Genomic DNA, 144,179 nt, shown 5'->3' with positions numbered 1-144,179 from the left:
CCAACCCAGCTAACACCGGTGGGGCCAGATCGGGTCACTGGGCCAGGGACCCCCGCTCACCGCTTCAGTTATGCATCATCACCCCTCCTTCGATGTTACCAACTCAGCCAATCGCCGTCAACTTCGGTACAAAAAACTTCCACTTCGGTAGACCGGACCCTGTCTCACGACCACAGCCGATGTTGTTCAACTGCGACCCGGCAGGGTCAGTACTCGAGACCCTGGCTTCCAAGCTGGTCTAGGCCACAATCTGCCACATGACGTAACTTCGTCCACCAAACTGGTAGAATTCTCGGGATTGCACCATTAAGTTGTAGTTCGGTTCACACACACAGAGGCATGGCGCAAAATCAGGATAAATGACAGGATCATCTGGCAGGAGTCGGAGGTCGGCGGAACCGGGAGCTTAAGAGGCCATCTTGTTTGTCTCCTCCTCCACAGCATTGTTAAAACTTGGTATTTGGTGAACATTCATTAAGTTGTGTAATGTTTATTCCTGACAAGCACAGTCTCACGTACTATTGTTACATTACAACTCAGTTCCAGTCTGTTAAAACTTTACATTACATTCACTGTTTATTGCTTGTCTTTCAACAATTTATTTTAATTCCCTATTGTTGTATTCTGCTTTGTTTTGATTATTCTATTTTTTTTCGGGTTAAAGGACCCACTCATAATGCAATAGCAAATTTTACAACTTAATTTAAAAGCAAGCATGCAAAACGTAACTTCTGCACCCTTCTTCCTCTCAAATCCTGGTGAGACACCTATATGCTAGGTCTGTGGTGTGTCTTTGAGTGCAGAACGAAAATTTGCTCTTTTATTACACTGTCTTGGTTCTGAGGGGCAAGACGTATTCGAGCATCTCCCAGACTTAAACGATCAGAAAGCTGACATTCTCAATGAATTTGAAATTGGTCTCAAGGAGTTAGATAAACATTACTTACCAAAACTCAGTACCATTCTAGAACACTATCATTTTGGGAGATGTATATAACTAACTGATGAGTCTGTTGAAACCTACATCACAGCCTTACATAAATTGGGTGCTACTTGCAAGTTCAGAAACTCATTACAAGAACGCATACGTGATCAATTCATGCTGGGCTGTAACGTCGAAAAAATAAAAGACGAACTCTGGCAAAAGGATGATCCTAATCTCGATGAGGTAATTGTTCTAGCGAAGAGAATTGAACATTCGTTAGCTTGTGTCGAAGTTATAAAAAAAAAAGGAGAATGCGAGGGTCCAAGGAAAAGATGAGCTTCATGAAAAGGTGCATACCATTGATAAAAATACACAGAAACCTTCTTCGAGATAAAAGAATTCGAATAGAAAGGCTTGCCCCGTTAACTACTTTGCGTCTACTTCCAGATGGAAGGAGGATACCAAGTTTAAATGTTTTCGTTGTGATCAATATGGTCATCTTGCCAATGATAAATCCTGCCCTGCTCTTTCTTCAAAATGTCTCAACTGTGGCAAAACTGGTCACTTTTCGGAAGCATGTAGAGCCAGGAAACCTAAGTCAAGCAAACGTATCAAGGAAGTTTTCTTTGAGAATGATGATTCGGAATATGAACAAGAGAACTTGCATTGTGGAGAGGTCATATCTTCAGATGTTCCCAACAAGTGTAAAGGTCCTGTTGACTCAGTTCTTATTCATGATTGTAACATTAGAATGCTCTTCGATTCAGGTGCTAAGATTTCTCTTATACCAAAAGATTTCTTGGATTCAAAATTACATGGCAAGGTGAAAGTACACAAGCCTGATATAAAGCCTTTGGCATACAGAGGTCAACCTATAAAGCTTTTTGGGTATTTTATTAGTAATACCAAAATTTGCCTATGCACACACAATCATTAATTATTAACATTCGTATAGGTACATGAACAATGCAAATTAGTAAAGTCAAAGACAACAGTATTTATAGATTTCTTTGACACCAAGTTTTCAAGGGTTTTTCCACAACCAGCCGACACGTGTTTCGTCGCGTTAGGAACAGAATGTTCGCGACTCCTCAGGGCTTACGTATGCGGTGTGAACCCGGTGTGGGTCGCTCCACCGGTGATAATTCCGACCCGGCGGGGCCCGTGACCGTCCGTAATCGATAAAGGATAAGTAGACGCAGCTCTAGAAGAACTTAAATCTAATTGGTTTTTGCTGAGAGTTATCTGCTCCAGCCGGACGAGGGGTTTCCTGGGTTCCCATTTGACAGAAAAAACTCTGTTTTAAGAGCGCCTATTCACTTTTTAGTCGCCCACAGACTACAGTTCAACAGATTATTCATCCATTTTCCAGAATGCAGTAAGGACACAGAGAGACTGTGATTACTACATTGTGAGTGTCTACTTAACCTTTATCGATTACGGACGTCAGGGGCCCCGCCGGTAGACTTGCGTGCTCTCAACCGTGCAGTCATTGCGGACAAGTACCCGCTCCCAAACAGCTCTGAGATGCTCTCACTATTGAAAGATTCATGTATCTTCTCGACACTGGATTTACATGCTGCTTATCATCAGGTCAGAGTAGATACTGAGTCTATGGATCTGACTGCCTTTATTACCCCTTTTGGCACTTTCAAATTCACGCGTCTTCCTTTTGGTCTAGTCTCCGCAGCCTCTGTTTTTCAAAGAGTTATGGAAGATGTGTTGAAGGGAATAAAGGGAGTCAAGATCTATCAAGATGACGTATTGATTATTGGTTCTTCACAATCAGCATGAAACGAGATTGAAGGAAGTTCTAGAGCGATTCGGCAGTAGAGGTTTAACTCTTCGCGTGAATAAATGCAAATTTAACCATACTGAGATAGATTATCTTGGACATCAGCTGACATGTTATGGTGTCCGACCCAGAGAACGTTTAGTGAAGACCATAGATGAATTGCCTGTTCCCCAGTCTTGTGAGGAACTCTTAACGTTTTTAGGCATGGCCGAGTATTAAAATAAGTTTGTGCCACACTTTGCCAGCCGTACTCACGCTCTCAGGTCTCTTCTTAAAAAAAGGTATACCATTTCTTTTATCGACTCAGTGTCAATTAGAATTTGAGGAGGTCAAAAAGGCTCTCAAGTCAGCTCCCTCCTTGCAGAGCTTTGACACCTCTTCAAAGTCTATTCTCATCACGGATGCAAGCTCTAAAGGTCTTGGAGCTGTCCTCAAACAAGTCTAAGACGGCAAAGAAGAAACTATTATGTTTCTTTCCAGAGCTCTTGTAGGACCGGAATTGCAATATTCCGTGATTGAAAAAGAAGCCCTTTGTATTTATTGGGCTATTAAGAAGCTCAATACATTTTTATGGGGTTCTTCTTTTCTGGTACACTCTGAACACAAACAACTTAACAATTTATTTTACAAGATCTCAATGCAGTTTCCCCAAGTGGATTATTGCCCTTCAAGGTTTTAATTTCTTGTCAAATACATCCTGGGGGTGGATAATAAGGTGGCGGATTGTCTATCAAGATTAATCCCTGCTGGTTCTGATGAGCCTGATTCTTCAAGGTGTGTGAGATTGTTGAGGGAGTTGTATCAGAATTGGAATGGCGAGAGTCTCTGAAGAATGACTTAGTTTTACTTGAAGTGTGTAAGAATGTATCTAATGGGTGGACTGGAATTGGATTCCTTTCTGATGATGCAAAGAAATTTTGGGAATGTCCAACATGAACTCTCTTTATTTAAAAATCTCCTATGGAGAGGTTCATGTCTTGTTCCACCTCTTTCACTTCATGAGAAAATTGTTCGACTAGCACATGAAGGTCACCAGGGTATTTCGAAAACCAAGGAGAGAGTTTGAGCGCACTTCTGGTGGCCAGTTGTGATTATCTTAGTAGAACGGTTAGTCAGGGACTGTTCTGAATGCAGGTTGTCTGACAAGGTGTGCAATACCAGAACTCAGCCGATGATTATTTGTGATTCTCCCACTAGATGTTGGGAGAATGTTGCTCTTGACCTCTTGGGACCGGTTTCTTCCAGGTCTGAACAGTTCTATGTCTTGGTTCTGATGGACATGTATTCCCGGTGGCCAGAGGTCAAGATCACTCAGAGTTTTGAGACCAACGATGAGGTAAAATTTCTAGAGAATATTTTTTACAGAGAAGGTCTTTCTGAGACTCTTTTAACTGATAATGGCGTGCAACTGGTCTCAAAAGAAATGGAAGACTTTCTGCTAAACAGAGGTATCATCCATAAGAAATGCTCTCTTTACCATCCCGAATACAACAGAATGGTTGAGAGATTAACCAGGTTTTAAAAGAATCCATCCAACTGGCTAAAGATCAAGGTCGTGACTGGAGGAATGCAATTTTAGAAAGGGTTATGGCCTATCATCTAACTCCTCCTTTTACGACTTTTATTTCAATCCTGGATGAGAGGGTATGGAGCTGATATTAGTGTTACTGAGGATCCTCAGTGGAGGCTTCGTCAGAATGCTAAGTCTGAAAAGATGAAAGCAAACTTTGATGCCAGACATACCGTTGCTCACACGATAGTTAATGTAGGTGATTTTGTGAGAGTTCGATCTCCACAAAAAAGTGGAGGAAATAAGTTCTCTATTCCTCAGAAGGTGGTTAAGTTGTTTCAGAGTGCAAGCAAACTGGATGATGGGCACATTTGGAATCTTAATAGGATTGCTCCTACACGTTTCCTTACCTCTTCAAATCCCCATGCTCAGCTATCTTCACCTTCTCAACATGTTTCTCCTCTTTGTATGAGTTCTCGTGCCTATTCTGTTCCTGCTAAATTGCTTGACTATGTCTGCAATTACATTTTATTGGATTTTGTTCTTATGGTTGTGTTGGGGGGAGGTGTGTGGTATTCACCTATGATGCCTTGTGTGTATTGCTGGAATTAAGAATGTTTTGGTAACCTAGCTACACGGTTCTCTAGTGGGCAGTTGCTGCTGGATTGCCTGTGGTTGGGACGCTTCTGTGGTTACTCTTACTCTTAAAGTAAAAGAAACTACAAACTCTCTCACCAACGGTACTTCTTTACACTGATCTTCACCCAATCATCTGGCTGTAGCTCCTCTCCATTCCCCGGTCTCTACTCTTCTCCATCCCTTTATACTAACCATTACTCTGCAGCAACAACTATGACTTTGGCTCTCTGCCTGTCAATCTTTGAAGTTGAGTCTTCACTGAATCACAATTGTGAGTAGTCCGGTATGTGCAAACCCTCTAGCCTACATAATTCCTAACACACTTCCTACCACTCACAGCTATGTGTATGGTACACTTGATCAGTCGGGTAGCATATTCATTACCTTGTAGTTAGTACAACATTGTATTTAAATACTTCAATCCATGTGCAGATAAGTTCTATATCCAGTTGGAAGTAATTTGGGTGTAAAGTTATTCATAGCACGGGGGCAGATTTACTAAGATAGGGGTTTCAAAAAGTGGTTGCAAATTGCACACTGAATTTTCATGAGCAGTATTGGTCCTTTTTTTGTGAACCATCCTATTTTCTCTTAGGTTGGTTCTTTAAATCTCTAGTTAAACGTGGTTTCAGAATATATATTCATTAGGTTGGTCGCAAATTGTGACCCCTTGTAATTAAAAATACAGGGCAGGCGACCTACATTTCCAGACTAAAACTGTTGCTGATTTAAAAAATACCAAAAAAGCTTTCTGTTTGGACAAATCATCAAGGGGAGTAGGCAGTGGTCTCATTAGTTACCACCTCCTTTGAGAAGTCTGTAACTTGTCAATGGTTTGCGAGCATAGATGGGTCACATACCATTGATACGTAGGTTACTATGGCCTTTTTATGTCTCTCCAAATTGCAGTATGGTATGGGTTGCAAAAAAACATTTTATGAGTTAAAATACATTTTTAGATTTGTAAACAATTTCTTGAGGATGACAAATTTGAATTTTAAGCTTTCAAACTCATATGTAGCCTACCCTCTGATAGTTTTCTGAAACTCCATCATGGAGTGGTTGGTTATGTTCTGAATAACTGTACCTCCAGCCACCCTGAAACACTTCCACCATCACCACTGCATCCCATTCTAACTCCCCCAAGTAAACCAATAGTTCATCAAAATCCAGGGGAACCATCTGCCATACTTCTTCTGAGCTATTATACATCCCCATGTGGCCATACTCCATTTTTACCTTTTCTTGCACAAAGCACAAACTACAGATCTCAGCTCATCCCTTCACCTCCCTGTAGTATCGGGTTCCCAAGGCCTATATGCTCCGAAGATAACCCACTTACATCGAAAGAACTGTTGGCACGGAAACTGAAAAATTCAAAGAACAAGTTTATTAAGACCCCATGGGGTGGTGGTACATTCCTACAGCACCCTTCGGTAATGCAAGAAGTATCACACCGAGCATCGGTGTGACTCGCTCTTTTATACAATTTGTAGGTAATAAAACAATAGGCGGTACAAAGTTACAAAGCGTTATGTGCATATATGGTCATTTTTTGGAACACAGCCAGCTCATTGGAGGGGTTACAACTCCACTGGTCAGTTTGGCGGCACATTCCTGAGGGGTGACTGGTCAGTGGGGACTGCGCATGCACAGGCTTGACCAGTACTAAAAATAGCCTGTTGCTGGGCAAACTCGAGTGGTCAGTGGCACGGACAACGGACTAAAGGCCATGCTGGCCACGAGGCCGCTTATGATCTAAGATGGCCACCATAACACACAAAATGTTGTTTCCGAGTATAGTCAAGTTAAGCGGGAAAACGTGTAGCACAGCTAAGCGCTAACTCGGCCATCGCCAAATTACGACAGACGACCCTTTTAGCGTTTAGCTGAAGCTACCTCATAGTGAACATAATCAGGGTGTTCATCTTCAATATCTATTAGCATTATTTGGGTTACTTCTTTATGAAGCATCATTTTATCATGAGCAAGAGCTCGTCTTGATGGTATGCAAGCCGATAAGCACATAGAACATAAAGCAGGGCCACATTGAATACATAAGCATACACCAAACAGTATCCCCACAATGATGCATAAAATCGTTAGCAATTTCCAACCCCAAGTGGTAAGCATTGACCAGAACCACCCTGAAAGAGTCCAAGTTCCATTATCCGGGTGTATTTCAGCAGCTATCTTATGCAATTTCGAAATGGCATCATAAACAGATGGTGAATTGTCAGGTACATATACACAACAGCTGCTTCCGATGATTCTACATGCCCCCCCCCACGGTCAGCTAGAACTACATCTAGAACCATTCGGTTCTGGAGCGTAACAATCCTAGAAATCTGAAGTTCTTCAGTAATATTCCCTAATGCGATGGCAGTATCATTTGCTACAGCCTCAACTACACGGGTCAGTCGTCGTATCTTTCGACTATTTAAAGCAGCCCCAACAAAGGAAAACAGTCCCAAATTGAAGTCCACATACTGTTGCAAAGCAGTGTCCGTCTGCTCTATGTTGTCCACAACAACAGCACGTTTAACACGATTCAGCACGAAATCATGATACAGAATATAGTCATTATGATACATTGGTGGGGCAATAAATACAGGGGGCAGTACAAAAGATACATAGCAAGTGCCTAACCATCCCAACGGGAGCTGATGATAACCCTTCATTCCACAAATAAAATACGTATTTCGAGATGCTACAAACGATATGCCATTTGGGCTATCAAACGTAAGTGTAGTATTGCATTCACTTTTCCCAACCGATATTGTACCTTTATTGCGTATACACAAATCAGCTCTAGTGGCAATAACATTAATAACATGTGAGCTAGAGACATTAATGTTACGTTGGTTGCTGTAAACACGTGGGGCAGACACATTATCGGGGCGGTACTCCTCCCATTCGAATCGAGTACCCTCAGCTCGTGGATACCCATCCCGGTCATGGTAACAAATTTTATTCAAACGGAAAAGCACCCCCCCTTTTGTTGGCCATCTCAAAGTGAAGAGAAGAGTGTACCAGGCATTGCAGGATCCATTATGTGAGAACGGGAGTGGAATGAGTGGAGTGCCCCCTTTCTTCTGGTGCCCAGGCAACATCCCACACACCCAGCAATTAGACGTGTTTGTCATGTTATGTGTATGATGCAGGATTTGAATAAAGCTATTGTTCAAATAAGTCTGTCGGTGCCGTTCTTCATGGTAAGGCAAAGTGAAATGAAAATGTTCAGATGGAGCCGGGGTAGTCGGCAGCAAATGTTCACGTGCAGGCACCACAAGTTCAACTACCCAAGCTATCACTGCTATTACCACAATCGTTAAGACAAAGAGGATGGCACCAAGTATTCTTTTGTCCCGTGATGCAGAAGACGCCATAGTTCAATTATTTTTCAAAGTCTTAAATAGTTCAGAAAGTTCACAAATTCTCAAATGTACATGTGTGTGCATTACACCTAAAAAGAAAAATACGGTGCTGAGCTCCGAGGTAGCCGTTGTTTTCTTCTCCGGGGTCAAGACGGGTGTCGCTACTCTTGGCAGAACTGATCCCCCCCCCTTGAGATTCCCGGCTTCCGTTTCACAAACCCCAGAGCGGTAACCAACCAGTCTCGAAAACCCAAAAAAATCTTCTTATCGTGGCCGCAGATTATAGCGCTCTCGTCCAGAAGCAGTGTGGTCCGGGAAGGCTCCCTCAACTTCGGCCGATGTCACAGCTGGACTCTTTTCTTTCTCCAAAATCTCTTGGAAGTCGGTCAACACAGCAGGATTCACCAGATCAGGAGAGACACGACGGCAGTGTGTTGAATGTATCCACCGCTTCCTATTGGTCACTCGTACAGCTGTTCGAGTCGCCAGGAGGACCTGCTCGGGGCCTCTCCACCTCGGTTCCAAGCTGTTCGCCCTCTCAAACGATTTAATCATGACGTGGTCACCAGGGCGAAGATCATGGCCTTCTCCAGTAGAGTTGTCAGGGAGCGCTTCTCGAACCTGTTGATGAATAGAAAGTAAATCATTTGTTAATCGTGCCAAATAATCGTTCATCATTATACAAGGCACATCATGTATCAATCGCGGCTTAGGCACCCCCCAAATATTCATAGGCCTTCCAAACACCACTTCATATGGTGTGAGGCCTGTTCGAGAGTGGGGGACCGATCTGAGAGAGAGCAATGCTAGCGGTAAGGCATCCGGCCATTTTAATGACGTGGACGCCACAATTTTAGCCAGTTTTAGTTTCAACGTGGCATTATACCGCTCAACAAGACCTGCTGACTGAGGGTGGAACACAGCATGAAACTTCTGCTGAATCCCCAAGCCTTTCAACACATACTCCACAATTTTCCCGACAAAATGGGGCCCATTATCGCTCCACAAAAATTTGCAAACTCCAAATCGAGGGAAATACTCCTTGAGCAAAACCTTAGCTGTTGTCAAAGCTGTATTATCTTTCGTGGGGAAGGCCTCAACCCATTTGCTAAAAGCACACACCACCACTAAGACATACTTAAGGTTATTGCAGCGCTCAAGCTGGATGTAATCCATTTGAAGTACCTCGAATGGTGCAGAAGGTGGAACAAACCCTCCTTTCGGAGTATGGGTCCCCTTTGCAGGATTGTGCTGCAAACATATCAGGCAGGTCTGCACTACTCTCTTGGCAGTATTAGCAATCTCGGGATGCTCCCAAACTCGTGTTAACAGTCGAGTAATTGCAAGAGCCCCCACGTGCGCCAACCCATGTGTCATCTGGACCATCGCTTGCAAGTAAGCTGCAGGCAATTTCCATTTCTCCATGTCCTTGCTTCTCCAACACCCTTCATCATCTAGCACCCCATCTGCTGCCCATGCCGCAAGTTCTGATTCAGTAGCTGATTTCTGAATATCTAATATCTCCGCTCTAGCATCATTCCATCGCTCAGCTTGGGATTTTGTCACATACATGGGGGAGTCAGTTCGGGACATAGCCGTTTGTCTCGCTATACTGTCCGCAAAGGCATTTCCCTGACCCACTTCATCGGTGATCTTTTTATGGGCGCTACATTTTATTATCGCTACTTTCTTTGGACAAAGCAACGCATTTAGGAGATCACGCACCAATTCTCCGTGCATAATGTGTACTCCATGAGAAGTCAAAAACCCACGCTCTCTCCAGAGTAGGCCGAAGTCATGTGCTACTCCGAAGGCGTACCGGCTGTCTGTGTATATGTTCACACATAGGCCAGCACTCAGTTCGCAGGCTCTTGTCAAAGCTATCAGCTCTGCTGCTTGAGCCGATTTCTGTGGTATTCTAGCTGTTTCCACCACTGTCTTAAGTGTCGTGATCGCATAGGCTGCGGAAGTCGTGCCATCTGGCAGCCTTAAACACGATCCATCAACCCACAGTTCCCCATCCACATCTGGAAGTGGCATATCCTGTAAGTCAACACGACCCTTTGTCTGTTCCTCGGTCAGGAAAACACAGTCATGATGTTTTTCTTCCTGACCCTCCTCGACCGGATAGGGCAATAAAGTGGCAGGGTTCAGGGTAGCACATCTTTTCAGTGTGATATGTGGCGCCAACAGTGTAAGCTCATATCCTGTTAACCGTGCACTCGTGAGATATTGGGTCTTTGTTTGATTTAGCAGGGCATCTACTGCGTGGGGAACTAACACCAACAATTTGTGCGATAACACTATTCCCTCACTCTGCCGTATCGCTACTGCTGTTGCTGCAACTGCTCGAAAACACCCAGGTAACCCTCGTGCTACAGGATCAAGGATGGCAGAAAAATACGCACATGGCCTCTGCTTGTCCCTGTGTGTCTGCACTAACACTGATAACGCGCACCCATCTTTCTCGTGTACGTACAATGTGAAAATCTTCGTGTAATCTGGTGTACCTAGTACGGGGGCAGAGCAAAGGGCCTGTCTCAATTGTTCAAAAGCATTTTGACATTCATCTGTCCATTCAAGAGGCATTGGCGTAGCTTTGGACAGTAACGCTAGCAAGGGTTTTATAATGTGCGAAAACCCCATGATCCACTGCCTACAAAAGGACGTTAACCCTATGAAGGCGCGTACATCTCTCTGTGTGCGGGGGACTGGTGTATCTAAAATCGCCTGAATTCGATCTGATGTTAATGCACGCCCCTCCTTAGACAAAAGATGACCGAGGTAGGTCACCTTGGGTCTACAGTATTGTAGCTTTTTCTTAGAAACCTTGTGATTATTCTGTGCCAGAAAAGAAAGCAGCGCAATCGTACTCTCCTCACATTGTGCATAAGAATCTGCAGCAAGCAGAAGGTCATCCACATATTGGATAAGGACAACCCCCGATTGTAACTCAAAGGAATCAAGCTGTCTTTTCAAAGCCTGGCTGTAGATACTCGGGCTCTCAGTGTAACCTTGAGGAACACGACAAAATCTATACGATTTATTATTTAACGTGAAGCCAAACAGATATCTGCTATCGGGATGGACAGGGATGGAAAAGAAAGCATTTTTCAAGTCAATTACACTAAAGGTCGTTGCCGTTGGTGGTACCAGTGTGAGCAAGGTCGTAATGTCGGACACCACCGGGTATTGGGGAATGACAATTTTGTTAATTTCTCTCAAGTCAATAATAAACCGATAGACTTTGTCATCAGTATCTCTCTTAAGGATCGGAAGAATAGGGCTGTTACAGACATTATAAGGAACTTCTTCCACCACTCCTGCAGTTATCAAATCTTGAACAATATGAGTCAGGGCAATTTCACCTTCCCTCGAAATCTTATACTGTGGCACCCGTGGCAGAGAGGCCCCCTCCTTAACAGTTATATGAATAGGTGGAATACGCATCTCCCCCACATCCGTGTCTGAGGTTGCCCATAACGTGTGCGGGAGAGAGGCCAAAGCTATAACGTCTAGTATAGTATAAAACCTATTTGGGTCAGGGTAATTGTCATTCAGGATGACCCGCACTCCCTCAGGAGCGCACCGTATCGTTGCTCGAAAATATTTAAGCAAATCAATGCCCAGGATATTATCTGGTGTATAGGGCGATAGCAAAAATTGACCAAAACTAAAAAATTTGTCAAGACAGAGTGCAAGGGGTTTTGACAATGGGCTAGGGGAGGGTGTGCCATCGAACCCTACACATGTTATCATTTCGCCAGACAGGGGAGCCCTCGGAACCAATTTCTTTGACAAAGCGCTACGAGTAGCTCCGGTGTCGACTAGGAATTGATCAGTAGAACCCAAAATGCCCGCTGTTACATATGGACCCTCCTGATCTACCGGCACTTCAATTGGTTCCGTACCCCATCCTACGCAGTCCTATGCATGCACATAATCCTGGTGTTCCACATTCTCACCCTCCAATATCTGATATTGGTTTCGTCTATCAAAAGTATTTCGTTCGTCCTGGCCACGGCCCCTCTCCTCAGCCCTTCCACGATCACCTCCACCACCTCTCGCCCCCGTATAACCGCCCAACGACCTACCGCCTCCTCGCCCACGCTGGCTACGTTGTTCACGAAGTACCGGACAATCCTCAGCCCAATGCCCAAACTCTTTACAATAAGCGCATTGATCCTCCGCTATATCCGTACGACCATACGACGTATTTCCTCCACCTCGTCTACCTCTTTCATTCCCTCTACCCTGTGTTCCACGAACCTGTGCCAACATCACCTTCGTTTTCAATTCTTTCGCTTTTTTATCAACACTTTCTTTAGCCTCCAACTCCTGCCGCTCATAATACTGAGCCATAGTCAACAAAGACGCAGGGGTCGCCGTGGCCCAGGAACTTTCACTCGATTTCAATCGCTTTGCAATCTCCGGCAGGAGATTAGCCACATACTTATCTACAAACAAATGCCGACCTGTATCGTCTGTTAAAGATTGACCACTGTAATCATGAAACGCCTCTTCGAAGCGTGTAAAGAAATCTGAAACCGTTTTGTCTGGCTTTTGTTTGCACGAGGCTAACATAGTCCAATCGATCTTTTTAGAAAGTACGAGCGTTTTTAATTTAATTAAAATAGCTGCCGGGAGGTCTAAAATCAACTGGCAAGGCTTACATGCCGGTTCCCTCTCTAAATCAGCTGCATTTCTTTCTTTCCATGTTCCCCCAAGTATTGTTTCATCATTATTTTTACGAATTTGTCTCCACATATCAGGCGGAAGTATTAACCCAAAAAACAGGTCTATGTCAACAAGAGTCATCACACAAGACGAAATAGCCCCTTCCACCCCTTCATAGAACGCCGCCGGATTTTTACGAAGGTCAGGTAAAGAATTTTTCAACGCCATAACATCCGCTCTATTCCAAGGCGTATACACCCAGTTATATATAAAGTACCCCTTCGCATCCTTTGACATTTTATCATCATCTGTACCTTCCCCTTTTGGTGGAACATACAAAGGTGCGGCTTCACGCATAGGCATAACATGCATCACAGAACTCTTATCTGAACCCCGGAGAGAACACTCCTTAGATTGCCCACTAGACTCCGGCCCGGACTCCTTATTCTTTTTCCGCTCCTCCCGCAATCTGGCAGTCTCATCTCGCAGCTGGATCAGTTGCTTGTAAAAGGCATCGACATCTGCAAAATCAAATAAACCTTTATCCAGATTCTCACGATGAACTGACACAGCCTTAGGTTCTAGCGTATCTGAAAATTGACGATATGCGGTAACAGCTTCATTTGCCAAAGTAGCCAAAAAATACAGTAATTCTTGTTCTGTCCAATTACCCCTTTCAGTAATAAGTTCAGACTGAGAAACAAAATTCGTATTCACTCTACGAGCCCAACTACGTAAATGTGCGGATCTCTCCGCAGAAAACCTGACACCAGATACACCCTTCTTTCCCGGATTATCCTGTCCGTCCTCGTCCGAGTCTGCACTTGGAGCCGTGGGCGAAACGTACGGAGGCGGTGATCGATCTAGCAATAAAAAATCATCAATTTCATTATTAAGGACAGGATAAAGCGGTCGACGAATAGGGAATTGACCAGTCGTTTGCAATTTGGGTTCCCGTTCCTCCCTCTCTTTCTTTTCCTGAGCCTCCTTTTCCTCAAGCTGTAAAGCCTTATCTCGAGCAGCCTTGCGCTGCTCTTTGTCCGCCAAGGCAACTTCACGTTTCATTCGCTCACGCACCGCTTTCTCCCACATTCGTACACAATCAAACATGTTTTGTCTAGACCTCCGTTGAAACAAACATTGCTCCACAAACTGTACTTTACGCAAATCGAACGACCCATGTAGAGGCCATTGCAATTCAGGATCCGATTTGGTGTACTTATTCCATAATTTACTGTACATTATAGGGGGAAGGCCAAATTTGATATACATGTCCCTATTTGGTGTTCCTTCTGGGGGAGCCGGCTGTGCTTCCGCTAACCTAATTGTGGTACCATTTCCAAGACAGCACATCCCTCGGAGTGTGCTTAAAACAGGCATGTTCAAAAAGTATCCCGAAAGCGCGATACCGTAAAAAGAATGGCACTTACAGTACTTCACACAAACGTGCCGCTCAAAGGAAAAAAACAAAATTAGAGAAACATCTCTACATGCCTGCCTATGTGAAGTGCACTACACATATATATTCAAAGTTCACAAATTCACAAATGTTAGCTAACTCAAATCAAAGTCATAGGTCATAGAACTTCGGTAAGCGTCCGAGGACTACCTTACCGATCACAAATCATAGAACTTCAGTAAGCGTCCGCAGACTACCTTACCGATCACAAATCTTACCCAAAGCCTCAAAGGTCCAGATTCCAACTGCCAAGGTCTTTTAATCGAATCAGCCAAACGGCACTTTATCCAGCAACACAGACGATCGAAAACTCAGTCGGAGACCGGCGCCACCTGGAAGGTCAGATCGGAAGGAAAGGAAGAAACACCGTGGGTGCCAAGACTCGGGTCACTCAGTGGCAGCGCGCGTCCATGGCGAGTGTCCAAACCTTCGTCACGACCTTTCCTTCGGGCATCCGAGTCGCCGATGAGTCCCTTCGTGGTCGCCAATTTGTAGTATCGGGTTCCCAAGGCCTACATGCTCCGAAGATAACCCACTTACATCGAAAGAACTGTTGGCACGGAAACTGAAAAATTCAAAGAACAAGTTTATTAAGACCCCATGGGGTGGTGGTACATTCCTACAGCACCCTTCGGTAATGCAAGAAGTATCACACCGAGCATCGGTGTGACTCGCTCTTTTATACAATTTGTAGGTAATAAAACAATAGGCGGTACAAAGTTACAAAGCGTTATGTGCATATATGGTCATTTTTTGGAACACAGCCAGCTCATTGGAGGGGTTACAACTCCACTGGTCAGTTTGGCGGCACATTCCTGAGGGGTGACTGGTCAGTGGGGACTGCGCATGCACGGGCTTGACCAGTACTAAAAATAGCCTGTTGCTGGGCAAACTCGAGTGGTCAGTGGCACGGACAATGGACTAAAGGCCATGCTGGCCACGAGGCCGCTTATGATCTAAGATGGCCGCCGTAACACACAAAATGTCGTTTCCGAGTATAGTCAAGTTAAGCGGGAAAACGTGTAGCACAGCTAAGCGCTAACTCGGCCATCGCCAAATTACGACATCCCCATCCAACCTATAACTTCTCTATCAGTTGGCATTTTGTCAGTGGCTGTCCCAAGAATTCCTAATTTATTAACTATGCCAACTTTTACATTACTCCCCAGAATTAAGTTACCACCAGCTCCGCAGCTCAAATAATACTTTAACTTTCCATAGCAATGTAAGTTTGGAAGTATGTCTCTGAGGTGACTCTTCACTGATTTTGCATTCATTTCTATCATTCTATTCTATTATAGTATTTATACAGCGGATGGCGACCTGAAGGCATCCCAGCCCTAAGAGAAAGAGGGAGAACAGAGACCGAAGATCGAGGAACATCAGCCATCTAGAAATCAAAGCTGAAAGAGACACGTTTTAATGGCTTTGTGAAAGCGCAGCTCATTGTCCCAACACCTAATGTCCAAGGAGAGACAATGCCAGAGCTGGGCCGCATTGAAGCGAAAGGTGCATCCTCCTTTCCTGGTTCTTTTAGTTGCAGGAATCAGGACCAAATGCAGGCTGGAAGACCGGAGGGCACTTTCTGAAAGAAACAGGTTACTATTAGATTCCTTACCTTAGAATATCCCCAGGCGTCAGACTGGATCCTGAAACTTTAGCGTTGCAGTACCCTTGCGCGTCGGTAGGCGTCGTCTGCGGCTCCGCGTCCGACCGACGTCGGCGACCGGCGTCGTTGGCGCCGTGATGTTGTCAGAGTACTTAGACGCCGCCCTGGCGCGCTGACGTCAGTTCTTCTTTTTTCCACGCCAGCAAGCACCGATCCGTAAAAAGTAGTACCCATAGTCAATTTTTGAATAACTTTTTCGATCCTTTTTGATCATTTTTCAAAGTCTATCGACTCCGACGGTGCCAGTAGGGATGCCCGGGTTCAAACCCTGCGTCGACTGCAACCGACTGATGTCGGTTACCGACCCCCATCGCTGGTGCCTTCACTGTCTGGGCCCCGACCACTACGGCAAGTCCTGCTCCGACTACCGGGCCCTGATGTCCAAAGCTAGACGGGAGCGGTCCCGCAAGCGACTCAAGCTCCGGCAGTCAGTCCCGTGCCACTCGAGGTCCCGGTCCGCAAGGAGGTCGAGGGACCAGTCGTGGGGCCAGAGTCACCACAGTTCCGGGAGTCGTCATCCATCTTCGGGCTCGAAGTCCTCAGGTAAAATGTAAATTGATAGGCGCTTGTACGAATACCGCTGTGGAACCCATCATGGCTTTCCCTGTGAGGCGTCCACTCCTGGGCACCCCCCAAGGTGGAGGCCAGGCATCCTTAGTGTTCTGGGGGCCGTTGTGGAGCAAGCTATTGCCCAGAGTTGGCTCTTCTGACTTCCCCCCCCCGACGGTCGCGCGGTGCGGCCGGGTGTTCGGGCGACACCGCCCCCACGGCTCCGCCAGAGCCGCAGGCGTCGCGGCCTGCTCCACACCCGCCAGTTCCTGGGCAGAACGCGACACCAGAGGAGATCGAGGCCTTCCTCGTGGCCATGAGGTCGCTCGCTCCTCCGTCAGGTTCCGCAGCCCGACTGGGTCCCCGTGTGGGCCGGGTGCTTCGGCCCCGGCGCCGACTTCGGTCCGGATCCTGGTCATCGCCGGTTGACCTTATGACCTCTCTGGCGCTGGCCCCCATGGTGTTGCCTCTGGCGCTGTCCCAGGACGACGCCGTCCCCGATCCTACCCTCGATTTGGGTCCGGCGTCAGAGTGGTGCCGCTCGGCGCCGTATTCAACGCCGCTTGGAGATTTCTACTTCTATGACCTGGCCCCATCCTTTGAACCCGAGTACCAGGTGATGGGTGATGAGGAGGATTTGGAGGGGTCCGAGGACCCTCTGGCACGTGAGTGCCAGTCTTTGCAGGTCTGGGCAGGTGAGCTTGGGGAGGCCAGTGGTCTGGACACTTTGCCCGACACTGGTTTTGTCTTCCCTCCTACCGTGGCTACGGAGGAGAGGGCTGCCTATAGTGTGGTGCTGAGGCGGGCTGCCAAGGCCTTGGGCCTTGAGCTCGCCATCGCGTCCGTGTGGACTAACCTCCTCACTGAGGTCCTTAAACTGCAGGCAAGCTCGGCTGAGCCTCTGCTGCTGTTTAATGAGACCTTGTCAGACGTTCTTCTGGGCACTTGGTCCAAGCCCGCTACAGGTCCGCCTGTAGATAGGAACGTGGCCAGATGCCACCGCCCGGCTCTGGGCGACCCTTGCTTCCTGTCCAACCACCCCACCCCCGAGAGCCTGGTCATCCAGGCCTCTAACTCCCAGACTGCATTCCTGAAGGCTCCCCCTGATCGGGAATCCAAGAGGAATGAGCATTACGGGAAAAAGGTACTCTACTCCCTAAGTTTGGGGTTGCGGTCAGTCAATACCGCGTGCCTCTTGGGCCGTTACACCCACTCTCTGTGGGACACGGTTGCGGACGTGCTGCCACAATGTCCGGAGGGGGTCTAGACTAAACTCGCCCAAGCCCTTGCGGAGGGTCGAGATGCAGCACGATATTCCATCCGGTGTAGGCTGGATACCACGGACTCACTGGGCAGAGCGATGGCAACGACGGTGGCGATTCGTCGCCACGCCTGGTTGAGGTCCGCCAACTTTTCGGCTGATGTCCAAAATACCCTTATGGACATGCGTTTGATGGCCGCCGCCTCTTTGGCAACAAGGCAGACCATGCTCTTGAGCGATTTAAGGACTTCAGGGCTATGGCCAAGTCCTTGGGCCTCTCGGCCCCGCGCCAGCAAACACCTTCTTTCGCTCCTTTCGTGGCCAAGGAAGGGGCGCCCCCACACGTCCTGCCAGCCATGGGCCACAGACTACCATCCAGCGTGGTGGCGGATGTGGAAACCGCTGTGGCGGCGGTCGGGGACAACGGCGAGGCCAGTCCACACCGGCCCCTGCAGCATCCTCCTCGAAACCCTCCTAGTCCGAGCTTTCAGGCCCATGTGACGCCAGTGGAGGGCAGGGTTCGCCATCACCACCTCCACTGTCGCACTGTCACATCGGACAGGTGGGTGCTGCAAATCGTCTGGAGGGGCTACTCCCTCCCCTTCGAGGCGACCCCTCCAGCCATGCCACCGCAGTACCACCGCGTGTTGGGGGATCACTTGAAACTTCTACAAGAGGAAGTTACGGCCCTCTTGGCCAAGGGGGCCATCAAGCGCGTTCCTGGGCCAGAAGTAGGGTGTGGTTGTTACTCCCACTAATTTCTGGTACCCAAGAAGTGCAAAGGGGGCCTACCCCCTATCTTGGACCTGCGGAACGTCAACGGCTTCCTCCGGAAGGAGAAGTTCAAGATGCTGACTTTGGCTCAGGTCTTAGCTGCCCTGGACCCGGGAGACTGGATGGTAGCGTTGGACTTGCAGGACGCTTATTTTCACATCCCCGTCCTGCCGGCCCACTGTTGTTACCTGCGGTTCACGGTAGGCAACGAGCACTTTCAGTTTACTTTGCTCCCCTTCGGCCTTACCAACGCCCCACAGGTGTTCACGAAAGTGATGGCGGTGGTCGCAGCTCATCTGCGCAGGTTGGGGGTTTCAGTATTCCCCTACCTCGACAACTGGTTGTTGAAGGCGGGCTCGCCCCAGTCAGTCGTCAGCCACCTCCAGACTAGGGCCGACCTCCTGCACCTGCTGGGGTTCTCCATCAATGTGTCGAAGTCACAACTGTGTCCCTCTCAGAAGCTCCTCTTCATCAAAGCGGTTCTAGATTCGGCGCAGTTTTGGGTTTATCCTCCCGAACAGCGGGTTCGGGATATTCAGCATCTGATTTCGATCTTTCAGCCGTTATCTCGAGTCTCGGTCAGGTTGATGCTGCGGCTTCTGGTGCTGATGGCCTCCTGCATCCTTCTGGTGCATCACGCCCGGTGGCGATGCGGGCTCTGCAGTGGGACCTGAAGTTTCTGTGGGCCCAGCATCAGGGCAACTTGTCCGACCATGTCTTGATCTCGGAGGGCACTGCAAGACATTTGCAGTGGTGGCTCACGGACCGCGATTGGGTCAGCAGCAGATCCCTCTCCCTACCCCAACCGGAGCACGTAGTTGTGACGGACGCGTCCCTCCAGGGCTGGGGAGGCCACATGGGAGAGGTGGAGAACAGAGGCATCTGGTCTCCGGCGGAGTCCCGGCTCCACATCAACCTTCTGGAGCAGCGGGCGATCCAGCTTGCACTGAAGGCATTCCTCCCCTCTGTCCGGGGGAGTGTAGTGCAGGTGTTCACGGACAACACCACCGCCATGTGGTACTGCAACAAACAGGGCGGGTGGGGTCATGGACCCTATGCCAGGAGGCTCTGCGCATCTGGCAGTGGCTGGAACATCAGGGTGTGACCCTGGTGGTTCAACACCTGGCAGGTTCCCTGAACGCCAGGGCGGACGAACTCAGCCGTCGGTGCATGATGGATCACAAATGGCGTCTGAACTCCGATGTGGCGGAAGGCCTCTTTCAGCAGTGGGGAGAGCCTTGGTTAGATCTATTCGCCACAGAAGAGAACGCGCAATGTCAGTTCTGCGCGTTGGAATTTTCAAGGCGGCACTCACTCGGAGACGCTTTTCGTCGCGAGTGGAGCTGCGGTCTGTTGTACGCCTTTCCGCCTATACCACTTCTGCCCAGAGTGCTGAAGATCAGACGCGACCGGGCCCAAGTCATCCTTGTGGCTCCGGACTGGGCACGAAGATACTGGTATCCCAAGCTACTCAGCATTTCTGTCGATCCCCCGATTCGTCTGACTCTTCAGGAGGACCTTCTGTCGCAGCAGCAGGGGACGGTCCTCCACCTGAACCTGTCTAGTCTCCACCACCATGCTTGGAGATTGAGCGGCGAGAGTTGAGGCCATTTGACTTGCCTCCTGAAGTTTGTAATGTGATTCTGGCAGCCAAGCGTACCTCCACAAAGTCGGTATATGCCTGCAGGTGGAACAGATTTGTGGCATGGTGCACTGCAAAGGCTGTGGATCCACTCTCTGCCCCACTTTCTGAGCTTCTCCTCTTCCTTCTTTCAATTGCCCAGCAGGGCTCTGCTCTGGGCACTATCAAGGGCTACCTTTCTTCCCTTTCCGCCTTCTTAAGGCTACCTGATCAGCCTTCTTTGTTCAAGTCCCCGATTGCAAATAGGTTCTTGAAGGGCATCACTCATATGTTCCCCCTGTTCCTTTCGTGATGCCCCAGTGGGACTTGAACCTCGTTCTGACTTACCTGATGTGCGCTCCTTTTGAGCCACATCATAACTGTCCTCTCCGTCTTCTTACGCTTAAGACTGCTTTCCTGGTTGCCATCCCCTCTGCCAGGAGAGTGAGTGAGCTCCAGGCTCTTTCCTCCAAATCTCCTTTCCTTTCTGTCCATCCGGACAAGGTTGTGTTGCGGACAAGACCCTCTTTCCTGCCCAAGGTAGTCGCAGCCTTCCACATCGGGCAGTCCATCACCTTGCCCTCTTTCTTTCCACCTCCGCATCCCTCTAAAGAGGAAGAGCGGCTCCACCGTTTGGACCCAAAACGTGCGCTCTCATACTATCTGGATCGCACACGCCAGTTCCGGGTGGATGACCAACTCTTTGTTGGTTACGTGGGCGCTAAGAAGGGACGGGCGGTGCACAAACGGACCATCTCTTGGTGGGTCATGTTGTTCATCAAGGCATGCTACTCTTTGGCTAAGAAGGAGCCTCCTGTTGGGCTGAGGGCCCATTCCACTCTGGCCACGGCGGTTACTACTGCCCTGGGCCGGGAAGTCCCCTTGCAGGACATCTGTCAGGCAACTACGTGGGCCTCGCTGCACACGTTCGCAAGACACTACTGCCTGGACAGCCAAGTCCGGAGGGATGGCTTCTTTGGCCGTTCCGTCCTCCAGGACTTTCTGGTGTGATTATTGGTTCGCAGACCCACCACTGGGGCTGGTATTGCTGGGGTTTCTATTCTAAGGTAAGGAATCTAATACTAACCGGTTTCTTTCAGATGCACAAGTTACTTACCTTCGGTAACGATATATCTGTAAGAAACAGTAGTTAGTATTAGATTCCTTACCACCCCACCCATCCTCCCCGTTCTCCGAACCAATATCTAGGGTTAATGTCATCCCCTTTCAAGGCCCTAGTTTCATGGCACCAGTTTTGGTTTTTATCAATAGTATTCAATCTCTGGCACATATCCTAAGACATACAATTATCTATCTAAAATGTGTTTGTACCTGTAAAAACATATTACCTTCAGGTTATTTAGCAATTTCTCAGGCATCCATTCATGGATGCCTGGATATGGGTCTCACTGAGAGTGCCACAGGTTCTTCTAGCATTTCTGTGCCTCTGAGAATGTTAAGTTTGTGGTGACCTCCGAAATTCCTTGTTAACTTCAGTTATCAGATCTAGGGATCTCCGGTTAGCAAGAAATTGGCCTTTTAGTGCTCGCTTTAGCTGCTGCTTAACTGGCTGCTTAGGAAGGAAATTGTTTTTAAGATGTTTTGTGATGAGATTTGTTAGAAGAGGGTCTCTAGTTGCCAGGGGTATGCACCCTAGTCCAAGTAGGGACCACCGCCTCCGACAGGGTAGCGTGGCGCAGAGCAGGTAGGTGAAATGCAGGAGGCAATATGTAAAGTGCCTGCGCAACACACACCACGAGTAACACAGTAAAAACATTCACAAAAGGACACCAGTTTTTATGTAAAAGTAAAGAGAGTATCTTTATTCAAAAATTATGCAAGATCCCAAAGATACGACGAGTAAGCTCCCTGTATAATGAAAGGTTTCCAATATGTAATGTCTCTGGGGAGATTGCCACCAATACCTGGTAGGAAAGTACTGGGGCAAGCAAAGCAAATCAGTTCCCAAATGCAGTAGATTAAACACTGTTCCCAGGAGTTATGAGTACTAGGCACTCTGTATCCAGTCCCTTAAGTGGCATAGTTTAAACACGTTCACAGGCTGTATCAACCTGTGTCACTTTCACTCTGCCGAACGATGCCTGGCCAAGAACGCGTGTAGCGGTTATACTGGGGTCCGGTGCTCCCTCTGCGGCACCATCCTCCTCCCATGGTCAATTATACGCTCCCTTCGGGAGCCCCAAAGGAATTACACCCTTGTGCTCACTTTAATGCAGAACGGGCAATGTGCTTTAAAGGCCGTGGTGATGAGGTGCTTAGACCCTCAAAGAATCACATTACGCAGGGGCCAATGCAGAGATTAAGTTTTAAATTGGCCCCGGTAATTCGAAGAATGATCACACTGTCCCCGGCCCGCAACCCGCTTTAAGCAGGAACACCCCCCAGAGCGAAGCAGTTCTCGGGGACAGGCCCGGCCTCAATGTGGAGATTTCCGGACGCTTAGCCGGTCCACAATGAGTTCAAATAGCCCCCACAGTACCTGGAAAGGCGGGTGAAGGCGCCAGTGCGGGGCTCCTCAGTAATTTGCGCTTGCCCGAGGCCACGCAGGGGCCATAGAGAGGGCGGGCTCCTAGTCTCAGAGGGCTGTCCCGCCCCCAGTAGGATGTCCAGCTTTCTCCTCCTCCCTGGTTGGAGGAGGCAGCTGGCGGTGTTTCACGTCCGGGGCGGCGGGGTGGGGCCTCCAGAGGTACTTAAGTTCCAGGACCCTGTCGGAGGGCCTCTTTGCCGCTCCGGACGACATCGCGGGCTCATCGGGACACTCTTTTCGTCGGGACTTTTACGGTGAGCTAGGCCTTCGTGCCTACCCCCCCCCCCCCTCCGCCTACTCCCTCTCTTGAGGCGTGAGCCATGGCCAGGCGGCCCGCTCAGCGTCGGGCCGCTGTGGAGGGGGGGACGTTCCGGTTTCACTGGGTTTCCTTGTCCTACCTTCGGGGGGGGGTCTGGGTTGTGTGCAGCCTGTTGTTTCCTCCGGGCCCCGGCCGGGCTTGGGTCCCGTGCGGCCTTTTCCCCGCCCCCCCGGCCTGAATGGAAAGTTCGGATGGCCAGGGGGTGAGGTGATTTTCGGTACTTTTTGGGCAGGATGCACATTCCCTTCCATCCACCGGTCCCGGGGCGCTCTTTGTCCAGGTTGGGCCCTGTGCCGGCGTTCGCTTCGCCTCGGGTTGAGTTTACTTGGTTCCCGGGGATCCGCGGGTGAACCCCACCCCCCAGCCTTCCCCCCGCCCTCCCCTTTCCGCCTCTTCAGGGCCGCCATCTTGGGTCTGTGTTGTACGGCGAGCATTGTAGAAGTTTATTAGTGTTGCTCGAAAGGTCGGGGGTGCGGGGGATAGTTTGCAATGGTGATTTCACTTGCTCATGTTATGTTTTATGCGCTTTTGGAAATGTTCAGTGTGCGGGGCGGGTAGGATCGATTGTTGAAAAAGATATATGGCGGCGAGGTCGGTGTTCGGTCCACGTGGGCTCGGGACCCGACGAGCAGTTCATGCAGGGCTTCATTGGAGTTATGCTGTTTATACCGAGTTTGTGCTGTTTGTTATACTGCATTGCCATGCATTGTATTGCAATATATTTGAATTGTACTTAATTTCTTTGTTATTGCTGTGCAGCGAGGGTTGGTTTCTGGCAAAGAGGGGTTCAGGTCTGGCCTGCAGTGGTTTTGCACGTGGGTACACGCCTTTTTCTTTTGCACTGCTTCGGAGGGGAGGTTCGATCGGATTGCAGTGTGCGGGCAAAAATTAATCAGCACTGTTGGCAAGTGGGACGCGCTTAGGTGCGGGTGTGGTGCACTGTTATTCATCGAAAGGGTGTGCTAGCCGGGCGCTAGAAGAGAGGGCCAGGTAGCGAGCTATGTGCTTGCAATGTTTAGATATTATCGCTGGCTATACTCAAAATGTTCTCCCTGGCCCCGCCCGTGCTTTCCGCGTCCCGCTTCCCGCCTGTCCCAGCACGGTGGTTGCGAGGCGGTGTTCTGGGGATTACGGCTCCCCGGGGTTCGTGCTGGGGCCCGCTTCCGAGACACGTGGTGCGTGTCCTTTTGGGGGGGTCGCCAGGCGGGGCCCAGTGTCCGCTGGTGGCCTGGTGTGTCCCTGGCGCCTACGCTTTGCTTGCTTCCTGATTTGGTAACGGGGAGGTTTCCCTCTGGGCCCGTGTCTTGTCCGGTGCCTGTAGGTTTCCCTCCCAGGACGTGTGCAGTTCTGGGAATACGATCCGCTCACCCGCTTCAGTGAGCGCACGTCCGATGAAGCACAGGTGTTTTGCCTAATTTAATGTTGTCGCGTTTGTTTTGCAGACACAGGTTCCGTCTTGCGACCGCTTGGCGCTTCCTCAGCCCTGTGCGGAGCTTCCGCCCCCTCCCCCCTCCCTCCTTCCAGGACTAGTGCAAGGTATGTACGAACGGGAGTGGTGGGCGCGGTTTTGCTTTTCACTATGCTGTTATCTTTCCGCCTACTGCGCATTGCAGGGGTACGGGCATGTGTCGGGGGGGGGGGGGGTTGCTTTTCAGCGGGACCCGGTATTGTGTGGTCGTTTCGTTTCCGGTTCCGGCCGGTAGCCTGATCCATTCTGTGAGGCTAATCTTTCTTTGTCTTACACAGCTTTCGCTCATCCGCATCAGCAGCCTCGGGGGCGCCCCGTATACCCGGCTTCCGTTAGCATTCAAAGACATATTAGGAGAGGTATGTACAGCAAAAGTGTTGGGACTGTGGATCTGTACTGGGGGGCGGGGGGTGCTGGACGCTACCTGGCAACCACTCCCCCCCCCCCCCCCCCCTTTCTCATGAAAGGATCGGTTCTTTCCCTTCTTTTACAGGTCCAGCGCTAGATTCGTCCCCCTTCCCCATCATTTAGTGGCAAGAGAGTACTCGGGGGGGGGGGGGGGCAGTCATTGGGGGGCTTTCTTTCTTTTCGCAAAAATTTTGTGGTCATGTTGGCTCATGGTTATCTTTCTTTCAGGATACGATCAAAAGGCACCATGGAGAGTCAGGGGTCCCCTTCGCTATTTACGCAAACGTCTCAGGTCGATGATTCGGGTATAGGACCTTCCCAGGAACCACAGATGAAAGCTTTGTTGGATTTGATTAAATCAAATGGGGTGGCATGGGCCAGTGAACTTTTTTGGCCAACCCCCCCAAAGCCCCCGGGGCTGCCCCCGCCCCCCTGGTAACTGAAATAGACATAGCGGAGGACCCGGCCACTGTGAGGCCTAAGCGCACTAAGAAACCGACAGTGAAGGACTTCCCAGCAGAACCTTCCCCTAAGACCAGGGCGGCTGACCCGGTCAGGAACGTCATTGTGCACGCCCCGGCGTCCCCACCGGCGGTGATTCGTGTTTGCCCCCCCTCACCCCCACGCCCGGCAGTGCCCAGTTCTGAATTTGCTACCCGGGAAGATCTGGGTAAGATTACGGACTCGCTGGCTTTATTCATGTCAGAGATCAGAGCTGGCTTGCGCGCTGCCCCGGTGCAGTCTCCTAGTTTAGTGCATTCCCAGTTAGTGGTGCCGGCAGCCGTGGCGCCACTTCCTGCCACCGGGGAGGTGAACGTGGCTCGAGTTTGGGGCGGGCCTTCTGTTCTGGGGGGGATATTGCCAGCCCCCTGGCGGGTGTGGTTGCCCTGCCTGTCAGCACGGCTCAAAGTGTTGTTTCTCCTCCGCTTCCTGCCCCAGTGTCGCCTCTGGCTCCAAGTGTGATCCAGGATGCCCCGACACCCGCAGCGGCCCTGGCTCAGCCCCAGGCGGTGGTCTCGGCGGCTCCTACCCCCTTGGCGTCCCTTGCCTCTGCGGGAGCGGCCCCCCCGGCTACAGGGGTGGCCACTTCTGCGCCCACAGTATTGATGACCATGGCGCCTCTCTTGTCAGGCAAATGCTCCCTAGCCTGGCAGGTTCCGCAGGCAGCGAAAGAGGACATCTGGCGTAGAGAATTTATAGACATTTTCTCCCTTCTGATGTTGGGTGCGGATGGGGTGGATGTGAGAAGAATGGGTTCCAAGGATGAGGAGAAGAAAGCGCGTTTTCAGTCTTGGCCAGAGAAAAAGATAAAAAACTGGCGTCAGGCTTTTTCCATTCTTGCAGCTGTAATCACAGAGCGCTTCCCAGATCAGGCGCAAGGTTTATTCCAGTATAACAGTTTCATAATTAATGAAGCAGAAGCATTATCCGGCATGGGGTGGCACTTATATGATTGTGAGTTTCGCAAGAAAATGTCTGTCTGTCCAGAACTAGATTGGGACCAGGTGGAAGTTAGACTGTGGATGGTACATATGGGTAAAGGAAAGGCTGTGAGCGGGGATAACATGAATGTTCAGGTTAAGAAGGCTGAAAATGAGAAAGTGTTCACTCAGAAGAAAAATAATTTCAGGCAGTCCTTTTGCGGGGGACGAGGTGGGGGGAGTTTCAACAGACAGTACTCCAAGAAAAATGTCTCTGCCACATGCAGGTTGTTCAATGCAGGTAATTGTACCTGGGGGAAGGCGTGTAGATTCTCCCACGCCTGCAACAAATGTGGTGGTTCCCATCCAGAGTCATCCTGCGAGAAACGGACTTCCTCCGCCAGCGCAGCCAGTAAGAATAAATAGTACCCCCTTGATCTCATCCCCGCCCTTTGCCCCCCCCGGCAGCGCCCCTCCCTATCCCTTTGCTCTCTGCCTCTCCTGCCCTGGAGGATGTTCCTCACACGGTGTTGCCCAGCAGGGACCCCCATCCTCTCAGTTCAAAAGGTCCGTCCCCAGTCATTATCTCCAACCTGCTGCCCCTTCTACGTGTTTATCCCAATGAGAAGGATAGGGATGTCCTGACCTTAGGTTTCCTGGAAGGTTTCAAGATCCCATATCAGGGTCCTAACGTCAGCAGGGATGCAGAGAATCAAAAATCTGTTAGGGAACTCCCTGAGGTGGTGGACAAGAAAATTTGCAAGGAGGTGGCCTTGGGGAGGGTGGCAGGCCCCTTTCTGTCCCCCCCCCCTCCCTCCCTGACTTTGTGGTGTCTCCTTTGGGTGTAGGTCCCAAGAAAGAACCTGGGGCTTTTAGGCTGATTCATAACCTTTCTTTCCCTGAGGGGAACTCCGTCAGCTCTTGGTTACCAGAAGCGGCCTGTTCAGTCTCTTACTGTTCCCTTGACATGGCCATCGGCCATCGACAGTGAGGAGAGCTGGGGAGGGGGCCTGGCTTGCTAAGGCGGACATTGAGGCAGCCTTCCGCTTGTTACCTGTACACCCGGACAGCCAGCACTTGCTGGGTTTCAAGTGGAAAGGGGGGTACTATGTTGATAAATGTATGCCAATGGGTTGCGCTGTCTCTTGCGCCTTCTTCGAGGCTTTCAGCACCTTCTTACAATGGGCCCTCACAGCAAAGTACGGAGTGTCAGCGGTGTCACATTACTTGGACGACTTCCTCTTCATTGGGAGGGAGGGCACTCAGGAATGTCAGGAGGGCCTGGACTGTTTCATTGACCTGGCTAGTCACTTAGGTGTGCCGCTGGCGCCAGGCAAGACTGAGGGCCCTGCTCAAGTGCTGACCTTCCTGGGTATTGAGCTTGACACGCTTCAGGGGGTGTCGCGTCTCCCGACAGAAAAGGTAGTCAGTCTAAAGAAGGACATTCATGCCTTGTTAGGTAGGGATAAGGCAGCTCTGGGGGTCATTCAGAGTCTCCTAGGCAAACTGAACTTCGCTGCCAGGGTCATTCCGGTGGGGAGAGTTTTTGCGAGGCGTTTAGCCAGGGCTACTGCTAAGGTACACAAGCATTATCACTTTGTTAGACTGACCTCTGGACTCAAGAAAGATTTGCAAATGTGGGATGATTTCCTATCTGATTTTAATGGTACAGTAATCTGGAGGTCCCCGTGGGTGGAGAGCCCAGAGTTGAATATGTTCACTGACGCTTCAGGTCGGGAGGGCTTTGGGGCTATTCTGGGAGAGCTGTGGTATGCGCAGGAATGGCCCAATGCTTGGCGCAAGCGTGGTATTACTGCTAACATAACCGTCCTTGAACTCTTTCCTATTGTGATTTCTCTACATCTCTGGCCAGCTACACTGTCCAACAGGAAGGTTTTGTTTTGGTCAGACAATATGGCAGTGGTGCAGGCAATCAATGGTCTAACTGCTAGTTGCCCGCTAGTGCTGTCCCTACTCCGTGAATTGGCTAGCAGGTGCCTGCGTTGCAATGTGGAATTTAGAGCTAGACACATTGCGGGGGTCACTAATGTCGCAGCTGACGCTCTTTCTCATTTGCAGTGGGACCGTTTCCGGGCGGCATGCCCACAGGCGAGAGAGGAGATGACCCCCTTTGCACCAAGGCATTGGCGCATCTTGGAGTGGAGCAGCAATTGAGAGAATTAGGAGAGAAATCTTTAGCGCTGGGTACAAGGAAACGCTATGCGAGTCACCGATCCACTTTCCTTAAAGCCATCGCTGACTTAGGTTTACAAGCCTTGCCTCTGGAGAGTAGAGTCCAGGCTTTTGTTGTGTGGGCAAAGAAACAGAAAAAATCCCACTCCTGGGTTTGTGCCACCTAGCGGCCATTAGCCATGAGGCTAGGTTGTGTGGGGGGAGTGACCCAGCCAAGTCCTTTGTGATTAGGGCCGCTTTGAAGGGTTGGGCTCGGGAGGAACCCAGGGTCCCGGATGACAGGTTCCCCCATTGATTTCCCCTCGCTACAGGCTATGTTGCTAGTGGTGCGGGCGGTTGTGCATTCGCAGTATGAAGCGGCCCTATTTTCTGCAGCCTTCATTTTAGCATTCTTTGGGGCCTTCCGGAGTAGTGAACTGGTGGCCCGCTGTAAGACAGATGTTTCTAGGGATGCACTGGGAGTGGAGGATATCTCTTTCGGGGAGGGTTTGTCCATCACGCTGAGGCGGTCCAAGACTGATAAAAATGGCAAAGGGTCTGTCATCAGGCTCTTCCCCCCTTGGGGATCCCCGCTTCTGCCCGGTGTCGGTCTTACGGGCCTTCCTGGCTATGCGGCCTGCTGGGCCGGGTTACCTTTTGGTCCATGCTGACCTCAGCCCCTTGACTAAATACCAGATGGACAAAATCATGCTTGCCTGCCTGGACAGGGCTGGTCTGGTTACTCAGGGGAAGAAGTTTTCGCGTCATTCCTTCCGCATAGGGGCGGCCACATCGGCTTTCCGAGCTGGAATGCAGCCAGATCAGGTTCAGTTAGTAGGGCGCTGGGAATCATCTTGCTATAAACGTTACATTAGGCCCTGATTCCTTCCCATTTTTATATTGTGTGTGCTTTGTTTGCTGTGTTTTGATGTGGCAATATTGTTTTCTTGTGATTGACTCAATAAACACCCTTGAACATATTGCGTCTTTCTTTGGCAGGTTCAAGAGTATGGGTCGTGGGGCACTCCATGGTCGACAGATTGGCCCGGTGGGCAGCGATCAGGCAGTGGACCAGTGGCTTCATGAGTATAGACTGTGTGTGGTGGGGTTTCCCGGGCATGCTCTGGAATAGCCTACTTTACCGGCTTCGGGAGGCCCTTGCCTTGGGTGGACCCCCTCCCCATCACTTGATAATTCACCTGGGTGGCAATGACATTACAAACTTGGGGAAATCTACTTTGCTGCTTAAAATGAAGACCGACTTGGGGATCATCAGTGGGCTTTTTCGTGAATGCGAGGTCTGGTGGTCCGAAATAGTGCCCAGGAGATCCTGGTGGGGTGCTAAGTCTAGTGAGGCGATTGAGAAGTCTAGGAGACGGATCAATGCGGCCATGAAAAGGTTCACCCAGCGCAGAGGTCTAGGCTTTATCAAACATGACATGATTCAGGACAAAGTAAAAGGTTATTTTGAGGCGGATGGGGTTCACCTCACGCCTGTTGGCTTAGACCTCTTCCTGCTGGATTTGAAAGAAGCACTCATGAACAAGGGTTGCAGGTAGCGAAGGTAGCAATGGTGGGGGGCCCGTGCGGCAGCGGGTACCACCGCACGGGCTGTGGCGGAGTTACTGGGCGATCCGGAAGAAGAGAGGTGCAAAGGATGTACTTCAGCGGGCACATAGGGGTGCCAGAGCCTAACCTGTAACCTCATGGGAGGTGCAGGAATTCGTGTCGGCGCCCCAGTAGTCCTTCGGGCGGTTGTGGGCCTGTGCAACTGGGGGTTTGCCAAGTCACGCCCCGCAATGGGCGTGTCAGTATATATATTTTAATTGTGCAGCAGTTGGGTGGTTCGCCACTGTGCTGTTTGGCTCAACAGGCGGGCAGGTGGCGAGAATGCGGCCTGCCCTGGATCGCCCGTAAGTTAACACACCATCATTACATATGTTGTATGTAATAAACCTGCAGCAATTTTTTCCCAAACCTAATACTGTGTTTGTGTATTATTTGCGGGTTTGGGCATTGGGGGCGGGGGACATCTGGCGGCCCTGATGTGACTATGCGCTTGCACGAGGCCACGCAGGGGCCATAGAGAGGGCGGGCTTCTAGTCTCAGAGGGCTGTTCCGCCCCCAGTAGGATGTCCAGCTTTCTCCTCCTCCCTGGTTGGACGAGGCGGCTGGCGGTGTTTCACGTCCGGGGCGGCGGGGTGGGGCCTCCAGGGGTACTTAAGTTCCTGGACCCTGTCGGAGGGCCTCTTTGCCGCTCCGGACGACATTGCGGGCTCATCGGGACACTCTTTTCCCACCCTTCCTCGAACGCAGAGTGTCAAGAGGGGGTTGTTGGGGGAATTTAATGTGTTCCTTTCTCGTTGCAGGCGGAGTTACTGGGCGGTCCGGAAGAAGAGAGGTGCAAACGATGTACTTCAGCGGGCACATAGGGGTGCCAGAGCCTAACCTGTAACCTCATGGGAGGTGCAGGAATTCGTGTCGGCGCCCCAGTAGTCCTTCGGGCGGTTGAGGGCCTGTGCAACCGGGGGTTTGCCAAGTCACGCCCCGCAATGGGCGTGTCAGTATATATATTTTAATTGTGCAGCAGTTGGGTGGTTCGCCACTGTGCTGTTTGGCTCAACAGGCGGGCAGGTGGCGAGAATGCGGCCTGCCCTGGATCGCCCGTAAGTTAACCCACCATCATTACATATGTTGTATGTAATAAACCTGCAGCAATTTTTTCCCAAACCTAATACTGTGTTTGTGTATTATTTGCGGGTTTGGGCATTGGGGGCGGGGGATATCTGGTGGCCCTGATGTGACTATGGGACGCTCAATTCTCGATGCGCTGCACGGGGAAGACCTGGGACAGTCCTTCTGGCCCCGAGCACGGTCTCTGCTAGATGCTGACGCCAGCCAGAGTGCGCCTCAGTGTAATCCCGGTTACTATGTGACGTCTGGCTTCCGCACGGCTTCCCTGCTGGCATTATTTCCCCCCTTGCGGACTCAGGGCTAGCGACAGTGATATTTTATAACACATCGCTTTCCTCGGCAACGTGCCGAACACGGGCACACACAGTGCTTTCCCCGCCCCAGTGCTTCAGTCACGACATCCCGAGGAGGATGGGTATGCTCAGACGTGAGTCCCATGCTCTCCACACCACTGGATTCAAGCAAGCCGGGCTGAAGACGGCTGGAATGCCAGAAACCGGTCCTCAGAAGCTTGTTTCCGGTCAGGGAAGGCATGGCTTGGCAGTTTGGGCTGGACTGTTCCCATGAGGCACCGGGTCAGACTGATTTGCATATGGCCATGTCTGAACTGGGGTGGTGTGGAGTGCAAAAAAACGATGGATTTAGGCCCAGATCTCTGTACTTGGGTGAATGTATGGCATTGTTATTAATTCTGTACATCTACTGTGGTTTTTGCATTTGTCACCCCGAGTTGGATGGGTATGCTCAGACGTGAGTCCCATGCTCTCCACACCACTGGATTCAAGCAAGCTGGGCTGAAGACGACTGGAATGCCTCAAACTGGCTCAGATCTCTGTACTGGGGTGAATGTATGACATTGTTCTGCATTCTGTCCATCAACTGTGGTTTATGCATCAGTCGCGCTTAGAACGAACCAAGATGAATAACAAAGCGTGAAACGCAGAAAGAATATACTTGCGATGTACAGTTACCACTACACCACCTTCCCCCTTACAACAGCAAATAATAAATAAAAAACAAAAGAAAGAAGAGAAAGCAAAATTACATCTTAAAATCTGACAAAACCATCAAACTTATTTGGGACTCTAATAGTCCTGCCACGGGAAGAATAATGCTACAGCTGGAGTGGCCCCAGCACTCTTATCTGAAACATCTAACCAATGACTCCAATCCAAATCCTCTTTAGAATCACAACGTCTATTTTGCATAATTTCCACCTGACGATGCGAAACTTTTACTAGCTGACGTTTGTTCCACCAACCCTTACTTTCAACAAACGCAGCCCCCTTACTGACTTTAAGGACTTGGACTGGCTCGAGGAACTTCGATTCTCCATTTTTAACTCTATATGTTTTTTTTAATTAAAACCCAGGTACAAACTAAAATATCCACATCAACAGAATTAATTTTCTTACCACAATTCTTTTTCATTTGATTCTGTTTGTCACCTACTTTTTTACGAATAGCACCCAGATCAATCTTCTTCTCACCAGACATATGCTGGAGCCAAGAAGGAAACAAGACAGAATGAGCCTCCCTGCCCCTCAATAAAGTAGATGGAGGCACTCCTGTGGTACAGTGAGGAGAGGTGTTGTAATGCTACACTTTTTGTTTAATGAATTCTTCAACATTAAGATTGCCCGCTAATGCTGTTTAAACCCCTCCTTTGATCACTTTTCCCTCTCTCCACCAAGTCATTTGATGAAGGTGAGTATAAAGCGACTTTTAGCTGTTTAATGTCCAACTCACTTAGAAATTTGCACATTTTTTCAGATATGAAATGTGTACCGTTATCAGTAACGATTACCCTAGGAGTGCCTTCCAAATTAACATTTTTCCTTAAAAACGAGATTGTAGAATCAGAATCAGGAGCTTTAACGGACTCATGAAACATCCATTTTGAATAATAATCAACCAATAAAATAACGTATCTAGTTTCTTGATTCAAAACAGAATATGGTCCGGGAAGATCTAGCCCGACTTTCTCCCATGAAGTATGTGGAAACTCAGTTGGATGCAGAGGAACTTTTAAGGTTTGCCAGAGCTTGCCCGATAAAAGACACTCAGGACAAGCATCAGACAACTTTCTAACCTGATCATCTAAAGAGGGCCACCAGTAGTGCTGCTTTATCCTCATGGCAGTCTTGGTAACCCCTAAATGACCATGATGAGCTTCATTAATAATTGAAGAACGTAATCTGAATGGGGGAATACATTTGTCACCTCTACGAACAATTCCATTCTCAACTGAAAGTTCCTCAGAAATTTGGGCAGATCTGCGTAATTCACCTTCTAAACACCTAGTCTCAGGCCAACGATGTATGGAATAATCAATGACTTTCTGTAGATTCACATCGTTCTCATGAGCAGACCTCCAATCTTTTTCAGATAGAACTGAACTCATTTCACACACAGCATCCACAACAGTAACACATTCAATATCCTCAGCTGAAACATCCTTATCGTCATCTTTCACCATTGACAACCTTGAAAGTCAGTCAGCCCGAAAATTCTTCCCCCCTTGAATGTGTTTCACCTCAAAATGAAACTCTTGAAATTTGGAAACAAGCCTCATCAATCTTGCAAACATAAAAGAATAATTTACTTTGCTGAAAATATAAATTAGAGGCTTATGGTCTGTAACCAATTCGAATTTCCGACCCCAAATGTACATTCTGAACTTTTGTACCGCCCAGGCGTACGCTAATGCCTCCCTTTCGATTGTACTGTACTTTTGTTCGAAAGACTTGAGGGACCTAGAAGCGAATGCCACAGTTTGTTCATGACCCTTCACTCTTTGAGTAAGTACAGCTCCAAGTCCAGACATGCTGGCGTCAAGTGTCCTAATCGAAGTACAATCCTCTCTAAAAACATGGAGGGCTCGAACAGACACAATCATTTTTTTGACCTCACTGAAAACTTTGTCGAGTTCAGGAGACCAAACAAAACTACTGCCTTTCCTTAAGAACATGCGCAAAGGTTCAACTAATTTGGAATAAGACGGAACCAACCTTGCGTAATACTCCACCAGAAAAAGGAAGGACTGTAAGGAGTCTTTGTCAGTGGGGTGTGTGGCATCCTCAATGGCTCTAATGACCGAAAACTTTGGCTTGATCCCCTGTTGGGAAACGGTGTGTCCCAAATATTCGAGTTCATTAACTGCAAATGTACATTTGTCACTACGGACGGTCATGTTCTTTGACATTAAAATTGAAAGAACACGCCTCAAAATTATATTATGTTCCTCCAATGACTTTGCAAAAAATTTAAATATCGTCAAGATATACCTGAACGCCCTCAACTTCGCAAAAAATAGAATCCATAAGTTTTTGGAAAATGCTTCCCGCCGACGCCAAGCCAAACGGAAGACGCAAAAACTTGTATGCCCCAAAGGGAGTGATGAAAGTAGTTAATTCTTGGGACTCTTTTGATAATGCAACTTAATGGTACGCTGATTTCATATCAATCAGCGAAAACCATTTAGCACCACCGAGATTTGCGAGTAACTCATGGATTTTGGGCAGGGGGTGACAGTCTATGATGATATTTTTATTTAAGGCGCGCAAGTCTGCGTAGAGCATAATCTCACCAGACTTTTTGCGCACGACCACAGTGGGGGCCACCCACTGAGAAGAATTAAAAGGTTCTATGATGCCCTGATCACATACATTTTTTAAAGAATCTTTTAATTTACTCCTCACACTCGTACTCTATGTGAAACAGGTTGCGCCCCTGGAATTAATCTGATCTTGTGCTCAAAACCCTATACACTGCCCACAGTGTCACTAAACACTGGCTTGAACTCAGCAATACTTTGTTTTAAAGTAATAGAATCAGACTCAGGCATGCTACACTCAATACTAGACACTGGTAGTTCAACAACCTTGATTGGATTATCGTCCCCAGGAGCCAAGTACAAACCCATGCGAGCAAGATCCTTACAACCTACTATATTCTTTCCTTTCTCCGCAATATACATTTTAGTCATGGTTTCTCTTCCCAGACATTGGACTAACAACAGAGAAATACCCAATCATGTTAATGTCCTTTTCCCCAAACGCTTTAGGATTGATGTCAGACTGTAAAAGGTCAACCTTTTTCATCCATAAATCATAAAAAGTTGTATCCCTTAATATAGTGAATGGGGATCTGGAGTCTGCCATAACCTGTAAAGGAACATTAGCAATTATTGCAGAACATAAAGGACCTTTTATAGAATCAACTTCACCATCACAATCCAAAGTAACCACTATATTGCTAAGAGAGTTGCTACAGTAATCAACATCGGAGTCAATATTGTTCACATTAGATGACTTCCTAACATTTCTGCATACCCCTTGGAAGTGTCCCACTTTTTTACAAATTACACAATGCTTGTTGATTGCACGACAACCTGGAAAATTTCTGATGTGATTTTTTTGGATCCACATCTATAGCAAAATATAGACTGCTTCTTTTGAGGAAACTTAACATGTTTGCTTTTGGTATTTACTGCACAAATAACGTTTTTCTGATCAGAATCAGATGGGTTGATCATCTTATCATCTTAACTCTGCACTTTGCTGTGTCACTCATCACTTTACTAGAGAGTTTGGAGCGCTGAATGCTTAATGCAAGATCAATTACTTCATTCAAAGAAGGATTTTTGCACCCTAAAATCCTCTCCTTGATCTTGCGGGATGCGCAATTGAAAACAAACTGATCCCTGATATAGTTATCGGATAATGGACCAAAGTCGCATGTGGTTGACAACACTCTAAGGGCAGAAATGTACTCTTCAACTTTCTCCTCCTCTTTTTGTTTCCTTGCATAAAAGTTATGGCACTCTAGCATAATGTTGGGTTCCTCTGCAAAAGGTTTCTTTAAACGGGCTACTGCTTCAAGGTAAACATTCCATTGACCATCACCAGCGTGATAAGCAGGAGGAGGAATAGGTACAACACTATGAAAAATTCTTTGTGCAGCTTGGCCAAGACATAGCAATTTTCCGTGCAGGGGAATATGCAACGGCGTCAATGGCAACAAGATGATTTTCAAAAAGTCTAAACCATTCTGACTATATGATCTCAGGACTTCCGGGCTTGCTTAGAAAAGGGGGTGGTTGAGTAATTTGTTGCAACTGAACGTTAGCCATAATATATAATAAAACAAATACATTTTTCAACCCACAATTACAATTGTAATACAATATAAATTTTTCTTAAAAACTACACCAAATAAAATAATCAGCAATGTGAATATTGTCAATATGTAATTAAAGGCGTGTGTATCGCTGTTGTAGAAGCTGACACACAAGGCTTGCAGTTGCTGAAATCAAGGAAACTGTAAAATGCTGAAAGAAATGGAAAATTAAGCGTGCGTATCGCTGCTGAAGGAGACACGCTGTGGACGGAATGGTGAATCCAATCCCAACTCAAGCGTGCGTGTCGCTGGTGGATAGCGAGACACCGTCTGAGCGTTGCTAGGATACTAGAGTTAAGTCGAGTGATTGTATCACTGATCGTTAACCACACGCTGAAAGCGTTGCCACATCAAATTGAAAAGCGAACGGTGAGGAACCAATTAGCAAGACGTACAATGCTGAACCAATCCGCGTATGAAGGAAAGAACAAAATCGATTGGTTCTCTTAATTCTTCTGAGGGGGTCACAGGCTAAAATCTTAGTCTTACTGGCCAATTACGAAATGACATGTAAAAGTACCAAATATGAAAACCAGTAAAAGGGCTCCAAAGGACTAGCCAATAATGCTTGAGCGAGCAATCCCCAATTACGCTTGAGAAAACAGATCCATGTACCTCATCCGAGGGAAACCTCAAAAATACAAAATAGTCCAATCCTACCGGAATATTCTCGATGAAGGAGTGAGGTCATCCGGATTTCTGGATAAGGTAGGGCACAATCCAGAATCGGAGAACGAAGAAAACAAGTTTTAAATCTTTTGCGTGGGTGGAGTTTCCTGATCGTCGCCAAATGTTAACTGAAGAAATCCAGGAAAACCACAGGTTAATTAGTCGTAGTTTATTGCCGAAATTACTCCACCCAGCGCACGAAGCATCCGTCTAGTGGAAAGCCCAAAGGTGACTGGTTACAACGTTAGAACTCTCCACAGAACGGACCCTTCATGCATGAGCCACGTGTTTGAAACACAACACAAGATGAATAACAAAGCGCGTGAAATGCGTGAGGTAATAAAGAACATGGAATGAATATACATCGCGCGATGTACACTTAACACTACAGCTTCTCAGTGCATTCCTGTCCCAGGCGTTGGCGGTGAGTCTAGGGTGAACAGCGCTTGTCTTCACATCACAACACCACACCACACTGCACAGCACAGTCAGGCCCCGGGCCAGGGGTGGTGATCCCTGTTTGAAATTTCGCTTTCCATCCCAGCGCTATACAGTCCAGTTAGGTCCTGGGCAGCGGTGGTGATATTCAGGATTACAGCACCTCGGGCAGTCTATAAAAACAGATAGTTTTTGTTCTTTTTGGTTCCTTTATGCAGCAAGGCAGTTCCACCACATTGCAGGGACACTCCTTGGGTTCACTTCTCATGGTTCTCCAGTAACTAGGAGGGGATGGCCAGTCAAGGAGGGAAAATAAGAGTGGAGACACACTGGAGATGGTATTCCTAGTTCCCCTCTGGCAGGGCAAGATTAGCAGGCAGGCCAGGCAACTCAGCTGGCTTTGGGCAGCAGTTTATGGGAGCAGTCAACCTCAGCAGTGTAGCAGTCCTCTTAACACAGCAATCTTCCCTCCAGCAGAGAGTGTTCCAGGTCCGGTAGTGTAACAGGGATGTGTGGCCAGAACCCTCCTTATCATACCCTAAAGTCAGGCGACCGGGGTGGAACTTTCTGGAAGAATCTACGGTTGGAAATCACTGGAAAAATCCAGGAGTCTCTGGGATATTCCCTTTCCTACCTGTCTGTCAACCAGGGACAAAAGGCTACAGTTACAAAAAGTCCCAGAACATGCAGACTAAAAGCATGTAAATGAAAGGTAGCCATCACTGCAGTAGCAGGGCCTGTGGCTGATACTCTAGTGTCACCATGTTTTTAAGTGAGAGCACCTACACCTTAGCACTGTTAAGCAGTGGTAAGGGGCCCAGAGTCCTATTGTCCAACAAAAATATGGGTCCATTAGGAGGCAAAGAGGGCAAAAAAATGTAGGGGAAGACCACCCTAGGGCTGACCGGTCTAACAAGATTATAGTCTATAAGTGAAAGAAGATGCAGAGGAATTTTAGGTGTTGGGTTAGAACAATATATGCCACCAACACACGTGGTATAGTAAGTATAAATGGTTTGGTTATCTGATTGGTGTGAGATTGGACAGTTTCCTATGCAGAAAAGTGGGCTTAACCAATGAGGCCTTTGCGATCAACGCGTGGCTGGAAAAGCATGTTCTTAAAAGCACATGGCCACCAGTGGGCAAGCTGCTGAGTTCTACAATAGCTCCATGAGATAGTCTAGAGGTGAAAGCATCCTACTTGTAGTCCACATGCATGGTACCAGAGCAAGTTTCTCAGGCTTACTGAGGTAACCCCATTTTAGGGATGATTTCTCCAAGCAGCCAGCTGTATTAGAATCCAGTCGTGGAGTTTGCCGTGATTTGTGCTTCTCCCAGGAGGTCTTTTCTGGTACTAAACCTAAATAACTGCTGATTTAGGTCTGGGAATCCGAATTATATAGTAATAGCGAAGGAGTCCAGAGCAGTGGATTGCACCTAAAAAAACATTGCTTCTGTTTATGTGAGGTGAGTTTCACATTGCTGTCTGGTAGGCCTCCGATCTGGATACACATTGAACATTAAAATGGGCAATACTTTATTTATGCACTGATCCAGGTTAAATGGGCCAGTTGTGCTGAAGTTTCGGTTAGAACTCACCATAATATGTAAAAGAGAGCAAGGCGTGACCCAGATCTACTGATTCTGGGGCTTACACCCCAAAGTTCTGCATACTTCATTGGTTACTTGCACCCGTTTATGCTGCACTCACGTTTTTTGAGTAGTTGCTTTCAAGACAGTGTGCCACTTTGATGTTTAGACCTCGATTTACATATATGTAGGTGTCAGAATTTTTAATAACTCAAAGGAGGCAAGTCTGATTTCTATGTATATTTAAAAGTATAAAACATGAATGTCAAATAAAATAAGACCTCTATTAAATACCATATTTTGCAGTCTTGGATTGGTAAGTGGAATCCTGACACCAATGTCTATGATGTATATGAAAATCTTGGCTAAAAAACATCACAATGGAACACCATCCTGAAATCAAATTATATGAAGAAAAGGAGTGCAGCATAAACAAACTATAGTTTCCAGGATGCCATAATAAATATGTACAGGAAAGACCGGCATAACGTACTCAACAATTGTCTTCCCAAAGTAGCTGTACCCATGCCAGCCTTAGAAGCCTCTTTGATGTTGGCCTCTGGAAACAAGACACTTAGCGTAAAGTTCTAGAAGCAGTATGTATTCATAATCCTAAAGAATACTATTTAGAAATTGCTTTGTTAGCAATTTCTAAATTGGGAACTTATTGAGTAAGGAGCCACTATTCCAAAAGCAGCAACAGAGATGGTCAGCCATGATCATCTGCAAAAAGGGCTTGCAAAATGCAGGTTGACTGGGATCCCTCTTTAACCCCTTCAGCGCTGATGACAAAGCCAGCTCGTCATGAGTGTTACCTGCCCTGCGCTTATGACGAGCTGGCTTTGTCATGAACAATGGGATATGACAATAAGCAGCGCACAGCGGGAAAACCCCTAGCAGCCAAGGTGTTAACAAAATAAATTGCCATACTTTCTGTACCATCAGCCTCAGAAATGGCAAAAACATCCGTTCAAATCATTCAACAACACTGAAAAGAGATGAAGAACTGAGACTAAAGAAGGACTTTTATGCATTGTACACAAGGTGGTAAGGATCAATACGTCATGCCCCGAGTGCAAATTGGGCCTACCTGCTCCTTCTGGAGTCCTAGATAAGTCCTTCAGAGTCCTCGACGAAGGGTCCCTTGGAGTTATATCTCCTAAATACGTGGACAAGAGTTCTTCCTCGCTAATTGTTGTGGGTTCCTGTAGCTTCCCATTTGCCTCTAGTTCTGTAGAAATATTAGAGAGCCAGTTAGTAACACAGATACTGCTTCCACATATTCCCACCTTCCCAGCAAGTTTTGTTACTCGGCACCTACTAGTTGAGCCCTGTTTACTTGTTTGTTGAAAGAAGAGAGAGCAAGTCAGGAACCCAGCTATGTCTTCAGGAATCTCTTGCAATGTAACCGTTTTCAGGTCTCGCCTAGCGTTGCAGCGTATGCGCTGCACGCTTTGCGAGGCATATGGTATATACTTTAGCGGGGAAGCTTCGCATAAGCTCCGCCCACTCTCCACCCATCTTTTTGTTTGGCTTCCATCCTAAATGCTTGCTTCTGATTGTTTATTCCATTGTTAGTCGCTCCCCCTAACGTGCATGGTGTACTTTATACAGATACAAGGCTATTCGCCCCTTTACTCAACATAATTTTTTTCCTTGTGTCCTCCGCCCCATTACGCAGTCCTTAGTTTTTCGCGAACCCCTCCCCCCCTACTCCCATTTGTGCTTTCTTTCACGCCCGCACCATTTTTAATGGAATACGACTCGCGTAAATGCGAGTCGTATTGCATTGCAAATGCTTGTTTTCAAATAGTGCGCAGGCATCCCGGAAAGGCGCCACTACTCCAAAAGCAGCAACAAAGATTGTAGTGATGATCATCTGCAAAAAGGGCTTGCAAAATGCAGGTTGACAAGGATCCCTATTTACCAAAATGAATTGTCATACTTTCTGTGCCATCAGCCTCGGAAATGGCAAAAACATCTGTTCAAATCATTCAACAACACTGAAAGGAGATGAAGAACTGAGACTAAAGAAGGAATTTTATGCATTGTACACAAGGTGGTTAGGATCAATACTTCATGCCCGAGTGCAAATTGGTCCTACCTGCTCCTTCTGGAGTCCTAGATAAGTCCTTCAGAGTCCTCGCCAACTGGTCCCTTGGGGTTATATCTCCTAAATACGTGGACAAGAGTTCTTTCTTGCTAATCATTGTGCTCTCCTGTAGCTTCCCCTTTACCTCTAATTCAGTAGAAACATTAGAGAGCCAGTTAGTAACACAGATACCCCTCACCCCCACTCCCATTTGCGCCTTCTTTCATGCCTGCACTCCCCTTTTTAATGCAATAATTCTCGCGTAAATGTGAGTCGTATTGCATTGCAAATGCTTGTTTTTAAATAGTGCGCAGGCATCCCGGAAGTGACGTCCCTGGGGTGCACCACACAGAGATAAGCTGCAGCATCAGGCCTTCTGTGGGACATCCTGCGCAAGCTTCCGGTCGGAGTTGGTGGGCTGTCCTTTAGTGGCAGCCAAAGGCTGCCTCTGATTCCCATGGTTTCTCCGCTCCAGCCAGCCCTTTAAATACACATTCAGTCCAGCAGCAGAAGCCTAACGTCCAGCAAAGGCCTTTCTCATCACTCTAGCACCGCACATGAAAGCAAACACGTCAATGGCACAACGGGGAGTTGTCCACATTTTATTCCAACTCTGGTAGCAACCCAAGCCAGGTCCTGTAAGGTTATTTTCCATGGAAATAGTTGTGTTTTTTAAATGCCTTTGTGCGCAGTGAAAGCTTGTGAGACAAAGGCGTGGGGGGATGTTCCATGCCTTCCACTGCCCAACTGAACCTCCATTTTTAAAAGAAAGAGTTCATGCAGCAATTCCCCCCGTTAATTACATGTGCACTTTCACTTTGTCGTTATGAAAATAACTAATCTTAGGAGACTACATAGCCACATCACAGTTTATCACACATGAGGAAAATTTTTGGTTTCCATATAGATATTAAACCAAATACAGAGCGGGAGATGGTGCCAGTGATATGTTGGAATGCACGTAGCAAATACCGCATCTTCTCGATGTTTTACACGCCCTGCTCTCGCTCATGTGTCAAAAATTTCCAGAAATCGCCATTACTCTGAGTTCTTCTCTGCCTTGTCACATACCTTACTAAATCAGATCTCTCCACCGCTTGCCTGCGGCTACCCTAAACTACTTTTATATAAGGGGCCCTCATCCTTTCAAGTGTAGTATATATATATATGTATATATATATATATTCCGTGAAGCGTAATCCTTTGAAAAAGTTCTTGGTAGAACGAAACATGTCAGGATGCTGAAGGAATAAAAAGGACAATGAATGCAAGCTCAGTTGCGGTGTGCGGCTAATTTCTTCTCTGCAAGGAGGAGGTTTGGAGAAATACTTAACGGTTTGGTTCTACCATAAGCAACGCACCTCCAGCAAGTGCTCCAGTGTCTACCCGCCAGGAACCGTCTTTTTGTACCGTGAAAGCGACTAAGGGTGGACAGGTGACGCCATAGACCTGCTCTGGTATGGATCACAGCAAAGCCTTCAAAGTGGGCTTCGCAAGTGGCACAACTGACTTTGCATCATAACACAACGGAAACAAAAGCAATTACCCATTGGAGGGTTAAAAAAGAAAGCTTGAAAAATACAATTACCACAATGCTTGCCGGCTCACTAGGGGCGTCTCATCGGGGGCGATGACATAAAAACATGCACACCTGTGTGAGTTAAAATCAGCAGCAGTGATGGTGAATTCCGTGAAGCGTAATCCTTTGAAAAAGTTCTTGGTAGAACGAAACATGTCAGGATGCTGAAGGAATAAAAAGGACAATGAATGCAAGCTCAGTTGCGGTGTGCGCTAATTTCTTCTCTGCAAGGAGGAGGTTTGGAGAAATATATATATATATATATATATATATACACACAGACACACACGCACGCAAATTATCAAATTCAAACTGTCATTTCTGTGAGTGATTTAAAACAGCAGTGTAGTGTTTTGTATTGTAACATCAGTCCACGTCAGTTCTTACTATATGACTAATCAGGCTGTTCACAAAACCAAGCAAGGCATTGCGGTGTAAAGTAAGGGCTTCTTATGTCAATGGCAGTTATGTAATGTATGCTAATATAGCTTACAATAGCTCATAAAGCACCCCCAAAGAGGTATCTCAGCACTGATGATAGACACAAGCAAGACAGAATGCTGAAATTAAAATAGACCTGCCCTAAGCAGCTTCCTGAATATAACATAGTCAGAACAGATGCGGATATGATAAGGCAAGTTATTCCAATAGAATGGGGCCAAGTATGTAAAAGTTCTGCTACCGCTTCGTGTCAGTCGAACAATAGGAACAGTAAGCAAGGCTTTATCCTTGGAATGCAAGTTGCTAACTGGACAATAGTGTTTGTGTTTCTGAAGTAGATAACTGGGATTATTACCCATTAATGATGTATGTGTAACACAGCAAATTTGGAAAGGTTGTCATTTTTTAGGTCTCACCTAGCGCTGCAGCTTATGCGCTGCACGCATATGGTATATACTTTAGTGGGGAAGCTTTGCGTAAGCTCTGCCCACTCTCCGCCCATCTTTTTGTTTTTTGGCTTCCATCCTAAATGCTGGCTTCTGATTGGTTTTTCCCTTGTTAGTCCCTCCTCCTAACGTCCATGGCATAATTTGTACACATCTGAGGCTATTGGATATTCTTCCACATAACTTTTTTCTCTGTGTCGTCCCGGCCCCCTTAAGCAGTCCATGGTGTTTCGCCAACCCCTAACCCCCACTCCAGTTTGTGCCTTTTTTCACGCCCCCACTCCAATTTTTAATACAATACATCTTGCGTAAATGTGAGTCGTATTGCACTGCAAATGCTTGTTTTTAAACAGAGCGTGAGCATCCTGGAAGGGAAGTCCCTGGGGTGCACCGGAAAAAAAGACTCTTGGTTGCTTGGGAAGTCTTGTTACTTTAGGCAGGTGACTTCCACTCCTCAGCTGTTACCAATGGCGCTCGCCTTCCCTGCTGTCGCAATCCACCTTCCTTGCCTGTCATGTGTGAACACGAAGAGGCTTCTAATCTCACTGCACAATTAGTTTTGCTGCCATTTCCTCCCATGGCTTCCTCTGCTGCGACTGGCTCAGGGGTGACTGACCGGCTTCTTTACCCGGATCACTGGGACTGCTGCATGCAAATCCCTGGCATTACTGCCGGCCACATTCCTGCCCTGGTGAGAGAAGAGAGCTTGGGCTGGGATGAGCTATCAGAGGCGGAACAGGCCAGGACGAGCGAGTGTACAGAAGAGCTGGCAGACGGGCCTAACATGGCCATAGAGGGCAAGCTGGGCTTGAAGAACCCATGCCATGTCATGTCCGTGGTAACGTAAGGTGAGTATCAGCGCATGCCACTGGGTGGGTGGAGGTAACACAGGCGTCCCATGTCTGCAGCTGTACTGGCTTTAAGTAGAGAAGTGAGACGTCCTTTTGTCTGACGGATGATCACAGGCACAAAGAGTACAGGGAGAACGGGGGCATCCATCTTTCATTCCGACCTTCAATGCTACCTGAGTACACATAGAGTCCCTCGCCAGCCATCCCCGCCACCTGCATTACAAAGAGAGGTGGGGGTGTTCTGCAGCTTCCACTGTGTATGCGCTATGTAGAGCATCTGTCCAGCTGTCACAACAGACATTAGGACATGCACAAAGACGCTCCGCAGAGGGCCAGTGTCACTCTTGAGGTGGGTGGGACAGAAGTCTCCCTCTTTCGCAGCATCCATTCTTCTCTCACCATTTCTCTGGTTCTTTCCGGCCCCTCTTGTTCCCTGTCTCCACTAAGTCTATTTTAGCACTGCCACAGATCTGCTGTCCTCTGCCCACCTTCATCTAATTTCTGTTGCCTCTTTGGGACCCTTGGCCTCTGTTCCTTTTCCCTTTGTCTCTCTAATGCTCTCTACCCTCTGCTAATCTCACTACCCACTGCTGTCTTTCCTCTCCCACCTGTCTCCCTGATGGGAAAATACTGGCATCCTCCCAGGAGTAAATGAATGAAACTCACCAGACATAGCCGGTTTGCTCAAAAACAGAGTGAAATGTATATTAAAGTTGTGAAATGTATCCCTTTATCTCCCACGTTAGTGGAAACCTCTTCCACTTTAGTGGAAACATCTTCCACTCCAGTGGAAACATGAGATTCTCCTTGGGCATGTCTGATATCTTCATCCTGAAACACTATGCAACAATAAAACTGATACCATACTCTTATCTACTTTCTGGTATCTACGGTGCACCCCTTGATAATGTTATTCAGTGGAATAAACCCACCCTGCATATCTCCTACAAAGGTATTATTTCTCAATAAAACAGTGATATCCTAAACAGACCTGTGGCGTTCAATCTAGTTCCAGGAAGGCTTAATCAAGACAAAATTTCATTGTAACAGCTAGGCAAATTCTTCCATTTATTAAATGTAGTTAAATTACTAATGGCGATGTCCCTAATATTATTACCATGAATTGAGAATTAATTCTGACCCTAATTTCCCTAGGCACATTATAGATTTAGACATCATTAGAGCAAAATTTACATTTACCTGTAGTGTACCCTACAATGGTAGAATCAGGATATTTAATTAATACAAAGGAATTAAGATGTTTAAACTACTTTTCAGCATTACAAGCAGGCATTATATCTATGTTGTTCTATTTAGAACATGTTGCACTGGAGTTTGCATTTGCTTAACACCTGGTATTTGCTGTAGGCCAAAATAGAAGCAAATCTGCTGAAAAGGAATATGTTCCCCGTTCAAACAAACACAGCCCTGTACACACACAGTGGCTAACCTCAGATAAAAAAATGCTCAAAAACTCCCTGCGTGGACATTTTCTTTCGGTAGAGGTGGTCAGTTCTAACTATAGAACTTGGCCTGACCCTTAAACCTGCTCTTCCTTGTCTTAGTGGTGTTACCCCATGTGGCTATCACATTTGAAAGTATCTCTCAAGAAGCATGACTGAAAAGCATTCCTACTCCGTGCCTGTCCTGATATTTGAAAGGTAGGATCTAACTTCTGTTGTTTTTTTTAATACCTATTGTTATTGGTGTGCAGTGTGCTTCATTGCACCTAAAGAACTGGCATAATGAACCCAGAACTATTGTGCATTAAGGCGTGCAATGTAATTCAGGTCTCTAGAGCTACTCTATGCATTACTTTTGAAAGCCTTTGAATTTGACACTGCAGCCATAAGGCCATACTACATTTTAAGTTTGTCACTAAGAGACAGTAATATTGGTGTTGTTAGATAAACTAATATTCAAATTTTTTATGTGGTGCAACAACATATTTTTACCAGTCGGGGATAAATCTTAATGTGTACATTGAAATCTGGATATATACTTTACACAGAATAATTTTCAACAGTGCTAAATATTCCAACCCAGTCTAATTCTATTGTTAGCAGTTTTAATTTTACAGCAGCTCATCCTCTGAGCAGCCACCAATTACTCATATAATGTGAATGCCTTTTAATATTTTAATATTTTAATATTGAGGATCAACGCGCATTTATCTGAGGGCAGTGGCGGTTTTCTATGACTGCTTTCAGCGTCGGTGGTGATCTCCCTCAGAGCACTTATTTTTCAGTATTTTGCGCTCGCTTAATTCTTTCTTGAGTGGCGCCTGTGGAGAGCTCAGTCTTCAGAAGTGTTCCTCCAACGTCAAGGTTTCTGTCTGATAGCCCGCATTCATCATGCAGTAGTTTGAGCGGCGCCTGTGGAGATTTCAGTCCTCAGTAGTGTCCCTTTGCATTCATCAAGCATTTCAGGCTCTGCCGTTTGGATTGGCCACATCACCAACTATCTTTCCCAAGGCCCTGGAGGACCTGGAGATGGTGAAATCAGCCCTTCAGCGTCTTGGGTTCATGGTCAACTATAAGAAGTCCAGTCTTCACCCATCACAGGAGAAGCTGTTTCTGAGAGCGCACTTCAACACTCAGTTGGGGAGGGTGTTCCTACCATCACCAAGAAGGGAGTCCATTCTTAAGAGCAGCTGTCATCTAATGGTTATATTTTAGATGGCTGCATAGCGATCCCCTCCACGTTGTTTTACTTCCCTGGGACAATAATTGGACACTGACCAGACCTTAAACCTATTTCCTAACCTGCTTACACATCAGGACTTGGAACCTGTGGAACTTACCCCAGACTGTGGAGACCAAGCGATTTGGCTGATCCCCGGTGGTGCTACCAGATAGCTAAAGAGGAGATTGGTTGTGGACTCACCCCCACCACCCCCCCCCCCCTCAGTCACCTATCCAGACGGACTTAGGGCAGATTTTCCCTTTACCCTATCCCCTTACCCTTCCTTGCTACATTCACTTGTCCCCTATGTTCTTTAGATACTTTTCTTGATACTTATGTAACTTTTAACTGAAGTACATTGCAACATTATTGTTCCTCGTGTTAAGCGCTCTGATTCCTTTGGGTCTAGCCAGCACTATATAATAACTCATTATTAAATATGTTACCATTCCGTACTCTTTCTCTCTTTGTCTACTTCCCTAGCTCCTATTCCCTCTCCGCCTAATCAATCACCTTGCCTGCTACTCTGCCTAGCCCCCTGTCCTTTGTGCCCTTTGACTGAGCACTCCTTCTCCCCTTGTTGGGGAAAGATCCAATATTTATCCTCTGGAGTCTCAGCGAATCCGCTGAGAGAGTCCACTGCGCCAAGGGAGCCACTCACAGCTGAGGTATGGTATGGCACCCCTTACCAAAGCACTCCCACTCCCCTTTTTGGGGAAGGATCCAGTATGTAGACTTTGGAGTCTCAGAGACCCCTCAGAGAGTGTCCACTGCATAAAGGGAGTCTCTCGCAACAGAGATAGGGAAGTGATACCACTTCCCCTGGAATCACAGCTTACTGGACTTTGGACGTTGCTTTGACTCGTCTAACGGTTTGTGTTTCTTCATCGCCCTTCCCCTTCTCTTTCCATGATGTGTCTCTCACCCTCCCATCCTCTTTCCCGCCTTCATTATCTGTCTACTTCCCCTGCTCCCACCCCCCTCCCCCTGTATCTCTCCCCTTGCCTGCTTTTCACCTTACGTATTTGTACTTATTGTTTATCTCGACCGTACAAGTAACTATGTTGTCATGCTCTAATAACTGTTTAACCTTTGTAACGATGTAACCTCTAACTATGATCTGATGCTCATGTAAAGTGCTCCGATACCTCCAGGTCTAGCCAGCGCTATATAAAACCTTTAAAATAAATAAATAAATCTAAGGAGAGTCAAATCTATTCCACATCAATGATAAATTCAGCTTACATTACTGACATTTTAAGTTTTCTTGGAATGTCATTATAAAGTGCTTATGACTACTCATCCTTTCATAAAACCATTAGACAGGATGGGTAGTAACATAGCATATATATATATTCATGTTATTAATGCTATTAATTTTTAAAACCGTATTACTGAATAGCCAATTGAATGTCTCATGGCTATTTCATAGACAGTTTAGACAGGCTCAAAAGAGATTGAGAAAAAAAGAGAGAAAACATAAATTAGCCTACCCTTAATTTGTAGAGGAGCTAACCTCCTTCCCCCATTTTGATAGTAGGAAACCTGAAACAGGTTTCACTTCTGTCAACACTATCAGCCCCTATTTGTAGCAACTGGGCAAAAACAAACTCTGAGGAGGTAAAAGGTACATTGAGAGCTAAAAAACATGAATAACCAACAACCAATTCCTTTAGCAAATGTGCAAGTGTAACATGAGGGTGATTGAATTCAAACTAAATCCTATTATCTCAGCCCTTACACAGTAATCCTCAAATTTGTATATAAATGGCAGGGCTATCTCTCAATCAAAGCTCACATATACCATTATATAGCCTTTTTTATCATATGAGTACTATGAGTACATAAAGTGCTTGTTTTTACCCCCAAAAAAGTAAGCAAACTTCTCCTTCTCTCCCGGTGCTGCCATCTCGTCTTTCAAAAAGTTTCAGAGGTCAAAATGTCAAAGGCAAACCTTGCTCTGAGCCTCGCTAGGCTTATAAATGTCCCCTTTTGTCATTGGCCCTCATCTCTATCTGCCCCACCCACCGCCTCTCCATGGTCTTGTCTGGCTAACGCTCAGTTCTCACTTTGAAGTTGTCTTATGCGGTCAATGCTTCCATTCAGCTCAAGAGACCCACAGCTGCATGATGGGAGCCAAATGTCTGTCCGGGGAGGGTGGGGTAGGGGGGGTATTTGGGGTGACGGTGGACCCAACCCAGCCCAAAAGCTGGAGCAGCTCATGTTCTCCTGGTCTGTTTATCAACGCATCTTTTGTCAGGGGCATATTTTATCCATGTTCCCATATACCCGCCTCCCTAAGGCCCCCCCCCCCCCCCCACCACTCCCCAGAGCTTTCCAATATATTGTGCCTCACCATGTGCTAACTAGGGCAGTGGCGCCTGAGTTGCTGATAATCTAAGACGGCTACTTCCCCTCTGCTTAAGAGGAAATGATAATGCCTTCCTGGCACTGCTCTAAAGTAGGGAATGGACGACTTTTGTATATTAGAGAGTAGGAGACTAGGTCAATGTGGACCCAATACAGACGTCACTGAAAAGATGGGCAAGCATGGCCCAGTTTGGATACAGCAGAGTCTGGGTGGCGAAGGGCAGATAAAAGTATAATTTCTCTTTCATGCTGGATCAATCCCCAAAGGCAGTGTCGAACAGGCCTATATGGCAATCATGCATTGCCCGATGGGCTGGTCTGATGCCTCAGTGTGTGGGCTGGTTTTCGTTTTTACAGTTGATTTCCCTGATATTACCACTTTTGCTTTGCTAACTGGGGGCGCTTTTATTTTGGTGTCCAGGCCTATTTTCTTGTCCCAGTCTGACCCAGCGCAAAGGGCGTTGACCAGCTCTCTGAACTATCCCATGTTTATATGTTTTGCCATAGAAAGTGGGTGTTGAAAGAAAGGTTGGCCTACTTCTTTTGTAGGAGTTATATGCCAAGGAGCACATTTTGCATGAGGGTGAACCGTGGTTTCATGTGTGATATTTCACTTGACTAATAGCGTTTGAGAAAGGCTTCATGATCTTCAGACAAGTGCGGCTTGAACGGGTGATTCTTAGCACACACAGAAGGGATAAAAATACACTCCTTTGCTGGTACTTGCTGTGACATGGTGCTAGTCTTTTGTTCAGTATATCTCACAGGAATTTTAAAATTGTTTGTAAAGAATGCATGCAAAATTAGTTACCCATTGCTGGATCCTTTTGGAAGCCACTGAATGTTCGCAAGATCGAACCGCACACTTTACATGACAATTTGTGTGTTTTATGTTTGACATTCTCATGCACTGTAATTAATTGTCATCAATCTGCATGTATCTTGGCCCATAGAAGCGATGAGTGACATGTAGCAGGAGAGAAGTACATTGAGCAAGCAGAATGAAGTCACCTTGCCACTGACTATTGGCTATAGTTGTACCATTAGCGGAAGTAAGGCAGGATACTGGCATTCTTACGGTTCATTCAGTTAAGTGCTGCCGCCGACCTCCCGGTTGACCATCTGTTCCCATACATGGCGTGTCACGCAGTTTGGTGCTTACTTTTCCTCCATGTTAAAGAAAAGTAAATGTTTCAGCACTCATGCTAATGTGCTGCATAGCTAAATACATATAAGATCCCAATGACGAGACCGATTGGCATTGCCAATGCTTGTTTGTAGAACTTGTGGATGCCATAACCGCTTCCCTAGAACACTAATTTCTTTTGATCTATTCCATGGTAGAAGAGTGGTGGGGCATGACCTGAGTCTCAAGTGACAGCAGCTATCCCAACTCCCCAGGTGACCATGCCTCCCTTAAAGAGTGGCTCCCAATCTTTTCTATCGTCGTTGTCTGAGGCATGGCAATATCTCCCCCTCACAAGTGGCTATGCTCCTAGGGTCTGCAATTTCCAGACAACCCAGAGTAAGTACTAGAGAACCATATTCCCATTTCTGGGTCTACTAGTATCTTATCTCTTACACAATGTCCCAGGTGTTTATTCCGGCTTCCTTACAAATCTGTGCACACTGCAGTCCCTACAGTGGGAGTCAGAATCATTGTTCTAAAAGGACGGATTCTCCAACTGTTGTCTTCTGGAGTGCTCTGGGACAGTGGTGATATTGGATCAAGGAAGTTTGTAGGCTGGTGTACAGGAATATTGTAGGTTGATACTAGGATACTATCTGAGCATGGCACCGTCAACCAAGACAGGCTAAAGGAAACACTTTAAAAAATACTTTTATCTAAATGTTGCAGTATTGCATGACAGATCAATGTTCATAACCAGTCCCATGCCATCGAACATTTTTTAAAAAACTCCAAAAAGAGACTCTACTGAAAAACAAGAGGAAAAAACTTGCAGTTATGGTCCTTGGTGATTTCACCCATCAAAGTAGCTATTAGCAGTAGTGTTGTTGGGAGGTTACATTGATATCAACATGCCTCAGAGTATGTAACTTTCCCATCTTGCCATCAACGTTTATTTAGAATTTGGAGGACTACAACTTTGTGACAAACGTTCCAGCACATGCTAGACTCAGGGCCCTTTGGATGCCTAGGTGGTACTGATAGCCTCGCTCATCACACCTGTTATGTTATGTTATGTTATTTATTCTTTTGTATAGCGCAACGGTTACTCGAAAAGAGTGTCCCGGCGCTTTGGGTAAGGAGAACTGATTCGCAATAACATAACACATTAAAAAGAAAGTAAAGAACAAACAAGTAAAAAAAGGGACTACTGGGGGGTCTACTGGGTGAACAACCAGGTTTTAAGACCTCTCCTAAAGTCAAGAAGACTAGTAGCCCCCCGAAGTGGGAGCGGAAGCGAATTCCACATCTGTGGAGCCAGCAGGCTGAAGGAGCGGCCGCCCAGGCGCGCTCTCTTAACTCGAGGGACAACCGTCAGGAGCAAAGATTCTGACCTCAGAGAACGAGCAGGATGGTAAAAGGCCAGTCTCTTTTGGAGATGCCTTGCACCCACAGCGTGGAGAGCCTTGTAGGCCAAAGTCATAGCCTTGAAGGCGATCCGTTTACGGATGGGTAACCAGTGCAGAGTCAACAATAGGCCCGAGGCGCTGACACGTCTATTTAGACCAAAAATGGCTCTGGCCGCCGCATTCTGCGCAACTTGAAGCCGCTGCAACAGGTACTCTGGTAGGCCCAGGTAAAGAATGTTGGCATAATCCAACCTGGAACCTATCAGAGCCTGCACAGTCAGCCTCCTGTGCTCCTCCGACAGAAGAGGCAAAAACCTCCGCAGCATCTTTAATAGACCGAAACAGGTACCGGTCACCCCAAGGATCTGGGCTTTCATCGTCAGCCCCTTGTCCATCTTAACCCCCAAGTTTTTAGCCATAGGGGAAGAACCGGACGGAGGGAACATATCGATGGGCCACCAGTCCTGCCAGCTAGGCTCCGTATCGCACCCGAAAAAGAGTACCTCGGATTTATCGGAATTGCACTTGAGGCTGTTCAGTTGGAACCATGTGAACACAGCCCCAAGGCAATTCCGGATACTCTCCCCGTCAAAGTCTGCCCCTCTCTCGCAAGAAAAGAGGAGCTGGGTGTCGTCGGCATACGACACGATCCGGGCACCAAACGACTCCACCACCGCCGCCAAAGGGGTCATAAAGATGTTGAAGAGGGTCGGGCTCAATATAGAGCCCTGAGGGACCCCGACTCCCAAAGGCGGCATCACGGCGGTATCACGGCGGTGTCAGGCAATGTCCAGACCGTTTGCCGGCGGCCAGCTAGAAAAGACGAAAACCAGCTGAGCACCGTCCCCCGAAGGCCAATCTCATAGAGTCTTGCGAGAAGGCCATCATGGGGGACGGTGTCAAAGGCCGCCGACAAGTCCAACAACACCAGCATGACTTGGCCCCCGGTATCCAGCACCCCTTTGATAGTTTCAGAAACCTCAAGGAGCGCGGTCTCGGTGCTACGATTTGAACGGAAGCCAGACTGGGAGTCATGTAAGATCTCGTGGGTCTCCAAAAAGTTGGCGAGCACCGACTGAACATGTTTCTCCAAGATCTTAACGAGAGCCGGCAGCAAAGAAATCGGCCTATAGTTGGCTGGGACCTTCGGGTCGAGACCCGGTTTTTTAAGCAGCGGGATGACCATTGCCTGCTTCCAAACTGGCGGAACCACTCCCTGCCTCAACGAGAGATTCAGAAGAGGGTTCGCCAGTGGATTGATCACTTCCGCCAACTTACCCAAAAGCTTGGCTGGACAAGGGTCAAGTGGAGACCCAGATTTCAAATTGCCCATAAGCGCTAAGGAGGCTGGGGCTGGCAAAGGTGGAAATTCAGCCAATGTGACACCCTGCGCGGCCGGGGGGAACATACCGACCTCAGATGTAAACGGCCTAGCAGGTGCTCCCGATGGAAAAGAGTCCTGTATGAGTTTTATCTTGCTGGTAAAAAAACAAGCAAGGTCCGCCGCCCAAGATTCTAAGGGTACCTCTTCCGATGTAATAGTCAGAGGAGAGATAAATTCTCTGACTATTGTAAAGATCTCCTTGCTAGAGTTAGAGGCCGCTTCAATTCTCCCCGCAAGATAGGCTTTTTTTCCAAGGCGGATATCCCGGTGGTAAGCTTTGACCACAGCCTTATAGGCCAACCTGTCCATACTATCATAGTGTGCCCGCCAGGCTCTTTCGGCCACCTTACACTCCTGCCGCTTAGCCCACAGTGCAGTGGTAAACCAAGGGGCCGAAACCCGCTTAGCCGTCAGGCGGGGGGGCAACACCGGGCCAGGTCGTTAAGCCTGTCGGAAAGCCATGCTTGCAGGGACTCCAAATCTCTCTCCAGCTCACCGGAGAGAAGACAGGGATAATCCGAAGCAGCCTGAGCCAGCATCTCAGGGGTCACTCTGTTGAACGCTCTGAACGCACGTCCCCGTTGCTGCGGGGCAGAGATGGACGACCTGGCGGTGCCACTGATTGCAAATTTGGCGAGCCAGTGATCAGACCACAGAACCGGGAGAGTCTCTTTCACCACCAAAGGAGATGAAGAAAAGACCTGGTCAAGAGTATGCCCCTTAACGTGAGTCGGCCCCTGCAAATAAGGGATAAGACCCAGCGGGATCATGGCCTCAGAAAGCTTTATGGCCGCGGGGTCAGACGGATCATCCATCCGAAAGTTGAAATCCCCCGCTACTATACAATGTTCTGCTCTCAGGGCCAGTCCCAGCAACACCGAGTCGAGGTCTACAAAGAACGTTCCGGGCGGACCAGGGGGTCGATAGACCAAAAGTCCCTTCACTGATTGGTGCGGCGCTAGCGTGATAGAAAAAGCAAGTGATTCCGAGCCGCGGATGCCCTCCGTAGGCAAGACGGTACACAACGTGCCCTTCTTCACCACCAGTGCGACCCCTCCGCCCCTTCCCTTGGCTCTGTCCTTCCTGAAGATGTTGTAATCAGGCGGGATTGCCATCGCCACGTCCGGGTTAGAGGATTCTCCCCACCAAGTCTCGGTCAACATTAAACAGAGTGGTTTCTCAGTATCGAGAAGCTCAAAAATGTCTTGCGCATGACGGCACGCCGATCTGGTGTTAAGCAGCATGCAGGAATACTCAGCGCCAGCTATGTTACTAATAGGGGCTGATGACAGCGCCCGGTTGGGACGCCAGCCACAACAAGGGCAACGAGACTTGCCCCTGTGGCGGCCAGGGAAGACAGAGCAACAGCGGCTCTCCCGATGATTCAGAGAGCGTAGCTCCTCGAACGTGTAGCGCACCATGGGTGCGCCAGCTATGCACATGCTGGAATAGCAGAGCCCCGCCCGCCGACCGAAACGCCTCCGGGACGCTGACGGGCGCAGACGGGCAGGACTCTGGCTTGACTCAGGCGCGAGTCAGGCGCCTCCGCTGCGCGTCACCGCTGCGCGGGAGGAGCGAGCTTTAAGTACAGCCTCCTCGTTCTCCACACGGAGAGCTAGAGCGCTGAGTCAGGTGGCGCGCTGCAAGGCAGCAGCCCCAATATGGCGGCCCGACTTCCTCAACACTAAAAAGATGCCGGTGACAGCGCTCCGCTTCTGTAAGCGGTGGGGGGCCCGATTATAGTGCAAGAATGTGGGCGCTACCGCGCTGATTAAAAGCCAGGTGATAAATCACTTTTCCACACACACACACAAAACAAATGATAATTGCAATTTAAAAGCGCTGCGCGCCTACTGCAGCCTAGAAAGGAATTCTGCATTCGTCTAGAAAGGAATTCTGCATTCGTCCTTGACTATTGTCTCCTCTGGGAATGTCGGTTGCCACAAATCGATTGGATCAGGAGCAGCCTGTTCATCTGCTGTCTAAATTACCACAGTTCATGTCCAATCCAAGTGCAGGGCTTCCCTCCATTGTTGAGCACCATTCTCACCTCAGACCCATTTCTGGACTGCAATGTTAAGAGTCTGTGGATAGGCTCCTTCTTCTTCAGGCTTCTTGTGTTCCCAATGCTGTTCCAGGCGATGAGCCAGCCACAGACAGCAGCATCTGGGCCACTCATGTTGCCCCAGATAGGGGCTCTGGATCAACTTCAAAATGATCCAGAACCGCATCAGGGTTGGGCAAGGCCCTTGGAGATCCAACCGAAGGCCTTTTCCACACAAGACACCTCACCGGGCAGACCTGGGCACCAACCTCTTTACCCAGAATCAGAGGGACATGCACTCAACCAAGCAGCACTGCGCAGTGTCAAGGCCCTGATGGCTGTGTCCATGCATACCGTTGTAGACATGCCATTGAATGAGGACTGCTACCCTTCGATGAGTCTGATGTCCTGAAGTAGTTTCAAGAATTTCAGAAGAGACTATTTTCCAAGCTGTCTCAAAGTTATGAGATGATAAATATTTGCACCAAAAGACAGAGAAGTCTTGACTCCTCCCCTCAGGGGAAAGAGTTATGTTGTATTCTCTATACTTATGTTTTGCTGTATCCCTTTAAGTCTGACATTCCATTTCCCTGATGTCATTCTCTATCCTGTTCTGCCTTGTCAGTTAGCTCCCTGCTTTCTGATGGGATCACCAGTTATTCTCTGTGGTGCATAATAAATGCCTTACATTTGATTATTAGCCTTTTATCTTCATTTACATCACATGGCGACGATGAGCAGCGCGAGCTAAACAACTACAGAGGGAGAAGAACTCCACTGGTGAGAGAGGAACCACGCAATTATTTTAAAAAATACCTGAGTTTGGTGAACAACTAAAAGAAAAGATTTCTTGCTTAAAAGAAATTGAAAGAAGAAGAAATCACCAGAAGTAAATGGAATTCATAAGACTTATTTAAAATTCCTCCAAAAGAAACTACTTCATCTTCATGGAAAACCTCAAAAAGAATAAGACAATTTTGGAAAGATCAACCTTAAAGATTAAAAGAATCGACTACTTATTCGAACTATTGGTGAGTTCAAGAGACTTAAACCTATTCCTTTTGTCTTCTGCTTAGCTGTACCCATTAACAGTAGTAGACATTCCTCGTTTGAATTTAATTGAAGTAAAGCGGACAATTGCTGTGCCTAATCTTCTTCAACTGCCTATTGATCAGCCAACTCCTCATGAAATGCACTGTCTTTACTATTTTTGTTGATCATCGTAATAATACGCGATCTACTGGAAAGACTTGCATCTTTTAAACTCTCTGCATTTTTTGAAGTACGAGCAGCAGATAGCGCGAGCAGCCAGCGCTTACCTTTCGAGTGTCACTGCTCGAACCAGCCATTGTGGACGTCGCAACGAACGCACAACAGGAAGTCAGGCGATCAGCGTCCGGCAGCGTTAGGCGGAAGCTACGCATTCACGCAACGTAGACGCCATTTTGTTGCCATGACAACGCGCTATACGAGCGCTGTTTCAGGCAAGTGATCAGCAACACGTTTGTTTTCTTTTACCGATATAACGAGGAAGAGACAGAACAAGGTCCAGACACTCTCAGGACTAATCACCAATTAACCGCGCTATACGAGCGCAGTTTCAGGCAAGTGAAAAGCAACATGTTTGTTTTCTTTTACCGATATAACGAGGAAGAGATAGAACAATGTCCAGACACTCTCAGGTCTAATCACCAATTAACCGGCATCTACAAACCACGTAAGGAAAACACCTCGTTTTAAAAAAAAGTAAAGTAAAAAAAAAAACGAGCAGTTTTGAAGCACATATTACCAGAATGTGTACTAGATGATGATGACTGTAAACTATATTACCTATTTTTAAACAAAGTTACAGCTTAAGAAATCTGTTAATTGTGTTCGTGGGTTCAAGTGGAAGAGTACCTATTTCAGTTTAAATCGATCATCTCCAGGTAGTGAAGAAGAGTAGTGTCTACATTTTTTTTTTTTTTTTTTTACTTTTGAGCCACATGTTAATAGTGTGCAATTGTTAAGAATGGAAAACCTTAACGTTATTGTACCTCCTATGTTCCTTCAAACTACTGGAGATCCACCCATTGAGTGGGATGAATGGATAGATATTTTCGAGAACTATATAGAAGCGCTTGATGGGAAGGATTTCAGCGCAACAAGAAAAAAAGCCCTTTTGTTAAGTGCCCTAGGCAAGGAAGGACAACGTTCATTTAAATATCTTCCAGTAGGACTAAACCAAGATGGAAGGGCAATAACCAATGTGTACACAGAAGCAAAAGCTCGCATGAAGAAGCAATATGCAAAGGAGGTAAATATTGTTATGGCCAGACATAAATTTTACACTCAACCACAGAGGATTGATGAATCAGTAGACCAATTTGTAGCTAGGTTACGTGAACTGTCCATCAAATGTAGCTTCGGAGAGATAAGAGACGAAATGACACGAGATCAGTTGATAGTGCAGTGTCGCAATAAAAAGATGCAGGAAAAACTGTGGGCTGCAAAAAATCCTACCTTACAAATGGCCATTGATATTGCGAAGGTAGTTGAGGAGTCAAATGCATGTATGAAAGAGATGGAAAAGAGAGATAATGGGAAAGATAATGTGCAAGGGAATGGGGTTTCTTGTGTTGAACAGGATGAAGTTGCTGCGGTGAACAAGAAAGGTGCAGATTTTAGTGATAGAGGTCCGAGGCGATTCAACAATGGGTTTTCTAGCAATGAAAGAAACAGATTTCAAGGAAGGATGTGCAGTAGGTGTGGGAGCACTTTTCATAACTCAGATTTTAGGAGATGCTTTGCAATTGATAAAGTCTGTAGGAAGTGTGGGAGGAAAGGACATTTCTCCAAGATGTGTAGAAGTGGTAATACAGACAAAGTAGCTGTTGTAGAAAACAGGGAAACAGTAAGGGACATTGTTGGTGTTGAGGGTGCCAACAAAATATTGTGTTTGGGTGAGGATGGTGTGAGTGAAGGCGTGCCTGGTAGAAGATACAGGCCAAAGGCTCAATTTCTTATTGATGAAATAGAGATCCAGTTGATGGTTGATCCAGGGTCATTGTGGACCATTATTCCCAAGGATATGTACTTAGAGTATTGGAAAGATGTACAATTGTTACCTAGTGATATTAGTCCTTGTGGTTACCAAGGTGAGAGTATAGACGTCATTGGATTTATGGTTTGTGTAATATCATTTCAAGACCGTTCCGTCAAAGGAAAGGTGTATGTGGCCAGATCAGGTCCAGCAATTTTGGGATGGGGGCAACAGTATGACCTCGGTATAATCATTAATCCTAGGGCAGCACAACAGGTGATGGTTGTAGACAGTATAACCACGGATTCAATTGTTGAAGGAATGAATGGTTTGTTTGATGAACACATTGGAGAGTTGAGAGGTTATGTGCATAAGATTATACTGCGTGATGATGCTGTGCCTATGCAACACAGGGTAAGGAAGGTTCCGTTCATTGCACGTGAAGAAGTGAGGAAGATGTTGAAGGAAATGCTAGACCAGGGAGTGATAGAACAGATTGAAACATCACCCTGGATTTCTCCCGTAGTTATTACAACCAAATCTGACGGAAAATTTCGTTTTTGTGTGGACCTTCGCACCCTGAATCAGAACATTGTAGTAGATAACTTCCCGTTACCGAACATCAACGAATTAGTTCTGTCACTGAAAGGGGGGAAGTACTTCTCTAAGCTGGATCTCCGCAGCGCATATCATCAGATAAAATTACATCAAGACTCCAAGGCATTAACAGCTTTCATAACAACTGAGGGCATTTATCAATTCACACGTATGCCCTTCGGACTTGCCTCTGCAGCTGGGGTGTTTCAAAGAATGATGGGGGCTGTACTGAAGGGGGTGAACAACGTTGTGTATTTCCAAGATGACGTTCTGATATTCGGAGAGACTATTGAAGAGCACAGTGTGATTCTAAAAACTGTCTTGGAGAGGATGGAACAAGCTGGATTGACTCTAAAAAAAGAGAAATGTAAATTTGCAGTGGAGGAAGTTGAATACCTTGGATACACCCTATCGGTTGATGGTGTGAAACCCAAGAGGGATTTATTAGACTCTATTAGGAATGCACCAGCTCCAGGCGACAAAGATCAGTTGAGGTCATTTCTCGGCCTCATCGAATACTATGCCAAGTTTGTGAGAGATTTTGCAGAGAAGACTGAAAATATTAAGGTGCTGTTGAGGAAGGGATGCAAGTTTGTGTGGGGTGTGGAGCAAGAAGAGTGTTTTAGACAGATCAAGGTGGAGATTTGTGATGCAGGCATCCTTACACCATTTGATACCAACCGTAGGTCAGTCTTGACTGTTGATGCGAGTGCTGTGGGTGTTGGTGCGGTGTTGGCTCAAGTGCACGAGTCTGGGCTCAAGACTGTCGCTTTTGCCTCAAGGACACTCACAACGGCTGAGAGGAACTACTCCATAATCGAACGAGAGGCTTTAGCCGCAGCGTGGGGTTGTGAGTATTACAGGATGTATCTGTGGGGGTTCAAATTTACACTCCTGATGGACCACAAACCCTTAGTTAAAATCCTGTCACCTGGTGGAGCTGGGAAGGGTTCTGCGAGGTTAGCTAGACTCGCTGCTAGGATCCAAGAGTACCTGTACACTGTTGAGTACATTCCGGGTTGGAGGAACTGCCAAGCTGATGGACTCTCTAGACTTCCACTACCTTGGGAGATGGTAGACAAGTTGGGAGTAGAATCACTCAATTCTGAAGGGTCTGTGGCTGCTGTGGATGAGGTGGTGGATATCTGTGCTGGGGCGATTAGTAAGAGCCTGTGGAACACCTCTATGGTTAAGGATGCGGTGTTAAGAGAAGTAAAAGACTTGATTGTGAAGGGTCCAAGGAGAGAGAGTTGCCTATCCCCCGCTCTTCGGCCATATTTAAAAGTACTCGAACAGTTGTCTGTCTTGGATGGAGATGGTTTCTTGATTTTAATGGAAGACAAATTTATTCCTCCACAGGATGTGAGGTTTACTTTATTCAGGTTAGCTCACGAGGGCCATCTGGGCCAGTCCCTCACCAAGAGGAGAATTAGGGAGAACTTTTGGTGGCCCGGGATGGACTTAGAAATCTCTCAGTGGGTAGAGAAATGTACCGACTGCTTGGAGAGCGAGAAGAGGCTTAAAGTCGGTAGTCACGTTGGCTGCGGCTCAATAGTTGACCCTGGGTGTCCATGGCACACTATATGTCTTGATTTCATTGGCCCGTTTTACCAGTTGAGCCAAGATATGAGATTTGGGTTGGTAGCAGTCGACATTTCTTCAAAATGGTTAATTGTTAAATTCATGAAGGAGATCACTACGAATAACACTATCACTGTGTTGAGTGACATTTTTAGAGAGGAAGGCTTTCCGACAAGGATTGTCACTGATAATGGGACGCAATTGACTTCCCTAGAAATGGCTAATTTCTTGAAGAAGTGCGGAATTGCACATTCAAGAACCTCACTTTGCAACCCTCAAGGGAACGGAATAGTTGAGAGGGCTAACCGGATGGTAAAAGGCGCAATTCAGATGGCAATCTCTTCTAGATTAGACGTGAGAGGATTGGTTAATGACCTGGTTTGGGCCTACAGAACTACTGAAAATGGTGTGACTGGATTGGTCCCTTTTAGCATCATGAGGGGACGTTCAGCTGGTACCAAGCTGGTCGCTGCTTGGATGAAAGAGTTGTTAAACGTTGGTCCTGACAATCCAGTTGTTGTGACTGATCCGGTTGGAAGTTGTAAGATTGCAGTAAATGATTGGGTGAAAGTCAAACCTGGTCGAGTTGGTGTTGGATTGACAAAGTTCAGGGGACCATTTAAAGTCAGGTCTGTCCATAAAAGATTTGTAACTCTATTCAACGGTGAGAGTTGGAACTTGAGGCGTGTGGCATTGTACAAAAAGGCTGAATGTGACCGTGAGATTCCTTCTAAGGGAGCCAGTGCCCAAGCTGAGCCTGGCCGTGATGTTCTCCCTAAGGAAGTTAGCGTTCGGAGAGCTCACAGGGTGAGGAGACCTCCAGGTTACTTACATGGTTTTGTCTGCAAATAAGTTCTCTCCCTGTAATGAAGAGCATATGCTTGTATTTTGTTTTTTTTCTTTTGCTTCTTCCTTATGAAGGGGAGAGGATATGTTGTATTCTCTATACTTATGTTTTGCTGTATCCCTTTAAGTCTGACATTCCATTTCCCTGATGTCATTCTCTATCCTGTTCTGCCTTGTCAGTTAGCTCCCTGCTTTCTGATGGGATCACCAGTTATTCTCTGTGGTGCATAATAAATGCCTTACATTTGATTATTAGCCTTTTATCTTCATTTACATCAAGTTCCTACAAAATGGACAAGGAGGCCAAATGCTTTTATTCATACAAGAAATAAAATACTTGTGTGGTAGTCTCTGCTTGAGACAAGCCACTGATTTCAGTGCAAGCCACGTGCTATGCTTGTTGTATTAGTGGGCAGAAAGGTAGCAGATCAAAAACAGCTGATTTGCAAAGATCTCATTGACATGGTCACCATGAACATGAATGCTGGTCTGTCATTCATGTGCAGGTATGGCTCTAGACTTCGGACCTTAAGCTGAAGGCCCAAGAGAACTTTATTGACCTCCCTTCCTGTAGAAGGAAGAATTTCTTACTAATGAATAGTCTCCACCATAGGTATATTCTTCATATTAATATACAAATCACTCAACCGCCTATGCGTTCAGAGATGGCTTGATACTGATGATAGTTGCAGGACTGACGCCTATGGTCTCTTATCGTAATGTCATTGTGTCTTTTAGTCTTAGAGTTTGGAACACACAATACTTTATAGCAGTAAAAAGCACACAGTATCTCTCTGTGACTAATAAAGAGAAGTAGCATTTATATATCTATATATTTACTGAAAAAAACAAATGTTACATTGCCATTGTAGTTAGGCGAAAGTGTCAGTCATAACATCACATTTTAAATGAAAGAAAAACCACGGAAATTCACCATTTATCGTTTACAGAGCTTACTATAACTTGCACCCCATCATACCCTGCCTCACATATCACATCACTCATGACCTCCAATGACATCATTGATGACACCAGTGCTGACATTCTAACTTGCCAACTCGTGCCTTGTTGATTGCAAACAAGAGGTTATCTATCTGTAAAAGCTTTGCTAAAGGGCAAAGGTTGTGCATAGCAGGTGCCTACTCTCCTAAGCGGCCTTGAATGTCAGGAGGATGAGGAAGTAGTATCTGCCTGAAATGTTGCTCATAGGTGTGGGGAATGTATCCCCCAGGCAGTTTCCCACCCATGCGTGCTTGATTGCCTACAAGAGGTCGGCTGTCTGCAAAGTGTTCTGAACAGGATGAAGGCTGTACGTAGTAGGACGTTCACCACCTAAGGGGGCCTTGTGCCTAATGTCACATGGCCCCCCTCCCAAGGCCGTTATAGGCCCCGGGGACCCCATCCCCTGGGCAGGGCCTTTGTGTTTTATTTTATTTTTTAAAGGGGAGGGGGTCCGTGTGGTCTCTCTTCCCCAGGCCATTTCGGCCCTGGGGAAAGCATCCCCCGGGGCTTAGCCCTTTAATTTTATTTTATATTTATTTTAAAGGAGGGGGCCACGTGGCCCCACTCTCTAGGCCAATTTCGGTCCTGGAATCCCATGCCCCGGGCTCGGCTATTTTTTTTTTAAATGATAAAAAAGAGGGACAGGGCCATTTGCCCCCAGGGACCCCATTCCCCAGGGCATGACCACATTGTTAGGGACCGTGGGGGGAGCCTCAAGGCCCCCGCTGTCCCTCACGGATCCCCGCCTCCTGCAGGAGCCAGCATTGATTTTGGGTAGAGGGAGCTGCAAACATGCAGCTTCCTTTGCCCACAAGCAATTCTGCTTCGCATCATGGACGCGAGAGCATTTTTCTTGCTTTAAGTTCCATGAAGCGGCGCAGAGTTTGCCGTGGCATGGCATGAGCAGTGCCATAGCAAACTGCAGTGTCCCAAGGGTGGGTATCCCGGGACATTGCTAGGGCTGGCCCTGGGGGTTGGCGGTCCCCATATCTTCGCTATAGCCCAGGAGAGGTTTTCGTCCCCGGGGCTTCCCCATGTTCCCCCGCATTACGTGATTTGTGCCCAGGGGAGGTGGTGGTCCCAGATGCTTTGCGTGGTGCCGTACCCCCTCCACACATTCATTTTTAAAGCTAGGCCCTGGGAGGTGGTGGTCCCGAGGACTGCGGTGAGGCCGCATGCCCCTCAGCTTTTTACAAACCGAGCCCTGGGAAGGTGACAGTCCCTTGGGTTGCGGGGGAGTGCATGGCCTCCTCACATCTAAGTTTTTCACTAAATGCCAATTTTGTCTTATAACCCGTTTGAGCTGGTTTGCATTAGGGCAAAAAGTGGTGACACATACCTCTCGCTTTACATCAGGTTTGTCTTTCCGTTCTAGTAATGTTTCTCGTGGGGTCCACTGGGCTCTCTTCTTACTGTTCCTCACTAACTTTTTGGGGTAACCTCTATCACAAAGCTTTGATATCAACTTGTCTGAGTGGTAATGAAAATCTTCGTTATACGTGCAGTTGTTGTTTACTGATGTCCCTCTTGGCTTCTATATCGAAGATAATAATCCGCATGGTGTATTTATGAGGCAAGTAGTTATATAGGCTCTTGCAACTTTCAAAGGAACTTCATCCCTCCATAAACAAACCTGTTTGACTCAGACACATGTTTTTTAATTCTAGATACAGACAACTGTTTACGCTGCTTCCCCCCACCTCCCAAAAAGATTCGGGCGTCTCCACCCTGTGGTAAGATGTAATAGATGTGTGTCGGCACTGTAGTCAGGTTCCTGATGGTTGGTCTTGTCAACTTGGTTGATTAAAAGCTTGAAAATTGTGTCCTGAACCTGTCTTTTTCCCTCTTCTTTATCTTTTCTGTACAGAGACTACATGAGGCCCTGAAGAGAATCCCAAGAGAACCAGTGGGATTCGAAACGCGTAGGCTCCTGCCACATTGTGTCTGCGAGAGCGACAGGATCATTTAATTCATTTCACCCAGCCGCTCGTACATTACCAAGCCTCACCAGTTTAAAAAGTTTTTTTACAGATTTAATTTAAGATACTGGATTGTACATTACTAAATTGAACCTCCTCTTATTTCTGTAAAATGGTGGTCGCAGACTGTGGCTTCTTGTTTCTTCTGTGGTTTAGATTGTATATATTTTAAAATTGTTGTATATGTTTTTGTAGCCCCTCTTTCCCCTAAGTGGTTTGAATGAGTTTTGAATGTCTGTGATATGATTGGAATACTGTTTGACTGATGTTTAGTAGCCAGTTCCCCCATTCCTATGTGTCCTTTTTAGGTTTTTACTGGCGATGCGTACTTTGTACGCATGCGCCAAAAAACCTTTTGATGTGTGTGTGTGGGGTCGGGAATGCCCCCTCCTCTCATTGGCTAGCTCCATAAATGGAGGCTAGCCATTGGGAGAGGGCTCCGTCCGTCAATCTCGGACCAGATTCGGGGGCGTTCCCGAGAATTTTTGGCTTTTGGCTACGTCAGCCGAAAGCCTGTTCTCGGGCACGCCCCCGAATCTGGTCCGGGATTGAGGGCACCCGCCTTCCACTGTGCCCCTTCCTGATTGCCTTCGGGTCCCGGCTCAGCAGGTGAAACTCGTGCTCTCTCTTCCTTGTTTATGTTTCTTTATCTTATCTGCTCCTGCCAACCTTGGAGCCTCGACGTGTCCTCTGCAGGCTCAAGCCGCTCTACCCGTGGCCTCTGGCGGCGGGCCAGGGATCGGGGGTGGGTGGGGGGTGCGAGGGCAGGGGTGGCTGCTGAGAGGAATCAGTGTTTGTCAGCCTAATAGAACTTAAGCACCGGGACTGAGGTGCGCACTGTGTGAACCGGCATAATGAAAGAAAATCAATAAACATGAGAGCCGCGGAGGGGGGTGGGGCGTGCAGGGGGGACGCCCCTGCCATCACGCGCCATTCGGCGGCCTTACATGGCGGGAAGAGGCCCGGGTCGGGTCGGGGCGGGGCGTGCGCACTTGAGACCAGGCAGCCTGGTTAATATGTAAGCTTCGCCCAGACCTACGCTGCATAATGGCTGAAAAGGCTGTTTGTGACGTGTTGGGTTTTAGGTTTACTGGAGCAAGAAAAAAAATGCATTGAAAGATGCGAAGGAGGAGCCCCGGGGAAAGAGCAAGTCCCACCTCGCCCCGGAACGAAGTCCAGGTGAGTGCTTTGTTTGCTGGGGCTAGGGGAGGCTCCCTCCCGCTACCCGTGTGTCCATTCCCGCCCCCGCACCCCCCCGCCCCCTCTCCGTGTGTCCGTTCCATGAGTCAGTGTTGGTGTTTGCTCTCAAAAGCTCCTTCCTTGCCTTATGTCTTCCCGCCCCCTCCCGCGCTCCGTGCCTGTCCGTGTGTCTGTTCCCCCTCCCCCCCCCCCCCCCCCCGATTGCCCTCAAGCTACTCAGCATGCGCCTGGGCACTTACACATTTCATTCAATATGTGTTCTTAAATCGGGGAGACGCAGGGAGGGGGGGGGGAGGTGCCTTGGTTACTGGGGATTATTTTGCGCACAGATTAGGGAAAACGTGTTTTTTCTTCCCCGTTTCCAGTCGCCACAAGCCGTCGGCTGGTAATGCTGCCTTTGATGCTAGTTACCTTAATCTGCAGCATCGCTCTGTGCTCACACTCCTCAGAGCTCTGTGTGGGTATTGTTCATCACAGTGCAGTTCGTTTGTTGCCAGGCAGGTGTGAATTGTCATTAACACTTCTGCACGAACTGCATTGTATTTCTGGATATTTTCAAGAGCAGTTATGTTGTCGCCAATTCTGTATAATTCTAGTCTGAAGTAAAAAGATTGTGTCGTGTTAATGCAAGAAAGAATTCTGCCCTTTTTAAAGAAAAGAACACCTCGCATATGCCAAAAAAGGAACTGCGGAGCGCAGGCGGTTTAAAGTAATGCTTAACTATGGAGTCAAGACATTTAACTGGACCTCACAGTTTATGCAATTCCCTAAGGAAATGTGCAGCGTAGGCGGTGTAAAGACACTTAACTGGGCCTCACAGTTTATGTACTGCCCTTTACTGACGCCTACTCAACTTGTCCAATTCTGCGCCTCTGGCATTTTACCCATATGATGTATTTACCACACTTGACAGTTTCAACAACAATAATTCTTTCTAGGTTAACCAGCTCAAAAGTTACTAAAAACACGAGCCTGCGCGTTTTGCTAAGGTTGGCTGGTCACCTTTTATTTTACATTTTCCGAGACAGTATTGTTGTGGTGCAAAATGACCAAATAGTGAAATACTTCCAGAGAATGAGCCACATAATTTGGTTTAGCCACGCAATTTAGTGAACACAGCTGCATCATTTTGTCCCCTATTGCCGCTTAAATGCAGTGGCCATGACTGTACTACAGTAGTACAAATACAAGGTATCTCGTCCTACAACATTCAGAATTATGTGTTGCACTGTGGCAGTGAAACAACTTTATTTTACTAGTGTTAAAACTTGCACAACGCCCCTGTAGTGCGGCATCACGGCCACCGCTGGGGGCCTGGTGCGGGGGCCTCAGAGACAGGTTCAACATGACAGCGGCAGTCACGTCTCCCTCTGCTGAGAGCGTGAGGTGTGCATTCCATCTGGGGTGAGGTAACGAGAACCCCACAGGGAGGGGGCAGGGCGTGCAGGGGGCCAGTAGCGTCACTGTGCTGCGAGGGACAGGGGAGAGGCAGGCCCTCGCCCCACAACTTTTAAAGTTTCTTTTTGTTTTCTTTTCCTCCCCTGTGCCGCAGGAGCTGATCGAGGTGGACAGCGACGCCGTGGCCTTAATTTCTACAAGCCCCTAAATGCATCACAAAAGTGCCGAATTCAGACAGGCGAGATCCTCACACTTGGATCTGGGACACGCCAGGGCTCTCGGCATAAGCTTCTTCTTGGCATAACAGAATCTAGTTGTGTGATCAGACTGGCAGAGGGAGCAAGGTTGGAAGAGCGGGGAGGGGGGCTTCAGGGAGGCATCAGAGCAGTCACTGAGGTACCCCTTCTGGACCTTGTCTGTACATATTGTTATCAGGCAAGCTATGTCCTCGTGACATGGAGTCATCCGGTCATCCTAGGCAGACTTTTGAATGTGTCAGTGAGGTCGAAGGCGACGATGCCAGCAGAGGGCGTGTCCAATGGAAACCTGAAATAGGTAGATGTATGCATGGTTGGATGTCATGTTGCAGGAGCCCTGGCACTTCTTTTTAGGTTTTGCCTGCCGCAGTGTCTGGGGCTCGCAGTGTGTGGGGGGGGCTCGCAGTGTGTGGTGGGGGGGCTCGCAGTGTGTAGGGGGAGGGCTCGCAGTGTGTCGGGGGCTCGCAGTGTGTGTGGGGGGCTCTGTGTGGGGGTGCTTTGTGTGGCTGTGTGTGGGGGGCTCGGTGTGTGTGGGGGGCTCGGTGTGGGTGTGTGTGTGGGGGGGCTCTCTGTGGGTGTTTGTGTGTCATTCGCGAGAGATAAAGCTAGTGGCATTGTAAATGACAATGCCATTTATTTATGTTAAAAGAAACATAAATAAAAATAATGTCAGGAGCAATGCCAATAGCTCAAACTTTAACAAAGGCAAAACCATTGCATTGTAAATGCTTGTTGAACATGTTTTTCTGTCTGATGTATAAAATGAAAAAATCATAAAGTCTTCCTTTTTCAAAAAAATGGTGAAATAAAAAACTATTAATTATTGACTCCCGTTCTTGAATAATTTTTCAAGTTCTGTTTGGTGATTTGTCTAATTAAATCATTCATATCAGCACTGGCACCTCTCTTTTGTTTTTTGCTAGTCCGGCTCAGCCTTGCTGATTAGAGCCACCCCGTAGTTGCTTTCTCACAATCACTTACGCCATACAATACTGTCTCTTGATTCCGTCCTCTCTTTTCTTTCTCCCTCCTCAGCGCTGTCATAAGTAAATAGGTATTGTGTAACCATGTGTGTATATTTATCGGGGAGGGTGGGTCCCTACAGGCCTCAAGGACACAGTTCTGACAAGACCCACCGCTAAGTAGGGGAGCGGAGCGGGTCCTATCCACAGACTGAGGCACCAGATCCCTACCCATTTGCTTTTTTATTCTGCACCACAAGGAGCTTTGAATCCGGAGGCGTAGGCGCTAGGGGCCTCTCACAAGTGGCGCTTTTATTAGCTTTTTTAGCAATAAACATCTGTTATTCAGCGCCAGGAGACCCCATTGGGGTGAATGTTATTAATATCCACAGTATATTTCTCTCAGATGGGGAGGGGGCTTAACATGGGGCAGAGGGTGTAAAAGAAACCATGTCATGCTCTCAGGTGGGGAACGGGGGCTTCACATGGGGTCTGAGGGTGCACAACAGACCAGACCAAGCTCTCGGTGGGGGAAGGGGCTTTTCATGGGGTCTGAGAGTGCACATCAGACCAGACCATGCAAAAAACATTGCCATTTACAATTCCAACAACTTTAAACTTTACAAATGCGAGACCTATTGCATTGCAAATGCTTGTTTCAACTTGTTTCTTTCAACTCGGTTCAACCGAGTCACAAGATGGCTGCCAAGACTTCCTGGTTGGAACTGTTGGCAGCCAATCAGATTGCAGGCATGAGATGGGGAGGGTTTGCGGATCCTCTGCGGCCATATTTGTATATCTGAGAAATGTTTGAATTTGAACTGATTTACACCATTTATTAAAAAGAATGCTTTCTGAACCAAGAGCTACCTTTTTACCAAATTGATGCAATTCCGTTCAGCATTTCGGGCTGTAGCCGTGTCTAAACTGTCAAAAAACTCTGTTTAAAATAGTAAAGGATCTGTCTGCAGCTAGCACTTCGATACCACCCCCCCCCTCCCTTTCTCAATACCAGTGTGACAAACTTGCTTTGTTTTTTCTAAATAAAGTCAAACTAATTCATCAGCAACTAGAAGCAGATGAGTCAATTGCTGTCACTCAGCCACTCAGGCCACTGGTCCCACATCCAAAGGACAGTCCACCTACTATCAAACTAGACAAGTCCTTGAAAATCGATGCCTGGCCCCTTCTGGTCCTTGCTCGACAGCAAGCCTTACTGGCTACCATCAAGTCTGGCTTCTTGCTTGATCCCCTTCCACCATCAAAATGTAGACTGTTAGAGGAGGATGCCCTCACTGTAGTTTTGGATCTCCTTAATTCCTCCTTGGTCACAGGTGTGGTATCACAGAATTGGAAGCATGCCTTGGTACTCCCTCTGCTCAAGAAGAATGACCTTGACCCTCAGTGTAGGTCAAATTTTAGGCCAATGTCGCTTCTCTCTATTTTATCAAAAGTTCTGGAATAACATGTTAACTCTCGCCTCTTCTTTGTTACTACTCACAATCTGCTGCATCCATCCCAGTCAGGGTTCAGGGCTAGCCACAGCACCGAATCTGCCCTACTTGGAGTCACATACCTTCTAAGGCAAGAACTTGACGTGGGTGGGACAGCCGCCCTTATCCTCCTGGACTTAAGTGCAGCCTTCGATACGGTCTTGCATTCCATTCTTTTGGACAGATTGGAGGCTTCAGGTATTGCCAGCTTCGCCTTGAAGTGGCTATCTTCTCTTCTGACAGATTGTACATTTCAGGTATCATCAGCAAATAACACCTCCTCTTCCCCAACACTGTCCTCGGGGGTTCTTCAGGGATCCATTCTGAGCCCTCTGCTTTTTAGGTTTCGCCTGGCGTCCACTGCGCAGCAGTGTTCGCGCAGGCGAAATCTTTTGAGTTGCAGTATGGGGCTTTAACCCGCCTCTCTGTTCCATTAGCCAGCTCCATAAATGGAGGCTAGCCATTCGAACAGAGATGCGTCAGTCATTGTCCGAGCAGATTCGTGGGCGTTCTGGTGATTTTTTCGCTCTCTGTCCCTTTGTGAACGTCCTTGCGGCGGTGGGCGGTGGTTTATTTATTTATTTTTTTAAGGTTAGTTTTGGTCATTTCCCCGAAGATGTCGGCCGGGCAGTAGCTTACTTGAGAAGCTCTGCAGTGCCGTCTTGAACCAGCGGAGGTTCCCTCCCCCCTCCCACTGTCCGTGTGCCCGCTCCCGCCCCCCCTTCCGCTGTTCGTGTGCCCGTTCCCGCCCCCCCTCCCGCTGTCCGGGTGCCCGTTCCCACCCCCCTCCCGCTGTCCGTGTGCCCGTTCCCGCCCCTCTCCCGTATTCGATACATCACGTTTCGAGTGAGGAGACGTATTCAGAGCGCTGCAGCAAGTTAAACTGCCTCTATGCGCTTGCTGCAGTGCCCAGTGGCACGTAATCCTGGCGTTCACCCTCTTTGCAAGTACTTCCAAATGTTGGTACCAATTGGAAAATAAATGAAGAGAGAAAACGTAATTTGCCCAAGATCACACAATTTGGTCTGGTGGTTAAACTGGGAATAGAATTCACATTTCCTGGTTCCTATAGCTACTGGACAGCATTTCTTCTTGTGCGAGGAAGTGATGTAATGCATTTGCAGTATCTGGGTCTGGGCAATGCCCTGGTTAATTGCTGTGGAAAAAAGAATTAGGCGTGAGGTCCAGGGGCCTCTTCCCTGGGTAAAGGACAAGTGGGGTTAGTCAGTTAGTTTGTCACACCTTACGTAGTGTATGGACAAAATAGAAGACACGTTCCCAACCCCGACCCCCCCCCCACCCCCGTCCTTGTGTAAGAGGCACATAGAAATGTAATTAAACCTCACCAAACTTCTACTCCTTAATGCATGCCATCCCATTAAACGTTTTGAAAGCATACTTCCCCGCCCCCTCCCGCTGTCCGTGTGCCCGTTCCTCCCCCCTCCCGCTGTCCGTGTGCCAGTTCCCGCCCCCCTCCCGCTGTCCGTGTGCCCGTTCCTGCCCCGCTCCCGTGGTCCGTGTGCCCGTTCCCGCCCCCCCTCCCGCGGTCCGTGTGCCTGTTCCCGCCCCCCTCCCACTGTCCGTGTGCCCGTTCCTGCCCCCTTTCCCGCTGTCCGTGTGCCCGTTCCCGCCTCCCCTCCCACTGTCCGTGTCTCCTTGATATGCAGTGGATTGCAGTTCACAGCACTTGCCTGGCCCAGTGTACTGTAGTGATGACTGTGTATGGTGGGTGACAGCTGGCTGTGTAATTGGACTATAGGTGACAGCTGTACTGTGGACGGCAGGTAAGTGTGCTGCTTATGACGATTGATTGTGCACTGTTGGAAGCTGGTTGGGAATAGTTACTGTAGGCAATTCCTAGTCGTACATTTTACAGGTGACAGCTGGCTGTGCAGTGTACTAGGAGTGACAGCTGATTGTGCACCATTAGTGACATCTGTCTGCACAGTGGTTGTCATCCAGCTGTGCATACTATGATATGGGTGACCCATGGATGTACATAAAGTAAAGTAACAACTGCTTGCATTGTACAGTGCATAGCAGGTTCCTGTGCAAAAATAGTAACAACTGGTTGTGCACCGCGTAGAAAAGTTTGCAAGAGCCGGCTGTAGTTTGCTGTAAGTCACACCTGGATTTGCGTGTATCATGTATGACAATTGGATTTGGTCAGTTTGCGACAGATAGCGAGCAGTTTACTGTATGTGATTGCATTCTGTTTTGTACTCTAGGTTGATGTGCGTAATGCCCCGTGGCTGTAAGCTGAGTGCTCAGTATGACACAGATGTCAGCGTGCTCAGAAAAGTATTGTGGTTGGCAGCTAGGTTTTTGTTTTCCAGCTGGTGGAGCTGATTTTGCACTGTGTATCATGGGTGACAGGCCTGGGCATGCAGTGTGTTTTGGTATAAAGCTTCATGTGTAGGGTATGGCCGTTGAACTGCACATCATAGGCTACATAGGTGGGTGCTTGCAGTGTATTTTGGTGACATAGGTCTGCTCAGTATAGGTGACATAGCGGAGTGCTTACAATATGTGAACGAGCTAGGTTGAATATATATGTACAAAATAAGCCTGCATTCTTTACAGTGTGCAGCTGCCTGCAAATGTGTACTCATTACAGAGCGTTGGTGCACAGTCCTCAACTTATTTTCTGTACTGTTTGTGTTGGGGCTGTGTGTGTTGGGGCTCTGTGTGTGTTGGGGCTCTGTGTGTGTTGGGGCTCTGTGTGTGTTGGGGCTCTGTGTGTGATGGGGCTCTGTGTGTGTTGGGGCTCTGTGTGTGTTGGGGCTCTGTGTGTGTTGGGGCTCTGTCTGTGTGGCTAGCTTTTTTGTAGGTGGCTCTATGTGTGGGTGGCTCTGTGTGTGTGTGGCTCGGTGTGTGTGTGGGTGGGTCTCTGTGTGTGTGTGTGGGTGGCTCTGTGTGTGTGTGTGTGCATGTGGGTGCAAATGCAATAGGTCTCGCATTTGCGAGAGATTAAGCTATTGGCATTGTAAATGACAATGCCATTTATTTATCTGTTTTCAAAACCAACACATAAACAACAAATTTGTCATTTACAATGCCAATAGCTCTAACTTTTACAAAGGCGAAACCGTAGCATTGTAAATGCTTGTTAACATTTACCTCTGTCCCTTGATGGAAGCGATTGAAGAGTCTGGTCTCACAGTTTTTTCTTATGCGGATGATTCTCAGATTATTTTCTCACTATCTGATGCTCAAAATAAAGATCCTTTCCCTCTTAGGCAAGGCCTGTCTAACGTCGCCCTCTGGATGAACAGAAACTCCCTTAAACTCAATGGCAAAAAAACAATGTCTTGATCCAGGGAAATAACCCTGAACTTTTGGGGAGATAGCCACTGGCCCTTCATACTGGGGCGTCTACCTTCACCAGTGGATAAGGTTAAGAATCTCGATATTATTAACAACAAATTCTTTCCCTGACACCGCAAGTTTCCAAGCTCACAGCTGCTTGCTTTTCTATTCTGAAATGGTTCAAGAAAATCCTCTGGCTGATTCCTCTAAGTTCTCAGAGAACAGTGCTGCAAGCCTTAGTGACATCCAGATTAGATTATGGGAATGTGCTGTATCTGGGTGCTGATAAAGCCATGATTCATCTCATGCAGATCATCCAGAACGCGGCCGCCCGCCTTCTTTTTCGATTGCCAAAATATGTTTCCGTCTTCCCTTTGCTCCATAAATTGCACTGGCTGAGGGTTGACAAACTGATTAAATGCAAGGCCTTACGGTACATGTTTCAAACTAGACATGGTATCGCACCTTCTTTTATCCAAGATCTGGTGTCCCTGTATGTCCCTATCCGAGCGCTGAGATCAGCTAACCTTGCACTGTTTACCGTGCCGAGGTTTTGCAGAGCTCACATTAAGGGGCGCTCCATCTCTGTTTTAGAGCCAAAACTCTGGAATACTCTTCCTTTCATTGCCTCATTTCCATAAGAACCTGAAAACCATGCTCCTCAACTGTCCTGAATGAGCCCTGTCACCTTGGGTTTTCTTTTTTGCCGAATCCCTTTCCACTGCTCTGCCTTAGCGCCAGGCGACCCTTGTGGGTAGCTGCACGCTCTATAAGTTTCTTAAACAAATAAAGTTTCTTGTGGAAATTAACATGGAGAAAAAGAGTTTTGGGACCGCCCTCTTTTTCCTCTGCCCCTGCTTGACAAATACCCCTGAAACTTTCAACACAGCAGCTGAAGTGAGCAGGTCATTAGTTTTGAAAATGTTGCGAAGATTTGTCAAACGGCGCCAAAATTATTGGCAGAAGTAAAAACACTTTTTGAATTGAAACAAGGTCCTAACTATAACTACCTACTGGCGACCGCCAGTAGGTAATATATATATTAAAAACCTGTGATAAATATGCTGGAGAGATCAGTTGTTTCAGGTATGTAACTACATTTTACTTCTATACTATGAGCATCTTTGGTTGAATTTCTTCTGAAGTCCTCCTTACCAAGAATGGGTACGCTAAAAACATTTTTTCGTAAAATATATTGTATGTATTATACAAGCAGTTTGACGCTTCAAGTGCATTATTACTTTGCTCCTCATTGGGGAAAGCTGTGCCTTATTTCAGTACGCGCGTTAGTGCAAGCGTGTGTTTAGGTGTGCAGCGCTATCACTATTTTAAAATGTACCGCTTTTGCTATTTTGGTATTTTTTCATTTCTTGACCCCTGTTTTTATAAAACATCATCGCGCCCACATACCTGCACGTTAAATTGTGCCCCCCACCGCTTGTAGAGCGGATTACTTTGTGTACTTCACTGTCACTCGAGGCGCCTTGCCGCCATCTTGGGGCTGTTTTGGACCTCGATCGTGCCACTTGTCTGAGCGCTCTAGTGCTCAGCTTGGACACCAGGTGAGCCTCTATTTAAGGCGAGCACCTAGAGTTGCCCGACCGTAGGGAAAGCTGTGCCTTATTTCAGTACGCGCGTTAGTGCAAGCGTGTGTTTAGGTGTGCAGCGCTATCACTATTTTAAAATTTACCGCTTTTGCTATTTTGGTATTTTTTCATTTCTTAACCCCTGTTTTTATAAAACATCATCGCGCCCACATACCTGCACGTTAAATTGTGCCCCCACCGCTTGTAGAGCGGATTACTTTGTGTACTTCACTGTCACTCGAGGTGCCTTGCCGTCATCTTGGGGCTGTTTTGGACCTCGATCGTGCCACTTGTCTGAGCGCTCTAGTGCTCAGCTTGCACACCAGGTGAGCCTCTATTTAAGGCGAGCACCTAGAGTTGCCCGACCTTAGGGAAAGCTGTGCCTTATTTCAGTACGCGCATTAGTGCAAGCGTGTGTTTAGGTGTGCAGCGCTATCACTATTTTAAAATTTACCGCTTTTGCTATTTTGGTATTTTTTCATTTCTTAACCCCTGTTTTTATAAAACATCATCGCGCCCACATACCTGCACGTTAAATTGTGCCCCCACCGCTTGTAGAGCGGATTACTTTGTGTACTTCACTGTCACTCGAGGCGCCTTGCCACCATCTTGGGGCTGTTTTGGACCTCGATCGTGCCACTTGTCTGAGTGCTCTAGTGCTCAGCTTGGACACCAGGTGAGCCTCTATTTAAGGCGAGCACCTAGTGTTGCCCGACCTTAGGGAAAGCTGTGCCTTATTTCGGTACGCGCATTAGTGCAAGCGTGTGTTTAGGTGTGCAGCGCTATCACTATTTTAAAATTTACCGCTTTTGCTATTTTGGTATTTTTTCATTTCTTAACCCCTGTTTTTATAAAACATCATCGCGCCCACATACCTGCACGTTAAATTGTGCCCCCACCGCTTGTAGAGCGGATTACTTTGTGTACTTCACTGTCACTCGAGGCGCCTTGCCGCCATCTTGGGGCTGTTTTGGACCTCGATCGTGCCACTTGTCTGAGCGCTCTAGTGCTCAGCTTGGACACCAGGTGAGCCTCTATTTAAGGCGAGCACCTAGAGTTGCCCGACCTTAGGGAAAGCTGTGCCTTATTTCAGTACGCGCGTTAGTGCAAGCGTGTGTTTAGGTGTGCAGCGCTATCACTATTTTAAAATTTACCTCTTTTGCTATTTTGGTATTTTTTCATTTCTTAACCCCTGTTTTTGTAAAACATCATCGCGCCCACATACCTGCACGTTAAATTGTGCCCCCACCGCTTGTAGAGCGGATTACTTTGTGTACTTCACTGTCACTCGAGGCGCCTTGCCGCCATCTTGGGGCTGTTTTGGACCTCGATCGTGCCACTTGTCTGAGCGCTCTAGTGCTCAGCTTGGACACCAGGTGAGCCTCTATTTAAAGCTCACCCCCCCCCCGCGCAGCGGTGATGCGCAGCGGAAGCGCCTGACTCTCGCCTGAGTCAAGCCAGAGTCTGCCCGTCTGCGCCCGTCAGCGCTAAGGAGGCGTGAGAGGCGGGAGACTCTGAGCATTTCCTCGGCTGTTTCACGGAACCTCCTGACTCAGGTATGTCACGTGATTTCCTATTATCATTACGAGGGCCTCAAGCTCCTTGTCATTGCTCCTTTGTCCCGCAAAACTGGTATGGCCCGGTCAGCTGTGCCCACTGTCATCAGACTCTAAGCCCTGAACCGCCAACCGAGACACCCACAGATGCTATTCTACTTCGGGGCGGGCTAATTAATGCACGCTCCTTAGCGAAAAATGCTCAGAATATTTATGACCTAATCACTGAATCTCAGTTGGACTGTCTTTTTGTCACAGAAATGTGGCTGAAGCCGTAGTGTAATCCTGCCTTAGCCATAGCTCTACCCCATGACTTCCTTATCCAGCGGTTGGATAGACATGAACAACGGGGAGGGGGTCTTGCAACCATCTACCGAAACACCTTTAAATGCTCCATAGAAGAACTGACGGAAATAAAAGAGGCAGAAGCACTGGCATTTTCCCTGCCAATCCATGACTCCCTTGTTTTTTCTGGGGCTCTCATCTATCGCCCCCCGGGCCCTTCCACTAGATTTTTGGACTCTGTAGGTGACGTGCTGAGTGATCTAACTCTCAGGTTTTCTAATTTCTCGGTGTTGGGTGATCTCAACCTGCATCTTGAGGCCCCAAATGATCCTGGAGTTAGCTGTTTTCTGGACACAATTGAAGTGTTGGGCCTCACTCTTGTGAATCGGGAACCCACCCACCAGGCAGGACATCTACTAGATTGTATCTGTTCCAATTTTTCCAGTTTGACAGCCAAACCCCCCTGTCCTCAGGTATGGACAGACCATTCTTTAATTCCTTTTCATATAGCTGGGACCTGGAAACCCACTATAAACCCCTTAAAATGTAATGGTAAACCTCACACTAAATCCATTCCGGACTGGAAGTCACTAGCCAGGAGACCTGATATTGTTGAAAAACTTAAGAATAGGCTACCAGCCCTTGCTGACTGCACCTCTTCAGACTATCAGATCTTTTGTGATTGGATTGCTGGAGCGGGCACGCTGCTTAAACCCCCTAGAAATGAGAACTCTAAACCTAGGAAGACAAAAAAAAATGCCCCTTGGTTTTCACCAACTCTTAAGCTTGAATTAGGCGAAGTGAAAACACTAGAACGGAGGTGGCGTCGTGACTACGACACCGCTGCACGTAACATCTATATAGCAGCGAGACGGAAGTATCACGCAGGAATAAAATCAGCAAAAAAATCACACTATCTACAGGCCATTTCTTTAGCAGGCCAGGAACAAAAAGCAATCTTCAAGATTGTTAAAGATTTCATGAATCCTTCAGCTCTATCGCAAGAGATACCTCCATCGCAAGATCTCTGTCATGCGATATCTGACTATTTTTATAACAAAATCCTGACCATTACAAAGACCTTTCCATCGGGAACTACTGCAACAATGGATGTTGAAGAGATAGTGAAGACGACTTCCCCCCTCCGTCCTGATGAGTTCGCCCCAGTACCCTTGGAGGAAACTGCTAAAGCCATTTTAGCCAGCAAATCGGGTTCCCCTTTTGATCCCTGTCCCCCCCCCCGGTGTTGCATCTTTTAATAGAGATGGTTAATCCTATGATTAACAATATCATCAATTCCTCTCTAGCAACAGCAAGTATCCCTAACGACTGGAAACTGGCAGCTGTTAAGCCACTCCAAAAAAAGGCCCATGCCGATCCTACTACCCTTTCCAACCTACGCCCGATTTCCTTGTTACCCATTCTATTCAAGCTGACTGAAAAGTTTGTCAATAGTCAACTGACTAACTTTTTGGAGAAGAATAACGTTCTCCACCCCAATCAGTCAGGATTTCGGTCAGAACATTTTACCGAATCAGCCCTATTATACACCGCTGAAACTTTAAGGGCAGCAATGGATCAAGGAAAACAGGCCGTCCTTATCCTACTTGACCTGTCGGCAGCCTTTGATACCGTGTCCCATAACATCTTAATGGACCGGTTGGCTGCCGCAGGGGTAGGAGGACAGGTGTTGGCCTGGTGTAGGAACTTCCTTACCGACAGACGCCAAATAACAGTGCTAGGCCCATATCAATCTGAGGCTAAAAACGTCAGCTCGGGGGTGCCACAGGGCTCTAGTTTGAGCCCTGTCCTTTTCAATCTATATATGGCACCTCTGATGAATCTGATCGCGTCATTCAGGATCAGTTCTATTTCATACGCTGACGACACCCAACTGATTTTGGTGTTGGACAGGGAACAGCCAGGTGCCGAGGAAGACCTTAGGGACTGTCTTGCAGCAACTTTTAAATGGATGAACAACAACCATTTAAAGTGGAACGCCGGAAAAACGGAAATTCTACCTATAGGGAACCACAATCTTTTCTCCCCCACAGCATGCTGGCCATCAGATGCTGAAGTGCCACCCAACACAATTGCATCCGCCCGCAATCTGGGCGTTAAATTTGACAACCACTTATCCTTCAAACCCCAGGCTGTAGCAGTAGCAGGCATGTGCTTTCAAATCATAAAAGCACTTAGGAAGTTCTTTGATCTTCTCCCTCTATCGGCGAGGAAAACAGTCGCAGTAGCCTTAATAAATTCTAGGCTGGACTATTGTAATGGACTCTATGTCGGAGCAAACAAAATCGTTCTCCACAAATTACAGATGGTCCAAAATGCGGCAGCCCGCCTCGTACTGCGTCTGCCCCGTAAATCGTCAGCCTGAGCAGCCTTAAACACTCTACATTGGCTGCCAATAGGGAAGAGAATTCTATTCAAACTTCTCTTAATTACTTTTAGGGCATTCCACCAACGTGGCCCAACCTATCTACGAAATGGGTTTAAAAGATACTATCCAGCGCGTTGTCTGAGACCTGCAAGCCAGAACTTACTTACTCCACCTCACTTCCAACTGGCCACAAAGGGTGGCAAATCCATCTTTGTACTGGGAACTAAAGCCTGGAACAAACTTCCCCTCTCCTTGCGGTCTTTATCCCAAGAAGCTCCCTTCAGGAAGGCATTGAAAACTTGGATCTTCTCTTTGCCTGACGCCTTGTGCAGGATCCTAGTGTAATGTGTGTGCAGAAATCAGGACATCCTTTCCAACTACCCCATCTGAGTTGTGTGAGCGCCAAGATACTCCTTGGAGTGGAAGTAGCGCGGTAGAAATGTCCCTTACATTACATTGTAGGAAAGTAACCAAAGAGTGAACAAGCGAATTTAAATTTCAACCCACCTTCCAGTTACAACCTGGAGGTCTTCTGGATCTTCTTCCTTTACTTCAAGTCATGTTATAGAATAGCTCACCCTTTTCATAAAGCTTGTGATCAGTTACATTTAAAGTTGTAATATTCGTTAAATCTACCTCGAATCTGTTCAAAGTTTCGGGAGCACGTCCCTTCCTTAGGTGAAAAATCCACGTTCATCCACGACGGGTAGGATTTTTGTTTTGTGCGGAAAATATTTGGGCAACATTTTGCCCTTGGACTGTGCTTTTGTTCTATGTCCAGTCTGACAACTTTTGACGCGGTCACTAATACACACAGTGTAGAATGAAACGTGAAGGAATTAGGTTGCAGCTGAATTGTCAACATAAAAATGACATTTCCCGACACTGTTCTGTTCATTTGACTTGTCCATGCAGCTCCGAGCTGGACGTCATCCAGAGCAGCTGAGACATTTGGCACGCAACTACGGTGAACTTTAGAAAAACAAAGTTCAACGGCCTGGATGTACCATATTTGTTGGGTATCACACACTACAGTCCATGGAGGCGAAAGGATGGACTTTGTATCATTGAACCCCTGGTTATCTTAGGCCTCCTTCCCGTGATGCCAAATAACGTGTTTAACAGCGTATTTTCAAGATAAGAGCGTGAGAGCAAAACAGCAGCAACCGTCTGAGTGGCTGTTTCTGAACAACACCCACCCACAACCAGTTAACAACACCCTTTTATGGTTGAACCATGTTATTGAATTTGGATTCAAACAATTATCACAATGAAGACATTCTTTTCAGTTAACATAAGTCAAAATAGAGTGTCTTTATAAAAAATGCAGCTATGCACAATAAGTGTAAGTATTGCTTAATTTGAAAAGGCGGGGCCCACCAGCATTCTTTTTTTGGGGGCGGCACTTGTTTTTCCGCATCAGAAGCTGGAGGCAGAAAAAGACGGAAAAACTGTCAGAAGGAGAAATGAAGGAACCTAATACGTGAGATAAAAAGGCTAGTAATTTAAAGAGGTCACAGGGCCAGATGTATTACCGTTTTTTGCGGTCGACAATGGGAAATCTGCCCTTTTGAGACAGTGAAAAGGGTGTTTGTATGTACAAAAGCTACTTTGCGAATCGGTGACTCGCAAAATAGTGTTTGCCTGTCACTATTAAGAAGGGGCCTTCCTACTAGCGAGTCAGAATGTTATGTACCCTTTTTTTGCATCCACATTTGCGGTCGCTAAACATTCGCAGTTTACCACCTACTTCAAATAGGTGGTAAGCCACTTGCAAACAGGAAGGGGTTCCCTTTGTGAATAAATGCGAAAATATTTTTTAAGAGCAGACTGTTCTCCCATGGACCACAGCCCACTCTTAAATAATTAAACAGAAACTGTTCATTTTTTTCTTTTTTAAATGCAGCTGATTTCCTCTAAGGAAAAGGGCTGCATTTAAAAAGAAATCCTGCTATATTGAACAAGCAGTCACAGACATGGTGGTCTGCTGAGGCCAGCACCCCTGCGAGTGTTGGCCATTCCCATAGGGTCGCAAATTGCGACCTGCCTCATGAATATTGATGAGGCAGATTGTTTACAACATCATTAGGAATTGCAAACAGTGTCTGAGACACTTTGTGAATGTAAACATTGCCATTTGTAACTCGCAAAATGCAATGGTTGTACATCTGGCCCACAGTGCCGTGGTTTTCAGTGTGCCGACATTTCATAGGGAAGCAGAGCTTGGTCAACAGCACTAACACATTTACAAATTAAACACTGGCACAGGGCCGGATTCACAAAACTAAACTTTATAGTAAGATTACTACTTAGTCGGAATTTACAATCTTTGTGCAGATTTTTACGACTTCACTCTCCCTATACATATGCGTGCAGAGTTCTCTGCACTTGGATTTCGCACACAGAGTCGCAATCGGGTGGGGGTACTACGGACACGCACAGGCAGGGCCGGACTGGCCATAGCGGGCACCGGGCGTTTCCCCGGTAGGCCGCTAAGGTGGGGGCCGGTTTTGGGCCCCTGGGGGGCCGTTTTTGTTACCGGGGGTCGGCAATGTCGGCCCGCGGTAACAAAATCGGCCGAAACCGGCCATCGCAAACTGCTCACCTGCACTCCCCCTGACTCCAGGGGGGCCCAGCTGAGCAATTTGCCAGGGCCGGTTTCTGTTCTCAGTCCGGCCCTGCGCACAGGGATTGCAGAGTCGTAAAACTCTGCACATAGTTTTTGAATTGCATTTTGTAGTATGTGAGTGTAAGCAATCACAAAATGTGCACCAGTAACTCCTTTGAAGTCAGATAGTGTCAGACAAGTAAGCATGAACTAACTTAGATATTCTGAATCCCAAAAAAGCTGTGATTATCTTGAAAGCGCTCAATGGGCTACCTTTCGCTTGAAAGCAGTGTGTGGTAAAGAACAAAGTAGCAGACATTAAACCAGATTAAAATAGGCAAAACATTTTGAAAGTGGAAGCACAGGAGTGTCGAACTCCTCCACAGACAAAGGCTGGTCTCAATTTTGAGCAAAGGGCTAGCTGAGAGCAAGAATCTTGATAATGAACAATGCATGTACTGCAGTGTTCAGGAGGACTGAAGCCACTTGTGTAGTGGACCACAACTTGATTTTTTTTAAACCTTTATTTTTAGATTTGTTAACATTTGCAGGCCAATATAGAATTTGGGACAGAATGCCACTAAACCACAGTGCCAATTGTTCAGTAAATACACACCAATAAGGGCAATTGTACCATGTTTTGCATTTCTAAAATAGCAAGAGGGATAAAGAAAAGTGTTTTATATAACGATCAGCCATTGGGGTTATATTTGTTCATTTCTTGTTCAAGAAATGTTTGCAGCGGTGGCCACATATCCCTGTCGCGATGCCTCTGGCAACAAAGTTCTATACATTTCAGCATTTCCAGGTGGTAAGGCCCTGTAGTCAACACAACCTGGAGCTCTGGTACTCATCCATTGCATAGCAATTCTACAATTGCCCAGCATCGGTGCCACAGCAAACAGTGTCCACTTTGACTTAGGGATTTCCTTAACGTACCTCAATATGATCATCAAAGGGGAGGCAATGAAGTCAGAAGTACCAATCAACAGCGGTTCCCACAAGAGTTTCTGCCAGTAGGAATAAATCATAGGACAAATCCAGGCCTAGTGAAGAAAGTCTGCGTCCGGAGACATACACCTCCTGCAATAAGAAGCTGTCACCCCATAGAGAAACATGGCAACGGTGGTTCATGTGCAAGGTGCACATAATTCAATGGTTCAAGCCTAAATTTGTTATTGGAAGAGGTATTTTTGATCTGTCGACAGCCATTGCTTATCGGTGAAGTTGTGGCCCTGATCGCAGTCTCACCTACCCTACATATGCAGTGATTACAATATTTACAATGCAGTTATACATACATGGAAATAATGTGGAGGAGCAAGGATTGACCAGTAGCATGGTGAGCAATTTCCAATCAAGTGGCGTCACCAGAATAGTGGGGTATATTATGGATAGGTTCAGAGACTCATTCATAGGCTTGGCTGGGGTGTTGCTTAAATAGTCTGTTAATAACATAAAGCAGTGATTTACAAAAAGACACCCCAGAGTCTCCAGCACTCTAGAATGCAATGGCTGAATATGCTGACCTCATTAGCTAGTGCCAATAGTGGATATTTGGTTATCCCTCCTTCTCCCAGTACTCTGTATATGAAGTGTGTCCACTACTGCCCAAGCACCATGTGACACAGATATAAAAAACAGACCCTTCTCAATCTCCTGTTCTCCCCTTCCTTCCTGTCCATTACACTATGAGAGACCTTAAAGGGGCAGGACCCCCAAAGCGCTTCCTGACATCCCCACGCACCACGGATTGAGGTTCTGACAGCAGAACGTTGAGCATGGATGTAGTACTGGGATGAGAAGGAGTAATGAAGATTACTGGTAAGTAATTAATGCCTTATCTCTTCAACCCTTCCTCGTCCCAGTCCTTACTATATAAGGAAATACTACAGCAGTAACCCATCTAGCTCATTCTAACCTTCATTAAGTAAAGGTGTTTGTGCTTGGGCAGGTCAGTGTTTATTTGCATCAACAGCAGCTGCACACAAAATGCTTGTGTGCTTTTCCAAATCATATAATATTTATATACAAAGGGTCGAGCACGGCACCAAAGGAACATGGTTAGGGTTGTCCTGCATCATAGTCAGTCACTCATATATGTTATGCAGTACTGGTATGGGGAACCCAGCCATTCCACCACCATGGTCTGGTTGGTACAGGTATCCTGCATAGTAATGACAGAGACCCCATTCACTGTGACTTTGTGAAAGTATTTCTTAGAACTCTCCACCCTTCTGGACAATCTCGGACTCAAACAACTTGTTGACACCCCCACCCACTTTGCCGGGCACACGCTCGACCCAATCTTCACCTCCAGTAAGCACATCTCCTTTAATCACACCACAGCTCTCCATTGGACGGACCACAGCTGCGTTCACTTCAACTACAAAAAGACTACGACCCACAACCACCCACAACCAATTACCCGGAGAAACTGGAATAAAATTACCACCGACCAGCTCTTCACATCGCTTCACCAAAACCCTCCTGCAAAATCATCGGACCCAAACTAAGTAGCCACCAACCTCACACAATGGATCACCCACAGCGCTGATGAATTAGCACCCCTGAAAAACCATCAAATCAAGCAAGGCAGCAAAAAAGCCCCCTGGTTTAATGATGACCTTAAGAAATCCAAGAAGATCTGTCGCACCCTCGAGAAAGCCTGGCAAAAAAACCCAACCACTGACAACCTGGCCACCTTCAAGAACGCCACCCGCAAACACCACCAACTGATCCGATCCAACAAGAAATCAGCATTCAAGGATCGACTTGACAACAACGCCCACAACAGCAAAGAACTATTCAACATCGTCAAAGAGTTTACCAACCCCACCGCCGGCACCAACGACATCACTCCATCCCAAGACCTCTGCGACTCTCTAGCCTCGTTCTTCCACAACAAAATCGCTGACATACACAACAGCTTTGGAGACCAGCCCACCCCACCTACCTCCGAACTCAAACCCCCCTCCAACATCGTTTACGCCTGGAACCCAATCCCCACTGAAGACACCATCCGCCTGATGAACACCATTCACTCAGCATCGCCAACCGACCCATGTCCCCACCACATTTTCAACAAAGCAGACTCCACTATCGCACCCCATCTTCGAGGCGTCATCAACTGCTCCCTCAACTCCGCCACCTTCCCGGAAAGCTGGAAACACGCCGAACTCAGCGCCCTCTTGAAGGAACCTACAGCAGACCCCACTGAACTTAAGAACTACCGCCCCATTTCGCTCCTCCCATTCCGTGACAAAGTCATTGAGAAAGCCTTCAACAGTCAACTCGCCGCCTTCCTCGAATCCAACAAATCCCTCGACCCTTCACAGTCCGGCTTCCGAGCCAAACACAGCACCGAGACCGCCCTCATCGCAGCAACAGACGACATTCGAACTCTACTGGACAACGGAGAAACTGCTGCCCTCATCCAACTCAACCTCTCCGCAGCCTTCGACACAGTCTGTAATAACACCCTTATATAACGCCTCAGCAACGTCGGAATACAAGGAAAAGCATTGGACTGGATAATCTCGTTTCTCGCCGGAAGAACCCAGAGAGTCCGCCTCCCCCCTTTTAAATCAGAGGCCACCGAAGTCATCTGCAGCGTACCCCAAGGATCTTCACTCCGTCCCACCCTCTTCAACGTATACATGAGTCCCCTCGCACCCATTGCGCGCCAACACAAACTCAACATTATCTCCTACGCAGACGACACTCAGCTGATCCTATCCCTCACCAAAGACCCAAACACCGCCAAAACCAACCTACACGAAGGGATGAAAGAAGTAGCCGAGTGGATGAAGAATAGCCGTTTAAAACTTAACTCGGACAAAACGGAAGTCCTCATCTTAGGATCATCCCCCTCCGCCTGGGACGACTCATGGTGGCCACCGGCCCTGGGAACCGCACCCATACCAACGGACCACGCACGTAACCTGGGCTTCATCCTGGACTCCTCCCTCTCGATGACCAGACAAGTCAACGCCGTCTCATCATCATGCTTCAACATCCTACATATGCTCAACAAAATCTTCCGTTGGATCCCCACTGAAACAAGAAAGTCGGTCACCCATGCACTGGTCACAAGCCGACTAGACTACGGAAACACCCTTTACGCCGGAACTACAGCCAAACTACAGAAAAAACTCCAACGCATCCAAAACGCCTCAGCCAGACTCATCCTAGACATCCCCCGCCAAGCTCACATTTCCGGTCACCTGAAAGACCTCCACTGGCTCCCCATCAACAAGAGAATAACGTTCCGCCTCCTCACCCACGCACACAAAGCCCTCTACGACCTAGGACCCGAATGCCTCAACACGCGCCTGTCCTTCTACACCCCCACCCGCCAACTTCGTTCGTCCAATCAAGCCCTCGCCGCCATTCCACGCATCCAAAGATCCATCATGGGAGGAAGATCCTTCTCCTACTTAGCGGCCAAGACCTGGAATTCCCTCCCCACCCACCTCCGCCTCACACAGAACCACCTCTCCTTCAGAAAACAACTAAAAACTTGGATATTTGATAAGTAAAACTCCCACCTCCCTCAAGCGCCTTGAGACCCTCTGGGTGAGTAGTGCGCTAAACAAATTTAAACATGACTTGACTTGATTTGACCCTCCATCCCCTTTCTTGGGATCACCCCAGGGACCATTTAGACAGCTCAATGCTTAATCACTCATCTGATGCCTCACCAAGCTGCCTAGGGTCAGTAAATTTAGTATCCACAAGATGCTAGTCCAACTCTACGGACAATGACTCAAAATGTGCCCCTTGCATAAATAAATAATGTAGCTCATCATAAAAACTCGCTTTACTGCTCTTCAACAAGGCCCCTAGTGCTTTCAGTGAGGTGTCAGCAAAATCACCCAATGTATGTGTTGGTTTTTTACACATGGCCTGACATTTCTTCCTACGCTGTTCAGGTTTCAGACCAAACTTATGAACTCCCTCAATAGGTACCAACCTCCACAAAAGCATTGTCAAGTGCTCTACTTTACACACCTGTAAGGCCCTCTAGTAAGAAATGAGCCACATCTTTGGGTAAATGAGGGGTGCAAGACCCTCCTTGTGTACACTCACCATCACTACTGCCCAGCCGTGGCTCGCACAGGTTAAATGCTGCGGGCGGTAGTGGAGTCTGACATACGACGGCACTTTGAAAACAAACTAAATACATAAATAAATGCACTTTCCTTGCGCTCCCTGCATTGCAGACTTCAGAGATACAACGAGCGCAAGGAAAGTGCTTTTATTTACATTTTTAGTTAGTTTTCAAAGTGCTGTCGTATGTCAGACTCCACTACCTCCCACCACACCCTGCAACCCTCCGCCTCGCCTCACCGCCCCACATCATTTACCTGTGAGAGCTGCGGCTGCTACTGCCTACTACAGAGCGTGCAGGTCCTGAAACATCCTTTTGCTGCTAGGAGAACCGTTTCTATTTCTCCATTACTAGCTTACATTCTTCCTTGCCCATGGTCAGTCTCTCCTTCTTAAGTGTCATGGCAAACTTCTCCTTTTGAAAGCCCAGCCTCTCCTTCTTCAGTTGAGCCTTATGCTCTCTTTATGCTCTCTTTCTGTTTTCTTGTTCCTGAACTCCAGCTGGTAGAATACCAGTGGCAAGGGGCTGAGGCTGCTAGTGGAGCTCACACTCTCCCTGTCCTGGCATGTTCACTGGTGATTTCTTGTTGGGACAGATTGACACTTGTTTCCTCTTCTTATGGAGCATTGTCATTCTCTCCTTCATTCTTCTCAGGAGTGATCTGTGCTTGGCTGGCCTCTTTACAGTTCTAGAGGGCTAGAAGGATTTTAGGTAGTCACCCCTTCTGGCCCTGTGGCTTAGCTTCAGCTCCTTCTCCCTACACATGGCCTCCGTCTCTCCCACAGTAAAGCCAGCAGGGTTGCCAGATCAACATCCATGTTCAACAAGGAAAAAGATTCTCTAATTGTAGCTAAAAGTTAAACTAAAAACCAAAAAATTATAGATGACCCTATTCAAAAACGAATTGACACTTTTAAGTAAAAATACAAACAATTCTTTGCTCTAAATTCAGCATGGGAAAGTTTGACTTTTAACGCCTTCTGTGCGGGTGTCGCCCAATGGCCGACAACTGCACCCCCTCCCCTGTGCATCTGTCGGCCCTTGACAGACACTGGATAGAGTTACAAAGGATCCTCTGGTACTCACACTGGAGGATTTATTTTTTCAGACTAAAGGGTGGGGGCAATGTAGAATCACTTCCGCATCCGTCTCCGGCTCCCGTCCCGCCCATCTGTTACGTCAACATGCTGACATTACATATCCGCACAGATGGTCGAGAAGACAGAAGGTAATTTCTTCCTCCGTCGCCATTTGAGGCTGCGATGCCTCTCCATATGTCAGCGAGGCATCATTAGAAATGGAAGAATCTCCCCTTTCTAAGGATGCCTACCTGACATGCTTTCCTGGCTGTGGATCGCAGTGCACCACGATCCACAGCCAGGAAACCACTGGGCCACCAGCGAGCGTATTTGAGGGGGTCAGCCTTGTGGTAATGGGCTGACCACCCTAGGGGCACATACCATATCGGCCAACCCCCTTTGTACCCTAATGTTTTTTTAGTAAGTGTGTGTGTCACTGAGGGGGGGGAGATCACACCCTCCAATGGGGAACCACATAGTTCCTAAAAAAAGCAATATAAGTGGCAGGGGGTCATTTTAGTCCTCTGTGCCACATATTTAGTTACCGGTGGACCGTTCGACCTACAAACCTTTTTTTCATAAATAAATCTGCAGATTATGCAGAAATTATAGTTTGTGGAATTTTTTTTAAATGAATGTATTTTCCCCCAGGGTAGCCACTGGGCCCCCCAGGGTAAAATATACATCCATTTTAAAAAATGCCACAGAATGTATCATCCATTCATAATCTGCATGTATAATCTACAGATTTATACAAAAAAATGTTTGTAGCTCAAATGAGTCAAAGGGGATTATAAACAGTATAAAATGTTTGTAGCTCAAATGAGTCAAAAGTGACTACAAATGTGGCAGAGGGTTCCTACGCAATGCAAGGCCCTGCGCAAAGGTTGACTGCTCATCATCCAGGTGCCTATTTATGTCTTTGGTTGATATACGGGTGCTATTGAGGTGAACTAGTTACTCAGGCAGCATTATCATGTTTTCAAATCACAAAAAATGAAGTAATACTGTCAAAAAGCAGCATAATTTGCCTTCTGTTGCTACATAATTTAGTCAACCCCATTTTTACAAGGAGCACGCCTGTGCACAAAGTTGCAGGGGTTATTAAGTGAATATGGGCTTCTTGAGAACACAGGGAGATTTTTTGTTTTAGGAAATTACTATTGTACTGGCATTGGCCCAGCAGCTCTCCCAACAATAACGTTTTGAATAAGCCATGACAAACGTATGCTGTGATATTGGGTATATGGCAAGGTGAATGAATACTGTGTCTTTTTTGTCTTTTTTACTGTCTCTGGAGCACCTGCTGTTTCATCTCGAAATATAAGTATTTTTTTGTTAATTTACTGTTGAACACATCTCACAGACATACACACCCACTGAATGATTTAGAACAGTACTTCTTCTTCCAATGTAGGACTGTGCTTTAGAATGAAGGTTTTAGCCAGTCAACAGAGATGGCATCTTGGTGGATAACTACTGCTCCTGCCCTAACTCAGGTTATGGAGGTTAGCTCGGAGACAGGACCAGAAACTGAGACAGCAGATACTGAAACATCATCTGAGTGAGAGGAAAATGGAGCAGAATCTGGAAGTGATTTTTCAGTTGGCGGAGTTCAATCCAATGGCTCATCTTCCCGCATTTCTGGAGGAATGATGATGGTAGTCAGGCTATCCCGTAATAGGCACAGTCTTTGCAGCGTAGCCGGGTAAACCAACCCAGAGAGCAACCCAGAGAGCAGGCACATGTAGTGGCAAGCACAAAGGGAGTGCTCTCTTGGGAGCCCCCCCCAATGTAGTCCAACCCCAAATTCTAGCATTCACTGGTGATGCTGGACATAAATTCGATGCTGCCAATTTTTCGCCAATTGACTGTGTGCATCTCTTTTTGGAAGTTGGATGAGCAAGTTGTTCAGGAAAACTAATTTTCATGCTGGACAATTTCTGAGGCAGCCTGAAGTCACTCTAGGGCCTCATTCTAGGGCACCCTGGTGGACTCCCACTTTACTTAAGGAGTTGAAGATGTTTTAGAGCCTTACCCACACAATAGGTTTAGTGCACAAACTAGGCTTCCAGTCCTAATTTTCTACTCGCTCGTTTGGGTAACACCCATCTTTGCACCGTACATGCTAAAGTGCTTGTGCTCAATCCCATAAACATAGTTTGATTGACATACACCTAATTTGCATATTTGATTCACTTATAAGTCCTTTGTCGAGTGGAGATCTATAAAACCAGAGCTTGTAAATTAAAAACAACCAGTAGGCTAGCAGCATGTATTTTGCCACCCACTTAGTAGCACTTTAAAACATGTCCCAGGCCTGCATTGCAGTCTGAATGCAGTGTCACACTGCCAGGTCGACTTGGCATTTAAACCCCTTTGCCAAGCCATAAACTTCCTTTTTTATTATATACAATATGTGTCACTCCTAAGGTAGGGCCTAGGTAGCCCATAGGGCAGGGTACTATGTAATCAAAAGGTTGGACATGTGCTATTACATTTTACATGCCCTGATGGAGAAAATCTCTAAATTTGTTTTTCGCTGCTGTGGGGCCCCCCATATGATAATATTGGGAATTCCTTATTACATTTAATGTAATTTCCAATTGGGAGAAGGTAGATATATCATGTTTGCCACCTATAAAATTGTAATGATATACCCTCTTTAATGATAAAGTCGGACATTTCATTACAATATTTAAAAAGTCACTTTTAGAACGTTGGTATTGTCCTGACCTTTGCCGTTAGTACCTGCTGCATGTATTGTGTCACATGACTGGGTGTAGCTGACAGAATTTGTGAAATCCTCCCAGACAGTCCAACAATATGCAGATTAAGTGTGCCTTGTTGGGCAATTAACCGACAGGATGGGAGGGAGGAGCTGGGCACAACCCCACTTACACCTGAATAGGACATGTCCTGTCACCACACAAAGGGTCTAAAAATCCTGCATCCCCACTTCAGCCAAACTGGATCTAGGATAGGGGAAAAAGTAGATTCACTGCACTTCAAAGAACCTTTCCAGAAGTTTCTCCCATCTACCAGAAGCAAATTGGTATAGAATAAGGGTATGTAAATGAGACCTTAAGACCCACTCTTCAGTTCATTACTGGGCCTGTGGAAGCACCCTCAGAGGACTGCCTGCTGATGTGACATGCTGTGTACTTTGCCAGACTGCTGTTGTACTTGAAAGACTCCTTTAATGCCTGGAGCCTGCTTTGATCCCTCAGAGCCCAGCCCTGCTGTTGAACCCTGCTGCTGAGCCCTGCATCTTCATCTGCACCCAGGAATGGAAGTAGGGACTCTAAGGGCTAGTTTTCTGGCCACCAGCTCAGAGCCATAGGGACATAAAAGGCTCCCAGCATCTTCAAACCATACTTGGACCTAGCCTGAGTGAGTCCTGAACCTCTAAGAGGTGTCCCACCAGTCCTGCCTTGTTGGCAGAGGTGCTGGGTGCACAGAAGGCCAATTTCCAAAACTGAGGACTTAAACAAAATTTGGCCAAAAAGTGCTTTGAGAGCCGGGAGGAGACCGGGACCAACCTACTCGCCTATCCGTCTGAGGTTCATCGCCAGTCGGGTTGACTTCACTGCTTCTCATGCTACGTTCTTCTCAAAAGTAGCAAATCCCTTTCAGTGTTCCTTCTCCAGCTACAGCACTCTGCCTCATCCCGCTGGAGATTTTCAACCTCCATTTATGTGACTAAGTCCGAAGGTGAAAATCTTCACAGTGACTTTGCTCCATGGCCATCCGACAAAGACGTTCCGTCCTCGGACTCTTCTGCAGCCTTGCCCCACTGAACTTCTACCTTCTCAGAAATTTTTCTTCAAGAAGTTTTCTAAGTCCGAAGTATCCGAACTGCGCTCCTTTGTGGTTGCCATTAACTTTCGACTTTGACCTGGTCTTGTGTGACCAAAGGTCCTCAGTTGGCACTTTGATCTTTTAGGCTCTAGATTTCGCTATAAACTTTAAAAAAATCATAACTCTGGTTCTTCTGATTTAATTTTTGTTGTTTTTGTGTCAAATTTATCAACATATACTCTTTATTTTCAGATTGTATTAGGATTTTACTTGTGTAGTGTTTGCACTTTATTACTGTTTGTGTGTTGCATAAATACTTTACACATTGCCTCTAAGTTAACCCTGACTGCTTTTTGTGGCAAGCTACCGAGGGTTAAGGCCAGGTTAATTTATTGACTTTTTGTGGTTTACCCTGCAAGGGATTGTGGCTGTTGCTTGACCCCAGTCAACCTACAACCCAATTCCTTGCAAGCTCACTATGGTATCAAGTTGTACAAGCTGTGTGAGAGCTCTACTGGCCATGTATACAGCTTGAGAGTGTATGCAGGGAAGGAATCCACTTTAAACCCTATAGGTTGCCCTCCCTAGCCAGGAGTCATGCGAAACATTGCATGGGTGCTTGTCCAGCCACTCCTTCACAAAGGTTATAACCTTTAAGTAGACCATATCTATACGGGTGTAGAGCTGCTCAGTGAGCTGTACAAAGTTGGCACTGTGGCATGTGGTACAGTTCGCTGGTGCAACAAAGGATTCCTGCATGAGCTTCTTTGTAAGAATCTCCAAATATCACATAGCACTGCATTGTGTTCCAAAGAACTGCTCGCAGTCAAGTCATCAGGTAGGCGTGACAGGGTACGTGCTCACTACAATTCATGATGAGAGTGCTTCTACCATCATGGTTTGGAGTCAGATGGCTGAAGATCACAAATCCATCTTTATACCTGATTATAACAAGTATGTGTGATGAGTGTATAAGAATGACCAGGTTCTTCAACATTGTTAATCTTGAAACTTGCACTTAGTATAAGAATCTGTTTACCCACCAGATCCAGATGCCAACATATAATGTGTATGTTGTTTATTGTCAGATCACCACATGAAGACTCATTCCTTTCAATGACTTTAAGTTGACTGTCATTTATAGTCTAGCCTCCATTTCATATACTTCTGAGGATTGGCAAGGCTGCAAGATCGACATTTTGCTAACCCCATTCCTGAAACAGCTAAAATGATTCAATCATGTTGTCGATATAGACTCTGCTCTAAGCAAGAAGAAAGAGAAGAGGGTCCCACGTGCTCATCTCAGCCAGCTCTGTGTTTTCCTACTTAATTTATGTAGTACCATACGAAAGTGAATCACTGGGAAATTGACTGAGTTGGAGCTGTCATAAGATAAACCTTTCAGTGACTGCGCATGGATACCTATCTTCCATAGGCAGCTACTTCACTAGGCAAGCAGCCGTAGAAATTTATTTCCTCTATTTGAGGAAATCTTGGACCTGCTTATTGCCTGCTCATTACCTTTATCTGCCATCAGAACATGGTTCGTGTTCTGTTTGCTAATTGACAAGTGCATTATAGTCGCCCACACTGCACTTAATGGTGGACAGAACATAAGCTATGTTGTCATAGAGTGCCCTGTGTGGCAAAAAGTTCAAGTTTAGTTTTTAAGTGCTTTTTAGGAAACATATGTATACAACACAAGAACCTCTGCCAGGGGACTCCCATTGACCTTAATTTGATCTGCAGCATGGCCCCAAATACCGCAGCTACTCCTATTGCTTATCTCTCAATGTAGCAATTTAGGCCCTTTTGTGTCATGGTCTCTTGGCTAACTTACACAAACTGGGTACCATTCTTTTTAGGTGACGTATGAGAAATCGGGGTGGTAGGAAATTTGTGGCTCCCCACAGATTCCACAACTTTCCGGCATAGAAATGTGAAGAAAATGTTTATTTCATACCAAAGTTTGACATTTGCATAGGCTTCTGGGTAAAATTACCTGGTAAGACCCAAGCAAGTCACACACCCCTGGACTCCACTGGTAGCCTAGTTTTAAAAAATGTGCAGGATTGCCTAGGTCTAGGTGCCTTCTAAGCTAGGGTCCAAAATCAACAGCTACCCACTTTGTAAAAATAGGGTCCGTTTTGAGTGCCATAATGTGATGTATCCATGTTGCGTTTTGGACCACTTCTTGTCATGGGTGCTAGGCCTACCCACAAATGTAAGATACACTTTTTTTTTGGGGAGACTTGGGAGAATGATGGGTGGAAGGAAGTTTGACACCCCACAGATTCCAGAACTTTCCATCACAGAAATGTGAGGAAAATGTGTTTTTTACAGTCAAAGTTTGTGGTTTACAAGGGATTCTGGGTAAATAAACCTGATGCGTCATGCATTCAACCCACCTTGGATTCCCCCTGGTGTATGTTTTTTAAAAATATGGAAGTTTGCTAAGTTTTCCTATCTGCCATCTGAGCTAGGAAGCGTCTTTTATGAGTATAAAAATCTGGTGTATCTATGTTTCGTTTTAGGCTGTTTCCTCTCTGGGCAAAAAAAGGGTTAGTACTGAGTGGAAAAATGTGATGCATGCGTTTTGGGTTTTGGTCGGCATCCCATCGCTTGCACTAGGCATAACCTATTCGCGCAAAAAGTAAAGTTCTTTTCCTAATTGTTTGCTCTCCTACAGGGGAATCTACTAATCATGGGTACCTATAGAATCCCATGGATACTGGCAAAAAAGGACGCAAATTTTTCATAGATACCTTATGTTGAGCAGTCAATCAGGATTATTAAAGCGCAGCTAATCACCCAATAGGGTATTCAGGTGCTTGCAGGCCCCAGAGGCTTATTCGTACAGCCAGGTCTTGAGAGCCATTCGGATTTTCAGAAGTGAGGTGGCGGTCCAGAGGTGCTTGGGGAGGCTGTTCAGGTCTTGGTTGTTTGCTTAAGTTGCTTGATTTTAATGCAACGGGTATCCCTGGTAACAGGCCGCAGTAGGTAATGATGGTGGGCAGCAGACATTGATGACTGTTTGACTACAGGCACTGCCCCTTCCCGGGGATCCCTGTCACGTTAAAATTAAGTGACTTAAGTAAACAACCACAGAAAACTAATATGTTTTCTTCTTTTCTGTTTCGCACCTTAGCGTGTACGTACTTTTTTTCACCCGCAGACTGAGGACCTCACCCCAGTCTTCTTCACAATATTCTTGGTCCTGGCGAAAGCCAGCGAATGGAATCTACTGGCTGAAACATGTAGACCTTTTTTATAAGATACATGAGTTAAACCCAAACTCGCAAGGTATCCGCTTTATTTACTTTTAACCCTGCCATAGGGCCCCATTATTATATTTACTCCATTTTGAGGGGAACCCTATAAACAGTTTTTAAATCACAAATCACCACACTCACTGTACCACCAAGAAAAAACATTCCACTGTAGTTCAGGCATCGTAGCACACCCAAGGTGCACCCATCGCCTTGGTGGGAACTCAATGATGAAGCATGCCATCTGCTAGGTTGATGGGTGAGGGTTCTTTTAAAAAACGAAATGGTTTTCGTTGGACCCAAACTGATCATTACTTTGAAGGCCAGTCCTTGTTGATACATTGATTTAGCAAGGGAAGTGGACTAGCCTCCCAAATTCCTCACTCTCTTGTTGATTCTGATATATCTCCTTCTTGAGTCATATCACTGCATTCGGTGTGTTCAGTCAGATAACCCTTGGAGTCACTCAGCCAGGTATGAAGGGAGCAGGGGCAGTCATCTTACTCAGCAAACAGGGTGGACCTCCCTTCTCAGCAAGCAGGGCAGACCTCAAGCAGCAGGGCCTTTCGGCGTCCTTCTGTTGCATCCACAGGTCCATGAGTGTACTAAAATGTTAGTTTGAGGGTCCCATTTTTATACCTGTAGTAACTTTAGGAGTGGGAGAACTTCTGGAGTTTTAATACTACAGAAGTGCCTGGAATTTCCTGCCTCCCTGCTCTGGTCCCAAGCTGTTTGGGGGTACAATAGGATAGCATGAAGTCCTTTGTGAGTGTGGTGGGCTAGTGCCTTCGAAGTGCAAGTGTGGTAGTTGACAGTTCTGCCACCCCATAAAGCCGGGATGGCCCATCCTGCCAACAGCCAGACCCTCTATTGTGATGCTGTCTGCGTAGAGTAAACAAAGGCCAACTACACCTAGTCATGTGACCCAGGAACAGGCTGCAAATTTCTAAAAGTAACATTTTCAGAATGGTGACTTATAATCTGGCTTTTCCATTAACAAGTATTTTAAATGACTATTCATCAGACTCTCAACAAGACTTTCCTACCTGATACCAATCAAAATGTAGCACTTATTAAATGTAATAAGGTACCCCGATGTTATGCTATGGGCTAGGTAGGCTCACATTATAGAAAAACACATTTGTGAGCTTTTCACTACTAGGACATGTAAAACGTACAAGTATTGTCCAACATTTTAATTACAATGCACCCTGCCCTTTGGGTTGTGTAGGTCCAACCTTAGGAGTGACTTATATGTTTTTAAAAGGGAGCTGTGGGGTCTAGATAGAGGAGTATTTTGTCAAGTTGATCAGTCAGCAATGGAGGGCCTGAGAAATGTTTTAAGGGCTACTTAAGTGGGTGGCACAATAAATGCTGAAGAGTAACTAGTGCAACACAGAAAGATGATGGACAGAATGCTGAACATTGTCAAACATTCACCGCCAATCACAGATCTGGGTTAAAACCATTGCAGGACCAATAGTAGCCTTTAATTTTCCAGCACTGGGTACTAGGGAATTATAAGTATACTAAATGTGTCAATGAGGTGTAAGCCAATTTTACAATTTTTTAGGGAGTGGGCACAAGTACTTTACCACTGGTTAGCAGTGGTAAAATGCACAGAGTCCTAGGGCCAACAAAAATTCTGAAAAATAGGAGGGGTCAAAGCAAAACGTTTGGGGTTGACCCTACACAGAGGACCAAGTCCAACAAGTTCCACTGCAGAACTAGATTTCATAAAAAACTTTTGACGACAAAACCTACCTCAGTGGGCCACTGCTGAAATTGTAGCCACCACCATGGAGCCGGAGGCCGGACATTTGAAGCAGGTTGGTCCTTCTGGAGTTTTAGAGATTTATTGCAGGAAATTTTCCAAGTCCCTACGCCGAATGGGACTAAGTCATTTTTTGAAGGTGCTGGGAGTCTGGAACAGGAAGCAGCTATAATTCAATCTGATGTAGTGGAACCGCTGGTTGGATACTTTTAGTGGTATGTACCCTGAGGCTTTACTGCAAAGGTTTTCAAAGTTTCCATACTTTCTTCTTGTGCCTCATCAACCACTGGCATACAAATCTAAGGGCCCATATGATTTCAGGGGAAGGCACTTAAGGACTTTGAGGGAGGCAGGCAGAGGCCATCAGAAAAGAACAGTCCAAGTAAAATGCCACTCATCAGCTGAGAAGTTAAGGGGAAAGGCCACCTGCAGCTTGTTGTGACCCTGTAGCCACACTGGATGTCAGTCAACTGACCCTTTGAGTCCAATTTCTTCTCCAGGGCACAGAGGGCTCCTCTCATAGCACAGACAGAAGGCACAGCCCTTCTCTGATTTTCCACAGGTCCAGAAACTGTTCTGAGGAGGGTTCCTGAGGATGCCACATTTATGTGTGCACCAGCAAGCGGATTGAAAGTGACTCCTGGGCACTACATATCCAACAAGGTAATGGTTTTGGGATTAACCCTTCCCACTTTTTGTCTTACTGCAAATAATCCCACAGTGCCCCTCATTTTCAAAGCTCAAGATGCAAAACTCTTCTCCCCTTTTTGCAGAGCCTATTTGTCCACCCTGAGGTGTGGCAGGGTGTCGGGAGTCAAGAGCTAGGAGCCAAGGGTCCACAGGAGTGAAGAGAAATCCCCTTAACCTCCCAAAAAACAACCACAGGAATGCTGTGTAGTATACACTCCTGAAGGCTGTTCTCTAAAAGTATGGGGGAAAATTCCAAGGAGTGTCCACCACTCTCCCCATACATGGGGCGGAATCACAGGAAGGAAGCAGGTCTGTCTGGTCGCGAGGAGGCTGTAGGGAAAATAATATGAGGATACCAATACACTGTACTAACATTCACCTACAGGTACATTGACATGTGATTAGAATGCAGTTCACTTACCCCAGTCACATCCAAGAATGTCCTTGCAGCAGGTTACAGGTAATACAACGGGCTCCGGTAAGAAGGAGTCCTTATACCATTGAATGGGCTATGCAGTATCACATTCACCCGACATTCAGACCAAAGGAACGTATTAAAAATAAAGGGGGGGGGGAGCAATGGGACTTGAGGAGCCATGGGAATACAAAGAGCGGAGCATGTACTCACTCAAGAGAGGCGAAGCCCGGCCCAGATCCAAGCACCAGGCGGAGCAACACTCTCTCAAACGGGATGAAGGAACCTCTGCAGGGCGAGCCGAAAGGCCCGAGATTTCCGTCCAAGAGCCAGGAGTAATGGTGAAGGTGAACCAGCTTCTCTCACAAGCCAGAACCAAGACGTGTACAACAATGCGCAGGAAGATCCGCGGTACTGGAAAGGCAGGGGATCGGTTGTTCCACGGAGAAAGGTCTCCGAACCAAGAGCGACTCAAAGACAACCCTCGAACAGAAGAGGGATAGGGGAACGAGAAATGCAGGACTGGAACAGGGAAACGAGCGAGACGCTAGGGGAATGGCGGATAGCTCGTATCGAGAACAAGGAAGGGGGCGTGGTCACGGAAGTAAGCCAAGCGCCGGCCTACGGGTAGAGCGTCTCTTTACGTCTGCTAGAGATCGTCCATAAAGGACCCTATTCTTGGCAGACGTCAAGGGAGTGGCAACAAATTGACATGGGGAACTCGCCTAACCACATGTCAATGTCTATTTCTCGCTGTATGCCTCAAAACCCTAACACAGGGTAATGAGTAGTACCCTCCTCTATGGTCATCCCAACTAAATATGGTGGTAGTTTTCCTCCAGTTGGGTTTGGTACCAATCTGATGAGGGGGACAAAAAGCTATCCTTCCTTCAGGTATCCTCCTACAGTTACATGTTAAAGGGAAGATCTTCTTTCAAGTTAAGTTCCTGGTTCCAACCTAACTGGTCTTCTAGCAAGAGAAAGAAAAAACCCTCGTCCCACCCATGCCATTGTCTCTGCTCTGAGAGCAGTTTTCATACCTCAATCACACCTAACTCAGGCAAGGTATGGGCTGCAATGTTGCTGGAGATTTAATGTAAATTAGCCTCCAGCAACTGCAAGCAGGGTAAAGGTCACTCTCCAAAAATTACATTTTCCAAATATTTAGTACAATACTAACTTTACCATTGGGTTGGATACTGATAAAAAATAGGACTGTGAATGGAGTCTGTAGCTGACACAGGACAAAAGATATTGATTAAAAGTATATAGTCTATACTTTGAATTTTCTTATGTGCCAGCCATTGCCTGACTAGTGACAATGTTGATTTGAACCTAGTTATTGGAGGAACATGCATTTCAAATGTCACACATGTCCCACTCATATTGTGCACCCTACCTTGGAGCAGCAAAGTGCGCTTAGCGGTGACTTATTTAATATTTAAAATCAGGTTTTCCTGCCTGTCAAAAGGGTGTTTTTGAAAGGTCTGTGTAGCATGGTTCAAATTGCTGCTGTCAGACTACTGACTCCTTGTCAGTGAAACTGCTCTTCCACCCTCGCAGCTCCACCATTAAGTGAGGCCCTCTTGAGCCCCTGCACTCCTGTAGTGTTGGTGTTCGAGACCCTCCTCCACCTGCAGGTTATACCTGCGCCTCATCCCTGGTGGTCCAGTGGACCCCTGACTCCTTCTCTCGCCCTCTGCTTTCTGCCCTCTTCATCCCCTCCTTTCCTTTCCTCTCCATTTCACCCTTTATCTTTTTTCCCTATTACTTTTTCTACCACTTTTCTTCTGCTTTCTGCTCCATTTCACCCTTTATCTTTTTCTCCATATTACTCTTTCTATCACTCTTCTTCATTTTTGCTTCCTTTTCCCAGTTTTTCTCGCTGCTGCTGCCCTTGCAGCCCCTCCCCCCCAGTGCGACCAGCCCAAGCCAGTTCCCCTCCCCGCTCTCGCCTCCCACCTGTCCAGCCCTCCCCAACCCCTATTTAATGGCAGCCACTGCATGGACGCGCCGCTGGCACGCCTAAGGTGTGCCAAAGGCAAGCCTATCTATGCCATCCACGACCAGCCCCAGGAACCCTGGACCTCAGCACTGCCAGCGCTACAACCCAGTGGCACTCCATGCACTTAACCCAGGCCGCAACAACAACTGCAAGCTAGCATCACCAGCCGACACCCACGGACCCTTCAGCTGTCACCGCTGCCGGCACACCTGCAGAACCGCCAGGACCACGGATCCAGCACAACCCGCCCGCAAGTACACAACCGTACCGAAGACCCTGCAATGTATCTTCCTCAACATCCGATCCCTCCACAAACACGCCACTGAAATCTGGGACCTCCTCAACACCACCCCCCCCAGACGTGGAATTCTGCATCGAAACTTGGACCAATACCACCTTGGGACCAGACATTGCCATCGCCATTCCCCAAGGATACAAGATCTTCCAGAAGGACCACCCCACCCGCCCTGGAGGAGGAATCGCCATCGCCACAAATCTACCCTCCGGCTGAGCACATTCCCAGACGAGCCCACAGAAATGATGGAACATCTACACTTCAAGATACAGGCCAGACCTACCACCACCCACTGAGGAACTCTCATCTACCGACCCGCCAGACACCGTAGACCATTCACCAACACCATCACGGACATCATCTGCCTGCAAGCCATCGCGTCCATCAACTACTCCTTGCTGGGAGACCTCAACTTTCACCTCAACAACCTACTAGACCCCAACACCACATCCCTCCTGGACAACCTCCACAACATTGGACTCCGCCAGATCATGTCTGAACCCACACACTCAGATGGACACACCCTCGACCCCCTTTTCACAACAGGAAATGCATCTTCTTCACCTTCAGAACACCCACCATCCACAGAAACCAACACCTGCTCCCACGAAGAAACTGGGCCAAAATCACCGACGACCAGCTCACCTCCTCACTCGGCAACTCCACCCCAACCACCGTGGAAGACAACAACCCCAACACTGCAGCCCGATCTCTGCACAGATGGATCTTCGGCAGCGCCAACACCATAGCCCCCTTCAAAAAGAACAACATACACGCCAAGAAAGCCAAATGGTTTACCACCGAACTTCGAGAGTCCAGACGCACATGCTGCCGCCTCCAAAAGGCCTGGAGGAACTCCAAATCTACAGAAGCTCACATCAACTTCGGAGCCGTACACAACGCCCACCACCAACTCATCAGAAATACGAGAAAAACACCGATCCAAGACAGAATCTCTACACATGAGCACAACAGCAAAGAGCTGTTCAGCATCATCAAGGAGTTCACCCAACCCACCACCAAGTCTACTGACATCCCTCCCTCTAAAGACCTCTACAAAAAACTCAGCCCTTCTTCCACCACAAAATCAAGAACATTTACGACAACTTCGACGAAGACAGCCAACACACTGAACCCTCGCCAGCCACCCCGACCCCCTGAAGCCAACGATTGACAGCTGGACAGCCCTCCCCACTGAAGACACACTGAAGATAATGAAGTCAATCCACTCCGGGCCCCCACGAACCCCTGCCCCCACCACATCTTCAACAGAGCAGCTGACACCTTTGCACCTATGCTTCGCCACACCATCAACCGCTCCCTGGCAAACGCCTCCTTCCCTGATGACTGGAAACACGCCGAGATCAACTCCCGACTGAAGAAGCCCTCGGCAGAACCCACTGACCTCAAAAACTACAGACCCATCTTCCTGCTCCTGTTCCCAGCGAAAGTCATCAAGAAAGCCATCACCTGACAAATCGCCACCTTCAGCGAAGAGCACAACATCCTCGACCACTCCTGATCCGGCTTCAGAAAAAACCACAGTACAGAAACTGCCCTCCTCGCCGCAACAGATGACATCCGCTCCCTCCTGGACAAAGGAGAGACTGTGGCCCTCATCCTCCTCGACCTCTCAGCTGCCTTCAATACAGTCTCTCACCACACCCTAACACACAGACTTCACAATGCAGGGATCCAGAATAAGGCCCTCGACTGGATCCACTCTTTCCTCTCCAGCAGAATGCAGCAGGTCAGACTCCCTTCTTTCCTCACGAACCCTATACCAACCACCTGCGGAGTCCCCCAGGGATCCTCCCTCAGCCCCACGCTCTTCAACGTCTACATGGCTCCGCTCGCCCCCATTGTAAAAACCAACAGACTCAACATTGTTTCATACGCAGACGACACCAAACTCATCCTCTCCCTATCCAATGAACCCAACGCAGCCAAACACAGCTTTCAAGAAGACATGGAAGCTGTCGCCAAATGGATGAAAAGCAGCTGCCTACAACTCAACACTGACCAAACAGAAGTACTCCTCATGGGCCCACACCCCGATGCCTGGAACGACACCTCGTGGCCACCTGCCCTCGAAGTACGCCCACCCCCTATGGACCACGCACACAATCCCGGTATCATCCTGGACTCCGAGCTCAAAATGGACCGTTAGATCAACTCTGTCACATCCTCCTGCTTCCACACCCTCCACCTCCTACGTAAGACCTTCAAATGGATCCCCCTCGAACACAGAAAGACCGTCACCCATGCCCTCCTCACCAGCAGACTTGACTATGGCAACACACTCTATGCCGGAATAAACAAACCACTCACCCGCAAGCTACAAAACATCCAGAACACCGCTGCAACACTGGTCCTCAACCTGCCAAGACACTGCCATATCTCCCAGGACCTGTGCACACTCCACTGGCTCCCCATTGAAGATAGAATCACCTTCAAGATTCTCACCCATGCACACAAAGCCCTCCACAACACCGGACCAGCATACCTAAACAGCAGACTCGAATTCTACACACCCCAAAGGACCCTTCGATCAGCCCAGCTCTCCTACGCCATGGTTCCCTGCGCCAGAAAGACCAGATCGGGAGGCCACTCCCTCTCCATTGCGGCCCGAGCCTGGAACATCCTATCGCTCCACCTCAGACAGATGACATCACTCCCCATCTACACGAGAAACCTCAAAACTTGGCTCTTTGATAAAGCTCCACCTTGATGGACTGGAACCCGCACCACCCAGCGCCTTGAGACACTCACAGTGAGTATTTGAACTTATCAATTAAATGATCGATCGATTGATTGAGACTACAAAGGCTTGGCCTGAAGACATTTTATTCTGTTCCTTTGCAGTGGGTGGCACAACAGGTATTACAACCACAATCGACATTTATCTTTCTATGCCATAGGTTCACTTCTTCACCATATACTATTGCCTTATGCGAAAGTTAATTGTACCAACTAGCTTTTAAGCCAATTTCAACATGTTTTAGGGGTTAAAGCACATACAACGGGCATTTGATGGAAGTGTCCCAGCAGTGGAGTTCAAGATTAGCAAACAGGTGAGTTCCAAAAGAAAATGAAACACTGGACGTGACCACCCAAAATGTTGTCACTTTGCAACTGTGGACAAGCTCTACACAGGAGTATGGTCAACAACAGCAGGAAGTGCAAAAGAGCCTTGCAAAGTCTGGTGTCTACCAAAAACTAGCCTAGCACGTCTAAGACTGTAGCAGAAAAATCACACAACAAAGCAAATACAGGACGTTTGCAGTATCTCGATACTATCTTGAGTGCGATGCACTCTCTCCGAGCGCTGAAATGCAAATGAAAAAAATGAGTCCCCTCACAGCAGCAGTGTAAGGTTACAATTGATCCAACGAGATTCAATGTGAAGAAAAAACAATCCAGGGCAAGGATAAACATAAGAATAGGGAAGAAAGCAGTTGAATAAGAAGCAGAGAATTGAGAATGATGAGAAAGGCACCCATGGGCTGACCTAAAGCCTGCTCTCTATATATTGTACTGTAGACAATGGATCTTAGACTGTGAACGATGGTTTTAAACGAGACCTAAAAACAAAGTATCTACAGTCCCTGCCAATTGGGGTAAAGAGGCCAATAAAAAAACACATTGTGTCCTACAGCAGGACAAACGCTTGACGGCTGATGACAGAAAAATGAAGCGACCTCATTACGATTCGCCCAGGTCCTAAACAGCATTTTATATGCAGCATTTTCCAGTTTGTGAATAATACAAAATTAAAGAAGTCATAGACAGGAGAGACATAGAAAAACCTAGAGAGACAAACAACACAGGAGAAAGCCATGGATAAACAGGTAAAGGCAGGGGATAGATAGAAGGGGAGACAGAGAAAGACAAGAAGAGATTGGGAGGGATAGGAAGAGAAATAGAGCGCGAAAGGGAAAGAGACATACACTGGAGAGGTAAAGGCAGGTAGAGACTGTGACTAAAAGAGGTAGGGAAAGACAGCAAGAGAAACGGAGAGAGAGAGAAAAACAGAGAAAGACGGGAAGAGACATCCATGTAGTTATCTAGCTATCCCTCTGTACGATACTGAGTCTGTCTATCCATTTATCTCTCTTCATCTGACTATCTCTAGCTAGCTATCTCTGTCTACGGCTTTATCTGTCTATGTTTATCTAAATCTTTGCCTTTCACACTCTCAGCCCACCACCCCCCATTCGCGGTCCCTCTAAATTTAATTCCTCCTAAATCACGATCTGCCCCAGCATGTGAGGGGAGGGACACGAATGCTTTCTACGCAAAGTGTGACCCATAACTGCCACATTTAGTATTATGAAAAGCATCGATTTATTCCCACTCTTTTGCTTCAGGCTACCAGCTATGCAAACAATGTCCACCAGAGGGCGCATGCGACTCTTAGAATCCAAATATTGAAACATGCCTGTTGTGTGTCTCGTATCATTGAATATTTTGCAACCGCGAGAGATAAGTCTCTCGGAATAGAAACAGGCCCCGGCTGAAGGCACATGAGTAAAATATACATATAGCCCATGAGGTACTCCACTTTAAGAGGTAAATCCCGCTAGTTAAGAGTTATCTTATGTACCGTGAACCGGAAACATTTTGCAGTGCTTAATATGTGAAAAATAAGTGCCTGGCTGACGTCAGGAGGCCACCGCAGCTTGCAACAACGTCCAATTGCTCCTTTCAGCGCCGCCTATGACAGAACCAACAAAACTACTAACCTTAAACCCTACAAGTGTTCAGACTATTCCAGGCACACTAAAGCAGTAGGAATAGCTTGAAAGGCAGGTAGACGCCCTCTTAAGGTGTAAGGTATACTGATTTAATTACCAACTGTTGTGTATATTATTGTGTATTATGTATAATAGACAAACAGTGCCACCATGTGGCAGACTGTCATAAGCACCGGTGTTGACATTTAAGTGTTGGTGCGGAGCACCTGGAAACCACTGGCTCAAATTAAGCACTACTTGTGTACTTTGAGTGCAAATGCCATTTCCATAGCAATCACTGCCGCCTAAGTTTCATAGTGATTCAATGAGTATCAAACACCGGAATTCTCACTGAGGGATATTTTTTGCTTGGAGGAAACAGACAGGCGACTGTAAACCTACAAAAAAATAGAAACATCCCACATATTGATCATCATCAATTCATTAATATAAAACAAAACCAACGTTATAAACCTGTAAATTAAGTATCAACAATGTTTCTCCACCATAGCCGAAAAATAATAATAAAAACTACTAAATACCACGAAACTCTGCAGGTTGCGATTGAAAAACAAGAATTGGCAATGGCAATAGATTTGGTTTTACAGGAATGATGCATGGCAATGTAAAGCATTACAAGTAAATGATTATTTATTCGTGTGGAAACAAAGAACTGTAGAATATTATTGATGTACGTTAAAAGGTCAAGTGACAGTTGCATTGTCAAGCCAGACCAACAAATCCACTTAGGTTAATGACTGCCCTCCTCCCATTCTTTGCTCCTGCCAGAGAAAAAAACATAAAAAACCTGGTTGTGTATGACACTGTGAAAGTATTACAGTGCCATGTGTGTGCCCCTTAAAGTTCAACCTCAGGCAGCTGGATAAACAAAGGGATCACAGCTGCGTAGAGGGCAAGCACATTTTTGTGGAAGCACACAACTTCTGCCTACGGATCCCATCCTGTAGGCAGAGCCTAATCAACTCTCTAACAATGCTCACATAACTGTCTGGCAATAGTTGCGCTGTCAAGCCAGACCATAACAAGCGCTGCATAGTCGAGAACCTTAGTCTTCATTATAAACAGATCACACCTAAGAAATCTGACATAACATTTTCCATTGAACTGATAACGCCTCTACCGTTCACCAATGACTTGACACTATATACAACCCAGGCCCACAGAAGTGCGCAGAAACTTGCAGCCACCAAGCACAGATTTATAAAATTACAAATATATACAAAATTGCAGTTGGCAAAACAATATACGGCCCCTCTTAATAAGGCCTAAAAAACTCATCACAGTGATACTCCCAGGGTGTGTGAAAGTGGGTGACCAACACCTTAACCCTTTACTAAAATGGGTATCTGTCACTTTACAATACCTTTATATGGCCTATAACATAATGTTACAACAATCCACTGTTAGAGTCCTACTGGCTGTACCTTATGCTTTTCAAGGTAAGTAAGCAAGACCTACTGCCTTTGTAATGACATTTCAAAATAAACAGGCAGACCTAACCTATGGCATAAGTCATAACATTTCTCTGCCACATCACAAAATAAAATGATGGATGGAGCATTGAAACTTTTCAAACACTCACCCCATTCACAGAACTCGGTTTAATACATTGTTATTTTGCTCGCCACATCACCCCCGTTTGGACACTGCAAAACGCAAATCAGTGTTGACCCTGCACCCCATGGGAAAAGTCCAGCCCAAACTGACAAGCCATGTCCTCCCTGGACCAGAAACAAGCACCCTGGGACTCTTTTCGAGGTATCACCCCACATAAGCAAGCAAGTTTGAATCCAGTGGCGCAGGGAGCAAGTGACCCACGTCTGTGCATACCCTTAGTTACTTATGACATACATAGCCACATCAGAAAATAAAATGATGGATAGAGTGTTAAAACTTTTCGAAAGCTCACTCCGAGTCACAGATCTGGGTTTAATCGATTGTTATTTTGCTCATCATGTCACCCCAGTTTGGACACAGTCATATGCAAGACCTTGCTCCCCATGGGAACTGTAGATCCCGAACTCCCAAGTCCTTTGACCGTAAACAAGAATCCTGGGACCGGTTATGGGGTATCACCCTTCATCAGACAGACTAGCTTGAATGCAGTGGTGCAGCAACAAGACGTGGGTCCCTTGCTCACTTTGCCACTGGATTCAGGCAAGCCGGGCTGAAGACGGCTGGAATGCCAGAAACCGGTCCTCGGAAGCTTGTTTCCGGTCCAGGGAAGACATGGCTTGGCAGTTCGGGCTGCACTGTTCCCATGAGGCACAGGGTCAGACTGATTTGCATATAGCCATGTCTGAACTGGGGTGGCAGAGTGGGCTAAAGAACGGTGATGGATTAAACCCAGATCTTTTGACTGGGTGTGAGTGTTTGATTGATTCAGATGCTCCGTCCATCACCACCCCCTTTTGTACCACCAAGGGACCCATGGCACTTAGGCCGCACATAGCCACATTACAAAATTGTTGTGTCATACCCCTAAACCGGTCCTAGGATGCTTGTTTCTGGTCCAAGGAGGACCTGGCCTGGCAGTTTGGACTGGACTGTTCCCATGAGGCACAGGGTCAGACTGATTTGCATATCGCTAGGTCCAAACTGGGGTGGCAAAGTGAGCAAAAGAACAATGAATTAAACCATTCTCTCTTGACTGGGGGTGAGTGATTGAAATGGTTCCGCACTCCGTCCAACATCTTGGTGTATTTGCTTAGTTCACCCGAAGTGGCCAAGGATATTCCCAGATGTAAGTTCTCTGCTCGTTATGCCACTGGATTCAAGCTAGCATGGCTGATGAAGGACGATACCCCGAAACCGGTTCCAGGATGCCTGTTTCAGGTCCAGGGAAAGCCTGGCTTGGCAGTCAGCCTGGACTGTTCCCATGGAGAGCCGGGTAAAGACTGATTTGCATATGGCTGAGTCTAAACTGGGGTGGCACAGTGATCAAAAGAATGATGGATTAAACCTAGAACTCTTGACTGGGGGTGAGTGGTTGAAAAGTTTCAGCACTCCATTCATCATCTTGTTGTGTTTGCTATAACATTTCCCTGCACACCAATTAAGCCTATAACTATCATCCATGTAAGATTAATGACTGCCCCTTCTCATCTGTGCTGCTGCCAGAAAAAAACACTACACATTATCTAGTTATCTGACACAATTTAATAGCATTAAAATGTCATGTGTGTGCCCCTGAAAGTTCAACCTCAGCAAGCTGGATAAATAAACAAAATGGTCACTGCTGCATAGAGGGCAAGGAAATGTTTGTGCAAGCACACAACGTCTGCCCAATCAAAAGACGTACTCCTGACTCCCAGCATGTGGGCGGAGCCAACGTCCCTTTCCTCGTGGTCAAGCCAAACCATGGAGGGGAATTGATCTAAAGATTTTATATTGTAATAGAGATGGATTAACACATTTATAAAGAGACATACTGTCCTTTCCACCATCATGAAAGGATAATAGATGAAAATGCTATTGTGCTGATTCAAAATTGAGAAAGAGTAGCAGAAATAAAGGTGTGTCTACAGCGAGCTGTAGAAGCAAAATCTTAAAAAAACAAGAAAACAAAGTTAGCCTGTCTTGAAGTTACTATGAGGAAACAGGGAGACCTTAGGAATCTCATGCTAGCTCTCTTCAAAGTCATCCTCCAAAACCCATGTCCTGAGACCTTCATGGTTTGCCCCTATATAATGCTGGCCTTTCCAATTAACCAGAGGCTCCTGTGCTAAGGTTGAAACCACGGCACATTCTTACAAGTAAATAGATCTTTTAAAAGTCCAGGGAGTATTCCATCATTATTTTAAATGACTTATATGTCCACACTTTCAAAACTTCGCTCCAACGACTTCGACAAGAAGAAAGAAAATGCATCCGGCAACTGAATGTTCAACAAGGCGACATTCCAATGCAAGCAAGGGTCCCCCTTTCAGACATGTTTTCTCCCTTTACATCCATGACTGTTGAAACAACAAAAATGTCCCCGGAGCCTTAGAGAAACTGCTGTTTTTAGCATAGAAACAATGCAAATATCTCCATAAGGATCCCACTTTCCAGAAGATTCTTGCTCCCATCCAGGTGTCAATAGGCCAGAGGTCTTCAAACTGTGGGCACTCCCCGCTCCTCCCGCCCGGGGGTCTGTGGCGGTGTTCCCAGGGGGTCGGACAAATGATTCAGTAAGCACTTGTACATGAAGATGGCCTGGAAGTGTCACTTTGTTTATTTTTCGTGTTTCCAGGCTGTCTTCATTTACATGAAATGATTGAAGTTAGGGTTGCCACCATCTGTTCACATTTTATAATTCTGGAAATGCTCAAACATGGTGCTGCAAGTAGATCTTTATATGAAATTGTGTGTTCATTCTTGACATGACTTTTCTGTCTTTGTTTACCTTAATTATCTGCCAGGGGTCTTTATGGACAGCTGTCGAGTTTATTTTAAAGTGTTTTGTTGAAACATTTTCTATTTAAAGTATGTATTAATAACAGGGACAAAATTCTGGCTTTGGCATGGCTATGAACAACAAAATATTCTATCAGTAATGTGTTCTTTTTTCACCTTCGCAGCAATGGCATATGAAATAATGCACACATCGTGAATAAAAAATGAATGTAAATTAAGCTATTTGGTGGGAAATGCACCCTCTTACATTATGAATCATGAATTGGTTAATGCGATCACTGAAGGTGTCTGTTTGTGAGACCACTGATTTACAGAATTGAATCCTGCTTGGCACATTGCAGAATAGTGGCTTGTGTATTTATAGCGCTGTGAGGTCCCAGCAAGCAAAAAGCAAGTCATTATTTAAAATTTGTATTACACACAGCATAAGATAGGATGCACACACAATGACTTAGTGTATATAAAAAAACGCATGCTTTCAAAGAATACATATTAGTAAAAGCGAACCAGACTGAACCGAATGCAGACATTTTTATAAGTCAATTAAAATGGCACTTTCTGAAACTCAGCCTCCTTACATTATCTCTCAAAAATAATAAATGTTTGAGATCATGATACTTCAAGTGATTCCTTAAATTAAAGTGCTGTAAGAGATCCCCCCTGTCAGGACCATTCAGGTACTCCAGGCTCCCATTAACAATTCAAGATGGCTGTTTTTTAAAAAATGTATGAGAACTGTTTTTGCAAGTTTAAAAACACATTGGTCCACATGCAGATGTACAGAACAGAGCAAAATCCATACAGAGCATAATTCATGGATCGGGTCAAAGAGATGGCCTAGAGAAGGGAGCGCTATGTGGAGTCTAATCTTTGCATTTACAAATGGACAGAGACAACATGCCCACTTCCTCGGAGACATGCCTGAAGAAGGCGTTGAAAAATGCAGATTATGTTTTAAGTGCCATCACTACCATTAATGCAGAATGTGCATTGGCACTGGAGCAATGGAATGAGGGACCACTCTTTATTTCTTGCTAGTATTGGGGCAGTGTGTTCCCTTGCTGTGCCAGTGTTGCTTTGGGCATTGAACCCATGGCACAAGAAAGGAGGACAATGTAGAAGATGGCACACCTTACAGTGAGCCTCAGAGAGATGGTAGAAAGGAAGATGGGGTGGTTTACCAAGCGGCAGAGGAGACTGGCTGTTTCACAAGGCATTAGATTAGATCTCATTTGTGAGGCAGATGCAGTGGCACTGGGGCCCAGGAGTGTGAAAGGTCCACTGCATCACATGTATGACTGTCTAACTTTACCATCGAGGCTTGGGGTATGGCATTAGGTCAGAGAGCACCCTTGCTGCAAAACGGTGGCCAGCACATGAGAGCTAATTATTTAATAAAAAGGACAGTCTGTTTCAAGAATGGAGTGATGGAAAGACTTGGTGAAGAAGGGGTGAAAGAGGCAGAGGGGATAGCCTGCTACTCGGGCTGCAGTTATCATTAGCGCAGAAGGTGCAGGTGCAGAGTTTCTCAGGATTGTGAGGGTTTCACAAGACCCAGATAGTGGGAGTAGTGTTTTTGTCTATTTCAGGTTTTTTAATGCATTTTCTCATGTATAACTCTCCCATTTAGTGTGGCAGACTGAAAAGCACACATGAAGTGATCTTATGCCCACGCCCCTTGCGATCAATCCTACCCATCCCGCCCCAAGTATTTTCATAAAGTTTTGAATGGGGGTGGGGGGGACCTGACTTCAAAATGTTTTGGGTGGGGGAACTCAGAGTTAAAAAGTTTGAAGATCTCTGCAGTAGATTGTACCTCCCTGGGCTGATGTTAAAGTCCTGAAACCTGCAGAATGTCTTGAGCAACAGAATGGACATTGAATGACACGGCATCGGAAGTAGCAATAAAAGACAACATCCATGAATACTAACCTATATGTGGAATGCATTTAAATCAGTGCTTGATTTATAAAAAGAAATATGTGCCACAACCCAAGATATTTCACAGGAGGCCTCTGCAACTTGCACCCCCTACAGGTCCTCCAGCCCTGCCAAATGTCACCATGAACGACACCTATTAACCATTACACTCGTACAAATGTGATGATTTGGACTACATTAGATGGTCCCATAGGTAGAAGAATGGCTTGGGCATGTTGGTTTTATATTTATGTTTTAATTGTATGTCAGATTGTTAAACACTCTGCCCAAGTGCTCTTTAAAAATAGACGGACCGCACTACCATGCGGTGGGTTGCCGAGCACCAGCAAACACAGCCCAAATAAAACCCAGATTTTTATGGTGATTCAATTCTTTCTATATTTTGATGAAAATGTTAATTTACCCCTAAGCAAGGAGCTTGAAAGGTATGGCGATTAGTGTCCCTACAGAACTTGGTGATTACTGCCACCTGTGTCAAACAATGATGCATTTGGCTGGCATATTAATATTTGATGTTGTCATTAATATGCCTGCCTGTGGATTTTACTTATGAAGACAGAAGACTTTCCCTTGGACTGTAGCTCATTGAGCATGCACAGTAACTGTACGCCTCCCAGAGCCTGGTGGGTGAGGGAAGATGCTAAGAATAGATCCCCAGCAGCATAGTCATATTTGTCAATGCTCTTAGCTTGGACGCTCTGAGTTTGGAATGGATGGGACATTAGAAAGGTTACATAAGCGCAGAACGACTTTTAACTTTCCCTAATGATCCCAATATGTGGCAAAACGTACTATGATGATCACATCCTTAAACAGTACAGTGGCAGGAATTACAGTGGAGAAGTGTGGCTCAATGATTAGAGCGGCAGACCCTGATGCAGAGGTCTAGCCCGGGACCAGGGTTCAATTCCCCGCCTCGGCGGGTCTTGGGCTCAAAATTCCACGGACCTGATAATTCTCGCCTCGGTGCCTATTCCAATCATGGAGTCCCATTCTGCAACTCTGGGCAATAGCTTGCTTATTCTCCACAACGGCCCCCACAACGCTAAGGAAGCCTGGCCTCCACCTTGGGGGTGCCCAGGAGTGGACGCCTCACAGGGAAATCCAGGATGGGTTCCACAGCGGTATTCGTACAAGCGCCTTGAGACCCTTGCGGGTGAGTAGTGCGCTACACAAGTATCAATTTACATTTACTCCTTATTCCAACAGCTCTTTGTTTTTTTGTCTTGTTTGTTTTGTCTTTGCAGCTCTTCTCTACCATATCACAGTAAATACAGACATTTTATCACAACTTCCCACTTCAGAGATCAGGTCTGAGGGCTATGGAGAATGTTTTCTGGTGGTAAACTAACCCCATGGTAGCCGGGATAAAATGAAGGTAGCCCTAGAGTGTGTACCCCAAAGTGCATGTTTATTCATTCTAAATAACCCCAACATGTTCACTGTCCTAGGTCACTATATGGATACATAATCTGCATTTTACCACATGATTCATGAAATAGACATGTGGGTTAATGCACCCATTTGGGATGTTCTTTTCACACTAAATGTTTAAAAAGAACAAAGGGCACCCTGGTGTTCAAGGAACAACAAGGGGCATCTGGTATTCCTAGTAACCGAGGTATTATACATTATTTCAACCAATGCTTCCTTTAGATTTGGATAACAATCTTCTTGGCTGACCCATTTATTGACTCTCTCAAATTCTGAAAATTAGGCATGAATGTTTGTGAAGGAACCATTATTTGTATTTAAGCTGAAACAGAATGGATAGGCATTTTTTTGTCCTTTGGTCCTTCGGAGAGTGGACTTAACCTTAACATGGACTTTCTGCTTAACATAAAAGACTTATGACAAACATTACATTTAAATTAGGGAAATGCTCAAGGACAAGTACAAAGTGGGGAATAGTCATGGAAAGTGAAGGAACAGGGATTTAACTTAGAGATGTTGTTCAAAGAGCTGGACACTGACCTGCCCCTCGAGGTCCTTAATTGAATGTTCGTCGAACACCTATCATGCAGGTTTTCAAAATTTGATTTGGAATCTGAACCAACGAAACAAACTTGTTTTCCCAGGCTTAAAAATGAGGTTGATTACCCAAGTGCATATTTAGAACCTGTATTGTTTGGATCTACAGCCAATATCTTCAATAAAGGACCACCTCTTGTCCTAGCCAGATTAGTCTTTGCCATGCAAATATCAGTTCTTAATCCGACAAGATAAATGGAGGGGCCTGGCATTGCTTTCTGTTGCTCTGCTTTTCCAATTAGGCATGCCACAGTCTATTGATCAAGTATGATTATGGGCTACACTTGCTTCACTTGGCAGCACCCATTAAACTTCCTCCATAAATCTGAAGGAAATAATTATTTACAACTGTCCCCATATTTCAGGAAGCATATTTTATGCTACTGATTCATTACAGTAATTACTAAGCTTCAGACATTTGATATTAACATTATTTTCCAAACTATCCAAAACAGAGAGATGAAGGAGTGTAGCAGAGGATTGGTTTTGAACAGAGCGACCCAGTTGGTCTCAGGTTCCTTCCTTTCTCTTCAGCAAAGAGGATTGCCATTGAAGATGAACTGCTGGGTTCACTGGAAATAAACTGACTTTCTGAATTATATGGGTTGTGGGGTTATGCTAGCTTCGGATTGACTGCATAAAGGGAACACCAATACATCTGGTGTCTCCAGATCTCTAACACCCAGATTTCCCTAATCCATTTAAAAAGCAAATCCCCATCCAACACTCATGAGATTTTCCAGATTTTTAAAATATGCAGTTCCAGATCTGGAGCTAGTTATGGGTGCATTTTACATCTATTCTAATGGAGGACCTTTAGGGACAGCACTTCATTTACATTTGTGTTGCAACATGGTCTTGCCTAATGAAGGTCTTCAACCTTCTCACTTGTTAACACGGTGAACATGGTCTTTTACCCGCAGAATGCTCCGCCCACTGGTTTTGCCAAGTCTCAGGAAGGCCATCTCTGTTTGAGGAACTTGAGTTACAAATGGGTCAATAGTTATCATTTGCTGCATATTGCAAAATCTCCACCCAATCTATATGATGGCGAAAGTTTTAGATTGAAAGATGTAGATATGTTATCAGCCTCTTATTAAAATAAGTACATTGCCACCTGTAACATTTTTACAACCCAAGGTGAGGGTTGACTCTGTAGAGGTTTTTTTATGTTGTCCTCTCTGGCCAGGGGTTCAAGGGAGTCCGATGAGTATGCGTCTTCTAGGGCAATGTGATAAGGAAGTCGAAGAATTTGATAAGATGTAGAGGATGGAATTGTGTGAGCTATAAGACAGAATACTGAGAATAATTTATGAGTGCAAATATAGAGAGGTGCAATGTCAGACGTTGAATAGATCTTTATAAGCGTAATAAAGTAGTCACGCCCAGGATTAGGTTGGTAAATGTGGTAAAAAAGGGGAAACTGATTGGTTTTGATTAGTTCTTGACCACCAAAGGTATTGTGTGCTATTTTTAAGGAAATATGCTGAGAATTTAAAACCCATGCAAGCAATATGATGAAGAAAAAGATATGTTTCAGGAATGCAGGCGTGTCACGGAGCTATTAATTTGCATCAACACAGAGCACGTATGAGGTGGAAGCCTCAGGCCGTGCTGAACCTTGATACACGGTAAGGAGAGGGTTGTGGTTTTCACTTCTTGAACTTTGATGATGTGGAGGCTAAGTCTTGAGTTGTGTCTTTGGCCTGCTCGGAAGCCATGAAACCTTTTTTTAATCTATGTGTCTTTCACTTATTGGTGTGCAGTACTCCTCACAGGACCACTACAAGAATTGCATCACAGTTACAAGACATCAGTGACTATTATTTTGTTGCGGAGTGCCTTCTGGGATTGGAGGAACAAGGCTGTTGTTTATCTATCAGCGTTTTTTCTGCTTATAGCAGGAGCTTGAGCCAGACCTAATTGTGGCTTTGAGGCCTGTGCAGGGTGAAAACAAGTGAAGTTCAGAAATGGCTAGAATATCCAGCAGACTCTACCATCTAGCTTCTTTTGGCTTCAAAGAGGCCAGATGCTTTACTTACAAAAACCCACATAAAACACAATGGACTGCACTAGAATGTGTGGGTGAAACTACGTATAGTTAATTGGAGTTTGTTAAACTTGTGGGGGCGAGTAATAAGCTGAAAGTGATTTGCATTTTGAAGAGACCATTTTCTCAGTGGATGTAATAGGGATATATACTTTGATTCTAATTGTTTACCACATGAAATGAGTACTGTACACAAAGTCTTGGCTGTCATGACAAAAGGCCTGACGTTTTTAATTATAAGTAATGGAGGCTAATTAAAAATGAAGGAGAATGTGTTTCCTAAAGAGTTTGTGAATGGAGTATAAACACACCAGCAGCTACTGACTACAGCCTAATGAATATGTGGAAAACATAAATCCAGCTGAAGAAAATCTTCAGCTGAACAAAGCTGGGAGTGGTTCAAGTTGGCAACCCATTAGAGGAAGTCCAGTACCATGTCATACAATCGGGTCCGTGCATTCGTCCCTGAGAGAGCCTGAGACCAACTTCTATCTCCTAAAATGCGGATACCCCCTAAAAAGGTAGGTGTGTTGGATTTAACCAGAGCAAGAATGCAATTAGGGGTATGACAGGGGGGAAGTATTTTGCAAAGATGATTCGTAAGGTATGAGAGACAGTTATGGCGTGTTAGACTTGGCATCCTTGACGTCGTTCTCTCATAATGTTTTGCCTTGAACCCTTCTGTTTTGCTGGCTTTAGGACCCTAAACACGTTACCACTGCTAATCAGTGCTAATTTGCTTGTACTCTCCTTAAAACCTGGTAGAAGTGGCTTGTACCCAATTGGCCTTTATAATTTACTTTGTAACTCCGTACTAAAGTGGCACTACATGTGCTGAGGGCCTGTAAATTAAAATGCTACTAGTGGGCCTGTAGCACTTACTGTACCATCAACTTAATTAGCCCTTTAAACATGTTTCAGGCCTGCCTTTGCAGACTATGTGGATAGTTTTAAAACTGCCATTTCAACCTGGTAAAAGCACCCTTTTGCCATTCACAAACATTTCTTTCTTATACATATAAGTCACCCCTAGAGTAGGCCCTGAATACCCCAGAGAGCAGGGTGCAGTGTATTTAAAATGTACTTTTAACTTTTACATGTCCTGGTAGCAAACATATCCTAAATTAATTTTTCAATACTACAAGGCCTACCTTCCACATAGGATAGCATTGCAATTGCCTTATTACATGCCATAATCTGTACCTTTCAATTGGAAGCAGGTAGACAGGCTGAGTTTGGAGTTTAAAGAATTGGAATTAAAAACCTTCCTTAATGGTAACGTCGGTTTTCTAATCACAATTCTGAAAATGCCACTTTTAGAAAGTTGGCATTTTGTTGTCCTAACCATTTGGTGCCAGCAGTCTGATCCTGGGTCACATGACCAGGTGTAGCTAGCAGTTGGTTTTCATGTATTGAACCAAGACAGTGAGACAATGGGAAGATACTTATTGATAGGGTTGGCCACTTTGTGTTAACGATGGGAAGGCGCAGTCACTTACCACACTTGCACATCACAAAGGATATGTCTGAGCCCTCTCACAAAGGATTTGTCACTAGTTTTGTGTGACCCCAGCCAAGCTGGTGCCAGGGCAGAGAGGAAGGGGATACCTGGAACCTCAGGGGGGAGGAAATCTCTGAAAACGTCCTCCTCATGAAAGTGGTCCACAGGTATGAATGTTAGACCCTTAGAACCAACTCGTCAGTGCAATTGTGGACCTTTGGACTCTGCCAGGAAGATGGGCAGCTGTGCTGCTGCTGAAAAGACTGCCACTTTGATGGACTGCTGCTCTTAAGGACTGCTGCCCTGCTGTGATGACCTGCGGCCTGCTACCCTATTGCCTGGGTGAGAAGAACTGGACCTGCATCTATTGAAACCAGGACTGCCAGAGTGACTCCAAGGGCTAGTTGGCTATCTTCCTGACAAGAGTCTTAGGGACAGAAGGCTTCAGCAACCTTGAACCCAGCACCTGGACTCCGCCAACTGTGAGTCCTATCCTGTGAGGTGGTGCTACCCAAGTCCTGGACCTTTGGAAGGGGGCTTGAAGGTCCTCTGGCAGCTCATCTGTGGACCCAACAGAATGGACGCATCACCTCTACTGCATGGTGCAACCCAGAGTAGCATGGACGTGGTACCTCTGCTGGGTGGACTTTCCCAGTGCAAGGATTGTGCCCTCCGGAACCGCCACTGCACGACGCATCCCCGATGCAGGGCCTCACATAGCAAGATTCTCATCAATGGCAGCCTCGACACCGATGCAGGACTCTGAATCACAAGCCCCACAGCATCTTAGGAACCAACCAGGGCGCACAGCATCCTCGATGAAGGAATTTGCATCACAAACCCCTCATTTACAGCCTCCTCAAAGACGGTTTAGGACTTTGTATAGAAACCTTGCAACAGAAAGACGCTGCATCTCCGACCTAGAACTTGCATTGCACCGGCTGCATGATGCATCTTCAAGGCTGAACTCCGTAACTCTTTGCAACCAGGATTTAAAGTACTCTTGTTCAACTGACCAAACTGGGTCCCTGTAGCCTGCCCATTTTCTATCATGGTGAGCCTAAGCTTGTGACTTTGTCCTGGCCTAGCATGAAATCACTGGTGTCAGAAATCCACAGAAATCCACAGTTGGATCTTTGTTCTTTTTAACGTTGCATGTTGTATCTCGGACCTGGACCTGGACCTCACATCACCTCGGCTGCGTGACACATCTCAACGAGGGATTGCGCAAAAACTCGCGACCAGTATTTTAGGTACTTTTTTTCAACTGACCTACGTGTGTCCCTGTAGTTGGAACATTCTCAATCATGGTCAGCCTGAGCATGTGACTTTGCTCCGGTCTAGCGCAAATCCACAGATGGTGAAAATCAACAGAAATCCGCAGTTGGCGCTTTGGTGTTTTTGGAGCTATTTTTACTTAAATCTTTAAAATTGCATATCTCCAGTTTTACTGATTGAATGTGTGTTCCTTTGGTCATGATTTATTTATTATAATTTACTCCAGTTTTCTAACTTGGCCTGGGATTTTTCTTGTGTTGTGTTTTCACTTTATTACTGTTAGATGGAGAAGAGTAATGTTGCGTATAAGTAACAAAAAAAAAAAATCTTTGTCAAGGACCTCACTTTTGACCAGATTGACAAAAAGCCAATGCCCATTTATTTTGTTCTTTTTGTTCACTGCATACTTTTATGTTTCATTTGTTAAGTGGAGGAGCCCTGTGTAGGTGAGCGGGTGAGTGTGTGTGTGTGCGTGCGCGCGCCCACGTGTGCGTGCGTGTGTGCATGAATAGAGGTTGGTTTGCAAATAGGTCGGAATGTGGACATGTCCATCATGCAGAGAAATGTTTGGCAGCTTTTAAGCGGTCCTACTTTTATACTGCATTAAAGAGTCTATGTTCATCTTGCTTGAGCACAGACTTTTAACCCTTTACCCCGCAAGAGAACACTGTTGTACTCACCTAAATTGTGGATACAGTAAATGAATAATTCTGTCCTTGGTTTTCTCCCACTGTGTAATACTGTAAGTGCCCGCTAACTGCCCCTTGATGAATTAGGGTTCATTTGTGATCAGATCAAGAATACTCTGCTGCTAGTCTTTTCTTGATATTCTTAAAAAAAAAAATATTTTCATTTGCCTTTTCAACCAACACAAAACAGCTAGCATGTTACAATTAGTCACAATTGTGTCAAAACACCCACATACCACCCGCCCCTGTAGACAAACCATCTCCCCCATTCCAAGAACCAGGGAGGCATACTGTCCCTTCGTGCGTTTCGATTCCGGGACTCTCCTCCCCATCCCCCCTGTCGTCCCCGAGGGTCAAAGACGCAAGCCCGGTGTCCCCCCAGTCCGGGGCCCACTTAAGTTCAAAACCTATGAGAAGCTAGTCAGCTCCCAGGCCACCATCCAATCGATGATACGTTCTCCATTTCTCCCATATCTTACGGAACTTCCGGGGGCACCCTCTGGCTTTGTATGTGACCCTTTCTGCCGCCATATACATGTCCATCCCCCTCCTCCATTCTCCTACCTGGGGAGGCAGCGAAGCCCCCCATGCACGTGCCACATCTCTTTTCGTTACCACTAATGCCAACAGTGCAAAGATAAGCTGTGGGAGGCCAAAGTCAACATCTCCAGGCATGCCCAACAATACGAATTTAGGATCCAGAGGGAGTGTTTCATCTAATACCTTACTCAGTTCTCCTAATACTTGTCCCAATATGTATGGATGACGGGGCAGTCCCATTTAATATGATAGAAGTCCCACTGTTTCTGTCTACAGCGCAGGCAGTGTGGTTTGCTGGCTCGACCCATTCAGTGGAGTCGGACCCTGTCAAAATACACCCTATGCAATATTCTGTATTGAATGAGTCGAAGGCGGGATTTAATCGCCACCTCTCTGTGGTGCATCAGGGTTGCCTCCCAGTCCACTGTCCCCATCGTGCCCAGGTTCTGCTCCCATGCTTCCCTCAGTTTCCCCAGTCTGTCTGGCATGTAGTTATTCAGGGTCTTGTAAGTTAGCGATACTACCTTATTGGGTTTCAAACAAAAGTACAGGTGCACCACTTTTCAATATGCAGGAAAAACAAGTATACAATTTATTCCCAAACAGCAATCTTCTTCCAAAGTTTTCTTTATTCCAATATCAAAAAGGTTTATAAAAACAAGGGCATAAGCATCACTTGTTGAAAGTGGCATACAGAAAATGTAAGCAGGAGCGGTGTGCCATGGTATATCTCTCTAGCCTATAGGATGGGTGATCCGCTGGGACGTGGAATCACAAAAACACAGTTGATGGACAGAATGCAGAACAATGTCTTACATTCACCCCAGTACAAAGATCCGGGCCTAAATCCATCGTTTTTTTGCACTCCACACCACCCTAGGTCAGACAATGTCTATATGCAAATCAGCCTTCACCCTGTGCCTCATGGGAACAGTCCAGCCCGAACTACCAAGCCATGTCTTTCCTAGACCGGAATCAAGCATCCAAGGACTGGTTTCTGGCTATCAGCCTTCTTCAGCCTGGATAGCTTGACTCCAGTGATGTGGAGAGCCTGGGACTCACGTTTGAGCATACCCAGCCCACTCGGGGTGAAAATTGCAAAAAACACAGTTGATGGACAGAATGCAGAACAATGTCTTACATTCACCCCAGTACAAAGATCTGGGCCTAAATCCATCGTTTTTTTTGCACTCGACACCACCCTAGGTCACACAATGGCTATATGCAAATCAGCCTTGACCCTATGCCTCATGGGAACAGTCCAGCCCGAACTACCAAGCCATGTCTTTCCTAGACCGGAATCAAAATTCCAAGGAACGGTTTCTGGCTATCAGCCTTCTTCAGCCTGGATAGATTGACTCCAGTGATGTGGAGAGCCTGGGACTCACGTCTGAGCATACCCAGCCCACTCGGGTGAAAATTGCAAAAAACACAGTTGATGGAGAGAATGCAGAACAATGTCTTACATTCACCCCAGTACAAAGATCTGGGCCTAAATCCATCGTTTTTTTGCACTTCACACCACCCTGGTCAGACAATGGCTATATGCAAATCAGCCTTGCCCCTGTGCCTCATGGGAACAGTCCAGCCCGAACTACCAAGCCATGTCTTTCCTAGACCAGAATCAAGCATCCAAGGACTGGTTTCTGGCTATCAGCCTTCTTCAGCCTGGATAGCTTGACTCCAGTGATCTGGAGAGCCTGGGACTCACGTCTGAGCATACCCAGCCCACTCGGGGTGAAAATTGCAAAACACACAGTTGATGGACAGAATGCAGAACAATGTCTTACATTCACCCCAGTACAAAGATCTGGGCCTAAATCCATCGTTTTTTTGCACTCCACACCACCCTAGGTCAGACAATGGCTATATGCAAATCAGCCTTGACCCTGTGCCTCATGGGAACAGTCCAGCCCGAACTACCAAGCCATGTCTTTCCTAGACCGGAATCAAGCATCCAAGGACCGGTTTCTGGCTATCAGCCTTCTTCAGCCTGGATAGCTTGACTCCAGTGATGTGAAGAGCCTGGGACTCACGTCTGAGCATACCCAGCCCACTCGGGGTGAAAATTGCAAAAAACACAGTTGATGGACAGAATGCAGAACAATGTCTTACATTCACCCCAGTAAAACGATCTGGGCCTAAATCCATCGTTTTTTTGCACTTCACACCACCCTAGGTCAGACAATGGCTATATGCAAATCAGCCTTGCCCCTGTGCCTCATGGGAACAGTCCAGCCCGAACTACCAAGCCATGTCTTTCCTAGACCGGAATCAAGCATCCAAGGACTGGTTTCTGGCTATCAGCCTTCTTCAGCCTGGATAGCTTGACTCCAGTGATGTGGAGAGCCTGGGACTCACGTCTGAGCATACCCAGCCCACTCGGGGTGAAAGTTGCAAAACACACAGTTGATGGACAGAATGCAGAACAATGTCTTACATTCACCATAGTACAAAGATCTGGGCCTAAATCCATCGTTTTTTTGCACTCCACACCATCCTAGGTCAGACAATGGCTATATGCAAATCAGCCTTGACCCTGTGCCTCATGGGAACAGTCCAGCCCAAACTACCAAGCCATGTCTTTCCTAGACTGGAATCAAGCATCCAAGGACTGGTTTTTGGTTATCAGCCTTCTTCAGCCTGGATAGCTGGACTCCAGTGATGTGGAGAGCCTGGGACTCACGTCTGAGCATACCCAGCCCACTCGGAGTGAAAATTGCAAAAAACACAGTTGATGGACAGAATGCGGAACAATGTTTTACATTCACCCCAGTACAAAGATCTTGGCCTAAATCCATCGTTTTTTTGCACTCCACACCACCCTAGGTCAGACAATGGCTATATGCAAATCAGCCTTGACCCTGTGCCTCATGGGAACAGTCCAGCCCGAACTACCAAGCCATGTCTTTTCTAGACCGGAATCAAGCATCCAAGGACCGGTTTCTGGCTATCAGCCTTCTTCAGCCTGGATAGCTTGACTCCAGTGATGTGGGGAGCCTGGGACTCACGTCTGAGCATACCCAGCCCACTTTTGGTGAAAATTGCAAAAAACACAGTTGATGGACAGAATGCAGAACAATGACTTACATTCACCCTTGTACAAAGATCTGGGCCTAAATCCATCGTTTCCTTGCACTCCACACCACCCTAGGTCAGACAATGGCTATATGCAAATCAGCCTTGACCCTGTGCCTCATGGGAACAGTCCAGCCCGAACTACCAAGCAATGTCTTTCCTAGAACGGAATCAAGCATCCAAGGACCGGTTTCTGGCTATCAGCCTTCTTCAGCCTGGATAGCTTGACTACAGTGATGTGGAGAGCCTGGGACTCACGTCTGAGCATACCCAGCCCACTCGGGGTGAAAATTGCAAAAAACTCAGTTGATGGACAGAATGCGGCAATGTCTTACATTCACCCCAGTACAAAGATCTGGGCCTAAATTCATCGTTTATTTGCACTCCACACCACCCTACCTCAGACAATGGCTATATGCAAATCAGCCTTGACCCTGTGCCTCATGGGAACAGTCCAGCCCGAACTACCAAGCCATGTCTTTCCTAGACCGGAATAAAGCATCCAAGGACCGGTTTCTGGCTATCAGCCTTCTTCAGCCTGGATAGCTTGACTCCAGTGATATGGAGAGCCTGGGACTCACGTCTGAGCATAACCAGAGCACTCGGGGTGAAAATTGCAAAAAACACAGTTGATGGACAGAATGCAGAACAATGTCTTACATTCACCCCAGTACAAAGATCTGGGCCTAAATCCATCGTTTTTTTGCACTCCACACCACCCTAGGTCAGACAATGGCTATATGCAAATCAGTCTGACCCTGTGCCTCATGGGAACAGTCCAGCCCGAACTACCAAGCCATGTCCATAAGTGTGGCAGGGTATGCTCAGACGGGAGTCCCTTGCTCACTTTGCCACTGGATTCAAGCAAGCCGGGCTGAAGATTGCTGGAATGCCAGAAACCGGTCCTCGGAAGCTTGTTTCCGGTCCAGGGAAGGCATGGCTTGGCAGTTCGGGCTGGACTGTTCTCATGAGGCACATGGTCAGACTGATTTGCATATAGCCATGTCCGATCTGGGGTGGCAGAGTGGGCTAAAGAACGGTGATGGATTAAACACAGATCTTTTGACTGTGTGTGAGTGTTTGATTAGTTCAGATGCTCCGTCCATTACCACCCCCTTTTGTACCGCTTTTGGCCGCCATACGTGTGGCAGGGTATGCTCAGACGTGAGTCCCTTGCTCACTTTGCCACTGAATTCAAGCAAGCCGGGCTGAAGACGGCTGGAATGCCAGAAACCGGTCCTCGGAAGCTTGTTTCCGGTCCAGGGAAGGCATGGCTTGGCAGTTCGGGCTGGACTGTTCCCATGAGGCACAGGGTCAGACTGATTTGCATATAGCCATGTCGGAACTGGGGTGGCAGAGTGGGCTAAAGAATGGTGATGGATTGAACCCAGATCTTTTGACTGGGTGTGAGTGTTTGATTGGTTCAGATGCTCCGTCCATTACCACCCCCTTTTGTACCGCTTTTGGCCACCATAAGTGTGGCAGGATATGCTCAGACGCGAGTCCCTTGCTCACTTTGCCACTGGATTCGGAACTGGGGTGGCAGAGTGGGCTAAAGAACGGTGATGGATTAAACCCAGATCTTTTGACTGGGTGTGAGTGTTTGATTGGTGCAGATGCTCCGTCCATTACCACCCCCGGGACGTGGAATCAGTCATTCACCAGTGGTAGATGCTCCACCCAGTAAATGGCCTCAATGTCAGGAAGGGATATCCCTCCATTATATTGGTTCCCCTGCACCGTTCCTAGCGCAATCCTTGGTTGTTTCCCCAGCCACAGCAGAGAACGTAATTCCGCATTTATCTCCCGGAATGTCTGTCTGGGGAGGGGGAATTACTCATTCTGGAGGGCATACAGAAAGCGGGGCAAGGTGATCATTTTGAGCATCGCAGCTCAGCCCAGGATCGTGAGGGGGAGTGATTTCCATCTCTGGGAGTCAGCTGCAAAGCTTGTTATGTCCCTCTAAATATTGTGTTGATATGAGAGGTTTCTATTTGTGGTAAGGTTGATCCCCAGATACTTGAATCCCGCCTGTGCTATCTGAAGTGCCCCTGAGAGAGAAGGCCACGTCTCCCTTACCCGTGGGCTCTATAGGACCGATTTATGGCAGTTTACAGCATAGCCCAAGAGCTCGAACAGTGCTGGGATAGTGTCATCCGGGTGGGTAACATATAACAAAATATTGTCTGCATAAAGCAAGATCTTTTCTTCCCCCACATCAGTCGCCGTAATTCAAAACCCCCGTTTCTTTGGGATCACACAGGCCACTATTTCGATTGTGAGGGCAAATAGTAAGGGGGACATTGGGCACCCCTGCCGGGTTCCCCGTCTAATGTGGAAGTCCTCAGACAACAATCCATTTACTTTAATCCGAGCTCGGGGTCCGCATACAGGAGTCCAAACCATTGTCGATATTTGGGACCAATACCGAACTTGACTAGAGCCGCCTCCAGAAAGGGCCAGTGTACCGCATCAAACGCTTTTTCTGGGTCTAGGGAGAGGAACATATGGGGATCACCAGAGTCCTGGACCTTTATGAGCCAGTTGTGGGTCCTCCTCAGGTTCTGTCTAGTCGCCCGGTCTGGTAGGAAGCCCGTCTCATCTTGATGTACCAATCCCGATATTACTTCGCGTAGACCGAGAGCTAATATGGTCGCTAGGAGTTTGACCTCTATATTGAGGAGGGAGATTGGGCGGTAGAATGCGCAGTCATTGGGGGGCTTTCCCAGTTTGTGGACGGGAACAATCGTAGCCATCCTAGGATCGAGAGGCAGGATACCATTTTGTGCCGCGTCTCGAAATAGTGCTAATAGATGCACCGCCACGAGGTCTGCCCCTTTCCTTTAAAATTCCGCTGGGAATCCATTGGGACCAGGGGATTTCCTGGGATGTAATATAGTTATTGCTTCTTTCAGTTAATCCACCGTTATGTCCTCTTCCATTCCCTCCCTCGCGTCATTGTCTAAGCTTGGGCTTTGGATAGTGTCTAGATATGCTAAGATCTCCACCAGAGAACCCAAGTCCTGGCCTCATAAAAATCTCTAATGCGTGCGAATGTGTGTACTATTTGTGCATCGCCCTTTTGCATCTGACCTTGCTGGTCCTCTACGCTTTCTATCCTTTTCTCGATATTCTAGATATCTCTGCAGCTTTCGATGTGATCGATCACTCTCTTCTCTTAAATTGACTTTCTGACATGAGTATCAAAAGCTCAGTAGCTGCGCCTTTCTCCTCCTTTCTTGCAGACTGTATACATGTGTGTAGGCATCATCCATTTAAATGTATTATGTACTCTATCACCTGGGAAATCCCCTATGATTAATCTATTTCTCCTATGATTTTACATATTTATATTCATCCCTTGATATCCTTAATCAGATCATCTGACTCCATTGACAATGGCCTCGTGACTTGTTTGCAAAATGTCCAGGCGGGTAAATTGTTGATGCCTACTGCCATCAAATCAGAGCTCCTTCTCTGTGGGAGAATCATAGAGATCGCTGACTAAATTGTCTGCGACCTCAGTTGTTGGGTAAAGCTTCTTCACCTCCTGCAACTAAAGTGAAATCTTTAAGACCAATTTTTTTTATTTTGATCTCAGACCAAATCAGTACTGCATCCTCGTCGTGTTTTATAGAAAAAACAGCAATGGACCGCACACCGCTAGCCACTCCTCCGGGTCGACCCTAAGCACACTGGTATGTGAAGTGCCTGAAGTTCGAAGAATTACTGAAAGTTCGTAAGTTGTTCACCTATGTAGGTGCAAGTAGATACTTGTTATTCCCCCGATCTCTAGACCCGGGACATGGCCCGGGTTTCGGGATATCTTCCCTCATCAGTAGAAAAAGTCAATAGGGGTGGAAGAGAAGGCCGCCTCGCAACCGTCAAGGGCCTTGTTGCCCAGCACGCAGGTGCGTTGTCCAGAAGCTCGTCAGCTTGGGAGGCTTTCTCTTCCACCCCTAACTATTTTCTCTACTGATGAGGGAAGTTATCCCGAAACCCGAGCCATGTCTTGGGCGATATCCAAAAACCCGGGACATGTATCGGGTCTAGAGATCATCTGTTCAACAAGTACCTACTTGCACCCACTGGGGTGAACTACTCAAGAACTCCATGTACCAGAGTCCCTAGGGGCGATCCGGAGGAGGGGCTAGCGGTGTGCGGTCCATTGCGATTGTGTCTACAAATTGGCTCCCTTGAGCTTTGAGCTGACGGGCTCCTGGACGACGCACCTGCGCGCCGGTTCGGGCATCGAGGCCTTTGACGGTTGCTTGGGGACCTTCTCTTCCACCCCTAACTATTTTCTCTACTGATGATGGAAGTTATCCCGAAACCCGAGCCATGTCTCGGGCGATATCCAAAAATCCGGGACATGTATCGGGTCTAGAGATCATCAGTTCAACAAGTACCTACTTGCACCCACTGGGGTGAACCACTCAAGAACTCCATGTACCAGAGTCCCTAGGGGTGATCCGGAGGAGGGGCTAGAGGTGTGCGGTCCATTGTGATTGTGTCTACAAATTGGCTCCCTTGAGCTTTGAGCCGACGGGCTCCTGGACGACGCACCTGCGTGCCGGTTCGGGCATCGAGGCCTTTGACGGTTGCTTGGTGGCCTTCTCTTCCACCCCTAACTATTTTCTCTACTGATGAGGGAAGTTATCCCGAAACCCGAGCCATGTCTCGGGCGATATCAAAAAACCCGGGACATGTATCGGGTCTAGAGATTATCAGTTCAACAAGTACCTACTTGCACCCACTGGGGTGAACCACTCAAGAACTCCATGTACCAGAGTCCCTAGGGGCGATCCGGAGGAGGGGCTAGCGGTGTGCGGTCCATTGCGATTGTGTCTACAAATTGGCTCCCTTGTGCTTTGAGCCGACGGGCTCCTGGACGACGCATCTGCGTGCCGGTTCGGGCATCGAGGCCTTTGACGGTTGCTTGGCGGCCTTCTCTTCCACCCCTATATATTTTCTCTACTGATGACGGAAGTTATCCCGAAACCCGAGCCATGTCGCGGGCGATATCTAAAAACCCGGGACATGTATCGGGTCTAGAGATCTTCAGTTCAACAAGTACCTACTTGCACCCACTGGGGTGAACCACTCAAGAACTCCATGTACCAGAGTCCCTAGGGGCAATCCGGAGGAGGGGCTAGCGGCTGACAGGGATAAAAACTGTTTAGAATTGTCTTTTACCATGCAATTTTAATCAATGTGTGTTCGCCGCTGTCACAGGCTTCATTCCTAGTTTGCATTTTCAAATAATGTTATTTTGAATGTAATTGCTGCAACGAATTTGAAGAAACTACGAGTCTTTTGTTGCTGTTACTCCCTCTGTAGTCCTTGTCACGTGATCGCGTGTGGTGCACAGTGGTTAAAATGGCGATTGTAAATACATGAAACTTCGGTGATCAAGCCTGCTTGTCAGGCAAAACGCGTCCGAAGGGCTGACTGATAATAAATTACTTTGGCCAGCAAACAGTCTCGTCAACTTGTGGTGTTTGCTACTTGGGAGGAGATATATATATATATGTATTTTTTCACTTTGTATTTTGCAACGAGTTGCTAAATTGTTTTAGCATTTAAAGTGGATTTATGAACATTTTACAGGCTTTTGTATTATATGCATTAATGCATTGTAATGAGAATTTAACTTCATTCGCATAAGCAATGTAAGCATACAGTCTTTTCACCTTTTCTATGGCCATGTGACCAAGGAGGAGTGAGGTATCAGGTGGGTGTAGTTGTGTTTCACTGCATATAAACTTGTAAAAAAAGTTACCACTCTGCATGTGATCAGGGGCCCATGAGCCCGAAACGCATCATTGCTGTTAACTTGTGCCAGTAAAATTCATCTGTGGCCAGATCCTGGGTCCGTCTCCTTTGTAGCTTCGCCGGTCTGAATGATTGGAGGTGGCTGTTGGAGAGTTCTTTTGCATATTACTACGGAAGTTGGTTTGCTCCCGGTAACGGACCCCCTCCCCTGAAGTCGGCGTCCGCCTGCAAACCGCTGCCTGTTCTGAATCCCGATCAGAAATTTGGGTGGACACACCCTTTCACAGCCAAAAAACTTTCACCGTAAGCATGCGATAAAATCATCGTCACTGAGGTCGGACGACCCGAGGAAAAATCGTAGAACTGGCAAAGCAACGTGATGAGCCTGGGGCAGAGTGGAGGTGGGGAGGTTAATTGATCAGCGGATACAAGGGAGTAGCTGCCTGAGTAGAAGCCAGGCTACTTACTGAATAACGCGTGTTTGCAACAGCATGTCAGCAGAAGCTGTCCGTGCACGAGAGGCGGACGCTGCAGAGCTTTTTGGCAATATACCAGCTGTAGCGGCAGGTTCTAAAAATGCTCCAGGATACAATGAAGCCAATGAAGACACCAATGTGAAAACACTTTATAAGAAACTAGAAAAAAACAAAAGACTCTAAATCACCAAATGGTGGGAACATTACTCATTATCTAAATATGCAGACGTAGGGAGAGTGCCGAGAGGCCTGAGAATTCTGTTGGCACCTAGTTTTGACAAACCTAATCCTTTGATGTTGAAGGAGTGGGGACAAAGCAATTTAGCTGCTTCAATGAATCTGGTACATATTTTAAATAAATATGCAGCAATTGATCGAGAGGAACATTTCTTAGGTAAACACGCTGTGGAATTCGGATCACTGACAGAATATCGACTGTCAAAATAGCGACTTGACAAAATATTGAGGTAAAAATATCGAATGCCAGAATATCGACTTCCTATTTACAAACAGTTAAGTACAAAAATATCGACTCCAAAATATCAATAGGAAAAAATATAGACAGTCAAAATATCTAATTTTTTAAATATCTTAAAAGAAATTTAAAACGAATATAATAATAAATATAATTAATTTAAACATACTTAAAATACTTAAATAAACTTAAAATTAATAAATAATTAATGTAACTTTTTTATTTTAAAACATATATATATATATATATATATATATATACATATATATATATATATATATATATATATATATATATATATACATATTATTAACAAAACATATACAATATTTTTTCTGTAGGATAGCGAGAGGGTTAAATTTACTATCCCCACTCCAGAGAGTGCAACAGTAGGGAAAGCGTTGGATAGCGTAGGGGTAAAAATTACTATTCCCACTCCAGTGAGCGCAACAGTAGGGAAAGCGTTGGATAGCGTAATGGTAAAAATTACTATTCCCACTCCAGTGAGTGCAACAGTAGGGAAAGCGTTGGATAGCGTAGGGGTAAAAATTACTATTCCAACTCCAGAGTGCAACAGTAGGGCAAGCGTTGGATAGTGAGAGGGTAAAAATTACTAGAACCACTCCAGAGAGAGCAACAGTAGGGAAAGCGTTGGATAGTGTAGGGGTAAAAATTACTATTCCCACTCCAGAGAGCGCAACAGTAGGGAAAGCATTGGATAGCGTAGGGGTAAAAATAACTATTCCCACTCCAGAGAGTGCAACAGTAGAGAAAGAGTTGGATAGCGTAGGGGTAAAAATTACTATTCCCACTCCACTGAGTGCAACAGTAGGGAAACCGTTGGATAGCGTAAGGATAAAAATTACTATTCCTACTCCAGAGAGTGCAACAGTAGGGAAAGCGTTGGATAGCATAGGGATAAAAATTTCTATTCCCACTCCAGTGAGTACAACAGTAGGGAAAGCGTTGGATAGCGTAGGGGAAAAAATTATTATTCCAACTCCAGAGAGCGCAACAGTAGGGAAAGCAATGGATAGCGTAGGGATAAAAATTACTATTCCAACTCCAGAGAGTGCAACAGTAGGGAAAGCGTTGGATAACGTAGGGGTAAAAATTACTATTCCCACTACAGTGAGTGCAACAGTAGGGAAAGCGTTGGATAGTGTAGGGTTAAAAATTACTATTCCCACTCCAGTGAGTGCAATAGTAGGGTAAGTAAATACTTCATATATAAATACCATAAATATTAATACCAATTACAAATTAATTAAAATATTTTACAATTGTATAAAATATATTAATTAATCAATTAAAATACAAATAAAAATTAACTAATAATAAAAATTACCCACTAATACTAATTATTTACCAATTACCAATAAATTAATTTACAATATAAAATAATTAAAAATTAAACACAAATAAAAATATTTACAAAATGTAATTACTTACAATTAAATTACTTCCCAAGCTATTCCCCTATAAACACACAACCCACTACAGAAAATAATGTAATAAAAGTAACATATTTATCAATTAGTCAATTACAATAAATTACAAATGATATTTTAATTAATTACCAATTAATAATTAATTAACAATTAATTATAAATAAATACCAATAAATAAAATAACATATTTAATTATTTATAATTAAATTACTTCCGACCCTATTCCCCTATAAACCCACAACCGCTACAGAAAACAAATTACTAAAATTAACATATTTATCAATGAATCAATTAAAATTAATTACCAATTATATTTTAATTATTTACAAAGTAATAATTAATTCACAATTATTTCCAAAAAATACCAATAAATAAAATAACATAATTAATTAAGTATAATTAAATTACTTCCCACCCTATTCCCCTATAAACCCACAACCAATTACTAAAATTAACATATTTATCAATGAATCAATTAAAATTAATTACCAATTATATTTTAATTAATTACCAATTAATAATTACTTGACAACTAATTTTAAATAAATACGAATAAATAAAATAACATATTTAATTAATTATAATTAAATTACTTTCCACCCTATTCCCCTATAAACCCACAACCCGCTATAAAATTATATTACACAAAAATTAAAAACTAATATTAACTTACCTTAAATTCGATATTTTTGTTGTCTATATTCTGTCTAGTCAATATTATGTCCATTCTATATTTTTGATTCAATATTATGTCCATTCTATCCGATATTAAAATGTTCTAGTCGATATTTTGGTAGTCTATATTCTGTCTAGTCGATAGTATGTCAATTGTATATTTTTTACTCGATATTATGTCTAGTCGATAATAAAAACTCAATATTTTGACTCTATACCCTGAAATTCTATGAACATAACAAGGTGATCATTAGCCTTATTGATTGGTGCCTTCATAACAACTACTTTTTGTTTGGCAAAGATGTGTGGAAACAACTTAAGGGCGTTGAGATGGGATCCTGTTTCTCCCCCAGCTATGCGTGTTTACACGTTGGCTGGTGGGAGGAACAGGTCCTGAACGTTCAACATCGAACATGGGTCAATGAGAAGATTGTAAAGTATTTACGTTATAACGATGACGTTTTCATTCTTTGGCAGGGAGATGAGGAGGAAGCAGCTATGTTTGTAAAAGAAATAAACACCAATTCCCTCAATCTTAATTTCACTTCTAACATGAGCAAGCTAGAAATAGAGTTTCTAGATGTGAAATTACATGTCAAGAATGATAGGCTAGAAACCACTCTTTTCAGAAAATCCACAGCAGGAAACATGACATTGCACGCTACCTGCCTACATCCCAAACATGCGATAAGCACTATTCCGTATGGGGAGATCTTACGACTTAAACGTATCTGTAGTTCCGCTAGTGATTTCAACAAGTGTGTACTAGAAATTAATGCTAGACTGTAGGCACGTGGCTATTCTGATTCCTTGTTACACCAAGCATTGATGAAAGCAAACATGCGCCCAAGAGAAAGCCTTCTCCAAACTAACCCTTTGAGCATAACAGAAACTGACATTAGTGCGGTGCCTGTAACAGAAATCAATGACTGCCCCAGATTAATAACAGCATTTAGCAATGAGGAGAATAAAATCAGAACCATTGTTAAAAAGAACTGGCCTATATTGTTAACTGATTCAATATTAGGACCACAACTACCAGATAGGCCGTTGGTCACTTTTCGGAGGGCCAACAATATGGGGTCAGTCCTGGACAAAGGCAGCCCAGAAATGAGAAAAAAAGATATGTGGCTGCAACCAGCCTCAGGGTTTCGTAAATGTTCCTCTTGCAGGGCGTGCAAATTCGGAATTAATAAAACCCACTACCGAACTCCGTTTGGTTCTAAGGATATTCCTATTGCAGGCAGCTTTAATTGCAAAACTGAGTTTGCTGTGTATGTCCTGACGTGCACCTGTGGCCTAAATTACATAGGCAATAAGAAATTACAGGTGCACGTCAGGATGTTACAGCATCTCAAGCCATCCTGCATAGTGACCCCGCCTACCCGGTGGCACGGCATTTTAAGAACAAACATAACAACGATGTAACTTGCCTGTTGTATTTTGTGGTAGGGTCGGTCCCAAAACTACGCAGGGGTGGCAACAGAGAATTGAAACTAAGGCAATTGGAGACAACTATGATTTTAGAATTCGACAGCAAATGGCTTAATGGTCTCAATAATTTGGAGGATATGTACAACTTCCTCTAAGGCTGTCTAAAATGGCTGTCTAAATACCATAGTTTGGTTGCCTGATACACATATTTTGTCTTTGCTTTTGAGGCCCTGTGCGCAATTGATTTATAGTCTAAGCAGTACTGATAGTCAGGTTCCCTGCTACCGTATACATGTGAAATACCTAGTATAGATTTGATGCACACTTTTTTCAAGTAACAGCGGTAATTAAATAGCTAAGGGTCCCCTGTTGCCTTTTCTGATGCTCCATTTGTTTACCATCCTCCTGTAAATATTATGAAATTTTGTCCTCTCTATTTAATTCCTTTAGTGGGTACGCACGAGTTTTTAAAATATGATGATTTTATGGGTATTTAGTGAATATGATATTTATGTGTTTTTAACAATGAAATACGGCAATGACCGGTTTTTTATTGTTATTTATATGTATACATATTTAGCTACTATTTAATCATCATACACGTAGCACTTTATAAAATATGGTTTGCACTTCATTGCTGCACAGCTTTTTTGCACATTACGTAAAGGTGGTATTGAAAAATTGCACTAAAAAAAGTGTTTGGTATATAAAAAATTCTATTTATGCACTTTAAGATTCCCCCTGTTATGATGACTGTATAAGCGGATGAACTTAGTCAAGAAGCCAATTTATGTATAAATGTGATGTTACATAGGGCTAGCAGGATTTATCCTGGTAGTTTTTCACGTTGTATTTTGCAAGGGAAACATCATTAACAACGAAGGCAGTACTACGCGTAACGTTTACAACGAGGCACTTACCACGTAAACGTCTTTCCAACGCGTATGCCTTCAACGATCGTACTTACCACGAAGAAAAAAAACAACAAAGGATTAAAAAGGGGGGTTGGGGAGGGTCTCCCCCCCCATAAAAAAACGATCCCGCCGTGCCGAAGAAAACAGTGTCATAAGAGAGGAAGCGGAATAAACTTCCGCTTCCTCTTTATGACGTAAGAACGACGTGGCAAAGAAGATGAGGGGAAAACGAATTCCGTGGTAACGCATGCGTGGAAAAGGCATGCGTTGCAACGGAATCCGTGGTAACAACATATAACCATTTTGCAACGAGTTGCTAAATTGTTTTAGCATTTAAAGTGGATTTATGAACATTTTACAGGCTTTTGTATTATATGCATACATGCATTGTAATGAGAATTTAACTTCATTCGCGTAAGCAATGTAAGCAGTCAGTCTTTTCACCTTTTCTACGGTCATGTGACCAAGGAGGAGTGAGGTATCAGGTGGGCGTTTTGTTTCACTGCATATAAACTTGTAAAAAAAGTTACCACTCTGCATGTGATCAAGGGCCCACGAGCCCGAAATGCCTCATTGCTGTTAACTTGCGCCAGTAAAATTCATCAGTGGCCAGATCCTGGGTCCGTCTCCTTTGTAGCTTCGCCGGTCTGAATGATTGGAGGTGGCTGTTGGAGTGTTCTTTTGTATATATATATATATATATATATATATATATATATATATATGTATATATATATATATATATATATATATATATATATATCAGCAAAGTCTTCAAACCTCCACATGCAGCGGCGAAAGAAGAGACAGACCCCACGTTCTCCAGGCAAGATGTTATTTATTCCTTGTGCCTCCCAAAATGTAACGTTTCGACTACCAGCGTAGTCTTGTTCACACACCACATTACACAGGATGGAAAATTCTTTTATCTTTGCAGTGTAGACCCACCCTTCCGGGCCCCACCTTCCAAACGTGAGTCACATGGTACTACCAATGCCAGATACAAACAAATTAAAGAAACAGTGCACAATAACGCTATGTTCTTGTAACTTTGTTGCATCGGAAACAGAAACAATAATATATGTTTTCTGGTTTGTAAATGTTGATCCAAATTGATTTCTGTAAACGTAAATACACTCAGAAAAACAAAATTGTAAGTGACAAAATTGCCGCATGAATGCGCAAATGTTATTTTACGTTAATAACTGAAACATAATGATCTGCATGAATGCATTATATTTCTCACAGTACATCAGAAAAACAATTCTGGATTATTAACTAAACTAGAGCTTGTAAATCAATAGTAAAAATGCAAGTCATAGCTGTGCAGTGTAATATGCTGCCCTGGCCAGGAACAACCTTGTGTAAAAACAATTTATGTGCAACACCAAAAAACAGCACCTTCGTGTAAAAGACACAAATCTGAGTTTCGGTCCTATGTATTTTGTTTTTAAGAAAATATTTTTCTTATTTTCTTTAAATTTCGTACATTTTTAAGAACTATTTACAAGACAATTGTGTTTGAAAAAAGTGCTCGAGTAAATGTACAGTGTAAAAGAACCACCAATAAAAAGAATTTCCCAAGTGTTTGTTAAAAAACTGCACTGTTCAGAAAACTAAGCAGACAGGTCTGTTTTAAGAGATAGGACCACAGGATACCTAAAATAGGTGCTTAAATTCAAGATTTCATATATATACAAACTATATACAATTCTTTGTATTTTCTCACGTTTGTATTCAGTTGATCTACTATATACAGAATGTGTGTACTGAGTCAATGTTCCTACAAAAAGTTGTGCATGTCCTCTGTCGCATTCAACCCGTTGGGTTGTTTGCTGTCGAGTTTGATGATGTACTGCGTTTCTAATCGGCGTAATAGTTTATCACGATCACCACCCCGCCTTAAGGGAGCGATAGCATCAATGACATAATAAGTAAGACAAGACAGATCCCTGTCATGCCTGCTGTTAAAGTGGCGCGCCACCGGGTATGCCCCATCGTGATTAACTATAGCACGAAGGTGCTGCAGTATTCTAACATGCACCTGTGCACCGGTACTGCCTACATAGCGTAGACCGCAGGTGCAGGTTAGGACATAAACCGCAAACTCCGTACGGCAGTTGTAATTACCGTGAATTGGAAATTCGATTTCAGAAAACGGAGTGCGGTAATGGGTAGTATTTTGTCCAAACTTGCACGCCCGACATGAGGAACATTTGTGGAATCCCTTTCCACCAAAACATTGAGCAATCATAGGCAATTCAGGGCTGGATTGTACTAGCCTGCTGCGCATGCTGTATGCACGCCTGAATGTGATTGTAGGTCTGTCAGGCGTTAAATCACGTAAAACTCCATCGGTCTTTAAGACTGCCCAGTGTTTATTAACAATGGATTTAATTTTGCGGTGCTGCCTACTGTAAGTAGTTATTAGTCTGCTGGTATTGGATGTTGCGTCCATGTTGGGGGGTTTGGATGACAATAAAGAGTCCCTAGATCTTTCACTACACTTCTGCAGTGCAGTAGCAAGACAGGATTTGCTATATCCCCTTGCCTTCAATCTTTCAAGCATTGCAGTTGCCCCTTCATCAAACTTTTCTTGAGTATTGCATATTCGCTTGAGGCGCAACAATTCACCAAGAGGGATGCTCATGATGACGTGTTTAGGGTGGCCACTGCTGGCATGTAGAATACTATTGCCAGCAGTGGCCTTCCTGTGTAGGGCAGTAATGATCTTGTTGTCTACGACATTAATGGAAACATCAAGAAACTCAGCCGTAGTGTTACTAATACTGGAGGTGAAGAACAAGTTGAATTGGTTCTGGTTGAGGGCATTTACAAAATTCTGAGCACTCATGATATCCCCCTCCCATACACAAAAATTGTCATCAATAAAACGCATCCAATACTTGACACATTCAAATCCAGAAATGCCTGGTAACTCCTGCTCCTCCCACAGCCCAACGTGCAAGCACGCGTAGCTGGGGGAGAAGTAGGAACCCATGGCCACACCACGTATTTGTCTCCATATATCTTTATATATATATATATCAAAGTATTCTTTCTGGTCCAGATCTAGCAAATGTTGTCCCACCTCAACACTGCCTTGAACATTTGGCCTGGAACGTGTTTAATCTGCAGTGATGATCCTGTGAATAATATCACAGTAGGGCTCAAAACCCATGCAGACGTCATCAAAGATATATGGTCTATTGCTGGTGATTATTGGCGATGCACGCATGTGTAAAGAGACCTGTTTACTGTTTGTACTCAATGGTTCCTTTAACTGAGTTCTTCCTTCAAGCGCCCTAGTTCCAAATATTTCCAAATTCACTCCTCTTTCAGTGCGTTCTTGATTTTGAAATTGCACAATCCTCTATCCCCTAAAAACCTTTATAAACATTCCTGATCAAATTAGAACGGCTGTATTTGTTGTATAAAGGTTTCTGAAGGGCCTGCACATCTAAAGCCCAATGCGGGTTTGTGTTAGGAATGTAATATAATCAAAGCTGTAAGAATTGATATGTATTCCTTTACACAAATACTTAGTTGTTCAGCGGTCACCATTCCTTTTTCCGATTTCTGTTTTAGTCTAACCACACCTTTGTTTTTCCAAAATTTCTGGCCAACCTTCCTGCTCTTAATCCTGAACCATCTATGTCCCCAGGTGTATGCCTGTCAATTTATATTAGGTGTCAATGAATGTCACTGTAGTACTATTGTGTGATTTATTGCTCTATGGCATGTGTATATGTGATTTGGGTTCCATGTTCTGCTAGCTGCTCTGCTGGTGAAAATCGACTACCCCCTACCTTGGCAATATTTTTCTAGATACTCTTGAAATGCTGAATGTGTAGTAAGTGATTTAATACAAAACACAATCATGAGAGTACAAAGTATGGAAATACAAATGCTAAAAAACGTTTTGAGAAAAATTCACATCACACCACATCCAGGGTACACAAGATAGTATAAATGCTTAAAATACACACATAAAATAGCTCCATGAAAGCCTGCGTACTAAGAATAAAACGTGAATACAAACACAAAAGCAGTGTAGGGTCTTTTTAGTCTTTCATCTTTATCTGCTGTAAGTCTAGGAAAGAGAGGGAGCATTGACTGCAGATAACAGCAAAAGGAAAACAGAAAACCACAAGCTCCTGCGAAGCCAATGGGTCTCACCTTTAGAAGGTGAGTGTTGACCTATAGCCATTGCCAATATACATTTGCATGGACTCTTTCCAGTGTGCTCTGGTCTGATACCAAATCTGGCGGCACAGCCAATGTTACCTAATGGCACAAGCCAGCTGAACAACAATAGCTGAGGGGTAAAATCAAATTTCCAAAAGTCCCTTTCTACTTCTGTATGTATAGATGTATGTGTATGCTGTATGGGTGTGTGATGACATGACCTCGAGCCAGAACTATAAAGCTATCTATAGGTGAGGACGTAAGGGGAAGTTGTCAGTGAAATGGGGTCCTAGGGAAGACCACAAGCACGGAAAAACAAACAATATGGTAGTCTAGAATAAGGGCCATATTCATAAGTATATTGTAACTCGAAAGAAGAGTGATGCGTCCTGGTTCAAGAGCAAAAGCAAAAGAAGGAACCTTTCTTCTGGCATCCGCACTTATGGGAGTAGCCTGTTGACAACAGGGACCCCGCATCCCACCAGTTCTAACACAAGCCCCTTGACCTAAGATGCCTGTGTGGGGATTACATGTGGGGGGCTTCTCTAATCAAGATGCAGCCGAGGTCCCCAGTTACTGTTTACGAGTGTCCTCTCGATTCTAGCAGAATGTTTCTACCTCAGGGACTTGATGAATTGCTCAATTAATCAAATGCGGGGGGCTCTTTAATTGTTCATGGCTATTTGCATATTAATCACAACAAGGCTAGATTCACAAATATTAAATGTTGAATCTGCACCACCGCTGTCATTTGGTGAGTTGTTACTGAATCCGATGTTGTGAGTTTTTAAGGTCTCTTTCTTTTATTTAAGGTACATAGATTTAAGAGGTATTCACAGTGATAGTGAGTTTAAATCAAGGGCATCCGAGTGACTGGGCAGAACACAAGGTTATGAAACTTCAGCTGCACTGCCATGAAAGAAAGGGCAGTGACTCGAAGATTGATTTTAAGTGGTGAGTGAGTGAATGATTCCAGTTTGTTGTTTTCTCACTGTTTAAGAAGTGTGAGGCAAAAACCTACGTATGTGTGAATTTTCATTCTTGGGTGAACTGTTAGCATGAGAGAGGCTTATCAGGGTTTTTTTCTGTTAGCTCTAATTTGAGACACCTCTGCTGCTGTCTGTGAAGGGGTCACAGACATCATATAACCCAAAGCCGGGCATATGCCAAAATATATGTCACTGAAATGAACGAGGCGTTGTTGAAGGTACCTTTGGCTCAGGTACATCAATGGGAAACAGTAGAAGTCACAGTGATTGTTTGTCCCCGTGCACAAAATAGGACTTTCAGTGACTTTACTTTGCAAATGTTTATTTCTTCCCATTCTTTATCCGTACTTTTTTTTAGTTATCCTTGTGTGTTTAAAATATTTGTTAAGGTTTCAAGGGCAACAGTACGGATGCTTTGTACCAAAAGAATCGTATTTTTCGGTGATATGAATTAAAACAAAAATGGCTTCTATACCTATTGTATGTGCAGCTGTCTGCTACGGAAGCACAAGTACTATTGTATCATAATTATACATCACGGCTGTTTTTCTAATTTCCTTTTTATTTCAAACATAAAGCTGCCACATTTAGCAGGTGTTTTTTTATGGTACATGCTTGCATCTTTTTTTTTTTTTTAAATCAACCATCACACTGGCTCGCCAAGGTCAAATCCATTGAACTAGAAAGTGCTTGCTTTGCCTTTTTAGGGATCAAGCATAGCAGGCACTGTGCTGCATAGTTATCTGGTGAGGTGCAATATACTGCCGAGTTTCAGCTCAGCTAGATTGACTCAAGAAGGAAGGTGTATATATATATATATATATATATATATATATATATATATATATATATATATATATATATATATATTACCTACTGGCGATAGCCAGTAGGTATATATAGTTAGGATTTTTTCTCTATGGGACTTTTGAAAATTCTATGTCTAATAACTTTGGCGTTTGTGGACGGAATCGGCTGAAATTTTCAGGAAAATGGCACATTTTGTTTCTGAGCAGCCCCTGAAAATTTGGGTGGGTTTCGTTAAGGGGGGGCCGAGAAAAAAGGGGGGTCCCAAAACGCGTTTTTCCATGTTAATTTCCATAGGGCGTTTGGCCTCACTTTTAGCTCGAACGGCTGAATGGATTTGCACGAAACTTGGCAAAATTGTAGGGACTGTTAGCCCGATGTGCCTTTGCTGGGTCTCAATATATGTGCTCCAGTGGATTTTGAGAAATTAACGTTTTAAAAAATGTATATATCTGTGACAGCGTCCCAGATAGCGCTCCAGATCGCGTACTTTTCACGTCACGGAGCTTTGCGAAGCGATGCTGATTGGCTCTCCGGTGTCTGTCAACATTCTAAACAGTCCGGTGCGGCCGCCATCTTGTCTCTCGGTAGGATCGAGAGACAAGAAGAGGTGAAAAACGAAGGGGGAATTTAATTAAAGGGGGCAAGGTAGACCCCTCTTGACCCCCTAGGAATGATGTTGGGGTTATTAAAGGGTCCCGTGGGGAAAATAAAAAAAAAAATGATTTTTCACGGTAGAAGCGCTTCCCGGATCGCGAACCGGGCCGCAAACTGGTAGCGAAACGGGAATTCGCCATTTTGTGTCTCGATTTAATTAAATTACTAGGTATAAGGGGGTACGGGAGACGTATCCTGATCCCTTATGTTTTCTGAGGGTGGCTGAGGAGGCTCATATATGTTGATACATGTCTTCCAGCGGCTGTGCGTGAGCGTTTTATTTTTTTTGCTGCGTGACGTCTGTTAACGTTCGATTCGATGGAAATCAGGAAGTGTTGACCGCCAATTTGTCATTGCGATAAAATATTTTGTTATAAATTAATCCTTATTGATAAACATTGTCTGCGCCATCTTGCCTTTTTTCCAATGCCACAATTTTGTCGTGCACGGCAGCCATTTTAGATGCCTTGACCAGACCCACTCTCTGCACGCCGTCGATTCTCAGCACGGCTCCCCACCCTCGCAAGCATCTCCCCCACGCACTGGTCACCCCCGCTCTCTCTCTCATGCATGGGCCATAAACCTCCCCCCATCTGCGCTGCTCTTCCCTGAGAATCACACCCCGTGCCCGCCCGACACCTCCCTTTCACCCTATTCACTACCGCACCCTCTGACACTCCTCTTCCTCTGTGTCCGATTGTCCAGGCCGGTCCCAGGCTATCACCTAGCCCTGCGGATGTAGTTTATGGCCCCAGCTGTAGAGAATCCAGACATGCCAACCCTCCCGATTCAGGCGTGAGACTACCGATTTCAGTGCTAGTCTCCCGCCTCCCGATTCCTGCAAGCAAAAACCCGATTCCTCGGGGGTTTCAGCTGACAGGGCTTGGTATTGTGTTACGTGCTAATTCTTCCAGGAAACGTCAGAGGGCCGATGCAGGGCCTCTAGAAGGGGTGATAAACCATTTAAGCCTCATTAACAAGCGCATGGTCTTTTAAAGATGTGTGAAGTACTCGGGGCGGCGGTGTGTGTGCCCTGTTTCAGGAGCGGGCGGGGGGCGGGGGGGGGGGCACTGCCAGCAACTTGCCAGGCCAGGCAGTGTTCAACACTTGCATCACCCTTTCTCTGCCTGCTATTGCGCTCCATGCTTCGGAAAGGTAAGAAAAAGAACGTGCATTTGAGTTTGAAATGTCCGATCCTGCAGCAGCACACTTCCAAAGCCCACACATGACAATAACCGATTCAAGGCCCCATTCTCCCGATTTTTTTAAAAAAAATCTCCCACTTTGCTCTTCTGAAATGTTGGCATGTATGAGAATCATCCCTCTTCAAAGGAGTTACAGTAGATGAAGGCCCCCACGCCATGAGATCCGTCACACCATACGGGTTCCTACTATCTGATAACCATCCTGTATTGTGCTTGGGGAGGGGATTCTCACTGTGAGGGTGTGTGGGACCGAGCCTGAAGCGGAAGATTCCAGGGATGCCTCTTTGTACATCAAAGTTTTTACAATTATGTGTCACATTAAAAATATACTCCAACAAAGTAGTAGGATTATAACACTTTAATAACTTATAAATATATAGAACGCAAAAAAAAACAGTAAATACATTTAAACATTTTTAAGAAAAAAGAAGCAAAAATGGTCAGTAGCTGTGTTTTGTGCGAATAGTCCCAAGGCAGCACAACGTGCTGAGTTCTGGACGGCACCCAGGTGATGTTACCTGGGTGCCGCACTGGTTTTTGGTATCCTACAATGCAGCTCCGAAAAACGGCGTGGGGCGTCCCAGGGGGTGCGCGGGGAGGCCACGTCAGTAGCGGTCTGTTGTGCGAATAGTCCCAAGGCAGCAGAACGCGCTGAGATGTGGATGGCACCCAGGTGATGTCCAGTAAGTTGCCGCACTGGTTTTGGCATCCTACAATGCTGCTCCGCAAAACGGCGTGGGGCGCCCCGGGGGGGGGGGGGGGGATAGGCGGCGTGAACGTGCCTCCCCAGGTGGCGGCTGGTGTGCTGTAGTGGGGCGCCCCTTTACCGTTTCAGTTGCCATTCCGCCCGCTTTTGGTACACTGTGCCAAAATCCGCCATTCAGCTGAGTTGCGCCTACTCTTGCGGTTCAGTGATAGGTGGCTGCCACAGGAGTCTCAAAATGGCGGCAGGCTCTTTCCCTTTTGGGCCTGGTCCACTAAAATGGCCCTGGGACACCTTGGAACTCGGACGCTTGTCTGCTAGGTCTTGGATCCCATTCTCGAAAGCGTCCCCTCAGCCGTGAAGATTCTACAAAAGTCTTGGGGGCTCTCGACTCCTGCAGGCTTCCGGTGGGGAGCGGCTGCCATGATTGCTCGCGGAATGACCACGACGGAGCCACGAGATGGTGGTGCTTTCATGCTGATGCCAGCTTCAGTCTGAAACATCCAGAAACAAGGTGGGGCTTTCATCGTTTGGGAAAAAAAAATGTTCTAAACCAATGAAAAGTGTTATTTTTAGGTCATATGACCAAGCCTTCCATCATTAGGAAACCAAAAGTAAAATGAACCAATGAAAAGTTTTATAAACAAGTCACATGACCTGTTATGCGGCATAGGGCTATAAAAAGCGTAGAAAATCCGTTGGCACGTGAGGCGGCGTCAGTAGCGGACCGATGTGCGAATAGGCCGAAGGCAGCACAACGCGCCGAGATCCGGATGGCACCGAGGTGGTGTTTAGCAAGTTGCTGCTCTGGTATGGCTATCCTACAATGCTGCGCCGAAAGTCGGCGTGGGGCGCCCCGTTGGCCTGTGAGGTCGCGTCAGTCAGTGGGGGCTGTGCGTCTCCCCCAAGATGGAGGCTCCTCGGCTGCAGTGGGGCGCCCCTTAGCGTTTCACTCGCCGTCCAACTGAGTTGCGTCCGCACTTGCGGCTACAGTAGGCCGAAGGCAGCACAGCGCGCCGAGATCTGGATGGCACCGAGGTGGTGTCCAGCAAGTTGCCGCACTGGTGTGGCCATCCTACAATGCTGCGCCGAAAGACGGCGTGTCCAGCTGAGTTGCGGTCACTCTTGCGGTACAGTGACTCGAACGCGCCGAGATCCGGATGGCACCGAGGTGGTGTCCAGCAAGTTGCCGCAGTGGTGTGGCCATCCTACAATGCTGCGCCGAAAGTCGGCGTGGGGCGCCCCGTTGGCCTGTGAGGTCGCGTCAGTCAGTGGGGGCTGTTTGAGGATCTGACTGCATTGGTGATGCTGTGCGTCGCCCCCAAGATGGAGGCTCCTCGGCTGCAGTGGGGCGCCCCTTGGTGTTTCACTCGCTATCCAGTTGAGTTGCGTCCGCACTTGCGGCTACAGTAGGCCGAAGGCAGCACAACGCGCCGAGATCTGGATGGCACCGAGGTGGTGTTTAGCAAGTTGCTGCTCTGGTGTGGCCATCCTACAATGCTGCGCCGAAAGTCGGCGTGGGGTGCCCCGTTGGTCTGTGAGGTGGTGTCAGTAGCGGACCGATGTGTGAATAGGCCGGAACCAGCACAAGGCGCCAAGATCCGGATGGCACCGAGGTGGTGTCATAGTTGAGAGTTCTGAGCAGTGCTTGTAACACTGTCTGAAGCTTATTTGCACCTGCTGCAGCTTCACTATCGCCCTGGTGTGGCCAAAGATCGCCCATGACATAGGCGGCCGGCTCCCGGGGTTTGGCGGAACTTTTTTCCTTTTCCTTTCTGCATCTTGTCCCACAATCCGTTTGACCTGAAGACACGACCAGGTCCCTGAATGTGTGCAGGGGGACGTTATTGATTGAATCAAAATGGCGGCTTCACACAAAGCTGAGTCAAGCGTTGCTGTTGATGCTATACAGACAAAAATTGGTTTTCAGTTTGTACATTCTTCAGGATTTTTTTTTCCATCCAAGGCTGGTTGAGAGTTTGAGGAACAATGGCTTCAGATTTTCAACATACTACTCTTCAACATTCTTCCTAAATGTAACAATGTGAGACTCACTAGGAGA

General features: G+C 46.2%; 1 long non-coding RNA gene across 1 annotated transcript; it reads left to right on the top strand.

The window, feature by feature from the left end:
• The first annotated feature begins 46,175 nt into the window (after positions 1-46,175).
• LOC147703009 (uncharacterized) lies at positions 46,176-64,626 on the top strand. Its single transcript, XR_015297271.1, has 3 exons — positions 46,176-46,234; positions 64,310-64,375; positions 64,510-64,626. It is a non-coding gene; the product is annotated as an uncharacterized LOC147703009 (long non-coding RNA).
• The last annotated feature ends 79,553 nt before the right edge of the window (positions 64,627-144,179 follow it).

This window comes from Lissotriton vulgaris, chromosome 7 (assembly GCF_964263255.1).
Source record: "Lissotriton vulgaris chromosome 7, aLisVul1.2, whole genome shotgun sequence".
NCBI classification, from domain to species: domain Eukaryota; kingdom Metazoa; phylum Chordata; class Amphibia; order Caudata; family Salamandridae; genus Lissotriton; species Lissotriton vulgaris.
Note: the sequence above shows the minus strand (reverse complement) of the source record. Positions and strands in the feature narration are given on the sequence as shown.